At 48.6% G+C, this 142745-nt stretch overlaps 3 protein-coding genes and 2 long non-coding RNA genes across 38 annotated transcripts in view; 2 read left to right on the top strand and 3 right to left on the bottom strand.

Moving 5' to 3' along the window:
• Nucleotides 1-4944, top strand: part of Gm32473 — a 6695-nt gene extending 1751 nt beyond the window's left edge. The window contains exons 2-5 of one of the 8 annotated variants that reach the window (XR_381788.4): nt 794-1007; nt 1468-1586; nt 1744-1825; nt 4739-4944. This is a non-coding gene — a long non-coding RNA (predicted gene, 32473). Of the gene's footprint in view, nt 1-793; nt 1008-1467; nt 1604-1743; nt 2244-2870; nt 3056-4738 lie in introns of those variants that run through there. The other 7 variants (XR_381787.3, XR_003950217.1, XR_003950218.1 and 4 more) reach the window with 7 other exon arrangements.
• The window catches only part of Gm805 (predicted gene 805), a 25762-nt gene extending 6748 nt beyond the window's left edge, over nt 1-19014 (bottom strand). Inside the window, exons 1-4 of the long non-coding RNA NR_046081.1 lie at nt 18910-19014; nt 18075-18346; nt 17830-17961; nt 16269-16363 (exon numbers count right to left, since the gene is read on the bottom strand). This is a non-coding gene — a long non-coding RNA (predicted gene 805). The remainder of the gene's footprint in view (nt 1-16268; nt 16364-17829; nt 17962-18074; nt 18347-18909) is intronic.
• Nucleotides 19015-25895: 6881 nt separating this feature from the next.
• Nucleotides 25896-105794, bottom strand: Ift43 (intraflagellar transport 43). 2 transcript variants are annotated; one of them, NM_001199843.1, is made up of 9 exons: nt 105715-105794; nt 103169-103261; nt 76680-76744; nt 49530-49562; nt 48260-48303; nt 27134-27206; nt 26828-26903; nt 26306-26368; nt 25896-26177 (listed from the first exon to the last, which is right to left on the bottom strand). In NM_001199843.1, exons 1-9 carry the CDS (start codon nt 105766-105768, stop codon nt 26058-26060), a joined length of 621 nt encoding a protein of 206 aa, NP_001186772.1. In that variant the 5' UTR covers nt 105769-105794; the 3' UTR covers nt 25896-26057. The 2 variants fall into 2 exon arrangements, with proteins under 2 accessions (NP_001186772.1, NP_083877.1); NM_029601.3 differs by lacking the exon at nt 49530-49562.
• Nucleotides 105795-109313: 3519 nt separating this feature from the next.
• Nucleotides 109314-131612, top strand: Tgfb3 (transforming growth factor, beta 3). Its single transcript, NM_009368.3, has 7 exons — nt 109314-110774; nt 118445-118608; nt 118879-119008; nt 124427-124534; nt 126156-126327; nt 129302-129455; nt 130417-131612. Exons 1-7 carry the CDS (start codon nt 110423-110425, stop codon nt 130573-130575), a joined length of 1239 nt encoding a protein of 412 aa, NP_033394.2. The 5' UTR covers nt 109314-110422; the 3' UTR covers nt 130576-131612.
• A 2982-nt stretch (nt 131613-134594) lies between these two features.
• Ttll5 (tubulin tyrosine ligase-like family, member 5) overlaps nt 134595-142745 on the bottom strand; it is a 229068-nt gene continuing 220917 nt past the window's right edge. For all 26 annotated transcript variants that reach the window (XR_003950060.1, XM_006515989.4, XM_030246774.1 and 23 more), the window contains one exon: nt 134595-135212. Coding sequence is in view for 9 of the 26 variants with exons in the window: in NM_001364625.1 (NP_001351554.1) it covers nt 135190-135212 (23 nt within the window). In the remaining 17 variants the exon portion in view is untranslated. The remainder of the gene's footprint in view (nt 135213-142745) is intronic.

The raw sequence follows: 142745 nt of genomic DNA, 5'->3' as shown, positions 1-142745 counted from the left end.
CCTGCAGGCCAGCCAGAAAACAGCAATGCTCACTGGGAGGCTGGGGCTGCCACCTCCACAGCTTACTGGTAGTCTCCCTGGGTTCATTCATATGCAAATCTCATTACTGATTCTTGCTTCAGCCAAACTATTTATAAATGTTTATATTACTTATATATTACTTATGTTATTACATTATTATCACTTAGCTTTTAGAGACGCTAAGAGAGAGTACCCTAAAGTCACACAGCTGCTAAAAGGGAAAGACTGAGTTTAGTACCCAGGTGCTCAGGAATTTAGTCTCAGGCCGAGGCAGGCCAGGCGAGCACAGCATCAGTTTCAACTGACAAGAGAGAATAAAGTGAGAATTCAGGCAAGGCTGGGGATGAGGGTAGTCCAGAACCAACTGAACTGAGGGTGATAGTTGTAGTGGAGGTCCTGTGGGGATAATCAGGACGAAGAGGTAATCAGACTGAGGTTGACAGTGACTAGGTAAACTGGGAAGTCAGAGACCAGACCCCCAGGAGGTGACTTTGGGCTTCAATAGTGGTGCTCATGAAGATTTGAAGCAGTCCATTCATTTTATCAGAGATGCAAAGGTCCTGTGGCAGGAAAAGGCCTGGAAGCCACAGGGGTTGGCCAGTGGATTGGGATGCAGAGTTCTGAACAACGAGGCTATCCCTAAGAGGGAGTGAATAACCCGTGCCTTAACATGGGTCACCCTGAGTCAAGCTGGGAACCTAGGGAGCAGAAATTGAGGTCTCTTACCAAGTATCTCTGATCTTCAAACTCAACCCCCTTCCTGCTGCCATAGAGAGAAACAGGAAGAACGCCAAAGAACTCTAGAGCCAACCATCCATCGCACCTGCATCAAGTGCCTCAGAGACACTGAGACAGGATGGGGCTGTCACCTGATATCATAGGAAGAGGTAGCCAGGCTCATTTCTATCTTCTAGAGGAAGAATGACATCTTTTAATGGACTCCCTGAGAAAGCAGACAGCAGCCCTGCCTCAGAAACCCAGAGTAGGTAAGGCCAAAACAAGGTGAGACCTGGCCTTGTGGGAGCAAGGAGATGCTGGGTAAAAGGCAGTATGGTGACCTGTGAGCCCAGAGCAGGGTTGGGAAGAGCATGGAGGACTGTCAGGAGCACTCAGCTGGAGTCAGAATTCAGGGGTAGCTCTGAGTTGCCTGGGTGAGCAGGCATTAAAACGATCCAAGTCCCCTTCTGGATGCCCTTGGCATCTCCCAGCAATCCGTGTGTGAGTGCTAGAGAAGGTTGTAGCCAAGATCTGAGCAAAAATGGGTCCTGTCTAAAGCCCTGTCCTTTGTGCTGGGGACCAGCACTTCCCAGGATGCGAGCACAGTCTGCCTCTGCAGGCCTGTTGGAAGTTCTTGTCTAGGAGGCAGGGTACATGAGCAGGATGCTTGCGTGTTCAGGGGTCACCCAGCATATACACAGTGTCCTGCTGCCCTTTGTTCCTCTGCAGGCTGTGGATCCCACAGTTCTGGGAATGAGGTGGGAAACAGGGATGACCTCAGATTCTTCCAGAGGCTCCAGCACCATGCTCACTTGCACCCCAGCCTCCACCATAGAAGAACTTTACAGGTGAAGTGAAGGAAGAGGTCAGCACCTAGTGCAGACCGTTCTCTACAACATGCAGCTTAGATGGGATACCCTAATGCTGGGATAATTACCCCCACTCTAACTGGGGCAAATGCTATTCATAGAAAATTTCTTCCATTCTCCTCCCCTCTGCTTCTAGACCCTTCTCTGGAGCCACTTCCCTCAGGTGTTGGGCAGATCAAAGCCAAGGCCTACAGCTGAGCAGCTGAACAGGATGGGTGGTAGGTGTTTTGCAATCCAATCTCCAGGATCCTGTGGGGGAACGCAGGCCCTGATGGTTAGCACTGTCCATTTGGTCACCTAGGAGACAGACGTCTCAGCAGGCTTGGGAAGGATAGGCTAGATGAGAGTGAGCATTGCTGGTGGGAAGACCCAGCTTAACTGTCCATGGTACCATTCCGTGAGCTGGGGTCCTGGGATGAATAAAACGTGTGTGTGGATGGCTACTGTTCATTGGAAAGTTGACTGCATCAGAATTAGTGCAAAAACACCCACCACCCATCCAGTGCAGAAATGGAGAGCATATCCGTGAGAGATATATTGCTGGGTCTGAAGTGGGTGAGTCCACTTCTACTCCAGACCTTTAAGGTAGGAAGACATAGACCTTTAATCTTGTTCCTCCTCCTCCTCCCCCTCCCCCTCCCCTTCCTCTTCCTCCTCCTCCTCCTCCTCCTCCTCCTCCTCCTCCTCCTCCTCCTCCTCCTCCTCCTCTTTCTCCTGCTCCTTCTCCTCTTTTTTTTTTTTTTTGGTTTTTCGAGACAGGGTTTCTCTGCATAACCCTGGCTGTCCTGGCACTCACTCTGTAGACCAGGCTGGCCTTGAACTCAGAAATCCGTCTGCCTCTGCCTCCCAAGTGCTGGGATTAAAGGTGTGTGCCACCACTGCCCGGCCTCTTCTTTTTAATTACCTTTCTTTCTTTCTTTCTTTCTCTCTCTCTCTCTCTCTCTCTCTCTCTCTTTCTTTCTTTCTTTCTTTCTTTCTTTCTTTCTTTTTTTGAGACAAGGTTTCTCTGTGTAGCCCTGGCTGTCCTAGGACTCACCTGTAGACCAGGCTGGCCTCAAATTCAGAGATCCACCTGCCTCTGCCTCCTGAGTGCTGGGACTAAAGGCTTGCTCCAAGGATATTGAGGCACAAAGACAAGAGCCTTTAATTACGATCTTGAGGGGGAAGACACTGTTATCGGGGCCACCCCTTCTGCTAGCCGCCTATCCAGGGACATGGGAGAAGGATGCCTTGCTTTTTATCTGTTTGCTCTCCCCTTGCTAGCACAACCATTCCTTCACTGGCAGTAGAGCCTACTTCTTCGGGATTCCAGGGTTTAGTAAAAGTCAGCTGAGCAACTTCTGGATTCCTGAAGGTTCCACTCATAGCCCAGCATTGTTGGATTAGTTGGCCCAGAACCTGTAAATCATTCTAATAAAAGGGAGATTCATTCGACTCATGCTACTCTAGAGAACCCTGACTAATACAGAAACTAAGCACAAATATCTAAACCTCTGCTTCTTGGCTTCCAACACAATGTGAACCACCCTGACTCCCTATCCACAATGGACCAAGACCCCAAACTAATCTCTCTCTCCCTTAAGTTGCTTTTGTCTGAGTTGTGGTTTTGTTGTTCTGTTTTGTTATTGTTGTTGTTTGTGGGTTTTGTTTGTTTTTGTTTGTTTGGGGATTTTGTTTGTTTGTTTGTTTTGTTGATTTGTTTTGTTTTGCTTTTTTGGATTTTCCACGACAGAGTTTCTCTGTGCACTTGCCCTGGCTGTCCTGGAACTCCCTGAGACTTGCCTGCCTCCTAAGTGCTAGGATTGAAGGCATACATCATCATGACTGGCCTTATGTTTTTGGTTTTGGAGACAGGATTTCTCACAGGGGCATGAAAAGTAGCTGATACACAGGCTCTGTCCACCTGGGTCCCATCTCTTAGGAGCAGAGGGGCTACACTTTGGACATCAGCACTGTCCGGGCATAGGTACCTCTGCTGTCCACCACTGTTCTTGTCCTAAAAATGAAGACCAGGCCAGAGAGACTTGGAGTGAGGTGGCTCATGGGAGACTGTCCTTCCTCCCATTCCTATAAACTGCAATTTCTGGAAATCCCATTGGGATTCCTAAAGGAAGAGGGGAGTGTCTAGGCACTTTTCTTTGCATTTCTGTCTCTCTGCTGGGATGTGTTCTGCCTTGAAGCTCTCTATGGGGCTGGAAGTGACTACTGCCTACACCTAACTATGATTCCAATTCCCAGAACCTTCCAGAATGGTGATTACAACTTACAGCCTTTCCCAAAAGTGTTCCTCTTGGGATGACAGGGACCATTCCGAGGAAGTGCGGTCCCTTCAGCTGTGCCTGGGGAAGAAGTTGGGGACAGTTGACAAAGCTGTCAGCATTTCTGGGAAGACACAGAGGGGTATTCTAGTGCTTTCCAGGTGGGAAGCCTCTTTCTCTGCAATCACCAGTCACAAGGATGGCAGTGATGGGTGACACTCAGTCAGTGGTGGATAGAAAGACAGAGGCCATGGGAGTGAAAAGCAGTGCCTAGCCACAGAGTGTGCTGGGAGCCTCTGGCCAGCTGAAAGCCAGGGCCTCCAGCACCAGTGACAACGTTTGCTGTGAGGACCGCTATCACAGAGGCGGAATCCCTTTCCTGTGTCTTCGTGCTCAGATGGCAAGGAACCAGGCTCACTGTAGATGACCTTGGGTCGGGCCCCATTGCTCTCCCAGACATTTCTGGGAATCTCACAAACAAGAATACTGATTTTATTTCCAGTGAAAGTATCCTAACCTCCTGCATCTTGTCACCTACAGTCTCACTTTAACCATCGTAATTCTGTCAGGTTCTCCGCAGGGACCATTTGTGAGCTCATTTCACTTCTTAGTAGAGCTTTGAAGACAGTGACTTCAATAATCAGCAAAATCATGTGTGTGTGTGTGTGTGTGTATTATCATAGGTGTGTGTGTGTGTGTGTGTGTGTATGTGTATGGACAAGGAAGGGGAGGAATTCTTTGAGAAACCCACAATCTAGGGTATGTCTTTCTTCCTCCACCTTCCTCTTTCTATTAACCCTTGTATTTAAGCTTTATATTAAATTAAAGTCTCGTGATAAACTCCAACTGTGCTTCATTAATCTCATCCTGAAGCTCTCTTCTGTATCCAAGCCGGAAGTCCTAGATTTGTCAGAGTGGAAGTTTCTGAAAAGAACTCTTCGAGCTGCTGTGGGTGAGAGCAAGGTGTCTCCATAGTACCTCCCTACCACTGACAATCCACACCCATCCTTTGCTTCATCGGGTACCAACTGGTGACCTTCCAGGCATGTGGTAACCGAGCAAACAAAACAGATACAAGTCCCTGCTGTACTGAGGATGCAACTTGAGTCAGGGGCTCCACTCCAGAGGAAAGTAAGCAAATACCCAAAACTATAGCATTCTGCAGAACATTTCAATGGGCTGAGGTGACTGACAGTGACTGACTGGGGACTGCTTTAGCCCAGGTGGTCAAAGAATCTGAATGGGAAAAGAGTCTGCCTTAGAAAAATCAAGGGGGGCTGGTGAGATGGCTCAGTGGGTAAGAGCACCCGACTGCTCTTCTGAAGGTCCAGAGTTCAAATCCCAGCAACCACATGGTGGCTCACAACCATCTGTAACAAGATCTGACTCCCTCTTCTGGAGTGTCTGAAGACAGCTACAGTATACTTACATATAAATAAATAAATAAATCTTTAAAAAAAAATCAAGGGAAGAATATTACAGACAGTAGGGTGAGCTAGCACAAAGACCCTGGGGTGGGAAGGTACTTGGTGTGTTGGTCATGATCTCTCGCCCCTGTTCTGTGCTACACATGTGACACCTTAACTCGGTGCTCATAGCAAGCCTTTAAAGCATAGATTCCACTGGAAGCAAGAGGAAGATATGGGAGAAATCAGGCGTTCAAAGTCACCTAAGTACCAGATGGCACAGCTGATATCCAGACCCAGAGTTGAGGTTGTCAGTGCAGGAGAACTGTCACCTGAAAGGCCAAGATGGGTGAGGTGACTTAGACCTAGAGAGAGCATAGGGCTGAGGCCCAAACCTGGTAGCCCCACTTTCAGAGAAGAAACAGAGAACAGAGAAAGGGTAGGCCCAGAGGGGAGGCAAGCACAGAAGTGTGTTGCCATGGAAACCAAAAAAAAAAAAAAAAAAAAAAGGAGGCTGCTCCAGGGAGAAGGGTAGCTCCATGGTCATCTAGATGGAGTTCTGGGGAGAAGCCAAGGAAGGGGAGATTAGGAAAGTGACCACTGGTCTTGGTACAGTGGTGGGGGCCGCTGATTATTTAGAATGGGGGCATTTTCAGTGACTAAATGGACAGACACCCCGTCTTATTGCTGTGAGGGGACATCATAACCAAGGCAACTCTTATAAATAAAGGAAGACATGTAATTGGGGCTGGCTTACAGCTTCAGAGGTTTATCCCATCGTGGCAAGAACCATGGCAGTGTGCAGGCAAACAGTGCTGGAGGAGCCAAGAGTCCTACCTCTTGATCAACAGGCAGCAGAAGGGGGCTGTCTTCTGCAGGCAGCCAGGAGGAGGCTCTATTCTGCTCTGGGTGGTGCTTGAGCTTCAAAGCCTTCACAGTGACACACACTTCCTCCAACACCGCTGCACCTCCTTCAGTAAGGCCACACCTCCTAACATAACAGAGCCACTCCATGTGGCCAAATACATGAATCAATGGAGACCAAGCCTATTCTAACCACCACACACCCCATGGGGGTGGATAGTGTGAGGGGCAGACCAAAGTGACTGGTAAACCTCACTGGCTCTGTCATGGAGGATCAGACCTCTAGACTTGGTGTTCAAGTTCCCATGCACGAGCACCCTGTGACTTTGACCAAGACATTTAACCTGTCCAGGTCTTGGTTTCCTCATCGGCAGAGTGGAAATGACCTGAATGGTTCCTGCTACAACAGTGAGGAATCAAAACAAGTAGAAGGCCCCGGAGCCACAGAGCAACTTGCAGACAGAAGGCGCTTTCAGTGCCGAGACGGCTTCCCCTTGGGTGGCAGTCAGGACTCACTACCTCTTTGTCTGCTTTAACCATCTGTCTCTCCGAGCTGAAATCTGTTCCGTTGACCCCTAGAAGACTAGAGCCCTCTCTCCCTCTCAGTCCCCCCACAGCCTTTCCCCTCCAACCCCACCTTGGCTGGGAGGAGGGGAGAGCTGAGTTGAATATGCAAATGTCTCCCTAACCAGCTGGTGTCTGCCTCTCTGAAACACGTGTTCCAAGCCCCTCTGCCTCACCAGGACTGATACCAGAGCCGGTTGCTCCAAGACTCAGAGTGGCCGGATTACAGAGCAAGGAGCAGTACAGCCAGCAGATGGGGAAGGGCTGGGAGACAGAAGAAGTCAGAGGGGTAGGAGAGGAGCAGGTGACCAGCCCAGGCAGGCCAGGAGCAGGGCGGGCACCAGTGAAGGGATGAGAATGTCAGGGTGTGCCCACACACAGGCTGCAAAATCATCGGTCCAGACTGATCTGTTTGGGGGCTTTTTGGTAAACTGTTGAACATACCATGTCCCTGCCACCCTACATTGGGTTTGCAAGAGTAATGTTGCAAAGGTTAATCTTTCTATTTCTATCTCCATCACTGTTTCTCCATCTCTATTACTGTAGCTATCTGTATGTGTGTGTGATGTATGTAGTATGTGTGATGTGTGTATGTGTGCATATGTGTATGTGTGTGTATGTGCGCATGTGTGTGTAATGTATGTGTGTGTGCATGTGTATGTATGTGTTCATGTGTGTATGTGTGTGTGTGATGTATGTATGTGTGTGCATGTGGGGGGTAGGTGTGTGTATGTATGTGTGCATGTGTGTATGTGTGGGTGGGTGGGTGTGGGTGTAAATGACTCACATATTCACCCTTCATCTGAAGAAACTATGCTTTTTTCTCTCTCTCTTTAAATTCAGGCAAAATCCCTGGTCAACCCTCCCAACAGGGGACCTGCTGTCTTGTATGTTGCTTTTGGTCTTCAGGACCCTGTCCTTAAACAATCTTCAGTGTTGTGCTGCAGGCTCTAGTATCCATGTAAGTGGTTGGCACACAGTTTATCTTCTGGAGCCTGTGTGTGTGTGTGTGTGTGTGTGTGTGTGTGTGTGTGTGTGTGTCTGTCTGTCTGTCTGTCTGTCTGGGTTGTGATTGTAGGAGTCAAATGTGTTCCCAGCTACTCACTTGTTCTTCACCATCTTATTATTTTCATAGCACCTCCAAACCCCAGACAGAGGTCACTCAGCCTGCGACCTTGACAGTCTGCTCCTTCCATTACTGTCACTGGCTTTGGGAGCAAGAATTTGGCACAGACTCACAGTCTAGGCCCCATGTCTCTTTGAGCAGCTGATGGGCCCCTGAAGGCTGAAGTTGAGGCTGGGAGGTGAGGTAGGACTGTGGGAATCTCTGCTTCTGCCCAGTAGACCTGGATCAGCGAGCTACCCAGAGTAGCCTTCCAGCAGGAGTCACGGCCCAGGGGTATGTGTGTGTGTGTGTGTCTGTGTGTCCCTGGGTTCCATTCTCAGCACCATCCAAAGGTAATATTATATGTTATATATATATATATATATAATATATAGCCTATAATAGAATTATATATAATGTAATAATAGTATCATCCTCTCACACTCGCTTACACTGAGGCAGGCAGCCCAGAAAGAGAGCATTTTCTTACCAACAGGCAGATGCTGAGATACGTCTCATTTTCTGAGTGAGAAAACCAAAGTCACATTTATCCAGAACTAGGACTGGCACCTGTTTTAAACCCAACACATAGCCCCATGAGACAGCCCCAAGTTTCAGTTATGTTACCAGCGTGTCAGTCAGGTGGTCACCTCTGGACCTCCAGTCTCTTGTGTGCCCTGCAGGCCCGTGAGCCCTCAAGCCTGAAGACACAGTCAAGGACGCTCCTTGAGGCTCAGGCACGGATGAGGACAGAGCACAGGTGAGGATGGCAAAGTCCTGCTTGCCAGTCCCAGGAGACAGCGGGGGACCAGGCAGAAGAAGGAGGTGGCTGAGCAGGACCCTAGGGCAGCCTAGGGCAGACACAGGCCTTGCTCTGCTTACTTGGAAAGCAAATGACTGGAGAATGGAGGCTGCCTAAGATCTCCCAGCCCCAAGCTACAGGGCATAAGTGCAGAAGTTAGCAAATGCGCACTGGAAAGGTCCAGAAAGTGTTTATTAGAGAGAGGTCTCAAGGACCACACAATCCTTGTCATGAGACTCCGTTCTGCTGCTATAGCGGGAAAACAGACTGTCAGTAACCAAATGAGCGTGGCTGTGTGCCAGCACCGCTAGGCACGACAGGGAATCTAATTCATGTAGTGTGCATTTGTGAAATGTCTCTCTGTTGATTCTTCCTTTACACATTTAAAAACGTAAAATGCTTTCTTTCCTCAGAGGCTACATCACAACATGCTGAAGGCCTGATCTTATCTGAGTCCCTTGCCAACCCCCAGTTCTAGAAAGAACTACCTGGTCAGAGGTGCATATAGAAATCTGGGGTCAGGCTGGCGAGATGGCTCAGCGGGTAAGGGCACTGACTGCTCTTCCCAAGGTCCTGAGTTCAAATCCCAGCAACCACCCGTTATGATATCTGGCGCCCTCTTCTGGTGTGCCTGAAGACAGCTACCATGTACTTATTTATTATAAATAAGTCTTTGGGCTGGAGTGAGCAGGGACTGAGCGAGCAGGGTTGACTGGAGAGAGCAGAGGTCCTAAAAAAAATAAAAATCAATTCCCAACAACCACATGAAGGCTCACAACCATCTGTACAGCTACAGTGTACTCACACATATAAATTTAAAAAAAAAAAAAAAAAAAAAAAAAGGAAGAAAGAAAGAAAGGCCAGGCAGTGGTGGCACATATCTTTAATCCCAGCACTCGGGAGGCAGAGGCAGGTGGATTTCTGAGTTCGAGGCCAGCCTGGTCTACAGTCAGTTCCAGGACAGCCAGGGCTATGCAGAGAAACCCTGTCTTGAAAAACCAAAAAAAAAAAAAAAAAAAAAATCAGGAAGGAAGGAAGGAAAGAAGGGAGAAGGAAAGAAAAATCTGGGGTCTTGCCACTTTTTTGGCTGAGCAACTATGACCAAGCCCTTAACCTCTCTGGTCCCTATTACCTGCTCTCTACCAGTGGTGCTGCGTCACACTCACCCCTGCTAGCATGGAGGGACTAAAATGAGAAGATTGGAGAATGTCACAGCCCCTGTCAACAATGTGAGCAGGTCTGCCCTACAAAGCCCTCCTGGGTGACAAAGTCCAGGAGAGTGCCTGTCTTCTGTCTTCTGTCTTCTCTTTGCACTGTGCCCTCTCATCTGTCTCCCACACCTGTCCTCAGATGGTCCAAACTACCCACGGTGGAGGTTAGGAACAGAGTCCTCTCTTAGAGCTCAGGATCCTGTGCCCACAGGCCTTGTCTGGGAGGACCGGGCCCCTTCCAGAGCCTGCAGGCAAGAAGGGGATTCCATTGCTCCCTGTGGATGTCCAGACATAAGAAGTCTCTGAAATGCTACTGACTGAGGTGCCAGGCAGCAGCTTATTCTAAAGCTCGTAGTAGAAGACTTTTTTTTTTTTTTTTTTTGGTGTGTGATCAACAATGGCAACATGGCAATAGGAAAAGGATACTTTCTCAAGAAACATTTTATAGTAATACTATTGTGTGTGCTATGTGTGTGTGAATGAGGGTGTGTGTGTTATGTGTGTTTGTGTGAGGGTATATATGTGTATATGTGTGTATGTATTATGTGTGTTTGTGTGAGGGTGTATATGTGTGTGTGTTTTGTGTGTTTGTGTGAGGGTGTATATGTGTGTGTTATGTGTGTTTGTGTGAGGGTGTATATATGTGTATGTGTTATATGTGTTTGTGTGAGGATGTGTATGTGTGTGGGTGTATATGTGTGTATGTATGTGTGTGTTATATGTGTTTGTGTGAGGATGTGTATGTGTTATATGTGTTTGTATGAGGGTGTATATGTGTGTGTAGTGTGTGTTATATGTGTTTGTATGAGGGTGTGTATGTGTGTATGTGTGTGTGTTATGTGTGTTTTCGTGAGGGTGTGTGTGTGTGTGTAGTCACAGGACAGCTTTGGTGAGTGGGTTTCCTCCTCCCACCTTGTTGAAGCAGACACTCTCTGCTTCTGCAGTAACTCCAGGCTTGCCTTAGCAGTCTTTAGGTTGCTGGCATGCCACCACATTCACCTCTTTGATGGGGGCTCAAGGATTGAAATGAGTTCATCAGGCTTGTAAAACAAGCCCTTTTACCCCTCGAGCCTTCTTGCCTGCCCTGGGGGGAAAGAATCTTGAGAGAGGAGAGAGGAGATAGAGGCTGGACATTACCGTGCCATGAGTACCCAGGTCTAGAGCCTGGTGTTGATCTCCTTGAGTCTTAGAGAGGCTGTGCATGGACAAAACCCAGCCTGTGAGATCCTTTCCTCCAGTCTGTCAGGGAGGGGAGCAGCTGGATCATCTATCTGCTGTTTTTGGAGCACATCTCTCCCTGGGACGGAAGGAACCTGCAGTCTAAGGACCACCCAGCCCAGCATCTCCCGGCCCAACCAGAATGAAGTACCACAGATGGCTTCGCTTATGCAACAGAAATTTATTTTCTCACAGGTCTGTAAGCTAGAAGTTCAAGATCGAGCTGATGACAGCTCTGAATTCTCCAGAGGCCCGTGTCTAGGCTTACAGATGGCCAGCCTCTCGCCGCATCCGCACATGGCCTTTCCTTTGGCATATACCCTTGGTGTCTTTTTGTCCCTAAATTGCCTCCTCTTATAAGGACAAGCACTCACATGAATAGCCCACCTCTGTGACCTTATTTTAAACTAATTACCTCTTTAAAGTCCTGGAGAGATTGGAGTTATCCCTAGTAACATTATAGGGCATGGGGGAGGGGCTGCAGCTTCAACAGAGGAACAGAGTTCAGCCTATAACTCCATGGAGCCGCCTCCGGGGCCTGAGCGGCTCACAGCTAACTGAAGCCCCTCTTGGTAATATAGCAGTGCAGAGGAGTCCTGGATACCCTCCTTCCTATATACTCTTTTTTTTTTTTTAAGATTTATTTATTATATGTAAGTACACTGTAGCTGTCTTCAGACACCCCAGAAGAGGGCGTCAGATCTCATTACGGATGGTTGTGAGCCACCATGTGGTTGCTGGGATTTGAACTTAGGACCTTCAGAAGAGCAGTCAGTGCTCTTACCCGCTAAGCCATCTCTCCAGCTCCCCCTATATACTCTTTAAAGACACAGGATATCAGTAATTATAGAGGATTAAGGGTGGATTTCAGATTTCCAGAGCTCACCTCTGTCTCAGTCTGGTTTGGTTTTTCAAATACAGAGCCCCCCCCCCCCCCCCCCGTTATATGTCGTCCAGTCTGATCCTGAACTCACTACTTAGTCAAGCCTGGCCTGGAAGTCAGGGTGAGTCTCCCTCTGAGCTCAGACTCCCAAGGACAGGAATCACAAGGTCTGCATCCCCGTGTCCGATGGCTTTGAAGGGCCACAAATGCGCAGTCAGGAAGTTGTGCCTTCCCCTCGCTATCTGCCACACAGGTGGCCAGCCCCTGCCCCACTCCACGGCTGTTGTGAGCCACAGGCACAAGATCCCAAGCTTTGGACCCAAAGAGAAAGCCACTGTAGCCTGTGGTAGCCCCAGCCTCCCCTTCCTCCAAGGGTTCCTGTGGCTCGTGCAGGCAGTTTTAGTCCACATGGGGTACAGTGGAGGTAAGTGGGGGTGCAGAGTGTAGAAGGTGAAGCCAACACACACACACACACACACACACACACAGCAGGGAAAGCTTTCCATAAGGTTAGTCTTCTAGCCAGCAGCTCAGGTGTCCCAGCTGGCCCAGCAGTGGAGCAAACTTCCCCTTCACAGAGCCACCCGCCCCTCTCCCCTCCTCATCTCCTTGGCTGCTTCCACCAGGTTTGGTTCCTCCCTCCCCAGCAGACGGGCAGGGTGGCCGGCAGGTTGGGAGTTGGGAGCTGGCTTTGTGTATCCCTCCTGGTACGATTATTAAACGCAAATTACAAAAGACGTGACCCAAACGATCTTTATTTCTTCTTTCAACAAGGGTTGCCTGCAGGGCCTTGATTCCAAATTCCGTTTCAATTATCTCGGCCATTTCCCACACAAAGCGGCTGGTGTTTGTAATTGCCGGTGAGGAAAGAGGCAGGGAGAGGAAGTCAAGGGGCCCTGACTCACGGTGTCTGCCTCTCCAGTCTGAACTTGCACTTGTAGCCATCAAAGCTCCTCACTAGGCTGTATCACCAAGGGACGGATGCCGGCAAAGAATAGGTAACAGAGACCCAAGCCCCACAGCCACATAAAGATCTAGGGTTTCTCTGTTCCTCTCTGGTTCTCTAAGTGGAGGCACCTGGATGGCTGCTACAGAAAATCCAGGAACACAGGGTGTGAGGGAGACAGAGTCACGTGATTTCTACCTTGTCCTTGCGCTATGGGGCCTGATGGGAGGTGCTTCAAGGAATCTAGGAAAGAAGCCACTGTGACCGTCCCTGCTAGCTTTCTCCAATGGCCGGGTCCCCAAAAGCACTGAATTACTAACGTTGAGAGTTGACATGACATCTCACTGTGTTCAGGACCGTGTCACATTGGAAGAGGAATGAAAGTCCATGCTGTATGGCCCTGGGGGGGTGGGTAGGTCTGGCTGTCCCACTCACGGGGCAGCTGGCCTTGAACAAGTATGTGATCTTGTTGAGCCTTCTTGGAGCCATCATCTGTGACATTGAAGTACTTGTATTTTGACCTCATAGGGATGCTGAGACTACTAAATTAAACTCGAGGTGAAAACTCAGCACAGTGCCTGGCACACAGTAGGTGTGCCATAAATGTCAGCAGCTAGAGTTACAGCCCAAATTAATATACAGAAGCAGGCTAAAGCCATAGGTTTGAATGGCTCTGTAGTCTACCCCTGTCACCCTGTTCCCTTCTGGCATCCAGGATCCCAAGGGGGGAGGTCTTGAGGCCCCCCAGATTCAGGGTCAGTGGCCCCTCCAAGGGACGGTGGGCAACAGGCCACAGGCCCAGACGGGGCTATTGCGAAGGGCGATTTACAGCCCCGCTTAGCCAGGGCCGGGCAAGTCATTTGTCACGCCAACCCCGGGCACCTTGTTCTACCTGTGTTGAGTGTGTTTTATTGGTGTTGAGCAGAGTGAGGCCAGAGCAGAGTCGGGGATAGGAAACCCACTCAAGTGAAAAATGAAGGAGCCAAATGGGATTGAGTGGAGACGGACAGGGCCAGGCAGCAGGGAAGGCGGTGGGGAGAGATTAGAAAACACAAGACAAATGTGTGCATCAGCCCCCGGGGTTCCCAGGAAGAGGGGCACATGGCACCTCCCTGGCTCTGTCTCACACACACACACACACACACACACACACACACACCAAGAAAAGACATCCAGGAAAAAGCAGGGTTCCAGTCTGAGGGCTCCTGGAGCCTACAGGCTATGGGTTCCAAAGAAGATTTTAAACAGAAAAGCAAACCTAATTCTTCAGCCCAGCTCCCCAGACCACCCTGGGGGAGAAAAAAGGCCCCAGCTGATCTGTTTAGGATTCCTTCTGCTTCCTTCAGCATCCCTCCACACAGAAGTTTCGAGTCTAAAATCCTGAGATGAGACTCTGGGGTAAGGGAGATGTAGAGATCTCCCTGTTAGGGACAAGAAAAGAAAGAACAGGAGAGGGAGGCCAGGGGAGAGGCAGAGAGGAAGGGAGAGAGGCAGATAGAGAGATAGACACTGGGCTTTGTGCCCGCAACAAGCCACTAAAGGTGCATTTTTAATTAAATTTATACAAAATGTGTCAGTTTTATCTCTAGGTTTCAAACCTGACTCTTTGCTATCAAAGGAAAGTATTGATCTCCATTGCCCCGGAGCTACCTGACTGAATTAAACAGAATAAATAGGAGGAGGAGGACAGAAGGGTTCAGAAACAACCGCAGAGAGGCGAGAAAGCTAATGGCCCCACCATCATTTGCTGCAATTAAAAAACAAAACCATTTAGAGGGCCTGTTAACACCTTGAAGTCAGAAAACTCCACACACACAAAAGCTCTAAACAGCTCCCAGGCAAAACATTTTAATTGCTATGAATGCTTCCATCTCTGGCTGGTGCTTGGGTATCTGTGCAGTTTGCTGCAATACCCAGGTGCATATGCACTGCAATCCATCCACTGTGCCCACCTGCATCCGCCCCTCCCCCTCCAGCCCTGGCCCTTTGTATCCGGAGCCCCAGACACATCTGGTTTTAGGCCTTGCTCTGCCTTGCGTTTCCAGAAGGGAAGGGATAACAGGCACCAAGTGGCGTTGCAAAGAGGAGGCAATCTCTTTATTCAAGAGTTTGGTACAGGGTTTGGAGCCGAATGAACGCACAGTGTAAGGGAGGAACAGGAAGTGAGTGTCCACCCAGCATCTGATGCTTTCCTGAAGGTGAGGGACTTCCTAGGAGTGCCCACACGGGAGTGCCCACCCTTAGGCTGTACCAGCAACTGCTTTTGGGGGCTAATCAATCATGCCTTCCTATTTGTGGCACTTTTCCCAAAGGCCTCTGAACTTATGAGTCTGAGCCTCTGACCTCCCATTTTGTCTCATCCAGCAGTGTTTGTGCCAATCACCCCAGGGTCTGCAGAAGAGGCACAAGCTGCTGAGGGGATAGTCCATATTGGGTGGCTCTCTGGCTGTTGCTACCTAGCTCAAGATCCACTTGTCGGCATGTGGCCAGTATAGGTGCCTGAGCCACACACAGAAGAGGCCACTCTTGATTTCATGCTCTGTGATCTGTGATTTCTTTTTCTTTTTTCTTTTTCTTTTTCTTTTTCTTTTTTTTTTTTTTTTTGACTAGCGTCTCACATGTAGACTAGCCTGGGTCTCGTTCTCCTGCAATCATACGCCTTTGAAAGGTACAGGCTAGATAGAGGACCATCACACCAAGGCCTAGCAGGAGAGAGGTTATTCCCCTCTCCACCTGGGAGCAGCGGGCTGACCAGCGCTGCTTAATTAAATGAGGGGAAAGATCAGGTCAGCACTAGATAAGCAGGCAGGGTTAGGACTCATAGCAAGAATGGGCAAGGGAGAGCTGTCAGCACCCTGGCCTGCGGAGCGTGATCATTAATAATGATAAGCAGGAGAATGGGAATAATAAAGGACTAATGAACTGGCCCTGAAAGTGACAGGAGATGGAATCTGATAGAAAGCCACCCCCCTCTGCGGGTGCCCACAGTCCTGAGGCTGATGGGAGAGGGGTACAAGAATGAAGGCTCCCAGGGCCACCTGCTTTCAGCATGCTGGTTTGTCCAGAGACTCAATTAGCCCCCACACACTCTTTCCAAAATGTACCTTCCCAGACCACACCCCAGAGATTCCCTAGGTCTCCAGTAGAGGCCAGGCCACCTGCATTTTGTACGTCTTCCCTGGAGCATAAAAGGCGGGTGGTCTGTGAACTATGCCAGGCAGGGTATTCAACCCAGAATGTCTCCACCATTCTAACAGTATGTGTGGCCGCACGTGACAAATGACAGACAGTGGCACAGTGTAGAGAGACAAACCCGAGCCTCTCACACACTCAACCAAGCCAGGCAGTGCTAACCGTGTGCGGGAAGGAAGGAAGGAAGGAAGGAAACATCGGAACCATCTTACCTTGTCCTGTTCCGGATCCTGGCATTGGTGCTGACAGACACAAACATTGTCATCTCTTCTAATCAGAGGTCACCAACTTGAAATGTCCCCAAAACCTGAGTGAGAAGGCCAGGGAGACACTGGAGGGCCCTTGCGAGTCCTGCAAGGCCCATGCCACCCCATATAGTTAGTGCTTTTGGAAGGAACTGTGTGTGGCTGGGCCTTTCCAGGGGGCTGCATTTTATCTTAACTGTGAGCCAGAAGTTTCTGTCTCTGCCTCCAACAAAGTGTCTCAATTCTGGTTCTGAGAACATAGCTTATTTAGTCCTTACCCATGGTCTTCCTCTGTACCCAGTACCTAGGAGCCTATATATTTTAGGGAGTCTGACATGGGTGGTCTCTCTGCCTCCAAGTGTTGGCGTTTTCCTTTATATGCTAAGAAAAGATGCTAATAACCACTTAAAGCAGATCATAAGGAAGCCTGATGTCCTTGGCTCAAAGGCAGGACTCCTCTCTCTCCATTTAAGCGGAGCCAATAGGTAGAGGCTGCAAGGAGCAGAGCCACTCTGCACTGGCCATGTATCTTCACCAAAGGACAGCCTGGTGGAGGACAGAACCTTACCGCCCCCTGTCAGGAGGAAGAGCGAACAGGTACATGACACAGGTATGGCTGCTCCCCCCTCCATCTGGAACACTCCATGAGGATGCACTGAGAAAGGCCAGGGCTCAAGCCTCAGCTCCCTGTCTCTTAGAAGTGAGCATGGTTAGCTGTGCATCTTGCCACTGAGTGAGATGAAGGACAGAGAGAGTTGCCTGGTACCTGGCAATCACTTTGGAGACACTGGTTCTCAGTGTGACTGCAGGTGAGTTACATGAGCATGGTTGCACAGCTGCCAAGGGTGTTGTAGGGCCCTTACATTGTCTTAACCATGAAAGACGATGTCTAATAGAACATCTGGTCATAGAGCACTCTCAAGTTGTAAGTTAAAAGCCACTATGGCGTGAGGTCTAAGCAATAGCTCCTTGGTAGAGTGATTGCCTCCCATACGCAAAGCTTGGGTTTAACCACCAACACCAGAAAAAGAGACAGGGTATGCATACCTAGAATCCCAGAACTGAGGAGAGAGAGGCAGGAGGACCAAGAGTTCAAGGTCATCCTTGGCTACATAGTGAGTTGGGGCCAGCCTAGGCTACATGATATCCAGGAGTCAGAGAGAAAGTGAGAGAGAGACAGAAACAGAGAGAGACAGAGAGGGCATGCACATAGGGAATTAAAAACCAAACAACAAACCCCAAACAAACAAAAACATTAAACAAAATACCAAAGGCTCACAGGGAAATCCAGCTTCAATTTTCTTTCTAAAACCAAAAAAGAGGCTGGAGAGATGGCTCAGTGGTTAAGAGCATTTTCTGCTCTTCTACAGGTCCTGGGTTCAATTCCCAGCAACCACATGGTGGCTCACAACCATCTGTAATGGGGTCTGATGCCCTCTTCTGGTGTGTCTGAGGACAGCTACAGTGTACTCATAAATAAGATCTTTTTAAAAAGTTTTTTTAAAGTCCAAATATAGCACCTTCCTACCTTGGGAAGCCCCCTGGTCTAGCTTTGCAAGTTGGATGCTGTGGCGTCACCCTCTGGCCCTCCTCAGCCCTCCACTACTCTGGGGAGGAACACCCCAGAGAGTTTGTGTTCTCTCCGAGACAAGACGGAGGCCTGGCTGGGACAGAATTCTGAGGTTAGACAGCGAGTGGTAGAGCCCGCGCTCTTCATGCACTATTCTTACAAAGCTGTTTTGGTTCTTTCAGATTCCCTGTGTCCTACCTTACCCTGTGCTCAGTAAACCTGTGTTTGCAAGAGAATGCCAAAGCCGACTCCCGGAGACCTGTGGTTTTACTGAAGGTTGGGCCTTCTGCTTTCTTGAATCATCAAAATCGTTGGATTTTCTTTTCCAAGAGTCACACAGTGGCAAATCACACCGACAGTGAGAAGCTGACGCAGGTCTGGCAGCTCCTTGGTCTTGGGATCAGGAGCTGAGGTGGCACAACATGGGCCCTTCGCCTCCTGGCTTCGGAGCTCAGATCCAGGAAAGACCAGGTCACTGAGGAGGAATTTTGATACCACAAAACTTACCTTATTTACAAATGACAGATACGAACCCCCACAACAAAGACAGGGGATATTTCCTCTACCCCAAAACTCTCACTTTCCCTGTAGCCAACCTGCTTGTACCCCTTAGAGCTATGGCTCCTCTCAGACCAAGTCTTTGGTCTTGGCTTTGCTTTTTAAAGCACCTTTTCCTTTCCCCACGCACCCTCCTGCACCCAGTAAGTCCGATTTTCACTCTGCTTTTGTGCCTCAGCTTTCATCCTTAATGCTGTTAGAGCCATCCCCCAAGGTCCTTTTAGAAGGTCCACAGCTTTTATTGGCCAGGAGGGTGCATGCCGCTCTGTTTTGCCCATTGAGCCTTGTTACATCCTGCCAATGGCAAGGCTGAGGTGTACCTTTGTCTAGTCTATCCCTTCCCCGACTCCCAGAGGTGATATCCTGATCCTGGGCCATTTGCATCACCGGGATATATACATTTTCTCCTGACAGGAATACTGTAACATAACACCCCCTTTTATGCTCAGATAGTGCCTGTAGGAGCTTACTGTGCATTACCTCGGCAGAGAGTTGGGCCATTTCCTTCTCCTGCTTGGAGACCAAGTTCTTTTTCCCTTTTGAGCCTCTTCAGTGACACTAGATTCCATTTTGGTACCCACAATCCTCTGTTTCTGCTCCACCCCCTGCAACTCCACCCACAGACGGCTAAGCCACTGGAGAAGAGTTCACTAGCCACACCTCCATTGCCTGCCTGTTCTGGGGTCTTGGCTCTGCAGAGCAAGACCACCGGAGTGAGGCCTGTTTCTTCCTCCTCCAAGCCGAGTTGGAAATAGATTTATTTTGGCTCACACATGTGAGCAACAAAAGGGAGACGAGGCAGGAGGGATAAGAGAGGCTTAGGGTGACCACCATACTTAGAAAGCAGGGAGAGGTAATGGCAGGAGAAGCAAGCAAGCTTCAGAGACAGGCAGTCTATCTCTGAGAAGGGCCTGGTCAGCTCGATGAGGAGCCCTGCCACTAAGATGGGGATTGAGTCCTGTGCTGGAGGGAAGCAGCCAGCCTTGTATTGTTGCCTAGTAACCAGCCAAGCACCACCAGATGCTGAGGCAGCCCCTAGAGCTATGTTTCTCAACCTGTGAGTCATGACCCCCATGGGGGGAGTCTAAGGACTTTTCACAGGGGTGGCCTAAGGCCACTGAAAAACACAGATAGTTACATTATGCTTGATTCATAACAGTAGCAAAATTACAGTTATGAAGTAGCAACAAAAATAATTTTATATTGGGAGGGTCACCATGACAGGAGGAACTCTATTAAAGGGTTGACGAATTAGGAAGGTTGGAAACCACTGCTACACACACTGCTGGTGGAGGCTACACCAACCACACTCCTTGCACATGGTCCTCCTTGGGGAAAGGTTGTGCCCTGGCTTGGGCCCACTGTGGATGCTACGTATGGGTGGGCATGTTCTCCAGCCCTAAGGAATACCACAGAGGAACTGAGGTACAGGCAAACCCTCTGCCTTCTCTCATGTAAGCCAAACAGATTTTTGGAGCCAAGGCTCTAGGCTTTGAGGGCAACGTTTAGTAAAAAGCGCTGGGTAGGGCCAAGGCATCGTCACTCATTGGCTCTAGAAATGCCCCCCAGGGCTCCATCAAACTCTTGTTAGAGCCTCAACGGACCCAGGGGCAGCTCCTGGTCGGAGGACAGCCTAGGACATGAGCCTGGTCCCCAGAGAGCTTCCAGGATCTCTCTCTCTGTACCAGGCCAGGGTCTGACTGACTGCAGTGGGGAGTGGGAGATGGGACCCAAGCTCCAGGCTGGGAGAATCACTGTGGGGCGGTATCCTCGGGAACAATCCTCACAGACAACAACGGAAGTTTGGGCAGGACCCAGGCAGACATGGACATGGGGTGAACCGAGGGCTTTCTGTGTTGTCACTACTCCAGAGGGGTCTACTTCACTGTTTATGTCAGTCACTGCCACCACAGGGACTACAGCCCCAGAGCAGAGCTGGTTTTGGAGATATAGCTAGGGTCCAATGGAACCGCTTTCCGTTCTAAATGCTCCTAAGTAGATGGGCAATTTTTTTAAAAAGCAAGCCCATTTTATAAACATGTCCTGTGGGTCCAATGCAGTCTGTGGACCTCCAGTTTGTGACCTTAGGAGAGATGCCTATGCAGGTCTCAGATGCCTACTATCTGTCTCAGGGACCTGTGACTCACGAAGTATTTTCAGCCTCCCCTGTAGACAGAAGTTGAGATACGGGAACATTCCTAGGTCATCAACACATCTGATCTGTCAGGGCAGAGACCTGGCATGGTCTGCATCCTTAACCATCCTGCCCTCCTGCCTTGTTGACTATCATTTTCCTAGGGTCAGTTAGCACTGGGCAGCCCAAATGGCAGGCAAGGGTTCTGGGACTACACCCAACGTTCCAATATTACCGTGCCACTTTACCTAGGGTCAGACTTCCCTACTCCTCCGGAGGTTCCATGTGTTCCCACCTCCAGTCACACCTGCAGTTGCTGGATAGGGCTGCCTGCAGTAGGGCTGGGGCTAGAGGGTTTTGCAGGGCTCTCTTGTCTCCAAGCCCTGCTTTCCGCCAGGTGTTTTCTTGCAGAGCGTCTGCTGCAGAGCCGCTGTCTCTTTCCCCCAAGGCCGGCCAATGGGTTGCAGCTGTGGCAGATGTTCTTGGGCGGGCTGGCCGGCCCTCATTCTGTGGAAGCCAATAGCCCCAGCAGTCTGGGGAATTCTGGGCTAATGCTCAACCCTGGCATGGTCCTCTCTTGCTAACCCCTCCAGTCCAGGTCCCGGTGACAGATGCTGGGAACATATGCTGTGAATTAATTCGCTCCAGCACAGCCGCAGAGGACCAGCCTCCTCCTCTGTCTGTTCCTGCCACCTTTGCTTTCTGGTTGTCCAATGCCAAAAGAAAATTTGGATTTCCTCTTCTTGTTTCTTATGCTGTGTCCACTGGGCTCCCACTCACCCACCCACCCACCTACCTCTGCCTCTCCTGGGCTCACTGCTAAAGACGTTTGCCTCCTAGAGACTAATAACATCAGAGGGTTGAAAAGAAGCCCAGAACCCCCACCCCCACCCCCACTCGCCCAGCTTCTTGTCCCCAGATAGGTTATATTCCAGTTTTCCTGGAATGCATTCATTCCTTCCACAGGGAACTCCCCCCCCCCCCCCCGCACCCCACAACCCCCTGACAGACCATAATCTCTGCATTCTGCTAGTCCTTTCCTTACATCTAACTCAAATCACTCCCGCTGCAGTGATTGTCTGAATGGAAACAGTCAAACTTTGAGTTTTTCCTCTAAGGAGGGGTTGACAACCTTGTTCCTAGAAAGAACTAAATGGTATATATTTTAAGCCTTACAGGCTAGATGGTCTACATTGCAGGTGAGTTCTGCTCACTTGACCCCAAAGCAGCCACAGAGCACACATCAACATATGATAACGGCTGTGTTCAGGCAGAGATGTACAGAGTAAGGGGTAGGCTGGCGTTGGGCAATGGTCTGTGGCTTCCTGACTCATGCTCAGGCAAACCAGTGTGCTTGCTTCTTATCTCAGAGGGAAAGTTCCTCTCTCTCCCCTCTGCACTTTGGAGCAAGCCCAGCAGTTCTTCTGCTCTGGGGATGAACAGGATTGTTTCTTCCTCTGCTATCTCATTAGCATCTCAAGTCAGGGCCAGGCCTCCCTGGGCTCTGTGCTCAGGAAAGGAAGAAGGAGCTTGACAGAGACAGAAATCTCCTACGAGCTGTGTGAGAGGGAAATAAAGAGAAGAAAGGAGAAGGTGCCTCCTGAAGATGCCAACAGCCACCTTTGACAGACTTAAGGAGATACGAAAACCAACCAACCAACCTAAGGATTGAAGACTGATGATTGATGCCCTAAAGTACTAAACCAACAAACAACAACGAGGACAACAGTATCACCTCCCTGGGAAAGTGGCAGTTTGTGTAAGTGTCACATAATCACATATGATGCAGCAACCTCACTCCCAGGAATCCTCCTAAGAAAACAAATAGCCATGGATTTCTGAGTTCGAGGCCAGCCTGGTCTACAAAGTGAGTCCAGGACAGCCAGGGCTACACAGAGAAACCCTGTCTCAAAAAACCAAAAAAACAACAACAACAAAAAAAAACAACGACAAAAAAACCAAAACAAAACAAATAGCCTTCGTCCCCACAGAAAGCCTTGTATGCAGAGTTCAGTCCCCAACTGGAAGCCACCCAAATACCTCCCAATGATGGATGAAAAAGAACAGAAGATGGTGGAGAAAATACCACACACCAATAGGCAAGTGTTTCTCTGTGGAAAAGTCTGCTCACTCTGAGCACTCGTACAGGAAATGTCTAGAAAGTGCATACGTTAAGGAGTCACAGCAAATGGGTGGTTGCCCAGGGCAGGAGCTGAGAGCAAGACACAGAGAGCAGGGCAGCCAGGGAGTGGCACAGAAGTGATGTGGCCAGCTCCCCAAATTTACTAAAATCACTGAATCGAACACTTTGAGTAACACCTCTGCACAGAGGTCTCTGGCCCAGGATGCCCACAGGACCCACTAACCACTGGGCAGAGCCCTTCATCTATAAGGCCCTTGTTGCTATCAGTAGGGTAATTTAATGTGTCTCTGGAGCATGGAGTTGAAAAGGCTTCACGATTCCTGGGGATCAGTAAAGACAACTGATAGTGTAAGACTCTGGGGAGCCTTAGCTTACCAGGGACCCCCTGAGTGAACCACATGGAGCCGGGATCGATGCAAAAAAGCAAGAAGAATTTATTGTTCCAGTGCATTGGGGTCGTCCCAGACCCGAAGGAGAGGCTGCGACCCCCCAGCACCTATTTGGCAAGTTTTTATATGGTTTCCAGGGGCAGAATAGAGCATCAGCAACTAGGCACAATATGATTGGCGGAACAGTGCACTCCTTAAACTTGGTCTTTAGGGAATGGGGTGACAAGGACTTCCCTTGTCTGAAGATGGGCAGGGTGGAATGCGTCTTCACCCACAGGTCGGTTCCCACCCTGTGGTCTGAGAAATGTTAATTAGCGTCTCCCTTCCGGAGGGGCAAGTGTTTCATGACCTTCCCAAAGTTCCTAATCTGACCTTTTCATTAGCCTTTAGCCATCAGAGACAGTGAAGGCCCCTACTTCCAGTAGCAAGCCTCCCCTGAAATAGTTCTCACTGGGCTCTTCATCAAGAGCTGCCAATTCCAAGGAGTGTTGTGCCATGTAAACCTCTTAAAGCATTCTGTCTTGCCAGGCCACTGGGCACACCTGGTCTGCGCTGCGGCCTAGGATCTGGCAGCCTCCTCCTGACCTCTAGCACATGACAGAGGCCATTGTTCCCCTTCCACACAGCAGAAATAGCTCCACTTCACCAGGCGGAGGCATGAATAAGAATTAAAAAGAAAAAAAGAAAGAAAGAAAGAAAGAAAACAATGTTTCCTATCATGCTTGAAGGCCGGAAGAAGCAGAGAATCCCCGTGACACCCAAGAGGCCTTGGGCACACAGAGGCATAACACCTTATCTCCTCTGACTGGCTTGACTTCCATACCCTGACCTCTAATACTCCTCGGGTCAGGCCAGGTCCATCCTAGCCTCCTGGTTCTGGGAAGGTCCTCACCACTGGACCACCAGACTTACTCTCTCCATCAGCCCCTTCAGTGGCAGCCAAGATGTAGCCTCTCCTGATCATACACTTATTTTTGTTTTCTTTTAGAGTCAGGGGTGCTGGCTATGAAGCTGAGAATGACCTTGAATTTCTGCTAATCATGCTGTCTCCACCTCCGAAGAGGAAAGATGATGGGTGGATGCTGCCATGCCTAGTTTCTGCAGTGCTGGGTTTGAATCCAGGGTTTTGGACATGCTAGGCAAACACTCTACCACCTGAGCCACATTCCCAGATGGGTCACTCTGTTTTAAATGACAAGGCATATGTCTGGGCCTCATGGGCTCAGACACAGTGATGGTTCCATGCCACAAGCCTTTAGTCGCTTCAGAATAAGAAGAGATCCCTGCTCTGGGACTAGGGGGTGGGGCAGAAAGTTCTGGAGAATGTTGGATTCTGCCCAATCATTGCATAGGTTACTTTTGCAAGCTGAAGGCAACAGAGGTGACACTTGATGACCCTGGGGACTCGCCCTCAGCCTCAGCATCTGTCACATGGGTTAAGCATGTTTCACCGTGTCCCTGTGAACTGGCAGGCTGGGGAACTGCATGTGCTGAGAGCTCAGCTTGAGCACTCAGTGTGAGCTGGAACTTACTGCTATTGTAGGGAGAAGGAAGGGGCCAAACCCTAGCCACTAGCTTGGGCCAGCCAAAGACCTCCAAGGTTGTTAAGAGCCCGGAGGCCGCTGTGGAGTTCGATGGTAATTAAGGGACTAGAGTGCAGCCTTTGTCCTTTGGGTTTCAGAAGGATGTAGGCTCAAGAGAAACCAGCCGGGATGAAAACTTCTCAGTGGCCATGGGAATTATTCCAAAGAAGGCCTGTCTAGTGTCTGACTCCAAAACAGGACCCCAAAGCCACTAAGTCCCTGAGTTTATAATTAACCGACAAGCATCCACTCTGCAGATCTGGAGCCCAGTAGCTCACCAGGGAAGGGCACTGTAGTCACACAAAAATAACCCCCCAGTGGGTTTTTGAAGTGTTGAGCCTCTTTGTTTTTTCTGAATTTTAATGAAGGGCTTTCCAAGCAGCAAGGCTCTGCGCTGAGCCTCCCACTCAGAGGCCAGAGAATGGGCCCTGGTTAGCTGCAGCAGTCCTTCTGCCGGTCCAGCACAGGCAGCTGAGGAAGAGAGGAAGATTCCCGTCCTCCTCCCCCTCAAGATGTCTTGAGGGGAAACAGAGAAAAACAAAACCGAACCAGGAACTGTGGAGGAAGTGGGTAGGGCTAGCTGTCCACATCAGCACAATCTGAAGCAGGCAGTGAGGCTAGGGATCAGAGGCCAGCCAGCCATGCTGTGCCAGGAGAGTCAGAGGCAACTGAAAGCAGGGGCGTGGGGGGAAGGGCGGGGGGGCTGGCTCTCCAACAGAGTGCTTCTTGGGGGCTTCTTAGGGGTGCCATGATGGAGCCTCCCAACTTGAACCAGCAGGAGGCTCTTGGGATCCTCGGGCAGAAGGGAGAAAGGAGAGGGTAGTCTGAGCAGCTGCCTATCCTGCTGAGGCCCTCTCATGATCATAGCCTGACCCTCACTGAGAGGGCACGGTGGGCACAGGGAAGCTGAAGCACAGGAGTGGCAACCGCTCCATCCCCACCACACACAGCTTCCCCTTCTTTAATTGTGTACAGTTTGGAGTCCTTATTGTTTAAAAGTCACCTTCCTGCCACACATGATGTCATGCCTGTAGTTCCAGCACTTGGGAGACTGAGTTAGGAGAATCAGAAGTTCAAGGGGAGTCCCTTCTGTATAGTGGGACCTGATCTCAAACAACAGCAACATCACAAAAAGAAAAGAAAAGAGAAGAAAAGGAAAATGTTGCCTTCCATCACTCATGAGTCTAAGATGGTGCTGGACAGAATGGAAGAAATGCTCACAGAATAAAGTCATTTATTGAATTAGACTGCTCAGATGTGTCCTACTGAAAATAAATATTCTATTACAAAATGTTCCGTATAAAAACTGTAAGCTGCTTGCAAGCTCTCTTGGTTTGAGACTTCTTGCATTTGTTCAAATGCTCAGTGATGCTCCTGGGTCAGATGTACCTAGATGGTCCCACAGGATCCTCCTTCTCTGCCCGCAGCAGGTCCCACTCAGTGAGGAGCTCTGAGGACACCTCGGTGTACAGATGGTCCCAGTCCCAGCCCACATCATCCTGCCAAGATGAAGATTGCTAGGTAAGAGAGAGAAAAGCCTTCCCTCCAGCCGACTTCCCACCCTGCGCAGGAAGTTGCAGGCTAAGCCAGGGGAGGAGCCAGGTACAGGGCCAGGGGAGCACCTTACCTCTCGCACTTCATGCTCTGGGGCCAGCACTTTGGTGAGGAGTTTCAGGTCAATTTCTCCATCCTGCAAATGCACAAAAAGCCAGGCTGGACCCTTGGGGGCTTCAGCATTGCTTCTACACAGTAGAGGTACTTGCATATGGCAGAATACCCCAAACTGAGATCCCAGGAAGCCTTGATCAAAGAACAAATCCCTGAGTGAAAGGCATGGCCATGGGGAGAAGGGAGACTGGCATCCTTAGCACTGGGCTCACTAGGGAAAACCAACAACAGGAGGCCAGAATGTGTCTCATAAGGGCAGATGGCAACAGGGCAGCCATTAGGTAGCTATCGTGTGCCATGAGGATGGCCAGAGTGGCTGGGAGCCTGGAACAGGAGTCTATGGCCTATGGAGATGGCCAGGGATGTCACTGCCAGCATTTCTTGGCAGCCTCAGTGATGTGGAGGAGTGTGCACGGATCTGGAGGAACTGAGAACTTTCCCCATGGAGGTCCTGAAGCTGGGCAGAGGTGGGGCCGCTCACCAAAGTCTGAAAGGCCGAGTACTTCATGAGGTCATTGTCCAGGTCACGGTAGGTCATCACTCGGTTTACCTGGATACTGAAGGAAAGGAATGAAAGAGCCACAGGCAGCACTGGTTCCAGGAGAGAACCTGACCAACTACTACGTCTAGAACCTTCTGTGCAGACAAAATGTCCCAGGAGAGTGTGAAGAACAGAATGGAACCGCTTTTCAGAGAGACTAGAAAGGCCTGCTGCAGACGGCACTTGGAGCGTACCCATGTGCATGTTCTGGGCTTCCCCACCAACTCCACACCTAGCTTCACCTACCTTGGAGGAGACGCCACCTGTAGCACAAAGTCTTCCTCCTGCACATCTTCCAGGTCTGGGATCACAGGAATATCTGCAAGGAAGGTGGAGCGGCACAGTATACAGCATGGCCATGGCCCCTGCCTGCTTAGTGAGCCTCCACACGCCAGGCACTCAGGCACTCAAACATGGAGCTGCATCCATTTCTGCGCCACAGCCATCTCTGAGAATGTGCAGGAGGGGCTCCTGCTAGTGGGCTCTGTACTTGTGTCTCCCTGGAGTTTTCTTCAGTAACTCTGATGCATATTCAAACTCAGGTGTGGTGGTTTGAATACGCTTGGCCCAGGGAGTGGCACTATTAGGAGGCCGTGTTGGAGGAAGTGTGTCACTGTGGGGGTGGGCTTGGAGACTCTTCTCCTAGCTGCCTGGAAGACAGCCTACTCTTTTCTTCCTTTGGAAGAAGATGTAGAATTCTCAGCTCCTCCCGCACCGCGCCTTCCCTGCCATGCTTCCTGCCATGATGATAATGGACAGAACCTCTGAACCTGTGAGCCAGCCCCAATGAAATGTTTGCCTTTATAAGAGTCGCCTTGGTCATGGTGTCTCTTCATAGCAATAGAAACTGTAACTAAGACATCAGGGAAGGGGCCCGGGGTGGATCTCCATGGAGAATGTTTACATCTCTCAGCCCTTGGAACATGGCTTCTAGGAGGGCAGATGAGGGTGAAACCAGTGGGCTTGGCACAGTCAGACACAGAAATGACAGTGTGTGGTGTCACAAGCAGAAGAGATGCAGATCTACACACGTACTAGCTCCAGAGAGCAGTTATCCCATGTGCATGGTTACCTCTGGAGGACACTTTGGTCAGAGAACCCACTCCTGACACTGTCAGAGATCAGGGCTGCCACTGGCCAGGCCCACTGTGACACTAGTTCAGTGGTCCCACTCTCTCCAGGAGGTTTTCCTCTCGGAACTCTTCAGACACATTACAGACATGTGCAGAGATATGAGGCTGCCCCCCCCCCCCCCCGCATCAGCCTAACAATGTCACACAAACAGGAGAGAAGTGAGAGACAGGTCTGTCACTTCATTAGGGCAATATGCTTAAGTTGCCAAAGAGTGTCCAGAAAGATAAAGATACATTTCCTCCAAATGACTATCAAAGGCCAGTTTAGGGTTGTTTGTTTGTTTGTTTGTTTGAATTGATCAGAGCAAAGAAAAAAAGAGGTGGGGCAAGAAGAAAAACCACACAGGGGAGGCGTTCCTAGGACCCTAAACCAACTGCAGATATATAACCAAGAGGTCATCCCAGAAGGAAGGCCAGCACTTCCATGGGCTAGATGCAATTTTATTTCCAAAAGCGGCACAGGGCCATTCCAAGAACAGCTGGTAAGATTCCTGCCACTTCTGGCCTCGTCATTATTCAGATGCTGTGACTGCTCTAGTCAAGCTAAGCCAAGAGTACATAAATGTCTTTATTACTATTTCCAACAGCAGGCTTCAGACTCATTGTACCCAGGAAGGGAGAGTGAGCACAGGAGAGGAGTGACACGGAAAACAAAACACAGAGAAAGGGACAGAGAGGGGTCCCTTGGTAAAGAGGGCTAAAAATAAGAGAAACTGCCAATAAATAAACAAGAGACACGTACCCAGCCCCCAATACTGAGCAATATTCAGCAAGTCCTGTATCTACAAGGGGGCTCATTCAACCTTGGATTCTATCTCTCTGCCCTGTTAAAAACACAAGTCATGGTATTCCCCACAATTCCATTTCTAAAACTAATAGGAATTTAGATTTCTTTTTTCATTCTTCCACAATCAGTGCGGCCTGGTGGTGGGCTCCCTGGCTAAGGCTGCACGGTCCATCCGGCAGAGGGACAGGAAAGCTGGCGGTGCCCTGTGCCATCCACAGAGTGACAGTTTTAGAGTGGGCCAGTCAGCAGCTCACTGTTGGCTCTCCTTGGCTGTGGAGTCCAGCCTGAGATGAATATTCAGGAGTTGTTGAGAAATGGCCCACGCTGAGCTGGGGCTCGGGATGGGGTCTTCCCCAAGTCCCCTTTCCCTCCACAACTCCAGCATTTGGGCCCTGTCAGCTCAGCCTGGCCTCTTCAAGCTCTGAGGAATTACACTTCTGCTCAGCATTCACTGTCACTCCCCGTGGGCTTTCCTGTTGGGCCCCACTCCCCTCCTCCAAATGTGCACAAGGGAGCGTGGGGCCTGCCCATCTGCGACAGATCAGAGGTCAGCGCGGGCCTTGGCAAAAGGCCGCTCAGAGTGGCACTGGTGGGGCTGGCCACACAGTGGGGCTTCGCTCTAATTGGAAGCCTGGTGCCCAGTAGAACCCGGTGAAGTGCCTGAGTGGGACGGAGCCAGCGATGACAGCCAGGCCAAGACAAGCTGGAACATTCCGGTGCAGTGACAGCTTGCGCTATCGCAGCAGAGCTGGGCTATCCAATTCCCGGCTCCCAGTGGGACAGGTGGCCATGGAGCAGGTTTTGGGCAAACTTCAAAGAACTTCATATTTTAGGAGTTTTGGATTTACAGTCACAGACAAGTGCCTGCTTATGTGTTCAGGGGGATGTTCTGGGAAATCCGTTTGCATTTTCTTTCCTTCCCTTACCTCCTTGGTCACAGATACCATGAACAAAGCCAGAGAGAAAGAGAGGGGAAGAGAGGGAGGGAGAAAGGAAAGGGAGAGAGCAAGGGGAAGAGAGGGAGGGAGAGGGGGAAGGGAGAGAGAGAAAGGGAGGGAAGGAGAGAGAGAGAGAAAGGGAGGGAAGAAGGGAGGGAAGGAGGGAGGGAACACAGACTGCAGAAATCTGCATCGTTAGGGCTGGAGCACGTGGGCCTGGTGCCTGAGTAAAGTCAGATCCCCCAGAATTAGACTCACAGATGACTGTGGGCAGAGAAACGAACCCTCTGGAAGAGCAGCCAGTGCTCTTGAATCTGTGAACCATTCCAGATCCTCAGCAGCGGTGAGAAAGCTAGGAGCTTCAGTTGTAACCCAAGTGTTGGAGGTGGGGACTAGCAGATCCTTGGAGCTTGGCCAATCAGTGAACTCCAGGTCCCATGGAGAGTGACAAAGGAAGGCACCTCGTGTTGACCTCTGGCTTCCATGTGCTTAGGCATGTGTGCATGCACATACATGTGAGCACACACACACACACACACATGCACGCCACACACACATGCACACCACACACACAACCAGCACACACGGGGTTGTAATTTGACACTTTGAGAACACTCGTGCCAAGAGTGACTAGAGGGAAGGGAGGAGTCAGTTTGGTGCTGCTGAGAAGTTTAGTTACATCCTTTAGTGCAGCACTAAGGCCATAACCAGGGCTCTTTGAGTGTCAGGTAAGCTCTCTCCCACTGAACTATGTCCCCGGTCAGTCTGCTACTGTTTCTAAACACCAGTAACTCCATCTACCTTGGCCTCCTTTTCTCCTCCGCTGCTCCTTGAAAAGCAGTGGCAGTGGGGGAGAGGCAGGTGAGACGGTGCGCAGAGCACATGTCCTGGAGTCAGGAGTCTGAATCCAGGCTCCACTGTACACTAACTGTGTGCCTTATGCCCTTTTGCCTCAGTTTCTTCATCTATAAAATGAAGGTCATGACCGCTTCTGGCTCTTTGGCCACTGTGAGTATGGAATGCAATAACGGAACATGCTATTTATTGGGTGACTCTCCATGGACAAACATAAAGAGAGAGAGAGGAGACACTCAGCCCCAGGAGCATGGCTTCTGGGAGGGCAGCTGAGAGAGGAACCGTTGGGCTTGGTTCGGTCAGACACAGAAAGGACAGTGTGTGGTGTCACAAAAACTGACACCTATTCGTGATGCAGATCTATGTACACATGCACTAGTCGGAGAGCAGCGCCAAGGGCTGGCAGCTGGTAGGACCGACACATAGCGGCTGTGGCCCTGTGCTAATTTCCTCACTCAGTCCTGCTAATGAGGGGAAGGCTTTTAGAAGAGAGCATGGAGGTGAAGCAGGCTGTGTGAGATGAAGCCCTAACCGGCCACAGAGCCAGGCTCTCTCAAACTAGGAAGCTTTCCTTCCTAAAGTAAGGCCTCTCACCTCCAAAGACACTTCTCATACAGTGGAGGGCCAAGAAAACTCCAACAAACAAAGATTCTGGGTCCCCAGATCTAAATAAGCTTAGTCTCCACTGAAGTGACTGACTTGCCACTGTCCAAAACATGGGAAAAGCACACCTGTACCCTAGAAACCCAGAGATACCACCCCATGTGTCTTACAAAACTCGGGGAAGGGGGCTGGGCACCTTCACCAGTCAGAGAAGCACTCCCCTCTCCTTCTCCAGAACTCATCTCTCAACTCCCTACTTGGAACTGGGGCACGGGTAGTCTCCCTGCCCCTCAGCATCTGCTGCACAGCTCTAGGCCAGAGCCCTAAGGTGTCGTTCTTTGCCTTGTGTATTCCCTTTCTGCCTATATTAGCCATCTCAGCAAACTGTGCAAGCTATTTCTCTGCTCCACACGGTGCCTGCTCAGTCTAACTGTAGAAAATATTGTCCACTTCTTTGTCCAGTCTGATCACCCACCCATCCATCAACTTGTAGATCTGAGGCACAGTGGCTGAGCGTCCAATGTGTGAAAGGTATCACACTAGGTCCAGGCAGAGGCAGCAGCAGACAAGACACACACGGCCCTAGTCTTCATGAAGCACCAGCCAGACAAGGGTAATGAACAGAAACAAATATCCTGCTTACAAATAAGCACACACACTAGGAAGGAAAGTGACTTTGTTCTAAGAGAAAGCGACTGGGAGACCGAATAGTGAAAGCCACATTATGGATGCTGTAGTGAAGTTTAACATGGAAAGTTTACCTTCCTTTGGCAAGCCTTTCCTCAAAGGTAATCCATTAACCCTGTATGGATTTATGGAGAAATCAAGCCCACCACAGCACATCTGTCTTTTTAAAGTACTGTAGTTCCTTCTGGATGCACAGGTGGATAGTAAGTACCCTTTCCAACAGCCATCTAGTATTCTAAGTGCATGCCCTGGAATGCATGCAACCCAGTCCACAGGGGATCTGGTTTGGAGTCTGGGGTGCGGGGTAAGGAGTTAAGGAAGGTCTGCTGGAGGTGGGGATAGAGCAGCTGAGAACTGGAAGAGAAGCAAGATGAAGTCTGGCAGGGACACTATGAAGGTCATTCAGGAGGGGACATACCTTACAGCCCTGAAGGTGTGTTGGGGTGGCTGGGGCGTGGGGCCCAGAAGGCATGGGCCTGGCTTGGCAGGAGAGAGCATATAGTTCCAGGAGAGGAAGGACATGCAGAGCCAGCGAGAAAGCAGGTGTTGGCTGCTTGCTGTGTACACATTATGGAAACCACAACAGACCAAGCATGGCCAAACTGCCACGGGGGCTCTGCATACAACAAGTGATATACCCGGAGGATGGGGGGGGGGTGGGCAGTGAGGGAGATGCACAGCCTTTGCTTTGTGACCAACTAAGTCCCATGGGCAGAATTAAAAGTTTCATATGTGGTCCTTTCATAATTCATTTGCGACTTCAGAGGGACATGATGGTGGTCTGCAGGAAGCAGCGTAAGTGGAATATACCCTGTGCCTCCCACCTGCATGGGAAACTAGCTGGGGTCAAAGGTATGTCTGCAAATAAATAATAGCAAAATAAAGACGGGCTGAGAAGAAATGAATCAGTGGATGCCCCTCAAATGCCCAGTCATGCACAGGGCACAGGGAAGGGCCCAGTCCATCTCCTTTACGGTCTTCTGACTACAGGCCAATGGAGCGCCACTGCGGTCTGCAGTACACAGGAGGATTTGTTCTACAGGCCGACCAACAATGACCCTTGGATACTTCCTGGATTTCAAAATATCACAGCGATGGCTTTGGCTGGCTTGTATCTGCCAGACCTGCTGGGAACAATGGATGATTGGGGACAAAAGTAGAGCTGTTCATCTGGGCCCACTATGGACCGCCTGGCTCCGTCTGAGGCTAGGGTCACACTGTTCTTCGCTGATCTCCATATTCTGGAAGCTCTGCTTCACAAAGGAAGATAACTCACTCCTCCCTCTCTCTCTCTCTCTCTCTCTCTCTCTCTCACACACACACACACACACACACACACGCACACACACACACCCCAAAACCTAGAATGCTGCTACCCCCTGGATCCACACAATCAGCTACGATCACTGAAACTAAGTGTGTGGCTGCAGACACAGAGCTTGGTAGGAAGAAGTCCTGCCAAGCATGCACAAAGGCCTAGGTCTAAGCCCAACCACAAAAGTACATAGATAAACAGACAAATATAAAATCAATTCATAAATGTACGTGCCACAAGTACACCAATTAGGACTGGCTTCACCAGGTGAGAAGTCACCTTTTACCCCGAAACATTTTTACCATGGACAGCATCATTACACTCAGACACTTACTTCAGACTCTCCTACTCTCTCGGCCTGACAATGAAGACCTCAACTGCTGCTTCAGGTGAGGCTGTTCCAAGTGTCCACAACGGCCGAGGTGGAAGCTGCTGCTCCCATCAGTTTGCACTAGGACAGACTACAATCACCTGCCCTGAGCTTTGGCCTTTTGTGACAGGGTCTCCCTCTAGCTCAAACTGGCCTCAAATTCACAGGAATCTCCCTGCTTCAGTTCTCAAAGTGTTGGGATTACATGTCTTAGCCACGTCACCAGCAGAAAGCAAGTTTTATGGCGGACTCTGCTCCCGAGTACAGCTCGAACACCTCACAGGCTTTTCCCAGACAGGAAACACAGCAGGCCCCTGTGTGTGGCCTCTGGGTCCTGGCCAGGACTTGGGTTCTGCTTCTTACTGAGCTGGCTTTCCTGTTAGTTCTGGGGACCAAGCCTGGGCCCGGTACACTCATGGCAAATGTTCTACACCAAGTTTTATCCTGGCCCTGCTGGGTTTCTCGGCTGGGGATTTCTACATGCCTTGTTAGGTTTCTACAGGACACAGTAGCATCTCTTCACTATTTTAACACATTCTCGCCTTGACATCCCCACTTCCCCAGATCCTTTACGGTGTTCATGACAACATCTGTCCCCACGGCTTCATCTGCTAACTGCATGGAACACACGCCTCTTGGCAAACTTCTTTCCCACTCTGTGACCTGGCTACAGGGACTTCATGGGCTGTTAGGGCTCATGGCCAGCATTCAGAGTTCGACAAGCTCAGCAGCCAATCCACAGAAAAGAAATCTGGGCGACTGTGTCGACGGCCATGTTCTTAGCACATGGTGACCTGAGACAGGGATCGCTGCGCCTTTTCTCGGTAGCTGAAAACTTTGTTTTACTGAATGCTGTTACCTTCTGCATCACGGATGGGGAATTTTAAGCAGGCAAACGGAAGAAGGTCTGATTGAAGATGAAGTTAAGTGAAAGAAATTGGTCTCATTTAGCACATGACAGGATTCATCTGTGTTCCCAAGTCCACTGAGGTGGCATCGTGGGCGTTTCATATTCATGAGCTGCTGCGACACTGTGTCCCCTCATTTACAAAGAGCCGTGTTCAGCAAATTCTGTCCCTGTGGACACCCCATGCATTTCATGGTCTTGTCAGAGAGACATCAAACGCTCCAGTAACCAAATACCAGAAAATGGCTTTAATTAGTGGATCTCAATCGTATAAATAATTTTTTTTCTAAGTGAAAAAATGGAGAATTTTTTAAAAGGGAAAAGAAAAGGGAGAAAGCAGTAGGCAACAGGCTTCAAACACCCGAGGAACAAGGGAGAGAGGTCTCGGAGGGGTCCTGAGTGCTCCCCCTGTACTGCCCATATCAGGGGATGAGGTCCCCAGGTCCCCAGCAGGCCTGCTGTCTGCAGGCTTGTCCCTTGTGATTGCTACTCCTTAACACAGGGTCCAGGCTGTCCTCATTAGGGGCAGATGAAGTGAAGAATGCAGAAATGGTGGCAGAGGTCACAGAGTCACACAACAAACCCCAGGACCAGGGCTGACTGCAGGCAAGAGGGTGGCTGGAGACAGAGCCCTGCTCGGGCAGCTTCCTGAGGAGGCCTGCGATAGAAGACAGAGAGCAGATGCTTCGCCCCACAGTGACGTGCCATGTGTTCCTACTAAACCAAAACTCTCCTGTGCTGCTGGGGAGGTGGAGTAGACCTTGAGAGCAGGAAGGTCAAAAAGGACACTCTGGCAAGTGCCTGGCTCCTGCGACGGCCTGTGGCTCTTGGAATATCAGCAGCAGAGAAGGGGTTTGCTGAGAGCCTTCAGATAGATGAGTTGTGGCATCGCATGGTGCACCACAGAGGGGTGTCACCACGTTTCTGCAGGAGCTCTTAGACACCCGCACAAAATTCCTTCACTGCCACTCCCTTCTGCAAACCACTCCCCCCCCCCAAGCCTACCCAGAGCTCTAAAGGAATCAGTGATGGGCAGAGAGGATGACCAACAACCAGGGTTGAGCTCTGGGATTGATTCCAGGGCAGCACTCATGGGAAACAAGTTAGCCCAAGAGGATTCTCAGTCGCAAAGAGCCAGGGCTTTACGGGACTCAATTCTGAGAAGACCTAAGTGGTACATTTTAGGGTGGCCTCTTGGGACTGTCATCCCACTGGTGACTGGCAGCTGAAGAAATGAGGGACAGGCTCCTCAGAGCTGCCTGGCGGCTTCCTCCAGCTTTTATCTGCAGGCCTGTGTTGAGGATAAGGAGGGAGGAAGAACTTTAAAGATAATAAAAGAATGTGTGGCTGGAAGGAAGGGAGGCTGAGGGGCTCCTCAGTGAGGCCCGGGATGAGGGACACAGTGTCAGTGTGGTGAGAACGCCATCGCAGAAGTGTGTTAGAAACCGGGCATATCGGATTCTATTTCATCCTCTTCATGTTCCCGGGGAAAAAACAAGACAAACTACACTGCTTTCATTCCAAATCCTTAGGTTTTGTGTTTTTCCTTATATATATTTATTAAAAAAAAAAATGCTCCTTTGATCGATGCCACCCGTGACACCCCACATACGGAACGCCTCTGAGCAGCTCCCTCCACGCGAGGCCACTGCTGGTGACAGCCAGCTGGTTTTGATCACAGCCATTCCGAATCGGATTTTCATAAGATAGATGAGGAGTCTTAGTGCTGCTCTCTCTTATCAGATGAGAAACAGAGGGGGAGGGGAGCACGGGTCCGGAGGGAACAACGCAACAATCAAGGGCTGTGTGGTTCTCTCTCTGTCCCCTCAGCTGCTGCAATTTTCAAAAGAGTTTGCCTCGGGCACTTTTAAATGATGGTGTCTCAAATCTGTAATCATCCTTCAAGAGCTTTCTCTTAAAGGGTCTTTTAGGTAAACCTAGTCCGTCAACCACACTTACGGACTCAGGAATCAAACTGTCCTCCAGCGGGTGTGTATCGTCCCATGGCCGGTGACTGGCAATAAAGTTTCAGAAAGCTGGGGAGGCTAACACTAGGAAGAAAGATCCACCACTCGGTTAGATTCACCTCGTGCAAGGGTTGGGGCGGGGGGGGGGGGAAGATCACCTTTTACTTCCTCCCCAGATTTTGGCCACCTGGGGGTTTGGCTGGCTCAGGATTTATTTGTTCTTACAAATGTCCATTTGTGTCAGAAGGGAAGAAAAAACACTTTCCAAGCAAAGGCGAGGTGATATCCCATGTCTAACCTTAGACACACAGACACACCTCACCCTTTCCATTTCTCCTAGGCAATACCAGGCAGCCAGGTTGTCACAGGAGCAACCAACCATCTAATGAGGGTGTATGGGCAATCACCACCACCCAACCATCTAATGAGGGTGTATGGGCAATCACCACCATCCAAGACCATAACCTGCTGGGCTTTGGTTGCAGCTCTGGAGCCAGGGTTCTCTTCGCTGTAGAGAATACTGGGCTTTTTGTTTACACAATTCCCATCATTTGAAAAAGGTCCTAGGACAGTGAGCCTCTTTCTCCTGGTCACATACACACAAGGAGCTTAGAGCCTCTGTGTAGGGGCTGCTGTCTCTAAGAGGAGCTGGCTACACAGAAGGGCTCTTCTACTCTTGTGCCACAGCTGCCCACTCCCTTCACAATTGTGGAAGAGGGACTGCATCTGGCTCTAAGAGTGGAACGACCACTCAGCCACATGTGGACAGCCTTAGAGAATTACATCGGAGGTAATTCTATCCTACTTAGAGTCTACCTTCTGTCCTCATGAAGAATAAATCAGGAGCTGAGAACACATACCCTCACTTGTCAGCTGAATGTTGGGTGACCTGCTATGAATCCTATCCCTCATTTCACTGTTGACGATGCTCTCTCCCCATGCTCCTGGAGGAAGGTCACACAACCTGCTTCATAAAAACCATGCATGCATACATGGTACAAAGCTTTCACTCTCATCCTGCCCCTTCAGATGGGGACACGCCAGTAACCTGTTCATGTGAACAAAGACTGCAACCCAAGAGAAAGTGGTTGTTGACTGTGCTTCGTTCAGACGGAGATGTGATGACAGCAACTCTGGTGAGTCTATTAGGGTTTGAATGAGAAGTGTCCCCACAGGTTCCCAGCTATGAATACCATTCTCCAGCTGGCAGTGTTACTATGAACCTATGGGGCCTTGAGGAGGTATTGCTCATCTGGAAGAAGTAGGTTATTGGTGACAGGTCTTTGCAAATTATATCATCATTGGTGCACCATGATGTAAAAAGCCACCACAACACCTGCACATACTTCTACCACTGTGACCTTAACTGCCTCATCATGTTTCTCCTCCGTGATGGACTGAGACCCTCCAAAACTGTGAGCCAAAATAAATTCCAGCTTATACTATAGTCATGGTGACTCAGAAGTGAGGAATACATTTGTGACTGGAAACTTCAGGATACGGCTCAGACACAGAGCTGTCTGTCTGTATGTCTCTGTCTGTCTGTCTATCTTTCTGGGCTTTGCCAGTTGCAGCAACAGGAGTCTACTGTGTACTTCTTGCCATTGCTATGCAGAACCCCCTCTAGGGGCCCAAAGCTATGGGGCTCATCTTAGACTGGATGTCCAAAATCATGAACCCTAACAAACCTTTTCTCTTCCTAAGTTCATTATCTCAGATATTTCATTATAGTAAGGGAAAGATGACAGTGTAGCTACTTTCCCTGTTGCTGTGACAAGACACGCAACAAGAAGCAACTCGGAAAAGGATTTATCTTGGCTCACAATCTGAGGGTACAGTCCCTGGTGACAAGGAGATGAGCCAGCCAGAGCCTGAGGTGGCTGCTCAGCAGGGCCTGAGGTGGCTACTCGCTTTGCCTCCACAGTTAGGAAGGCAGAGAGAAATGGCTGCTACTGCTCCTCTAGCTGTCTCCTTTTTATGCAGTCCAGCAGGGTGGGTGGGTGGGTCTTCCTGCCACAATTCCTCTCATCTAGAGGGTCTTGCAGCCATGCCTGCCTGCCTCTAGGGTGATTGTGGGTCTTGTTTGTCAAGTAGAAAACCAGTATATATCAGTACACTGATTAAAACCAGGGTGTCAAACACAAATGTCAATGAGGACACCACCATAAGTAACACTGGAAACAAGGCTACCAAGCACCTAGGACTCAGCACGTCCCACGGACTGCTCTAGCTGTGCCTTCGCCATCGTTGCAGCTAGGCGCCTACACAGTGGGTCAGAATCTGCCATGAGGGTGTGCCCAACTGTCCCAGGTCTGCCAGTACTGTCCCAACACGGCACACAGAACCTGGCAGGCACTGCCCTTCCGACTGGTTTTCGTCCTCTGGAGGAGCTGGTTGCTAATTTGTCAGTGCCAGCTTATTTACTAGGTCCCATCTAGGTGAGTTATACACTGCAAAGCTCTCACTTCCTCCTCTGTGAGAGGCTGAAGTGCACCTCGGTGTGCACACACAGTGCCTCCACAGGTGAGGCAGTTAGCACGACGGTGGACACAAGCTGTATTATCAATGCTCTTTCCTGTGGGATTGGTTTCTGTTTCAACATTCTTACCCAATATCCTATAAACAAAGTAAGGCACAGAGCAAAGGGAGGGCAGCCCGTTCTTGGCTCACAACCTCTGTGCTGGCTGCAGTTACCTGCTGTTACCTGCTGAGGCAGGGAAGGCGTGAACGGTGACAGAATGGACTACTAACCAGTATCAATTACTATTGCTTAACTAAAATTATGAACACAAAGCAAAAGCAAGCAGGCTTAGGAGGCAGCTAGGAAATGCCACAAGCTGCATGAAGCTAAGCAAGGCAGGCGACACACGAAGACTGCTCTCACTGAGCATGGGAGGAATCGAGGCTCCATCTTATCTGTTTCTCTCTCTCTCTCTCTCTCTCTCTCTCTCTCTCTCTCTCCCTCCCCCTCCCTCCCTCCCTCCCACCCTTCCCTCCCTCCCTTTCTTTCGAGACAGGGTTTCTCTGTGTAGCCCTGGCTGTCCTGGAACTCACTCTGTAGACCAGACTGGCCTCGAAAGAAATCTTTCCACTTTCTCCTTTTCTTCGTCCAAGCTCTTCAGGCTCCAAGTGACTCTGCTGTTTGCAGGAGGGATGCAGGATGTGGTGGAAGGGTTAAGCAAGAATGAGACAGCACCCAAAAGAGAGGCTGAAAAGCCCAGGGAAGATGATGGGGGAGCAAGAGTCAGGGGTCGGCTCAGAGATAGCCCTCTAGAGATAGCGCATTTCCAATTCCGCTGACAGCACTCACCCACATCTCCTTCCAGCCTCATTGCGTAGCTGTGTTCAGCCACTTTTACCTATTTTCCCTGTTGACATGGATAGAAAATTGAGCAATTACCCTTAAACTCAAAGCTCTCAGATCATCCAGATTGCTACACTTGAAGAATTAAGTCCCCAGTCGCCCCTGGCTAGAAGTGGCTCGATTCAGCTTGTCCTTTAGGAATTAAACACTTTTTGGTTGGCCAGAAGGATTTATTATTCCTAGGTCTAAGGCATTTCACTTCTGTCAAAACTGGACCTCAGGATGTGAAAGAGACAGCTCTCCCCAGGGGGGCTGAGGTGCACCCACAGCCTGGGGCTGCTACCAGAGGGAGTCACCGTGCCAGATATGGTCCTGCAGGATGCAGGAGGGCGATGCTCTAACACAGTGGCTTCTTTTATTGAGCTCCTGTTTTTCAGGGGCTTCCCATCCTTAAAGGTTAGGTTAGGGAGGCTCATGGATGGTTTTCTAACTTGCATTTTGGTTTGACATAAATGACTTGAAAGTAGAGTCCATGTTCAGATGTATATCCAGAGAAGGTTTTAGCCTGAATATTCCTCGCATATGCGCATGCACTTCCACGTGTGTGCTTGCACTTCCACGTGTGTGCTTACTCCTTGAGGCTGGAGACATGGGGTGTTTTCCTCATTGCTCACTACCGTTATCTGTTGAGACAGGGTCTCTCACTAAAACTGAAGCTTCCAGTTTGGTGACACCGGGTGGCAAGCACCCCGGAGATCCTCCTGTTTCTACTTCCCCAGTGTCAGGGTTGCAGGCACACACTGCCGTACCCAGGGTTTTCACGTGAGTGCTGATAAAAACCCAAGTCCATGCTTGCATGGAGAGCCCTTTGTCAATTGAGGCTTCTCCCCAGCGTCCCTGAACACTCTTACTGAAGTTAAAGACTTTCTTTTCTCCGTCCCTATACCACCTCTCAGTGTTCTTTACAGCCTCACAGTCATACCGTCTACTGCTTGGTGGGCTTTAGGGCTGACAGGGATTAGAAGGGCTAGAAGAGGTTAGGAGGGATACATCTTTCTACCGGTCCTCCCCTTCTCTTATTTCCTAACCCCACTGTCCTTCCCTGGCAACTAACTTCTGCTCTACAATCAGCTGAGGTTTGGAGTCACTTCTGCAGACTGCCCTTCCGTTCTGTCACCCAATTCAAGTTAGGTCTCCATTCTCCTAACAGCGCTTACACTCTTTCTCCAAGGGACTGAGTCATAGTGCGTTCCTACTTATTCAGTTGGGTGATAATGTCTTGTGTTCAGCCCCTTGCTAGACTGTAAGCTGCCTTGAAGGCAAAGATGGTGAGTATCTTGCCGTACGCATCACTCAGCAGAGTGTTGTACAAGTGGTTGCCAAGTCAATGATTCAGGGAGCGGCTTGTCCTGCATCACTCTCAGAGACTGAACTCAATCCTTTTCCAGACATGACACTCCTTTTCAAATGCCAGACAGCCTTCCAGTGACAGAGAGCTGATGGCTTCACAACAAGCCAAAAACTTGATTTTAAGAATGGATGATTGGTGGTGGCTCAGTGGTTAAGAGCACTGACTGCTCTTTCAGAGGTCCTGAGTTCAATTCCCAGCAACCACAGGGTGGCTCACAACCATCTGTAATGGGATCTGATGCCCTCTTCTGGCATGCAGGTGTGCATGCAGATATAGCATTGTGTACAGAAAATAAAGAAATAATCTTTTTTTTTTTAAAGATGATCTACAAATCAAAAAAATGTGATGGAATAGGAAATTAAAATTTTCCAGCATAGCAAAATAACCACTAGAGAAAAAAATGGGAGCCTACAGAGTGGAAGAAGAAAATCTCTGGCAACTATGTATCAGATGAGGAATTCAAATGTGACACACAGAGAACTTCAAACATTAAAACCAAATACCTCCAACTGATAAAGGGGTTAATGAATTGGACAGGAAGTTCTCAAAAAGAAGAAATACAAATAAATATTTGAGAAAGTGTTCAACATTCTTAGCCATCTGAACTGTGTTGAGAGTCCCTCTCACCCTAGTCAGAATAAGCATTATCAAGAAAACCAGTAACAACCAATGCCAAGGCTGTGGTGAGAGGACACCAGCACTCCTGGAGGGAAGAGAAATGGGAGGAGCCACTATGGGAGTTAGTCTGGTTCCTCAAAAATTACAAACAGAGCTACCATGACTCAGCCGGACCACTCCCAGGAATACACTGGAAGGACATAAGTTGATGCATCATGGAGACCCATGCCTTCTTCAGCCCTACTCACCATCAGTAAGAAATGGAACAGGCCTAGATGTCCACAAGCAGACGGAAGAAGAAACTGCCACACACTCTGGTCGAGTCAGCTTGACAGGCCGAGAGGCCTGGAAGCCACTCATGAGGCATAGAGTTTCACAGAAACTCACCTCCTGGAGTCTGGCATTCTCTCTAACCCATACATTAATATTCCATTCCCGCGTTAGTCTGGTGTATGGATCCACGTGCTCTCTTTTAGTATTATCTTATTATAAGTGCCTTTTAAGATTGAATTCTGACATAGCTAAGCCTTCACCAGTGTTCCAACAGTCCTAGAAAGTCCTTGAGCAGACCATGGGCTTGGAATTCAGTAAGAATGTTGCTATTCAGTGACATTCAGAATTGCCTCTGATATTACACTATCACTTTGAATAAAAGCTAAGTCACTGCCCTACACAGGAATTTACCATCATCTAGGAAGAAGGAAGTTTGAGACCTAAAGAGGAACCAGAATAGATACTTAGAACTATAGATAGCTGAGTTACACCCATACACACACACACACACACACACACACACACACACACACACACACACACACACACATTTACATTTACAATGGCCTAAGGGAAAGGTGGACTATACAATAGACTAAAATAGGAACTAAGGCAAGGGCACGAAGCCCTTGACCCTGGCTTCTAAGATTAAGTGAATCTTAGGTGGAGCTCTTGTTGATCCCAGTTGTTAACAATGAATTCTATCCCAGGTGGTTCTTGTTAGACCTTCTGTATTTGTATTCCTCTGTTTTGTGTAAGAATCCAGTAACCTCTTTGTACCTTGCTGGTGTGTCACCCAACTTCCCTATTTTCTTCTGCTCGATTTGACAAATTACATTCAGATTCTACACAACCTCTCCTGTGTGCATCTGTCTGTCATTCCATCTGATGCACTAGAGACCCGTTCCACGCAGACAAAGGGGCCCAGAGGGTCTGCGGCAGAAATGTGGTACACACAGTGGAATTTTAGTCACCCAGAAAGGAAGGTGAATGGTCCTCCTTCAGAGGAAAGGGAGCAACTGAAGGCCAGCATGCAATGCGACAGACAGGCCAGACCCAGAAGCATAGTTGACTACTGCAAATATTCTCTTATATGTAAACTCTAGATTTAAATGTGCATCTACTGTGTGTACCTGTTTGTGTGTGATATAAAGGGAAGGGGAGACCTTAAGGGAAGAGGGGGGAAGATCTAATAGAGCAAATATGACAAGAAAGCTGACGGGAACGCTATTTGATGGGAAGAAGAACACCAGGGAATCACAGGGAACAGGCATAAAAGCGGGCAAAGTATACAACACGTGTGTAAAAATCCCAAATGAAACCCATTCCATTGTATGCTAACTTATTCATCAGGATGCTCATCTAAACAGAGACTTTTCCCCTGTCCACAAAGGCCACACAGGGCTCTGGCTGCTGTTACTCTCCCGCTGTTTTCTATAATCACAGCCTCTCACTTGCCCAAGCACTGTGTGTAGGGATAGGGAAGTGCTTCAAGTTAGAACCAGCAGCTTAGAGAGCTGACCGCAAATCTCCAGAATGTTACTAAAGGCAGTCTGTAGGTGGAATGGACAATTGCTTAGCTCTGCAAACCAGGGTCCTGACTGGCGACGCCAACCATCCTCCACTTGCCGTCTCTCCTTACACCAGGTCCTTTCTTTGATTCCAGCTAATGGAGTCCTGTTCACCCTTCATGACCTGGTCCAAGTTCTTCCTACTTCCTGAAGTGCTTTCAGCCCACACACATCTAAGTACCCAGTCACTTACATGTAACCACGCCCCGCCATGCCACCCTCAGTCTGCCACAGATGCTCAATGCCTGTGGAACTTTTTTTCATCTCTGTTTTGCTTCCCAACAAGGGTCTGAGTTCCTTTAGGTTAGAGCTAACCAGTGTCTTGTGAGGGATTTGCAAATGGCTTCCCAAAGACCTAATCCAACTTGCAGATGTTCTACTTACACAATGTTTTAGAATTCTTTCTTGGGGGCTGGGAGCCTAGCTCAGTGACAGACAGGCTGCTTAGAACACATGTGGCCCTGGGCACAAGCACCACATGCCTCAAAGTGTCATTCTTAATTTCATATTTAATTTTCTCATGCTGGGGACTGAGCCTTACAGGAGCTATGGGCATTTTACAATTAGAAATACAGCCTTAGTCTGCCTGTCTTCTTTTGGAGTATAATTTGAAATCTTTCAAGCCGTGCTCTCTGCGCTCATCCCAGGCTCCAACGCTCTGTCACCTCTCCTCTGGCTGTTTCTTGTGCCTGGATTCTCTGTCTGGCTTCTGCATCCATCTGAGCTCACAACCTAGCCACGTTCATGCAAACAGTCCCAGGTCACGTCTTTTGGCTCAGTGGCAGATGCCCAAGCCCTTTATAAATGTCACTCACTCTGTTTCTATTCTGGAATCATCAAAGTCCCTTTCTCCTGTGTTTTTATGTCCTACTTCCTGGAAGCGGAAGGCACTGGAGGAGAGAATCACACACACACCCCCTCCAGACACCACGCACTCTTTCAGTGACGACCCTGACACTGTAGCTAGTGAGACAAGGCTCCTGAACATGTCCCACGACGGAAAGGCAGGGAAGGAGCAACAGTGTCTTCTTACTGGATCAGACACCCCTACAGGCCACACTGCCCTAGTTACCACCATCCCTAGAACCTGGGGCTACACAGGCCCCAGCAGCACTGGATGGAAACCTATAGACTTTCCTCCTTAAACCTAACCCCCAAGGCTGGTGGTAGGAGACTAGACAGAATGAGGGAGACTTGATCTGGGCTCTGTTCTTCTCCCTTTGGGACGCCCACCTGTGACCCATCTCTGCCGGGTGTGATCAGCCCTTCCCAGGTGATAATGTCCCTTGCTCCCCTAAGAACCTGGATGTGGTTTTATCAAGGGAGCCAGTGGGTCTCCTTAGAGGTGTTCAAAAAGCTGTTTAATGTCAGTGTTGACTCTATGGCCATTAATGAGTCACAGGAATCATTCCTGGGGCCCCACTGGATACTCCAAGTTCACAGGAGCAGTCTTCACTAGCCAACCAAGTAATTCTCTGGGCAAAGATAATTCTAGAAACTAGCTATATGCAACATAGGCTTCTTAGTGCATAATGGATTCTAAACATTCGCATTCAACGGAGTGGACTAAGCCGTGTGAGTGTGAAGTGTGACGTAGGAACTGATTTTCCATTAAGGAGGCAAGCAGAACTGAGTGGAAAAGCAGATTTATGCAGGAGAGGAGGCAGGTGTCTCTCCGGCAGAGCTTGGCAGGGGGCGGGGGGACTCTCAAAACTACAAGTTTCACATGCTAGGTTTATGAAGGGGAAAATATTAGAAGTATTATCTGAAAATGGGTCTCTTTCTTCCATGGTGGTACTTGACAAGCACCCATCAAACACTGTAAGCAGTCTATGAAGATGCCAGCATACCTGAGATATTAGTCACAAAGGCTGAAAATAAGAGCTCTGAGGTCAAAGGTCAGCCTCAAAATCCTGCTGCCACCATTTTTTTTACTGGTTGTGTGACCTTGGGAAAGGTTACTCTTCTCTGACTTAAGTCTGCTTGTCTTCAAAACAGGGAGAATGAACAATTCAAGTGTCATCAGTGTTGGGCCTTATTTGGCCAGATCCTGAGGCCTAGTGAGGAAGCCTGAGCCTTTGCTTCAGTTTAGAGACCTGTCTTGCTCACTTCAGTACTGGAGTGACTCAGCACAACCTGCTTAAACCTGCCTTTGCCCAGCTACCGCTGATGTAGACTAACTTTCTTGGCCATGTGAGTCACCCCATACCCTCTGTCACCCTTCCCCACCCCCTACATCACCTCACCTCACCAAAAATCCCCACATCTTTCCTCAACCCTATATAAACAAAAGACTGATACAATAAAGTGAGTTCTTGCTTTGACAGACTCCTGGCCCTGGTGTGTTTGTTTTGGGCAGTGACACACTCACCATCCCACTCAGCCCCAGAGAGTCTGGGCTAGACCAGGTTCTCTCCTCTCACCTGGACCTGCCGGCAGAGAGCCGACACATCAGCAGGTTAATACACTGTGGTATATCCATATAATCGAATATCATTCCTCAATAAAAATGAAGATACCAATAATACATGCAACAACCTGCACCAATGTAGGGATCAAAATGAGATTTTAAAAAAGGCCAGGCACATTTATGCTTCCATTTATGTAAACTGGGATAAAATGTGTGTACATATGCTTTCATTTATTCTAGAAAATGAAATTCTTTTATCATGAAAAAAAAAAAAGCACTAATAGTTGTTGAGGCCAGAGGCAGTGGGGATGAGCTGAGGTGATGATGGGGACTCTGTACATTCACCGTAACAGTCGTCCACTGGACATAACTGTCAGCCAGACTCAGGCTGTCTACTTTACATAGTTAAGGCTTTCTGTACTTAAACAGACTCAATACAGTTGATTGAAAAACCTTTGGCATGGGGCGATGGGTGTCAAGAACGGGCCCCTAACACTAGCATAACAACATGAGTGATGTTCCCGGGAGCCCAGATAAAAAGCTAAGCAGGGGGGTGTGGGCCCAAAACTCTAGCTACGCAGGGCAGGGCAGGGCAGGCCGGCCGACCCCTGAGCTCACTGGCCAGCTGAGTCAAACTGATGCATTCCAGGTTCACTTCTTTTAAAAATTAAAGGTGAAGAGCTATCAAGAAATGACATCTGCCGGGCGTGGTGGCGCACGCCTTTAATCCCAGCACTCGGGAGGCAGAGGCAGGCGGATTTCTGAGTTCGAGGCCAGCCTGGTCTACAAAGTGAACTCCAGGACAGCCTGGGCTATACAGAGAAACCCTGTCTCGAAAAACCAAAAAAAAAAAAAAAAAAAAAAAAAAAAAAAAAGAAATGACATCTGTATCAGCCTCTCCCCTTTATATGGCAATATATAATGTGTACAAGCACAGACACACACGTGTACACACGCACGTACACACACAAAGACACACACACACACACACACACACACAGAGTCCTGCCGAATATTGACTGTTCCTGAGAATTACCTGATACAGTGTGTAAAATGTAAACATATATATGCCTATTATCCCAGCATGTAAGAATATAAAGCCAGAGGAACAGAAGTTCAAGGCCAGCCTGAGCTACGTGATGGAAATTGTGTCTCCAAATAAATAAATAAATAAATCACTAGCAAACTAGAAAATATGAAGCACCTGTTTGGTGGCTGGTACAAGGTAGAGGTTTAGCAGTAAATGATGGTGACATTGGTGGACAACAGAGGGGCAAGACCCAACTCTCGGGTGTCTCTCCAAGTCCTGCGACACTATGTAGTAATCTCTAAGCCTCAATTTCTTAATGTGTTTAAGGGCAGGTTTGTTCAAGATAGCCTCTAAGCTGCAGCAGTGTGACCCTAAAGCCGTGGACAACCGATGACAACCTGTACAGTCTCTGGTCCCACACATTCACACGCAGCAAGTGTAGCATTTGCAAAGGTTGGACTGTGACATTTTATAGCTACTCCTTGAAATGTAGCATTTTCCAAGGGGGGGGGGGGATGTGAAGAAAGTAGTTCCAGAAGCCCTTTGAGGGGCATGGGAAGGCGGGTCCAGGCAGGGTGGCTAACAGCCTGGACACAGGCCAGAGGGCAAACACCAGTGGATCGAGGGCCACACTGTTTGCTTGTTGTTTCCATTTGGAAGTTTCTGCTCAAAAGCTCTAGAAATTGTGTTTCCTGGATTTAATATTTTCTTACGTAAAACCCAAGTTTCCTGGGATTACAAACACATATACGAGTGACTGGGGACAGGAGTTACTAGAGAAATGACTTGCAGCATGTGCCTTGCCATATACTCCTCCCACCGTTCCAGATTGGCCAGATACCATTATCATCTCCTAGTTCTAAGCTGAGGCTACCATCTTCTTCAGACCTCGGGGAGGGAGGGGGGGGGGGCGCGGCGGGGGGGGGGGAGGCAGCAGCAGCAGCAGTACAGCTAAACTGTCAAGCTTCAGCCTGTCACGAATCCACTCAGGCAGCTTGTTTAAATTAGTGTCTCTTCCTCCCGTTCCAGGTTCCAGAGACACCCACACTGAGCATGGAGGCCTCCCGAGATGAAGAGGAAACTGAACTTTACCGGCGCTTAGGTGGCCGCAGTGGAGAGGCAGAGGTGTGAGTTGCTGTCTGGGGGCTCCCAGGGCTCCTGCCCACACCCTGACTTCTTCTAAGGTCACTCACCGTCGTCGTCTGACCCCATCAGGTTCTGCTGTCGGAGGCGGTGACTGTCAGTGAGGAACAGAACAGGAGAGAAGAAAATGAGTGTCAAAGGACAGCCCAGAGTCAATAAATAAACAGTTAGTAAATAAAGTGTCCTGACTACTTTTACGTCAGCTGAGGGAGCCTCATTTGAGAAGATGCCTCCATGAGATCCAGCTGTGGGCATTTTCTTAAGCAGTGATTGATGGGGGAGGGCCCAGCTCATTGTGGGTGGTGCCTTCCTTCCCTGGCCTGGTGGTCCTGGGTTCTATAAGAAAGCCGGCTGAGCAAGGCATGAGGAGCAAGAAAGCAGCATCCCTCCACGGCTTCTGCATCAGCTCCTGTCTCCAAGTTCCTGCCCTGTTTGAGTTCCTGTCCTGACTTCCTTCCTTGATGTGGGAGAGTAAGCCAACTAAGCCCTTTCCCCCTTGCTTTTGGTCACAGTGTTTCATCACAGCAATAGAAACCCTAAGACAACAGTTAATACGTATAAATTCTCCTTCTTCAGTAATCATGGTTAAACCTTTTCAGGCAAATGGGTCTGCTGCGCACGACTGCACTGGCTGTGGAACACAGCACTTCCAAGGGCAGCACCCGGGCTGGCATGGATGCTCCCCACCTCTGGGGATGTGAGAACACCTGCCACTAGATCTTCTCTACAGCCTCTTCCCTTAATTTCAATTAACATCATTTTTCAACAGTAAGTCTTGGGAGAAGGGCAGCGTCAATGGACTGTCATTCTCTCTGCGCACCTGGGTTATCACAGTGGAAAGTTTGGGCTCGAACGCTGGTTCCTGGCCATGTGAAAACGTAAGGCTATGATATGGCACCAGTGCCAGGTTCTGACCTTCAGGGGAGGAGGCAGCGTGAAGCAAGCCCTTAATTTATCACACAGATCCCTGGCCACGGCCAGATTCCAGGCCATCTGATTTTTCTTTTTGAAGACTTAATTATGACTTTTATTTATGAGCCTGAGTATTGTGTCTGGATGTGTGTATGTGCACCGTGTGTGCCTGGTTTCCACGGAGGTCAGTTCAAGCCTCTAGAACTGGAGTTGAGGATGCCCGTGAGCTGCTAGGTGGGTGCTGGAAACCCAACCCAAGTGTTCCGTAACGGCTCGTAAATACTGAGCCGCCTCTCTAGGCCTCCATCTGCTTCCCCAGTGCTCGACACAGTTTGGAGAGACAGTGACAGCCAAGGCCACGCTGCTGGCAAAGCTTACTACAGGAGACACAATAACATGGGGACTTACTCTTCCATCTCTTCAGAAACTTTCTTTCCCAATCTGGAAAAAAAAAAGGGAGAGAGAGAGAGAGAGAGAGAATATTTAAGACAACTTATGAGTCTCACACACAAAAGCATTGTCTGGGGAGAGGCTCAAGTGGACACATCCCAAATGCCACTGTAAGGGTATGTGTGTCTGCACACATGTGTGTGTGCCTTAGCATGCATATGTGTGCACCTCTGTGTGTGTCTCTCTGTCTCTCTGTGTTTGTGTATCTGCATGTATGTCTGTGTGTATGTGTATCTGTGTGTGGTGCCTGTGTGTGTGTCTCTCTCTGTGTACATGGGCATATGTGTCTGTGTGTCCCTCTATATATGTGTCTCTGTATGTATGTATCTCTGGGTGTAGGGGAAGAGTGGGGAGGGAGAGAGCCCATGTCCAGCCAGAGTTTCTGTGCTCTGGGCAGGTGAATGCAGGAGGACTGCCGAACGCTTTCCACTCAGCCCTGGGGGCCATCTGGCTGTGTGAAGCCACTGACCCCACTTGGCGGGGGGTGGACAAGGGGCAGCCCCTGGTACCAGGTTCTCAGTTTCTGGCATCCCACACTGGATACGGCAGAGAAGCTGAGAACAGAATAGGGGCCCCAGGGCAACACTCTCAGCCCCAGAGATATGGGAAGAGGGCAGAGGGAGAGAGGTTCTCACGAAGGTGGGAGTCCTTAGTCCGGGCCTTGGCTGGAGTGTAGGAAGGCCTTCTGATGGGAGGTTAGGCGCAGCTCACTAGAAGAAAGCCTAACCCACCCTCCAAGCACAGTGGGCCTTAATGAACAGACACACTTTATGGTTTTAGAGCTTTATTGTAGAAAGGCAGGGGGAAAGTGAGAAGGTAGAAAGAGAGAGAGACTGGCCATGGCCAAGAGGAGGGGAAGGGGAAGGGGAAGGGGAAGGGGAAGGGGAAGGGGAAGGGGAAGGGGAAGGGGAAGGGGAAGGGGAAGGGGAAGGGAGAAAGAGAGTTAGAGAGTAAGAAAGGTGAAGGCTTAGAGAGAGAGAGGTAAAAGCTTAGAGAGTAAGAGAGAGCGAGTAAGAGGGAGAGAGCGAGGTGGGGCCAAGCAGCCCCTCTTATAGTGGGCTTGTTATCTTGCAGTTGCTAGGTAAACTGGGAGGAGTCTAGCCTAAAGGTCAGAAGCTTGGGACATTGCCTACTTGACTACTAGCCACATGCTTCTCTTGTGCGGGCTGTGGGGGCGGTAACTTCGTCAGGAGCCAGGGGTCCAGGAGACATGAGGGAATGCCTTCTGTCTCATGTAGGTGGGAATTACCACCACTGGGTTTCATCTGGGTACACAACCTCAGCTCGACTGGAGACTAGGCTGTCTATGCATAGTCCATTGCCCCACATATCTCTCTGTGTGTATGTGTGTCTGTGTATATGTGTGTATGTGTCTGTTTATCTCTGTGATGAGGTGGAGAGGTACATACTCAGGTATGCATGTATTCAGCAGAATCAGAGATTGGATCAGGTGTCTCCCTGGATCACCCTTCACCACCATCCCCTTCTCCCTCTTTAACATAGAGCTGGCCTGTAACTCTCTACATAGACCAGGCTGGCCTAAACCTCACAGGAATCCATTCGCCTTGCATCTGCCTCCTGAATACTGGGTTTAAAGGCCCATACCATCACGTCCTGCCACCTTATTTTTGAAACAGGATTTCTGTCATTGAACCTGGTACTCACTGATTGGTTAGACTAGCTGGCCAGCAATCTGTGGACCCCTGCCCCATGCCAGGGTGACAACCATAAATGACCATACCATGTTTTTGTTTTGATTTTTGGGTTTTTCAAGACAGGGTTTCTCTGTATAGCCCTGGCTGTCCTGTGCCAGGACCAGGCTGGGCTTAAACTCAGAGATCCACCTGCCTCTGCCCCCCAAGTGCTGGGATCAAAGGCTGAGACATTTCTGGATCAGCCGATGTTGGGATGGGGAACCCAGGTTGTTGTTATTTGTGGTATTATTATTGCTGCCATTACATGGTATTATTATTAATATTTTATGTGATTGGGAACTGAAGTAGCAATGAAATAGTTTTCTATTTATGGTTGGGGGTCACCCCAATGTGAAGAACTATATTAAAGGGTCCGATTGACAGGAACACTTACAACCACTGCTCAAGAGTGCAGGTGAGCTTGGTTTGGGCCACTCTGATGGTTCTTTTAACAAATGCTCATCTTTCTGGATTACTGCAATAACAAAAAGCTTGGCAGCAACACAACCTCTGGGACAGAAGCCTGAACTCTGCCACCCTGAGACCCCTCCTACAAGGCCAGGAATAGTTCTGAGTCAGCGCGCCATTGGTTTCCTTAGAGGAGCCAAGGGACGACAGTAGGATGAGTCCTATAGTTATGTGGGTATCAGTGTGTGAGTAAAGGTGGCCTGGGTGGGAAGTAGGTTCCAGCCTATGGTGTCTTTCCCTATAGAAAGACAAATAGGCACATAGGTGTGCCTTCAGAGATCCAATATGAAGTACTGCCTCAGATACACTACATCACTACATCCGTCTGATACCCAAGGGCATCTTAGGTAGCATGGTGCCACACACACAACAGTTGTCAGTACTTTCCAAAGACATCCGCAGGGTACTGCAGGTGTCTTCAGTAACCAATGACGCTCAAGGCTACTGGGCACTGAGGCCATGGGCCTCACGCTGGACAAAGCTAGTCAGCGATGAGCTTGACACTAGACACTGCTTCTCTGATTTTCACCCTAGGTCGCAGACACACTGCCTCAGCTGACAAGCCAGCATCCCTAGGGCACCCACACATCTGTTTGGATTCCTGTGCACACAGCCCTTTGTACTGCCCCTGCCTACACAAAGAACTCAAGGCTGCAGATAACCCTCCCAACAGGCAGCTCTTAACCACAGGAGGCAACAAAATCACACACAAGACTTTCTCAATGGAGAACTGCCAATCCCACCACCTCCCCCCTGGTAGCAATTTCTAGAAACAGTTATGCAATGGTTACAAGAGTCACAGCTGTATTCCAGATACGAGGCTGGACTGCATGACTGCTAAGCAGCAAACCACACACCTGCCTTCCACCACAAGTGTTAACGAAGAAGAAATGCCTGGGAGCCCAAACAGCTCACAAAGCAAAGCTCCCGTTCCCCAGATTCACTCAGAGTCCGTGGTGTTTGTTCACCACCATGGCAGGCCAGGCAATGCAGACCCATCAGAGGTGCTCACTCAATATGCAAAATATAAAAGCACGGAGCTTGCTGAGACAGCATTTGAAGAGTTAATCAAGTGGCAGGTTTCTTGTGAGAGGCCTCTCCATCACTTGCTGCCTGCTTTGGCCATTCTGCAGAATACAGCTTTGCCTGTGGACCAGAAGAAATAACCCCACCCAGCTCCCACCTTGCAGACGTGGTGACAGTGGTGAGGAAGCCTGTCCGGTCTGCCAGCAACTGGAAAGGGAGAGATCCTGGCCATCTGTAGTGGCCCTTAGCAAACCACGAAAACACTGGGCCAGGAGCTGCTGGCCTCCCAGTGCTGGCCTCTCAGACAGACGTGCTTATCTGCTGCCCTGATACCACCACCTTCCTCTAAAGTCCAGTCCCCTCCCGGTCTTTATATCTGTGTCTCTCTGCCCTGTTCAGCTTGATGAAGCCTCACGGTTCTCGGGAAAGTTGAGAGTTGGCTTTGGGGCTGCCGGACACTGGGCACTAACAATGTTTAACTTAGGCACCACATTACATATAGCACACACGATGCACTAGAACAATCCCTTATCACTCTTATTCACTCTACTGCACAACTGAAGAAGCTGAGGCTCAGAGATATAAAGCTCCCAGCTTTCTGCTGACCACCTGGAGAGCAGCAGGTGTGAATGAAAGCCAAGACAGCTAATGGCAAAGCCCAGCTCTTAACCCCTGCCTGACAAGGATGCACAGACAGTAACAGCAGCTCTACATGGGCAGATATGTCCCTTCCATACCCTCTGCTAGGAACCAGTTAATACTTTCCATTAGACAATCCTGCTTTGAACTTATAGCAGGGCTTCAGCTTTGCCAAGTCTCACAGTCCAGTGGTTTATTACACACTTTGTAATATGGCGGGGATGGAGGTGGGGGTGGGGGTGGGAGTGGGGGTATTACTGGGCTAGGTCACCTTCTCTTCCCTGGTCTTACCTTTTTGCTTATTGGACTGGCTGAGGACAAGCATGACCTCAGTGTCGCATTGCATGACCTCAGCCATGGAAATCCAAGGACTCTGGGTTCTCCTGCTTTCGTTCTGGGGCTCCATGGAAAAGAATGTGCTATCGAGTTAAAAATCACCCTTGGGTGACTCATCAGATGAGGGTCTATCTACCTCTGTGTACTTGATTCATTTCTCCAACTCTCCTGCAGCTATCTGTCCTCGATGGCCTGATTCATCAAGGGCTTGGGTTGGCCACAACAATCAAAATAAGGACCACATACGAGGGACAGTAAGTGATTATGACTGCAACCTGCAGACATTGCCAGCAGCTGAAGGTGAGGCCCCCAAAGCAACCTGGATCTCCTTTGCCACCAGACAAAGACCTAACTCGGACCTCCTGGAAACAGTCTCTCTCTGCCTAATGGAACACTGCGGAGATGTAAATGGAGATAAAGTACCATGGCTCAGAGGACAGCCGGGACTCTATCTTTATGCAGCATGACAATGTTCGGTGGTTAATTAGACACCGTTAACCTAGTTTAGCAGGGGACATAACTGGGATAAATGGGGGGAAGTGTCCTTGAAGCCAAATGGACCCCAGACCTCCTGTACATTCCCAAAAATCATTGCGTCTAATTTCTAGGAAGCAGAGTGAAGAGTTTGGGACAACTATAACCCATTGCAGATGAGAAGACTCTAAAGTCACATGGGTCTGTGCAAAAAAGATGAGATTCAGCAGCAGGGACCAAGTTCATAGAAGAGAATAAGAGAGCCATAATGGTTACAGCTCCTTGCAGTTTACCAACGTGTCCTCCTGTGAAAGGAAGCAATCAAAATGCTATTTTCCTACAAGTGTCCTAGCCTCATGGTTAAAAATGCCTGACAGAAACCTCAGAACTGCTGGGCCTGGTGGTATACACCTTTAATTCCAGCACTCAAGAAGCAGAGGCAGGTGGATTTCTATGAGTTTGAGGACTTGGTCTTCATAGTGAGTTCAAGGCCAGACATAGTGAAACTCTGTCTCCAAAAATAAAATAAGGTGAAATGAAATAAAATACCCAAACAAAAAATTCACCTCCCCATCACCTCTGAAAGCTCAGAGGCGACTTTCAGCCAGGCCTGAGTGAAGGGAGGCCCTTTCTCCCTGATCCCCAAACCAAGGCTCCACATTTTAACGCATACAGCCTTCCAAATGGGCCTTCATGATGGAGAGCGAAGGGAAAGTGAGATTGCCATTGTAAACATGACTGCACCATCCACTCAGGACCAGGTAATGAATGGAACATTTGAGTCTCTGCTCTAAGCTCTCCCGACACACACACACCTAAAATTCCAGAGAAAAGCCAACAGATTTCTCACTCAAGTCTCTTCTGAAAGAGCAAGTGCCTATCTTCCATCCCTCAGGGCCTAGCTCCAGTCATCTGTGTGTTTAGTGTCCAAAAAGATTAGTATTATCCCTTGTCACTTCTTTTAAAGATAAGTAAGAATTCCCTAGCATCCAAATTTTGTCACTGGGTGGCTCTAGGTCACATTGCATCCTATGTAGTTTGTGTAAGAATAGTTCATCATCAAGTATCATGTTGAGAGATGAAAACCCGCATCCCAGTCCCATCTGTGCATACACTCTGTCCTCTGGATGAGATAGAGAATCACACAGCCATTCCTGGATGAAGTCTGCCCCCTGCTGGGAAGATTAAAAATAACACTGTTGTTAGGATTCTAACAAGGCAGCAAGAAAAAAGTCGCTAGAACACACAGCAACAGTTTCAGTAGCTGAAACCATATAAAATATGTGCATGTGTCTGCTGCAGGAAAAAGTAGTTGAGGGTTTGGAGTCTATACCTTAGGAACTTCAGCTAGGCATTATAGTACTTTACTGGACTGCAATTATAGGCTAAGTAGGAGCTGAGAACTGGGGAAATTCTTTTTAATTTTACACACATTGGCGTTTTGGGTTTTTTTTTTTAAAGATTTATTTATTATTATATGTCTTCAGTTGCACCAGAAGAGGGCATCAGATCATTACAGATGGTTGTGAGCCACCATGTGGTTGCTGGGATTTGAACTCAGGGCCTTTGGAAGAGCAGTCGGTGCTCTTAACCACTAAGCCATCTTTCCAGCCCGAGAACTGGGGAAATCCTGTTCTGTACTTTCTACTTTGGTAGGAAACAAGGACATTATAGAAATAACATGAAATCTTCTATAAGCTCGTACTGCAAAGCCTAAGATAGCCAGTCCGCTGCCATCCACTCTCACTAGTGACCGCTAAGTTTGACATGGAGATGACAGGGACACAGAGAAGGCCCAAAGCTTGCTGGTTGCAGAGCTAGGACCTCACAGGCACCGCTCAGGCTGGTGCTGTGTGCTCTATGCTCCAAACTTCACGGGACAGGGAGACGGATAGATGCAAAATGCCAAGGAGGGACTCAAAGGGAGCCAGCCACTGCAGTCAGGCTTCCTGGAGGGCTTTCCCAGTGAAAGACAGGCAGTGAAGCCTCAGGAAGGCTCTCGGGTTGGAAAAGCTAGACCCATGACAAGGCCGCATGAAGCCAGACAAGGTGGTAGCTCCCGGCGGGCAGCTAAGTAGTAACTGAGCATAAAGAAGGGATGGGAGCTGGCAGGGTCGGCAGGAGGGCTTGCTCAAGAGTGGACCAACTATGCTGAGCTGGAAATCAGCTTTCATTGGGTCTTGGGCTCCCTTCAAGTCAGTCAAGCCAACCCAGAAGCTGGATTCCTGCAGAGAGCCCCCAGCTCACCCTGTACTCTGCAGTTCAGCAGCAGCAGAGGCAGGAGTGGAAGAGGTTTCCTTTACTGCTGCAGGAGGCAGGATGGAGATTCAGCAGGAGGACTAAAGTGGACAGTTTCTCAAGCCCCCCCACATCACACGGCACTGTCTCAATTCCTACGACAGCTGCACATTTGCTACACCTTATCCTTTAACCAATGTATCTGAAAGAAAACCGCATCTTCAATGGAAAGATAGCATCACCAATCAGAGGACCATAAAGAAAAAAAAAACACAATTTTAAAGAATATATGCTTTATATTTAGGCTAACTACATATTACAGTTTGCCAAGAGTCTGCGCCTCCAGTGTATTCTATGTTGGGAGTGGGTGTTCGCAGGGCTGGAGACATGTTAAAGAAATACTGGGGGCATGGTGAGACTCAGTCATTGGATGATCAGGGATGAAAGTTAATGGAAAAGATAAACCCTCCAGGCATGAGTCCAGCCTTGGGGAAACAGCTGTGTGGAGCCTGAGAGGAGAAGGCTACACAGCTGAGGCCAGAAGTAACCAGGGCTCCCTAAGTTCTTCTCAGTGTTTCCAGAAACCTTGATTTCAACTCTCTTCTGTTTGCTTTCTGGTTTTGTTTTGTTCTGGGATGGATCTCCCTACATTGCTCAGGCTGGCCTTGAATTTGGACTCCTCCTGACTTAACCTCCCAAGTGCTGGAATTTAAGGTCTCTGCGCTACCACAGAGGCCTGGAAAGATTTCCTCCCTCACTAACCCGTTGCTTTTTTTCCTACTTGTTAGGAGCGGGTGTGGCAGCAGTCCCAAAGGCGCCAGGGACTGTAGCTAAGTCGTATGACTTGCACCTGACTTCCTCATATAAGCCACAAACATCTTGAGAGCTGCGCAGGTGTACCAGGATACCGGTGAATCCATTTTGATGCCCTGATTAGCTGAAGCTGCGTGCCTGGTGAGGCGGCGTGGCCTGCTGTGCGTGGATGAGAGTATAAAAGGAGTGAGAGGCCCAGGGTTCAGGGGAGATATAAACAAGAAGACTCAGGACTGAATAAACTGCTGTTAGAAGGACTGGTGGTCGTGTCGTTCTTGCTGGTCGAGAGCGGACGGGACACCTACTCCTATTTTACATCCTATACTCACCCCTAGAAGTCAATAAAGACCCCATCTGGCCTGAGTAATGAGATGTGTACTGAGAGGGTCCTGCGACTCCTGCATCCCCCTTGTAGCTGCAACATTTGAGGTGAGAGGAGTAGCAGGGCTGTGTGCGGTAGCTTCCTGAAGATCTCAGAGCACCCCCAGGTATAGCGAGGGCAGATATGAGCCAAGGACACCCTGACATTTGAAAACATGACTTCTACATAATGACCACCAGAAAACTCTAGCCAAGACCAGTAAGCAGCTTTGGTGAGGGGATGGGCCCCAAAGTAAAATCTGTGGCAGCCCACCAGATCAGCTGGAGGCTTTGTGAGGAAGCTGTTTCCTGTGCACATGTGGCCAAGCTGCTGCAGCTCGTAATAAAGCTGTTCTTGGTTATTTCTTGATAGAGGACTGAAAAAAAAAAAAGGGAAGAGCTAGGTGTGATGTTCACCGCCGCACTTTATTTTTGAGAGCACGAACCCATCAAAGGGAGAACAAGGGGACCACTTCTGTCAGGAGAATTTTAACCAATGGCTGGCGTCACTCACCAGTCCCTCCTGACTTCCGGCTCAGACTACAAGGCAACCCGTCTCCCTTTAGCACAGCCTGGCTGGCTCAAGGGACACAACTTTTTTCCTTGAAAGTTTTTTTTTTTTTTGGTTTGGTTCGTAAGATTGCTTCATAGGATCAACATCTCATTTCTGCAAGGGCCCCAGAGGACAGCAGCAAAGACGATTTTATTCCGAGCACCTAGCTCTTGCTCAAATAGTACAGCGTGTGGCCTTTTCATGAACTTGAGATGAATGTGAGCGGCTCTCAAGGTTTGAGAATGGGCACGGCAGTAGGATTCGAGGCACATTCCATTATACTAATTAGCTGCATGACCTTGGGCGGTGGGGCAAGGTGATGTGCGAGAGCCTTTCTAACTGTAAGATCCTGTAATTCCAAGCCACATAACCTCCACTGGTGCTCAGGGCTCTCCCGAGTTAGAGGACTCCAGTCCTGCCTCCCTGACACACGTCCCCTTTGCTGGGAAATAGCCTCTATTCTGACAACCTCAAAGCAGCCCCTACTCCACACCTGGCTGAGCCCTGCCTGGAAATGTCAACCAAGACTGTGTAACGTGCTTGTCTGGGGACCCAAATCAATGTGGAGAGGCAGGAAGCAAGGGGAGGGGGTGGTTTTAATGGGGAGACCGGGAGGATAGGAAGGAAACTGCCCCCTTCCAGTCTCATTTGCAGGGACAACACTGTCACTCGCATGGAGAAGTCTGACTTTCTCTTGCTGACTCTTCTAACCCATCCACCAGCTCAACTGTCCTGCCAGGTGGCTGGAAGGAGGGTGTCTGCACAGGTCCGCTGAATCCTCTTAAACCTCCAAACCCAGGCAGCTCCAACCTTGATTTATACAGCTCACTAGAAACCAGAGATTCTGAGTGTGGACAAGTCAGAGGGCTGGAATGCGAGTCTTCCCTCAAACTTGAGATGAATGTGAGAGACTCTCAAGGTTTGCAACTTAACGCCTGGTGCGGCAGTGACTAAGAGGTGTGGCTTTCAGGGCTGCTCAGATGGACCATCCGGCAGAGGGATTAGCACACTGGGAAAAGGCTGGAGGGAACTCACTAGGTCCTTCTACCCTTCCACTACAGAACACAGTCACAGGGCGCCATCTTGGAAGCCGATGGCGTCTCTCCCCAGCAGCTGCCGCCTCTTACTCTCAGATCCAGAATATGGAGGAGCATTCCTATATACATTCCTATATAACCTGCTCTACTGTGTCGTCTTATAGCAGCTGAAACAGACTAAGACAGAAGGTCACACCAGTGACTCATCCTTTTCTAGCTGGGTGTTCTTGGGGGAGTTCTGTAAACAGAGAAAATACCACCTTCTCTACCACAGGGCTGTTCCTGGAATCAAGTACCACAGTTCAGGCACAGTACTGGGCACAGTCCACTCACCCATCACGTAAGGAGGGAGATCCATGCTGAGCAGTGCATCGTTAGACAGTATCATTGTATGCACATCACAGTGTGTATTTAGCCTAAGTGAGTTATGTGCCACTAGACAATATCATCTCAGGGGACCACTGAGGAACCTGAGGTCCGCTACTGACTACTGCATTTTACGCAGTGCATGACTATACTTGGTAGTCAGGAAGTACTCAGTGGGTAGAAGCAGCCGCTGCCATGGGCACAATTATCCTTGCAGACAGAAACATTACAGGATGGTTCTCCTTGCAGGGACGATCTTTCCCCCAAACCAGATCCGAGTCCACACATTGCCAGCTATCTGTGTCTACCTTTATTAACTATTAAATAATTATTAGCTAGTAACTTCATGCCCCTTGTCTCTGGGGACCCAGCATCCCCTGCCCCTGCTGTCTACAGATTCACAACTCTGTGGACATTCCATCCAGCTGCTGGCCTCACCCCGGCTGGCCGCTGCTTTGTAAACAAAATGGACTTGACCTCCAAGGTTGTGTAACGTGTACCCTGCTCACATTCCTACCTCTAACTTTACATTCCCTGCCTCTCGGTTCCTTTCCTTCCTTCCAGCCTCTGCAGTTTACTCCTATGTAAAGAGCACGTTTTCCTGGCTTTGACATGTTAAATCCTTTCTGAAGGATTCTCCACTTCTTCCAGCTTTTAGAATTAGGGGAACTTGTTTCTACACTATGTAGAACATAGTGTAGAACACCTGCACATCATGTGATTAAAAAGCTGTAGTCTCACCATGTAACGTATGTAGACTGACCTGGTTCCCACTAACGTAGCCCACTATAGCCTCAAAGGATAATCCTCCTGCCTCAGCTTCCTCAGTGCTGCAGTTGTAGATGAGAGCTACCACACCGAGTCTCACAACAGTGTTCACAAATTGACAGTCTAGTTTCTTCTGGAGCCGCTTGCTAGTGTGAGAGCATAGAAAACAGCCCAGCACTCACCCCAAAGCCGTCCCCTCCCTCTTCTTGACTCAACCCCAGTTCTGCCAGGAAAACAATAAGCCCAACTAAAAGTTTCCATTCTGGGGGGCTGGAGAGATGGCTCAGCAGTTATGAGCACTGACTGCTCTTCCAGAGGTCCTGAGTTTAAAACCCAGCAACCACATGGTGGCTCACAACCATCTGTAATGCTATCCAATGCCCCCTTCTGGTGTGTCTGAGGACAGCTACAGTGTACAGGTATGCATAAAATAAATACATCGTTAAAAAAAAGTTTATCTCCCGAAAAGAAAAAAAATCTTAAAAAAAAAAAAAAGGTAAAATGTTTTCCATTGTGTAGCTCTCACTCTGTGGGGGGGGGGGTCACCCCATATCTGAGCAAGCAGATCTGAAAGAGAAAACCTTCCTTACACAACACAACCACACACTACAGACAGTGGGGCAGTGCAATGCGGCTGCAGGCCCTGGACCTCTCACTTTTGAGACAAACACCTTTCTGTGTCTGCCCTGAGGATGGGGTTTTATTGCTTGTAGTGACAACAACTCCAAGTACACAGCTCATGCCATGGCGGGTGGGAACTGCTCGTGGCCCAGAAGGTATATACAGTATGGAGACAACCATAATCGGTTATAACTCTGCCCACTATCTCTAAAGAGAAATCCAGAAATCCAGATTGGAAAAGTGTATGGGGGAGCTCGGAGTCTCAAGATCCAGATGAGAGACGTGGCCAACATCTGCTGGAGACAGTCTCAAACTCAGAAGACAAAGACGATCATACTCCATTTACAACTCTGTTTTCACCTAAAGAGAAGACACCGCTAAAAGGAAGGGCAGAGACAGCCTTTCAGAGCACGGTATCTGGGGCCACCATGAGACACGCATATATCGGTTTCCTAGCACATGGCTCCGAAGCCTCTGAGGCGTGGAGGATTTCTGGGGTTTGTTTTGTTTGTATATTAATGGGATGACTGAAAATAAGAGACTAAGAGAGACCCAGGAAGGAGCACTGGTGGCTGAAGGAGCTGCCTTCAGCCTGTGTGACCGAAGGGTTGGAAGTTTGGATGTCTGTCCCCCAACCTCCTTATGCCTGACTTCAGAGTCTGGGAGAGGAGAAAAGTGCAGGGGAAGGGTCGTCGATGATGGCCATGCCTATGTAATAAAGCCTCCATAGAGACCCAAAAGAAGCAGGGCCGAGAGCTGACAGGTCAGTGATGGACAGGTAGCTCACCCCAACTTCATCAAGAGAGAAGTCCTGCCCTTACTCTCTCTAGTCCTTCATTTGGCTGCTTACTTGAATCCTTTCAAATACGCTTGGTGGGCCAGTGAGATAGCACTTACCACCAAGCCACAGGATGTACGTGGTGGAAGGAGAAAATTAACTCTTCAGAGTTATCCTTTGACATCTACACCTCTACAGCTGTGCCATGGTATGTGTACACACACACACACACACACACACACACACACACACACACACAGAGTAAGGAAAAGGTATACAAATTTTCTTGAGACAAGGGTTCACTGTATAGCTCTGGTTGGCCTGGAATTCACTATGTAGACCAGGCTGGCCTTAAACTTCCTGAGTGCCGAGACTGATGAAGGCATGTGCTACCACACCTAGCTTATAATTTTTTTAAAAAAAATATGCTTTGCAACAAATTGGCACTAGCAAATGAAGTGTTTGGCTCAGTTCTGTGAGCTACCTTAGGAGAGAGGAGAGAATTTGAACCCCAAGAAGAAGCAGTGAGAACCCAAGACTTATATAGCTGCTTAGTCAAGATGTAACTGAGACCAGCAGCTGGCACAGGGTGTAGATGTAGGGGGTGGAGGGTGGACAACCCTGTGGGGCTGAGCCCTCATCCTGTGGGATTTGATGCTCACTCCAAATATATAGTATCAGAACTAAGCTAAACTGCAGGACACTGGCTGGTGCCCACTAGAGAATAGTATGGTGCATTAAGAACACATACACATATGCAGACACACAGGCACTGATACACACACACACAGATACACCTGCAGACACTGACACACACACACACAGATACACCTGCAGACACTGACACACACACACACAGATATACCCACAGACACTGACACTCACACACACAGATATACCCACAGACACTGACACACACACACACACACACACACAGATACACCTGCAGACACTGACACACACACACACAGATACACCTGCAGACACTGACACACACATACACAGATACACCTGCAGACACTGACACACACACACAGATATACCTGCAGACACTGACACACACACACACCCTGACGTCAGCAGTGAGGTGTTGAGTATTGGTTCCCATTCCTTGAAATCATGCCTGCAACGCCAGGCTCTTTTTTCAGCCCTGGGCTACCCTGGGTTCTAGCTCCCACCATAGCTCATGCTAAACAGTCACTGCGGTGAACTCAGGCCTCCCCACACCTGGCCTGAGCCCAGAAGGCCCAATCCTGCCTCACTTTCATCAACTGATTCACTTCAAAGCAGTAATGCATGGTCAATAATGACCTGGTCTGAGCAGGCAGCTAGGAAATGTGCTAGGTGCTCACTTGGGCATTCAGAGGCACAGAGGCCGTAGAGATCGAGTGTGTGCGTACGTGAGTGCGTGCGTGCGTGCGTGTGTGTATTGGTGGGTTGTATTGGGACTAAACCCTAAACCCAGGGCTTCACACATGTTAAGCAAGTGTTCTACTCCTGAGCCTCAGCTACAGCCTGAGACTTGATTTTAATGAAACTTAAGAAGCAGGGCCAAGGGTGCTATCTGCAGACTCAGAGTCAATGCCACCCGTCGGAGTCTCCACAGGACCCACCTAGGGACCTGCTTCCTACTAATGTGGCTTCATGGGATTTATTTCCCAGAGTTAACACATGCTACAGCTGAGAAGGGAAACCCTGAGGTCGTCTGGTTCCTGTGCGCATGTGTATGTGTTCATGTGCATGTTCCTGCATGTGTGCTCCCATGCAAGTGCATGTTTAGTGTTTGGGCACATGTGCATATATATGTGTGCAGCGCATTCATGGAACACAGAGCTCATCCATTAGGCTACACTGACGAGCCAGCAAGCCCAGAGATGCTCCTGCCTCCAGCTTGGCCACTGGAAATACAGGTGTGCTCCATGGTACTCTGCTTTTTTACATGGGTATTGGGGATTGAAACTTAAGTCCTCATACCTACAGGCAAGCTTTATCAACTGAGCCATTTCTCTGAACCGTGATCATCTAGTCCAATTCCTCAGGGAACCGTAGGCCAAAGAGTGCACATGATGTGACCAAGACCACATGGTGAGGAAAGGAAGGGACAAAGAGCCTAGGCGGATGCTGGCTCCCATTACGGACACAGGCAAGGGAGGGGCTCACAGAGGGCTGGTGCTCAGTCAGCAGGCTCAGCAAACAGATGCCTGGCCGTGTTAGCACGCATTCTCAGTACCTCACTCTGGGCTACTGTACCCTGGGCTTAGCACAGGAGTCACAGCCTCAGAAACAGAGTTAGGGGCTGTAGAGCCCCAGGGTCTAACTGCCTAGCGCCCAAACTGGCTGTCTGGGAGCAGATCCAGCTCTTGGAGGGCACTACAGGGTTGGAAGGGACAGTCGCTTCCAATGCCTAATTGAACTTAATGACTGGCCTAATTAAGCCTGTTAATGGCAGGTCTAGTAGGGCCTTGGCTCATGCTTCAGTGCAGACTGCATCCTTCCTGCTCACCTTCCTCCACAGGGCAAGGGGCTGGCCGGAGCACAGCTCTAATAAGAGGACAGGCTACGGCTATGCCTGCTGGCCTTGCTGTTCCAATCACACACAAGCGTAGACACAGAAGACATGTATCAATAGAGTCCTGAGAATGTCTGATGAGCTCTACCAGAGGCAAGGGCACCATACCAGGTGCCACATGGCAAAAAACTGGAAGGTAGTGAAGCCCAGAGAATGAATGTGATATCTACAGTGGCCAACCCCCCCCACCCCACCCCCAAAAAAAAAGAAGAGAAAGAAAAAGGAAAAAGCCCTAAAGACCTTCAAGATGAAATTACTATTAAGAGAAAATATAGGGGGCAGGTGAGATGGCTCAGCGGGTAAGAGCACTGACTGCTCTTCCAAAGGTCTTGAGTTCAAATCCTAGCAACCACATGGTGGCTCACAACCACCCGTAACAAGATCTGACACCCTCTTCTGGTGCAGTCTGAAGACAGCTACCATGTAGTTACATATAATAATAAATACATCTAAAAATAAAGAGAGAGAAAATATAATAATAAAAAGGCAAGGTGCAGAACACAGTATGCTTAAAATTCTTATCTAAATTTTTATATGTGGTATGTATGTGTGTGTATATATATATATATATGAGATATATGACATATATGACAAATGTGTATATATATGATATATATATGACATGTGTTTGTGTGTGTGTGTATATATATATATATATATATATATATATACTCAAGTATACACACATTTTATAAGACAGTCCTCAATTTCTCAGTAAAGGTGTTAAAATGCAGAGGACACCCCAACCTGACAGAAGTGCAGAGCTTAGCACAGCATACTGCAGCATCTCGGGTGCTCCACTGCAATCGTGTAGCGGACCTGGATCTGCACTCCGGCTGTCACCCAGCATGAGCTCCACACTATCGCTAACCCAGAGAAAGATCCAAACCTGAGACTCAAAGTGTAGCTTCCTCTCACACATGCTGCATTCATGGTACCAAATAAACAAACAAACAAACTCAGAAGTCACCTGCCACACTGTCACTGGTCAGGGGCATCTGTGCATCTCCTCAAGTATTCCAGGACACTGGCAGACAATCCGGATCCTGGGAATTCACCTCTAGAGAGACAACCAGGAGTGGAGAGGCAGTAGCTGGGGTAAGTTTATTTTATTTATGTCTTCTTTGCAGTTTTACACCAGGGAGATGGCTTTATTTTTAAAATGTGGAACCCAAGGTGGTGGTTGTCTGTGAGCTCTCCAGCAGTGCAGGGGTTCACACGGACCCCAAGTGGCTCCTGGCAACAGCAGAATTGGACAGATAAAAAGACACGGCTTTGAACTTTCTAGAGAGGGGAAAGTCCAGAGAAACAAGGAATGTTCCACAGGAGATTCGGCTTTTTGCTGTGGTTGTTCAAGGGCTACTACCAAGGGCTGTTCACTTCGTCTCTGATCTCCAGGGCCATGCCTCCAGCTCTACAACCCAAGCCCCAGATCCAAGAAATGACCAGATGTAGTGCCTAGAGAGCTTCACTTTTGCAAAACTAGACACCATGAAGGGCTAAAGGTCAAAGTCTTCAAAGGACATGGAAGAATTCATTCAAGAAGCACAGCTGGACTTTAAATTACAACGAAGTCAAGGCTAACTTAGCTGAGAAAAGGTTACCACAAGAAAAAGACTTGTAGCAGGCTAAGGAGGCGAGAGGGCTAGCACAAACCCCTGGGTCTACCAGGCTAACACACAGCCACTGGGGCAAGGACCTGTGGACCAAGGGCCTTAGAAAGCTGCACCATGGGGCTCCAGGTATCCTCTCCCTGACAACAAGCTTAGTTCAGGCACTCAGTTTTCCTCTCCTTGATGCACCTGTGAACTGGGAAGCACTTAGTGGCGGCAGCGCAGTTACATCACGCCCATGCGCTGCACCAGTGGCCTGGCTTTGTGACACTACACAGGGTCCCAAGCTGGTTCAGACTCTGCACAGCATCCCTGGTTCTGTCCCAAGTGGAAGTGTGTGAAGGTGCCCCCCAAATTACAAGACAGAGTGAGGTTCATGGTGTACCTGTTCTCTAGCCCATCCCTGAGTGCATCTAGAAGCTACTATGAAACGTTCCAGGGATCACATGATAGCTGCTTTCTTGGCCTCTTTCCTTTCCACCTTACACTGAGATTTGGAAAGACTGGTGAGACACAGCGCTCTGAGATCCAAACAGGAAATGAGTCCAGATGAGTGCTGCTGCCTCTTGTGTCAGGGTAGGAAGGGGAAATACATTAACTAGTATCTGTATGTATGTGTAAGTACGTGAGTGCACGCATGCACACAAATGCACACATGGTAAGCTGTGGTTGCTTCTAGGGTGGGAGGCAGGAATGAGGACTTTCATTCTTTATTCCACCTTTTTGCATTTTTTAAAATTCTATACTATGTTGTTTCTTATTTAAGTAAAAATCACCTAGAGTTCTATCTCACACACACACACACACACACACACACACACACACACACACATCACACGCATCACACACACACACGTAATCTCACCACACTGGAGATAGAGGCCAGCCTGGCTTATATATTGAGTTCCTGGGCTACAGAGAGAAATCCTGTCTCAGGAAAAAACAAAAAGGCATGAAGCAAACTTGCAAAGCCTCCACATGTCTGCCTTCTCCCCTCTTTTTGGAATCCTCAGCCTGCTTATACTTTTTTTAACTATTTTTTTTATTTTATATGCATTAGTGTTTTATATGTCTGTCTGTCTAAGAGTGTTGGATCCTTGGAACTAGAGTTACAGAACGTTGTGAGCTGCCATGTGGGTGCTGGGAATTAAACCTGGGTCCTCTCGAAGAGCAGCCAGTGCTCTTAACCACTGAGCCATCTCTCCAGGGCCTATACTTCGGTATTAAGCTCAGGCTTTCCTCCACAGAAACGCAACAAGTAAGCCCAGAAGGCCTGGGCTGCTGTCTGTGCTGGACTGAGGGCCCATCTCCAGTGCTTGCCTTCCCCAACACCAGGAAGAGACTTGGGAAGGTTCTCCCTGCAATGCTGCTGCAGAGCTGAGTGGGGAGGGGAGCACTCAGCTTCTTCCATCATCTGCATCCACTTCTGCCATGATGAGCCCAGCATTCTCACCCCTTCCCCTATCAGCTTCCAAACAAACTAATTCAACCAGCAGACTAGGAATGCTGGAGGTTAGGGCAGAAAGGCCTGACACATCAGCCCACCTGCCCTACTTCCGAGAGGATCCTGGCTTTTCGCTTCTTAGTTCAATGCACACAGGCTGGGTGTTATTTAGCTTATCTTTGGGTCCTATTGAATATATCAGATATACAGCAATAAACGATGCAGGTACATTCAAATTAATTAGGGTTAATTGTGGGGCCTGCTTACTCATGCTCAATTTTGCAGAACGGAGATTGCCTGTGGGGCCATGCAAGCGACTGCTGTACCACTGAGCTGTGTCCCCAGCCTCCTTTGGCTTCTTTTTTCCGTTTTGAGACAAGATCTCATTGAGCTGCCCAGGCTGGCCTTGCAATCTCCCTGGCTCAGCACCCCAAGTAGTTGAAGTGATAGGCCTGAGTCAGCTGCCTGGCCTGACTGTGAGTTTTCTAAATGTATTTAACAAAAGCCTCTCTACATTGTTTTCTCCCATCTTTTTTTTTTTTTTTTTCAAAGATTTTTATTTTTTCATCTCTAAAAATCACAAGCTTTAACATCTTTTTTTTTCCTTTTTTTCCATTTTTTATTAGGTATTTAGCTCATTTACATTTCCAATGCTATACCAAAAGTCCCCCATACCCACCCACCCCCACTCCCCTACCCACCCACTCCCCCTTTTTGGCCATGGCGTTCCCCTGTACTGGGGCATATAAAGTTTGCGTGTCCAATGGGCCTCTCTTTCCAGTGATGGCCGACTAGGCCATCTTTTGATACATATGCAGCTAGAGTCAAGAGCTCTGGGGTACTGGTTAGTTCATAATGTTGTCCCACCTATAGGGTTGCAGATCCCTTTAGCTCCTTGGGTAATTTCTCTAGCTCCTCCATTGGGAGCCCTGTGATCCATCCATTAGCTGACTGTGAGCATCCACTTCTGTGTTTGCTAGGCCCTGGCATTCTCCCATCTTTTAGCCCAGGCTCTGAAGATACTTTTAGAGGAAAAGAGAACTTACTCTTGGAGGGTGTTTTGTTAAGGAAACTGAGGCAACTTCCAGAAGGGACAAAACTTTCTAGACTACTGTGAAGCTCCTAAAGCCCTAGATGTTCTGAGATTCCATTGTTCGGAAAGCTCTTTAAATTCAGGCTGGAAACAACACTTTCAGGAAGTTCCTGAAACTGACCAGATTCACCCATCCATCCATCTCCAAGCATATAAAAGCAATAAGAATTGCTAGGAGACACTCAAGAAAGGCAGAGCTATCTGGACAACTAGCTGAGCCACCTAGTAGAAGCTCAGACCAGTCAAGCTATCTGGAAGAGACACTCCAACTTGCCGATCTACCAGAAGGTTGTGTACAGTGTGTTCCAGTTTCTAGCTTTTGTGATCTGTCACCCACACTGGAGTGGGCTCTGGTGATTTAGCTGTCTTTGAGGAGTTCTTGCTCCTGTAAGTCACCCCTCACACTCAGTCATTTGCAAGAAATCCCAATATAATTCACAGGTTTACTGGTTGGATTTTGGTGGTGTTCATACTTTGATGTGTCATCGGTCCCCTACCTTGGGTAAGTAGATGTTTGTTCCTGTCTTCCCAGAAAGAGTGACACACAATAGAGGGTCTTACAGAATGTGCGCTTAAAGTTTATCTTTTCTGAGCTTAGGGTTTCTCAGAAGTTTACTGTAGGGAAAACACACATACAGAGGGAGAGGGAAAGAGAAAGAAAGACAGAGACAGAGACAGTCAGAGACAGAGAAACAGAGAGACAGAGACTGAAAGACACAGAGAGAGCACATGACTGTTAAGACAGATGTGTAAACAGGACTTCACATGAGCATCCCTGAAAGCCATACAGATGAGCCTTGAGTCCTGGTGTCAGCTAATTGGTTGGGGTGTGTGTGTGTGTGTGTGTGTGTGAGTGTGTGAGTGTGCATGCATCAATCTTGGACCGTCATCACCTCATAGATGACTAACCTGCTAAGACTCAAGTAACTGTTCCCTCTTGGTGCCCAGGACTCCCCTGTACCATGCAGTTTTGGTTTCTTTTTAGGTAAAACTAACATGTACAAAATCAATTCTCAAGACATATTCCAAGTTTATTTTGTTTTTCTTGAAATCCAAACAAACAAAATTGTGTTCATCAATGAAAATCTGAAAGTCAAATGTTAAGGGCTTTTCTTCTCTGGACAAAGGGGCACATGGCCCCCTCTTAATCATGGAGCAAAAAAACAATATCCAGAATTCACTCACAGATCATCTATATACTGTGCATCTGTGTGTTGAGCATTATAGACCAGGAAGTACAGAGAATGGACAACAATCTTTAGTAACTATGTTCTAGTTATTAGCAATGCAGAGGAACAGCAGCAGCCCCAAGGTGCTCAGTGAACAATAAGGACATGAGCAACCTGGACAACTAGGAAGGAGCCACACATCACAGCTATACAGGCTCACAGGAACACAGACTTACAGGTAAACACAACCACAGGTATACACACTCGCAGGTGCACACACTCACAGGTATACATGCTCACAGGTACACACTCTCACAGATACACACATTCACAGGTACTCATGCTCACAGATACACACACTCATAGGTACTCACACTCACAGGTATACATACTCTCAGGTATGCACACTCCCAGGTACATACACTCCCAGGTACATACGCTCCCAGGTACATATGCTCACAGGTATGCTCACAGGTACACTCACAGATACATACTCTCACAGGAACTCACACTCACAGGTGCACATACTCACAGGTGCACACAGTCACAGGCACACACTTTCACAGGTACACACGCTCACAGGTATTCACACTCATAGGTATTCACACAGGTACACACACTCACAGGTATTCACTCTCATAGGTATTCACACTCACAGGTATACACACTCTCAGGTATGCACACTCACAGGTACATACATTCACAGGTACATACACTCACAGGTACACTCACAGGTACACACTCACAGATACACACTCTCACAGGTACACACACTCACAGGTACTCACACTCACAGGTATACACACTCTCAGGTACATACGCTCACAGGTACACTCACAGGTACTCACACTCATAGGTATCCACACTCACAGGTATACACACTCTCAGGTATGCACACTCACAGATAGGCACACACATTTATGGCGCTCCTTCAGGTGAAGGGATGGGGTGCTCACTGGACCATTCATACCTTTCCATAGGTTGGAAGTTTTACAAACAAAAGGTTATCAACAGGGATCCAGGTTTGGACAATCCAATCATTGACAAGAAAGTCTTCAGAGAAGAATTTTCAGTAAGAAGTGAAAAAAATCAAAATAAAATCTACTATATGATAACCTTTATTGAAACCACTTTTGTAAGCAACATACATTAGGCATCTGACTGGATGGTGGGGTGGAGGGCCACACATGACTAACTGTTGACCACAGATTGAAGTGGAACAGGTGGATACCAGTGTCCTCCTTATAGCTGTACCTTCCCACACCTGTACTTCCCACATCCAGGCCTCCTCACACCTGGGCCTCCTCACACCTGGGCCTCCTCACACCTGGGCCTCCTCATACCTGGGCCTCCTCACACCTGGGCCTCCTCACACCTGGGCTTCATGCAATGAAGTACTCCAACCACTACAGTGCAGGTAGTTTGAATCACCAGCTAGATCCAGCTCTAACTCTCCTTTGGAACAAGGAAGGCCATGGAGAGATCAAGAAACAACTTAAACATCACAACTCTGAAGAAATGGTCCAAATCCAGAATACAGGACTCTCTATAGGCTAAGTTTCTTACCTTCTGCTCTCCACCTAGCAAAAAAAAAATCAAAAGGCACGGGGAAAGGGAAGGGGTATAGCACAAATGAGAAGCAAAAGATGTAAGAGCTAAATGAAGTGTGGGCCTTGATTTTTTTCCCTTTTTACAGACTAACTCTACCAAGACATCTTTGCAACGGTGAAATTAACTGACTATGATCTGGATATCAGATAACATTAAGGAATTATTATTAATCTTGATGGGCACAAAACAGCGTGGTGGCTAATAAACAAAAACAGTCCTTATCAATTAACAAAATGATGTCCTGCAGGAGGGAGGGATTCAGCAGCTGTCAGGCTGCTCTGCGTGCCACGAGATTCCCATATCCCTACGCATGTCTTCATCAGATGAGCTGTTTATCCGTATCTATGTCTAAACCAGCAATTTCCCATCTTTCACATCAGGGAGCACTGAAATGAACCGTCTTGAGTGGCAAGCTGGGATGGATGGATAAGACATCTCACAGGCATGACCAGCCTCGGGTGTTGGCAGCGCGAGGCCTGGCGCAGGCCCAAGGGCAGAAGATCATAGCAAGCCTGCATCCGTGGAACCACACACAGCACTTGCAGGGAAGCCCCAGCAAACCTACACCTGACACCTTCCTAATGAACAGGCTGCGGTGGGGCTGGGCAGGCTGTAACACGGCTGGATTACGAGGATGGAGCCTATGCCTGCAGCTGTGCTTACAGACTGCTGAGCCCTCCAGCCCGGTGAGTTTTTGCCTTTCACACTTCTGTAACCTAATAAGAATTAACTACTCGCTGCTAACAAGAAAGTAGAGACTCCAATATGGCAATGACACAGAGGGAGAGGAAAGAAGCCCTTTAGTATTCTTGGAACATCTATGCCATTAAAAGAGAGAGAGAAAGGAGGAGGAGGAGGGAAGGGGGTAACCTCGGGACCAGCACACAGTTCTCCCGCCATCTTGATGTCCTTGACACGTGCGGCCGGTGTGGAAGTGGCTGGCACCGGAGCAGCCCATGAGCAGGAGCGAGCGGCCAATGGAGATTTATGTGAACGGAGCGAGATGGACAAGGTAAAATTGTCAGGAGGAGTTGTTGGAAAGTAAAATATATTGTGACAATTCCACTCCTGCCGTTCATCAATAAACTGACAGATCATTTAGTGTCAATTAGGAGTGATAGATGGACAAGTCCCCATGATCCTGGGCCAAAATTAATGGCTGGGAGGGAGAGGGTGATTGAAAATGACGGCTGACATTGAGAGCAAAGTCCTCAAAGTCCCCGAGGGGCCGTTACTCGCCTCATTCCCTTGCAGATCAATGCAGGGACAAACCCAAAAACAGACACTTTGAGACAAAACTTAGTCAGAAGGCCTTTCTTCTCCTTCCCGGTTCTGGGTCCCCTGTGTTCACCTCTAGGAACATTGCCATGCCAGGGACCCACCCACTCTTTAAGAATCCCAGTTCCCAGACAACTTCAGGCAGCTGACTCTAAGATGGTGGCTTTGGCACAGCTACTGCTTTCAAGCCAGGAGAAGGGACAGGTAGTAATGTCCCATCCCGGACCATTCCTCAAGTCAATCGTGTCCTGGGCCTCGGAGTTCTAGAACAAGGTATCTCCCAGGGCCAAGGCCCACACACGCTCTGCTTTGTCTCGAATGTTTCACACACTAAACAAAGATATCACGGGATCTCATGTGTGCTGGCCACAAGCTCATTAGCCAGAACCATAACAGCCGTCTTCTTCCCCCTGGAGACATGTAGCTGCCTGTAACCCTGATGTGCCCTCCTTCGACGAATGGAAATTACTGGACGTACAAGGCACAGTTAGGAGTTGTTTCTTCTCCAGCCGTGAATTCCTCTGCTGAAACCCTGATCCCTAAGGTGACAGTGTTTGCAGGTGGTACTAGGCTGGGCTGAAGTCACAAGGATGGAGCTGTCATGGTAGGGGAGAAGAAGAGAAACCGGATCTCTCCCTGTGCACAGATTCTCACTTGTGGACCCAACCAGAAAAAGCCTGTCACCAAGAACTTTGTCATGCTTGCATCTGACCTTCGACACCAGAAAAATGTCCCTGGAAAGCCTGGTGGGAATACGCACTGTCTGAGCTCCCGGGACCTGGTAATTCCTTACAGCAGCCAGACTGTCTCAGACGGCACGGTGCAGCTACTGTAATCCCCAAAGCATCGCAAATAAGCATGCCACTTACCAGTGCGAAGTCTCTGATCTAACCAGCCTCCCAACGCCAAATCTTAATCCCAAACATTCCCACAAGCTGCCACCTGTTGGAATCCAGGTGGCAGCTTGACCTCCGTCCACTCTGATGTCACACGGCTAACACTACCTGTGCCATCTGCCTTGCTGAGTTTTTGACTAGAGATGCCTGATATCTTCAACCTAGCTCTCCCAGGGCAAAAAACACACCTTGTGTGGCGGCACTCACTAGAACATCCTGGTTCACACAAAAACACTAGTAGACACTAAAGCTGCTAGGACAAAGGTTGTGGAGGACAGACTCAGCACAGGGCCCCCAGGAAAAGGCAATCACCACTCACCCTTAAATAGGAACAGAACTTGCTGAGGGGAAGCGCCCTAGGTCCCCAAAGGGCTGAGCATTCACACTCGATGCCTAAACACAGGGCTATCCTCAGTCCTAGGCCTTCCTGTTAGACGTGGGAGGAAGAACACAGAATCGCCTGGGCCTCAGGCCTTCAACTTGAATCTAATCGTGACAAATGGAAGAGACCTAAAGAAAGACCCTCTCTAAGACAAGCGGGGTGGACCCCTGGGACAATCCCTGTACTCTGCAGCAGTGGAAGCTGTTTTAGTTCAAGAACGGTAGAAGCTGGGCCTGGCACCCTATGCCTGCAATTGCAGCACCTTAGATGCCGAGGCAGGAGGATGGATATGAGTTTGGGGCTAGCCTGAGCTGTAAAGACCCTGTTTCAAACAAACAAACAAACAAACAAACAAAACAGAAAGGGAGAAGGGAGGGAGGGAGGGAGGGAGGAGACAGAACTAACTAGTATAACACGTAGACTCTGACTGGATTCCAGAGCTAGAATGACATTCTAAGGACAAATAGAGGCATTAAATGTAAAGTGCATACTAGATACTATTAGGTAACTATGCAGTGATCCAGTGATCAAGATTCTGTGACTATGCTGGAAGACGGGAGCTTTAGTCTTTAGGGATAAATGTTGTAACACCTACAACTTACTTTGAAGTGGTTAGAAAAAAATACAGAGAGGGGGAGAGAAGGAGAGAGGGACAGGAGGACTGGATGCAGAGGAAAAGAAACATGCCCTGCTGCTGAGTTTTTATTCTTTTCTAGTGTTGGGATAGAACCTGGAGCCTCCTGCATGCTAGGCAAGCTCTCTTCCACTGGGCTACAGCCACAGTCCAAGAAAGCCACTACTTTATGGGCTATATAACATCCTTAAGTGTACACTGCCCTCATAGTCAGTGCTGCAATCCGAATTCACACCCAGGTGCGTCTAAATCAGACGCCTGAGGCTTTAAGTGATGACCAAATACCATGTGGCCACCCCTGTGCAAATCAGTGGTAGAAAGACGTCAGGAACTGTCCTCCCTGGCTCAAGACAACCATTTGTAAAAGGTCCAGAGACATGGACCTTATCCTGGATGGCCTGAGAATCCCAGCTCTGTTCTAGACTTAAAATCACTTGTCACACTAGGGACATAGCACAGTTGGTGCAGTACTTGTCTAGCAGTGTGCAAAGCCCTGGGTTTGATCCCTACCACTGTGCAAGCCAGTTGGGGTAGGACGCACCTGCAATCTCTACTTTGGAGGTGGAGGCAGGAGGATCAGAAAAGCTGCATATTGAGCTGGAAGTCAGCCTTGGCCAACACTGTCTCAAAAACAAGGTCTTTAACCTAGAAGGACTCTCTAACAGTCCCTTGAGTAGAAGCATAAACCTCATGTCTTAGTCAGGGTTTCTATTCCTGCACAAACATCATGACCAAAAAGCAAGTTGGGGAGGAAAGGGTTTATTCAGCTTACACTTCCATACTGCTGTTCATCACCAAAGGATGTCAGGACTGGAACTCAAGCAGGGCAGGAAGCAGGAGCTGATGCAGAGGCCATGGAGGGATGTTACTTACTGGCTTGCTTCCCCTGGCTTGCTCAGCCTTCTTTCTTACAGAACTCAAGACTACCAGCCCAAGAATGGTACCACCCACAAGGGACCCTCTTGCCTTGATCACTAGTTGAGAAAATGCCTTACAGCTGGATCTCGTGGAGGCATTTCCTCAACTGAAGCTCCCATCTCTGTGATAACTCCAGCTTGGGTCAAGTTGACACACAAAACCAGCCAGTACACCTCACCATCTGCCAGAACCCCTGTGATCAAAGCTACCTGAAGAGACGAGGACATGAGAGCCAGTCATCACACCAGCAGCAGCCTAGGCCTAGGTCTGCCTAGGCCTCCTAGGTACTTCCTTTTTCTTCTGTGAACCCATTAGATCCTCACATCAGGCCCTTGAAGTAAGAGCCATTTTTAACCCTGCAGCAGAGACAAGGATGCAGAAGCCAAATAGCTTAATCAACTGTGTTGTAATCACAGCAACGCAGCATAGTGAGGATTTGAAACAGAAGGTCACTGGCCTAAGCTGTGGAAAAGCAGGGGGTAGGGGTGTGATTCCAGAACACTGCTGATCATACTGCTTCGGCCCCTGTGCCATCCTGTCAGAGGCATCTGGACAGATGCTTCCAACCAGAGGCTTAAGGACCCTGAACACCTTGCCCAGCCTTATCCAACTGGGTGAGAGCGGACGCAGCATCCACAGCCCCACACAAACACGGATGCCTCGGCCTGTGACAGTGGCTATTCCTTCCAGAGAAGACGGGAAGATGAGACAGTACAGAGTTATCCTGGACCAATATTCCCACCAGTTCCCAGAGCTGGCTTGTGGTAAACAAGAGATGCCAAGTAGGCAGTGAGGGGATGCCTGTCTCCTCCTTCACAAATGAGTGGTCTGTGTCCAAAGCAGACATTACACAGAGTTCAGCCACAGCCACCACCAGGCAGTTCGGGCACACTGAACAAATGAACAAAGCAGGCCTGAACTTTGAAAATGGTAGGCCAAGCAAGGGGAGAGTCATAAGGGATGGAAGAAATCAGGGTCCCATGGACACGAACTTCAGAAAGAGCAAATCAGAGGTGCAAACTGGCTGCTGCCCATGGCCGGGGAGTAGGGGTGACAGGGAGAGGGGCTGTTATGAGGTACTGGGCATCCTGATGGGATGAGAGAACATTCTAAAGGTGACTGGGTGACAGATGTAGGACTCTGTGTCTATCTAACAGCAGTTATACTGTCAAGTTATACATGTTAAGCGGGTGTGACTTGCCTTATTAAGGTTACAAAAAGGACGACGCAGGCACACCACCCATGGCAGGCACGCCACCCGTCACAGGTACGCCTGCACACCACCGCACCCACCCCGACTTCCCCTTCCCCCCAGGAGCTGAGTACTCACTTCGCCATCTTCATGGAGTCATCCGCCCAGCCTCCCTGCCTTCGAGGTGGTTTCGGTGGGGGAGCCTGTGTGAGAGAAGCCAGAGTGACAGTCATGCAGCCTGTGCCTCCAAACACCACAGAGCGCCAGGTTCATGCCACCTAAACCCAAGATACAAAATAACCTCTTGTTTACTATAAAAACCAGGTACCTTCATCCCTCCTGGTGAGAGCAGGAGTCGGCACACTGTTCCCAATAGACAGTTTGGCAAATGACTACTAAAGACTTTAAAAGTACTCAAGACTTTTTGTCTCCCCAGGGCTATAGATTAAACCCAGAGCCTCATTCATGCTAAGCACAAACTGTACCAATGAGCCACATTCCCAGGGTGTGTGTGTGTATGCATGTGTGCACAGGCAGCGGAGGTATTATGCATGCATTATGGGGGAAGGGGGCGGGAGAATGTGCTCACGTGTACGGAGCCCCGAGGTTGATGCTGGGTGCCTTTCCTCAATTGATCTCCACCCCGACTTCATCAGACATGGTCTCTCACTGAATCCGAATCTCCCTGATGAGGCTATGTTGGCCGAGCAATGAGCTTCAAGGATCTTCATGTCTTTCTCTCCCAGGGCTTACAGGACCATATACATCACCATGCCAGCTTTTTATGTGGGCTCTGAGAATCTGACACTTTATCAACTGAGCCATCTCTCCAGCCTGATTATGTTATTATGCTTATTATGGCAGCAAGCCAAGTTTTTTTCTTCTAATATTTCTTTATTTTTATGTGTGGGAGTTGTTCTGCCTGCATGTATGTCTGTGCACTACATGTATGCAATGCCCACCACAACCAGAAGAGGGCATTAGATCCCCTGGAACTGGAGTTAATAGGTAGTTATGCTAGCACCCCATACCATATGTAGGTGCTAGGGGAATTGAACCCAGGTCTTCTGGAAGAGCCATCAGTGCTCTTAACTGCTGACCTATCTCTCCGGCCCTAAGACAGCAGTTCTAAACCCGAAACTTATCCCAAGGACATAAACACAGAAGAACATAATGTTATTTCTTCATGACAAACACTTGGCAACATCCAACGTGGTCAGCAGTAAGGAACTGAGTAAGATGAGAGCATATACACAAACCAGTATGCAAACAACGCAAATCTATATAAAAATAATATCAAAGTTAGTGCACATTAACTAAAAAACATACTTCAAAACAGTAGGAATGGAATCTGATTTTGCAAAAAGACCCATGAATTCGAAGCACCGATGTTTATTAGCTGTGTGTACATCATGAAGGAGTCCTAACTGAGGACAACTTAAATTTCCCATCCCTGTGCTGTCATGCATTTTACGATTTTAATGGTCTGTTTATATTATTTTATAAGAATAAATGTAGTAAAATTAAGACTTAAGAGTAAGGTTTGCTTAGCAGACATAAACATGTACACCAACGGGTTCAACCTCCCTCAAGCCATTTGGCCAGGAAGTATTCACCTGGGAAAGACATATTCAGAAATCATACTGTACGCATTCTTACTCAGCATGCCCTAGCTAAAAATACCACCGAGCAGCAATTCTCAGAGTACCTGAAGCGGAAGCGATGGCTCAGTGTGTCTCCTATTTTGAATTACCCAGCATTCTTCCAGGAATGTTTTCTGAAGTATCAATTTTCCTTTTTCCAAGAACTTGACAAAATTCTAACTGTGGCTCTCAGTCTGGAAAGGAGTTTGGATAAACAAACTACAACAAGGTTTGCAAACTTCCACAAAGGATAAGGACAGAGCTCTTTCTTTTATGGGCCTCTGCTGTAACTACTGAACTCTGACACTGTGGAGAAACAAACAGTTTAGATCCTAAGACAAGCGGGTATAGCTGACTTTCAAAAACAAAATGAAAACTCTAAAGCCAGGCAGTGGGCCAACCTTGAGGAGAAGGATGTGGTTTGCTGACCCCTGGACCAGAACCTTGTGTCACCATGACCTCCTCTCTAGAGCCCAACAGGGACCATTTGAAGAAAACGCCCTTTCCATATGCCTGAGCGCCTTTATGCTTTTGATGTTTTGATCTGTTTTTAACATGATGATAGGTTTTCTTTCCTACCTGTGTAGCAGTGCCCCGGCCTGGCAAAGATGTGTTCCACTTACATACAGGGCCTTTCTGTGACATGAGCCAGACCCTGCTAGAAATGACTGAGAAGAATCCAAGTCCTGGAATAAAATACCTGGGATAATGCACCACTATTGAGCACTTGGGAAACGTAAGGGGAGCTTTAGAAAAGACCCCACCGATTTCTATACTAGAGGCTAGCAATGGAGCCAGAAGACGACCCTGCAGGCTGATCCCACTTAGAGGCACTTGAAATACAGAAGCAGAGAAACTGTTTAGCCCTGGAGCAGGGGGTGGGGGGCACCCACAGATCTATGGAGGAACTGCACCCCCCCCCCATTCCACCTCAAGAGCCCACCTGTGGGCTGGAAGAAGCAGTCACGTATTCTGGGCTCCATTTCCCGTAGACACAGTTGGCTGAATCCCAGTGTACTGGAGCCAGGCAGAACTAATTAGATTAGGTGTGATAATATATGCCCCTAATCCTAGCACCTAAGAGGCTGAAGCAGGAGGATTCCAAGTTTGAGACTAGCCTGAATTACAGTGAGACAAACAACAGCAAAAATATCAACTGGATTTCCTGGCCTGGGAATCCAGAATTGAGGAAAAGAGGGGAATTCTTCAGACAGCACAAAGCAGGGCAACCCGCTGAAGACCAGGTGGAACCAGGGCGACTCAAGACTATAAACACTAAAATGATATGCAGAATCAAAGGACCTTGTCTTGTTTCTTGCCATGTGTAAGTAAGTCTCAGGTGAATGACAAATTCTGAAGCAAACTGACCCACACTGAGCCTCCCCCCAGCCCCACGAGACACTTTATTTTAAGTCAATGTATGGCCAGGCCGGGTGGGGCATGTTTACTGTGCCAGCACTTAGGAGGCTGACTCATGAATTCAAGGCCAACCTGGGCTACACAGAGAGGTGCTGATGTAATCATAAGGGCCAAGAGTTCAAATCCCAGTGTGCACACAACAATCTGGCCATCTTGTCAGCCTTTTAACCCCAGCTCTGAAGACAGTGGAGGCGGAGAACACTGAGGTTAGGTTTGTCAGTTTCCAGCCCAGCCAAGAAAGCGCAAGCTTCAGGCTTAGGGAGAGACCCTGTCTCAAAAGAGATGGGAGGGGAGAGGAAGAGGAGATACGCCTGTGCACAGATTCACACTCACTTGGGCACTCTCACTCACTCAGGCACACATGCACACGCAGTCCAATATCTATTAAAAATTAAATTTTAGCCGGGCAGTGGTGGCACACACCTTTAATTCCAGCACTTGGGAGGCAAAGGCAGGCAGACTTCTGAGTTCCAGGCTAACCTGGTCTACAGAGTGAGTTCCAGGACAGCCAGGGCTACACAGAGAAACCCTGTCTCAAAAAAAAAAAAAAAAAAAAAAAAGAGGAAGAAGAAGAAGAAGAAAAGAGAGAAAAGAAAAGGAAAAAGAAAATTAAATTTTAAAATAAACCAATTTGCCCACAGCCCTCTCTCCCTGTGCCCTGGCAGCAGCTTACAGACCTCTACCCAATGATGGCCCTATCCCCCTGTGATAATGCAGTATGGTCATTAATTGACTGCCACGTTTTGTTTGGCCCCATGGTTTCTTTTGTTTGTTTTTAATTTATGATACCATCTAAGAATTGGAAAATTTCCCCATTAAAAGTCAGTTTCCAGCTGTCTTGACAAACTGGAATCTCTAGTAATGCTGGAGCCATCCCCTCGAGCAGGGGCATGCGTGCCAGGGAGCTGCAGTCCTCCCGTCTGGCTCCTTCCTGCTAGTCTGCCTTCTGTTACTACTGCACTGTGAGGCTGGTTTTACCCCTCGTGCAGAATTCCCTCTGTGCTGCTCTGTCTGCGAGAAGTGGATGGAGGGGCGATGCAGTCTTCTGAGGAAAAACTGGAAGCACAATCTTGGCTTATATGTGGCCAGTGGGCAGAATGAACACACTTTGACTTAGCAATTACTTCTGTGGCTCTCACCCCGGAGGTCATGACCCCTCTGGGGGGTGGAGACCCTATCAGAGTTCACACATCAGATATCCTGACATTTATACTTTGCAACTTGTAACAGTAGCAAAATTACAATTATCAAGTAACAACAAAAATAATTTTATGGCTGGGGTCACCACAACGTGAGGAACTGTACCGAAGGGTCACAGCATTAGGAAGGTTGAGAACCGCCGAGTTTGTGGGACCTGGCCCTGAGAATGTCGTGGCTGACCTGAGTGTGTGGTCTCTGACTGTTTCTCTGCTTCACGTATTGGGAAAGATCGAACAGACTCAAATAAAACCTGTAATATTAAAGTGTGGAGTGTCCAGACTGTTAGGAAGATCTTTCTAATGCTGTAAGATGCCTGGAGTCTAGAACAGGACAGAGAGGAAACGGACTCTCCTGATGTTATCTCGTCTCCACTCTGGATGGGGGTCCCAGTGACAGGCGGGGCAGAGGTTGACCTGGGAAAGGATGGTGGAAGATGAGGCGGTGAGGAACTGGACCTGAGTGACAGAGTCTTCTGAAACGGAGCCTTTGAGTGACCCCTCATGGAGGGGACAGAGCTGTTGATGGGATGGTTAAGTGTGTAGAACATGCCAGGCAATGATGCCACGGCTCCTCTACAATCCCTGTTACCACAACTAATGTCACCACAGCAGAGATCACAACATAATCAAATACACAGTCAATTGAGGGGACGATTCAAGGTGGATGCTGTTCAGGCAGGCTGGATCCCCTCAGTCACTGTAACTAGGGTGACAGTGACCGCACTTCGCCTCTAACCAGACCTCAGGAAGCCACGGCCACCGGGAGGTTGGGGGGTAGGAGGGTGGGTAAGTGAAGAACCTTCCCTCCTACGGGGGACAGCCACAGTCCTTCTCATTTACCCAGTTGGAAAATGGTGGCCTCAAATGAGAAACAGAAACAGAAAGCTTGTCACATAGGAGTCACTCCTCCCTGCCCGGCTGCTTGACATCGGGTCTAAAATCAAAGGCTTTCTTCACAAATGGCAGAAGCCTTTCCGAGCTGGCGTAGTACACAACTGCGCAGGCTGCTCCTGATCTCCAGAACAGCTTGGAGAGGGGGCCATGCAGGCAGGTGGGCAACTGGAGTCCCACCTACCATCGCCTTGGCAAAGCTCGGGAGGCACTGGGGTGGACGGGAGGCACACATGCGCCTTTGCTCACTGCTCTTAAGAATTAGCTAACAAGAGACTTGAAGGCAGACAGCTATGTTTTAGTTCATAGTTTGAGGGTACAGGCCATGATGCCCAGGAAGGCACAGTGGGTGGAGGGGGCAAGGCAGCTGTCACACGGCATCTAGTCATTACGCAGACAGGGATGACTGGGGCTGCTCTGCTTGCTTCCTCCCTACCCAGTGCACCACCCCCGACCCCATCCATGATTAGTCACCTTATACAGAATGGGTCTTTTCAGTTAAACCTTTATTTTCTGAAAATGCCCTTGTAGGCACATCCGGAACTGTATTTCCGTGGCTGTTCTAAACCCAGAGTTGACAGGTTGGTATGGTAGGAGGTGCAGAAGGACAGGTGGGACTTGGGACTCTGTAAAGCTGGGACCTACACAGTCAAAGGGAGATGTCTGTCTCCTAGTGAGAGATGAATGCATATGCTCTGGGTTTACTACGGAGACCAAGGTCTGCAAGTAGTCTCCAGGCCCCTGAGTCCTGTCACGGCCACACATAAACATCCTGGCTGGAGGAGACAGGCTTCATTAACCACTAGTCCGAGTTACAAGGACTAGTCTACAAAGTTCAGCTTCATTCTCAGGCACTGAGAATCCTGTGCACTGAGGGGGCGGGGGGAATGCCATCCTTGTCCTCAGATGCTCCCAGTTCAATGAGGCCAACAGGAGACAATGGTCAAGTCTGTGTGACATCCACGTGAACAGACACCAAGTTGAAGCTAAACCAAGGAGGCTGGAGTGGCCCGGGAGCAGACATGAGTTGGGGCGCGGGGGGGGGGGGGGCGGGGGAGTGGGGAGGAGAAGCAGTGCTCTAGGGAGGTGAGACCCGCTCAGGCACGGTGCAGTTCCAGTCACTGGTGCGCTTTCTTGTCACCCTGGTGGTTTAGAGCCAGTTGGTCCTGGAGCATCTTGGAAACTGTGCTAGCATGCACACTCGGTACCCAGCTTGGGGCTGGTGAGAATGGTGTCAACCCAGGACATGACGGGGAAGGGGTGCAAGCAGAGACACCTGAAGAATGAGCTGGGTTAGGCCTCTCTTCTGTCACTGAAAGTCCTGGGCCTGCGCACTCTTTCCTCCCAACACAGGAATAGCAACACTGCCTCTTCCAGAGAGCCTACAGGGTCAGTGCAGGCTAAGCCTCCCAAGTGTGCCCAGGTAGCTGTGTAGTGATGGGCTCCGAAGAGACAGTGTGGCAACTGTCTCAGCCTGTTTGAAGACTGAGTGTCTCCTTCCAGGAGGGGCCACAGCCAACTTTCCCCCCTTTAAGTGACTGGGTCACTCACTCACTCACTTACTCATGTAGAGAACACAGTCACAGAAGCGCTCAGGAAAAGGTGAGTCGTGCATTCGGGTCTCACTCAAGACCAGATAGTTAGGATAGAAAGAGATCTGGGGCCTCAGTGGAGGAGGACTGGCTGCAGCCGGAGCTCATAGCGTTGGGCTGGCAGGGGCCTTCAGGCCTGCAGGACCCCTGCCACCCAGCTGGGACCTCCAGAGGCAAGTCCCCAAGACATCAGTTAGAGAGGCCATTTCCAACTTTGGCTGACTTAGTGCTAGGTGACATTACACACCTCTGTCTCTCTGTCTCTCTCTGTCTGTCTCTGTCTGTCTGTCTGTCTCTCTCTTCTTGTAAAGAAGAACCTTAAGATATGTGACATCACCCAGGTCAGAAACAAGGCCTGGTGACAGGAGCCCTCAGGCAGAGTCCCCCTGCTCTCTCTGGAGTGTGGGAAATGAACGTAGCCTACTGGGACCGCCGATGGGCGGAGGGGGCAGGACCCTGCATAGCTCCGCCAGAGAAGCAAAAAATGTGCCGTCTCCAAAAATAAACCCAACGCAGGGATGACTGTGAGTTGAAGGGTTGAGAGCACGTGACCACGGCCACAGTCCTGAAATACCAGTGTGCTACAAAAAGGAGCCTGTGAGAGGCAGAGTGCAGGAGATTCAGGAAACAGCCTCTTTATATGGTCTCATCCGAGTGGGCCAGGATTCAACCAACTGGAATTACCATGTCAGAGGGAGCCTCTTGGGCCAGACTCATTTCTGATCTTTATATGGTTCCCCCAGATTCCTAAGATGCCGACACACAAAGATGCTGGCAGTGCCAAAAAAGGAGCCTTTCGCGTTTGGAGCCTTTGCTCATACCCTCAGGAGCTCTGAAGAAACCCACTCCCACCTACCCTTAAGATGAATCTGGCTCATCTGAGCTCCCAATCTAGAATACAAGCTGTTTCCAAAAAAAAGGTCAGTGCAAGCACACATACATGCCCAGCGCACACACAGCTGAGCGAGAGCTCGTACAAAGGTCACACTAGCCACCTTCAGTTCAAACGTTTATGAAAATAAACTTCCTTCCCTGCTCCAGCAAGGCAGGTGCACACCCGAGGGCCGGCATCCCTGCCTCTCAGCCCTCCTGTGACAGGATGTTGCCAGGGCTATCAGCCTCCCGCCCCAGCCCTGAGTCTCCCAGCTAAGACATCCTTGAGCTGCATTTTCCCACAGTGGATTTAAGGTCAAGGAGGGGCCCTGGATCCTCGGAGCTTTCAACTGAACCCTTTTGAGAGTAAACACAGCTCTCTGTGTGAAAGAACAAACTGAAATGGACCTCATTCGATTTTACAAACAAGAAGGAAAGAAAGAAATCTAAGCATTAATGGACACCAACGCCACGGGAGGAAGACCGGCTGGGAGGGACTGGCTCTTTTCACAATTCCCAAAACAAAACGTGCCCCATACATAAAGTTCTGAGTTGTGAGGAAGGCCTTGTCTGTCACCACCCCAGCTCAGCCAGCACGCTGTGTGGCGGTAACAATGGGACAGGCCGTGCCATCCCTTGAAGCAAGCGCACAGCACCACCCCGGAAAGATCCCTGCCAAGAATGTTCCTCTGGAATCTAATCAAGCCTCCGATCTGGTTCCCAGTAAGCTGGAAATCAGGTAAGAGAGGAATAAGCTAAATGACCCCCAGAATAAAGAATCTAATGAATCTAGAATGGGGAACCTTTGGGAAAGCTATCTGTCAGACCTCTTCAAAAAGCCAAAGCCATTAAAAAGGAAAAGGAACCGTCACACACGGCTTCAGAGCCGTGACCAGAGACCTGATGGGTCCTGGATCGGTTTTTGTTTTTTTTTTTTTTTAAAACACCTCATTATAAAAGCAATTTTGGAATCGAAAACAAAGACACACTTGGTAGTAGACAGCTGGGGAATGGCTGCACCGCCGGGGTGACAGCTAATTCTCAAGGACACTGTCACCGTAGGTAAATGGGAAATATGTAAGTAGCAGCTCCTATTTGTAATTTTTGTGGCTACAGCAAAGGCATGCCTTTTACATTTTAAAATATTTTACAACTTATAATCTAAGCCAACAGGACAAGTGTTAGTTCCAGTTGAGCCTAGTGAGGACGGCGGGCTGTACCTTGTACCGTCCGCCCTCCTTCTCCGGGTGCTTCTTTTGGTAATGAACAGATGACCCAGTCAAGGAGGAAGGCGCAGTGCAAAGCTGGAGGTAACAAAGAGCAGGAGAACAGAGCTGGCGTGTGTGTGTGGAGGTGGTGCATTGTGCAAGCTGTTCACGGATGTGTCTACTCAGTAAAAAACTGACTTTAACAGGAACAAGAGACATTCTCCACTTAATGGCCAGGAATTCCTAATACCACAGCCAGAAAATAACTTTCCACCAAACACAGCAGGTCTTGTGATCCCTGACACGAGCGGAAGCAAGGGGGGAAAGGTACTTTTATTGCTTATTTGGTTCTGTTTTGCTGGAGATTGCCCTGCCTCCACCCCCAGCTTCAAGCACACTAAGCAAGAGTTCTACCACTGACCTACAACACCCCGCCCCCCCCCCCCCGCTGTGCTTTTAGATGAAAGTACTCCCATCCCTAGCCCAGTTTATGGTGAATGATATCTTGTGAATATATGCATTATGAACTTAGGGTAGAAAGCGTGGTAGAAAGAACACCAAGTGACCTAGCTCCAGGCCTTTGCCCAGGCCCTAACCAACTCCACGATCCTGGATGTTTCCTCCCATTAGAATCCCTTCTGTTTTACAATCCCATGATTCCATGGAGCTATGAACTACAGGATTTTGGATTCTTGGAGCTGGGACCTAGGCCAAACAAATCAATGATAGATGGAGCATTTGTGACCCATATGAGACCCATATGAAGGAGATGGAGCACGGACAGAGAAGACCGGCTCTTCTCTGTCAGAGGATGCACTAGTTAAGGGTCAGTGACAATGATAAGCAGTATGTGAGGGCAGGTTGCTCTGCTGCGTCTCAACTCAGTGAAGGCCCTCCTGCAATATCAAGTTCACAGAAGAGGAAGAAAGGCTGAGGTTAGCTCAACTAAGACAGTGTTGTTTGTAGAAGGTGGGACAAGGACGGGAAGCCAGGCCAGTAGGATGGTACAACTTGTCCTGAACCAGCTGAGACTCCGTGACAGTCATGCGCATGCCAGCTAGGAGGACACGGTGTTGAATGAGATGATCACAAACAAGGTAACTTGAGGCTAGACTCAAGCAGCCCCAAACAACCCTATCACCACGTCTATCTATCTGGACATTAAAGAGAAGCCCTGAGAAGCCAAACCCAAAACTTCATTTTCTACACCAAAAGTAAGAGGTTCCTAATGATGATGTAAGTATCTTGTGATGCAGGAGGACCAGCAAGTGGTATGGGCTAACCTCTACTCTGCTTGCCCTGGACTTACACTGAGGGAAAGGTCAAGGGCAGAGGCAGGATTAAAAAGTGATGCCGAAAATAAACCAGGACAGCTTCCACATCAACAACCCCAGCAACAGCGATCAGACACAGGCTTTGGAGGAGGCCTCCCTCATGCCCGGGGTAGAGGCTGTGGGAAGGTTTTGGCAGCTTCACAGGATCTTTGCCCGGCCTGCCCTGCACATGTTCTTTCCAACAACCTACTCATCATCTCCCTCACTTCGCACAGAGGGGAGACACATGAGCTCTTCTCTCACTGGGATGTAACTGTGGTGGCTCAGGAAGCCAGGCTGTCTGTCAAATGATCTGGTGGCATGACACCCGAAAGCCATCAAACTGTCCACTCTAGGTCACTCCTGGGATATGGCTGCCAGCAGTTTTCAAAGAGGCTGAACTAAAGGGTACATATTTCAGCCCTGAAAATTATGCTTAAAAGTCACCCTGGATTTGCCCACCTTGGAAAGCATCCCTTGGGTCATACTAAAACCAGCTCCCCCCTCGTCCTCTCCTTGGGTCCACAAACCTTCTAGACACTAAGGAAGGCATGCCCGGTTCCCCCCATGCATTTTGCCACTTAGCCAACATAAACATTCTTTTCAGCTTTCATCAGAAACCAAAACCTATACATTTTTGTCATTCTCTTTACTCTTTTCCATTTGTTCAAATTAATCCAGCATGTGTGCAGCGAGATGTGCACGGTGTGGAAGGGTGTAAATTCCTGGCCCTCTAGAAAGTCACCCCTCCTGGCACCTGTGACTCTGTGGCTGTCTAATCTGTCTAGACTTGCCACCTCAACCAAATCCAGAGCAGAATAACTTGGAGCAAGTTGAGAGCAGGAGCTGGAAGAAACCTGAGCTGCTGTGTGGTTCCTCTGGGGCCACCATGACAAAGAAGTGGGGGTGGATAGAAGGAGGGAGCCCCGGGCTGACTGCCCCACTGTGTGAGACCCACTCCATTCTCGCCCCATGTCCCAGTGGTGACCCAGGAACATTAGGTTGCACACTGCGGTCCTCAACCTTGCTTCAGCTCTGAGAATTCAGTAGGACACGCTGTCAGCACACGTCAAGGACATGGCTGATGTTTTGGTCTGGCCACTCCCTACCACGTCAGAAGGGGCTCCTTGATCCTCCCAAGACTTTGGATGCCTTTACAATTTTTCCTCAGCTCCTAGGCTTCATGGACCCTCCAATATTTCAAACAAGATTTTGTTTTGGGTTTGGGGCTGTGGTGAGAAGTAATGGGTTGAGCTTTAATCTTGCTAAAAACTGTCTTTAAAAAAAATCACCATCTTCTCTGACTCTCATTTCATTAAAGAATTGAAATATACAACCTAGCCAAATTATAAAGGCACAAATCAACATGATAAACTGTCTTTTACACTGAATAAATTTACTTTGTGAAAACTGATAACTTTGGTTCTTGGCTTTCTCACTTGCTAAAAACATGCTTATATTCTAGTGTTGGAAGATGTTACTGCTCGATACCTCAGGCACACTCACTCTTCTCTCATTTATTTGTGTGATGCTGTGTGTGTGTGTGTGTGTGTGTGTGTGTGTGTGTGTGTGTGTGTGGTGATTATCAACTGCCTCATAGGAACCGAAACCAGTCCTCTGGAAGAGACACAGCCCGAAACCACTGAGCCATCTCCCCAGCCCCTTCCCATTCTTTCTCAAATGACATTGGGCTGAAAGCACTGCTCCTAGGTGACAATGAACTGTCACAAAGGTATGGCCCAGTGTATCACTAACTCAGATGATCAACTTAGCACAAGGCTCTGCAGGAAGGCCTCCTGCCATTTAGAGCAGCACTCCACCATCTCTCCAACACCTGGAACTTTTTAGATTAACTTTTCAGAGTGCTACACAAGCCCAGTGACCTACAGCTACCTATCTGCTAAAACAAAGTTCACACTCAGTGCCCAGCACCCACATAGTGGCTCACAACGACCCATAAGCTCCAGTTCCAGGTCTGCTTCACTCTTCTGACCTCTGAGGTCACCGGCATACCCATGAAGCTCGCACATACATCTAGGGAACAAAACCCCTCAGACACATTAAAAATAAGTATGTTCAAGGCTGCAAAGGAAAAGATGGTCATAAAAAAAATGAGTAGATAGGAAATCTAGGTGCAAAGCAGAAATTATATATTTTTGGAAAAAATGAGGGGGTGGGAAGCCAAATAGCAATTTGGTACTGAAATGTAAACTAACTGAATGAAAATTTCAGTTAATGGGTTTAACAGCAGCTTGAAAACAGCAGCAGAAATAAACTGAAAGGCAGATGATCTCAAAGATCAGCAGACAAGGCTTGATGTTAAAAAGGGAGTACTAGGGGCTGGAGAGACGGCTCAGCGGTTAAGACCAGACTGCTCTTCCAGAGGTCCTGAGTTCAATTCCCAGCAACCACGTGGTGGCTCACAACCAGCTGTAATGGGATCCGATGCCCTCTTCTGGGGTGTGTCTGAAGGCAGCTACAGTGTACTCATATCTCATATACATACATACATACATACATACATACATCTTAAAAGTGGGGAGTGGTACTAAACTAACAATGCTTCGTGGAAACAGGAGCACAAATCACCTGAGAGAACAGCAAGCCTCTACCATGGTTTCCAGAACAAGGAGAGAGACGGGAACGAAGAGCCATTCAGGTCTATGGCCACACCACCGTGAACACTTCTGGTCTCGGCAGCTAAGCAGGGTTAGTCTGGTTAGTACTTGGATGAGAAAAACTATCTGAGGAAATTTCCAAATCTGGTAAAACCCAAAACATCACTCTACAGATATAAAAAATTTGTCAAATCCCAGCACAATAGATATACAGACAATCACATCAAGGAGTGTCCCGGGCAAGCTGCTAAAAACGAAACATCCCAACAGCTGAACAAGCTCACGACATGACCAAGGCTGGCCCTGAAATACCAGTCCCCCAGCTCTGTGTCTGCGTGCTGGGAACAAGAAATATCCACATATAAAACCTCCATTACCAGCTACAACCAAAGGAATAGCAAGCTTGTTTTGAGGCAGGGACTCCCTACATAGCCCCGACTACCCTAAAACTCACTGCATAGATCAGGCTAGCTTCATAAGTGCATTGATTTTCTTATCTTTGCCTCCCAAGTTGTTGGGATTAGGAGAATTGTGCCCCTAAGCCCGGCTGATACTTTCAATTCTGTGGAAATTAGAAGAAGAGAAAAAAACTCGGTCTAGAATTCTGCATACGAAGGGAATATCTTTGAAAAGTAAAGATGCAATGAAAACATTTCCAGACGAACCAAGCAGAACAGTCCCTGGCAAACAAGAACAGCCAGGCGAGGGCAGCGTCCAGGCTGAGGACAGACTATAGCTGATGGGAACCCGGCCATCAAAGGAAACCCTAACACTCTAGCTAAGCTGAAACCACGACGTGCTTTACAGTAGTTGTAACGCTCATGCTGTCGATAGCACAGGAGATGGAAGGGGGCAGAGGGACTCACCCTGCAGGCAAGATCCCCACACTGTGCGCACAGTTGCAACTCCGCGTAACTGCTTATGGGTTAGGGATTCATTTTCTAGCTCCTAGGGTAGCTGCTGGAAGAATTAACAGAAAAAGCTCCACACAAAAAGCCAATGGGAGGACAAAGATGGGACATAACTCTATTATACTGGGCAAAAGTATGTGACCAGAAACGTTCCGTCTGGCACTAATGACATCGGCCTTAGTCAGGAGCATTCTCATCTGAAGTACCATCGCTAAATAAGTGTTTTACTATCAGCCTGCTCCGCAGGAATCACTGGCATGCACACAATGAGAAGAGGCCCAGCCTCGCGGTTTCAGAGAGACCTCGCAGCCAGCATCTCATGGTTCCTAAGCAGACTTAATAATCTGCATTCATTATGCAGTATCTCCATCTCTTGCCTCTCCTAAATCCTGGCTTTCCTCCACAGCTGTTTCTCTTGCAGCTCTTTCAAGCAGGGCCAACTCCATCAAACTCTACTAAAAAATACCTCTACCTTACCCCCAAGCTCCTCTAGACCCTGGCTGACTTTTCTAAACAATTACAGAACGTTATTTCTGAGCCCATGCTATTCAATATAATCAAAGCGCTTTATGCTCCATCTTTGTCACTAAAAATGGGATGGGTGGGTTTCTATTTTCAACTTGACACGACCTAGAGTCACCTGGGAAGAGAACACCTCAGTTGAGGAATGGCTTGGATCAGACTGGCCTATGGCCATGTCTGTGGGTGTCTTGGTTGATGTGGGAGGGCTTAGCCCACTGTGGGTGGCACCATTCCTAGGCAGGTGGGCCTAGGAGGTAATGCAAGAAAGTTGGCTGAGCATGAACAGGTAAATGAGCCAGAGTGAGAGAGTAGGCAGGGTTCCTCCATGGCTCCTGCCCTGACATCCCTCAGTGGTGGACTATGGCCTGGAAGTGGAAACGGATCTTCTCCTTCCCAAAGTTCTTTTAGTCAATGTTTTATCCCAGAAACACAAAGTAGCTAATACACTGAAGTGGGCATTCCGCTGCCTCTCCGCTAGCAGTTTCATTTGAAACCACCTGTAACCTCACAGCCTCCTGAGCTTCAACTGCTGCTTTTGAAACTCCAGTTAGAACCAGGAACTGTTTCATAGCCACTCTGAAATATCTAACTACTACAAACTGTAATGCCACTGATAAATTTTCTTTAAAAAACAAAAAATCTTATGTACAAAGTAGAGGGGTTTGTTGTTTTTGTTTATTTGTTTACAGCTAATTATGTGAATGGCATTCTGGCACCAGAACTTGTAAAAGCATCCTTGGGAAGCCTGAAGCTTGAGAACTTGGCCTTGGCTCTGCTACATCATTTCCTGTGACTGCTCCAAGCATCTCCCAGCCAACACGCTCTCTATTCTAGACTATTCTCCAATATAGCTGCCAGATTCCTCTTCCTAGAAAACAAAGTCAATAACATCTTTCTCTGCTCAACACCTTTGTGTGGATCCCACAGGACACAGAATAAGCCCCAACTTTTCGTCATGTGCTGGCTGATCTTATGTCCACTTGACATACAAACTAGAGTTGTCTGAGTGGAGGAAACAATAAATTAGAAAATGCCTCTGCATGATCAGGCTATAGGCAAGTCTGTGGAGCATTTTCTTAATCAGTGATTGATGGAGAAGTGCCCAGTCCAGAAATGCCCAGTGGGAGGAGGCATCTCTGGACTACAGGTCCTGTTTTGTTTTTTTTTTTTTTTTAAGATTTATTTATTTATTTATTTATTTATTTATTTATTTATTTAATGTATGTGAGTACACTGTAGCTGTTATCAGACACGCCAGAAGAGGGCATTGGATCCCATTACAGATGGTTGTGAGCCACCATGTGGTTGCTGGGATTTGAACTCGGGACCTCTGGAAGAGCAGTCAATGCTCTTAACCGCTGAGCCATCTCTCCAGCCCTGGTCCTGGGTTCTATGAGAAAGTAGGCTGAGCAAACCATGGGGACCAAGTCAGTGAGCAACACCCCTCCAAGGTCTCTACGTCAGCTCCTGCATTCATGCTCCTGCCCTGCTGGAGCTCCTGTCCTGAGTTATTTGATAGTGAACAGTGATCTGGAAGTATAAGCCAAATAACCCCTTTCCTCCCCGACTTGCTTTTTTGTGGTGGTGTTGCGTCACAGCAATAGAAAGGCTGAGACAGCCTGTGTTGAAACACGTAACAGTGCTCCCCATGTGGCCTTCTGCTCCTCCCACATCCAGAGTCCCAGAGTCCTACTCATTTATTCACTTCTGTGCAGACCAGGGGCACCCCCTTTCTGAGGCCTGCACTGACTCCCAGGAGGCTGTGCTGCCTCTGTGAGCTGGGTTCTGCTGTAATTTCCACAGCCTCATCACTGTCTAAGTGTGTGGTTCTCAGCTAGAATATGTTAGCTTGATAGTTTTTGTATTGGAAAGTACATATTAAATGTAAGATGAATGGATAAAATTCTACTTAGAAATATATATTAAAATATCTCATATACTCATATACTTGCATATGATATATGTATATACATATATGGCTCAGCAAAATGGCTGAGTGAGTTAGACACTACAGAACCTGAAGACTTGATTGAGTTTGAGGTCCAGGATCCATACGGTAGGAGAGACCTGCTTCCTACAGGTTATCCTCTGATTCTACATGCATGCTGTGACACCAGTGCCACTGCCCCCACCCACAAGATAAATACACACACACACACACACACAGGGTGGGGGGCAGCATGAGAGAGTCTCCATAACCAGTGTTTAAAAGGCGATCTAGAAGGGGCACCAGAACGAGAGAAACTGGGGAGACGGAAGGAAAACCAGGGAAGGAAGCAAGCAGGGAAGAAACGAAGGAAGAGATGCCAATGGGGCTAAGGCGGCTTCTTGCTTGGTGGGGAATGTACACACGTCAGAATCTCCATGCTGGATTCTCCCAGCAAGTTCCCACTTGGGATTTTATCCGGGCACACACAGCCCTCTGACAGACCCCTTCCCAGAATCTGTAGCAACGTCCCCATGCTGGGTCCAGTAAACTGCCTTCCTGGTCTCTTTGGGGGTATGGCAAAGGCTGACCCCTTCCTTCTTTTTAACCCCTTCGCTTCCCTTGGCTTGCACACACCCTAGACACCTGCTTTTCCCCTCTCCTTTCCGGTCACTCAACAACTTTGTAGACTGTGGCTTATCTATGTGCTCTTTCACTGTGGGTACGTCTCGGCTTCTGCCTGTCCCTCAGCTTGCCAAGGGCTTCTTCTCTTCTGAGCCTATGACCTCTCTTCCACTCACCACCTGAAAGTTAGTGACACCAGCCCAGAGCTTGGTACACCAAAGCATCCTGGGCATCCTGCAGGTACCTCAGACTGGCAACCCCCAGAGAACACAAAGCCTTCCTTTGCTTCTTCTCTGTTCCTTTAACCAGAACTAGCAGGAGAGACCAGCAAGCACTAGCTCCAAGGCCAGAGGGAGCATAGCAGAAACATCTGGAGTTTACACTGGTGGGAGACCAGGCCTAAATAATTACACAAATTAGATACACACTGGAAGAGGGGAAAGTCAAAGAACATTATAATCCTGTGATGAAGAGACCAGCTTACACGGGGCAATATTTTTTTTTAAGAGCCAATATTCAACTTGAACCCAAAGAATGACTAATAGACCAGCAAAGAGGAGGGTATAGCACTAGGGAGATAGCTCGGTTGGTAAGATTGCCTGCTGTACAAGCAAGGGGGCCTACGTTTGAATCTCCAGCACCCATGCGTTGAAAGCCAGGCATGGCTGTGGCCTAGGGTTGGGGATGGAGACAGGCAGACCTGGGAGCTCACTGGCAAGCCAGCCCAATCAAAGTAAGTTTCAGGTTCAATGAGAGGCCTTATCTCAAGGGGAAAAGGCGTAGAGAGATAAGGAAGCCACCTGACACCTTCCTTTGGCCTCTGCATGGGAACAAGCATCTACCTGTACCTGTGAGCACACATGCCAAGAGTAATGCTGGCTACTTTGTTCTATGGAATGACAGCATCTGGGGGAAGGAAGAGTAGGTAGAGAATCACAGAAGTAAGAATGAAGAGTTCGGCTCCCCTGCAACAGGTGACAGCTACCTAAGGGGAGGCTGGAGCTGCATAAAGACCAACCTCAGGTGGTCAAGTGTGAGTAGCGCACACGTGAGCGCGCGCGCGCGCACACACACACACACACACACACACGCACACAAAAGGGTCTTACTATGTACCCCTGACTAGTGTGGAACACCCTATGTAGATCAGGCTGACCTCAAACTTAAAGCAATCCTCCTGCCTCAGCCTCCTGAGTACTGGGACTTTAGGCACCGAGCTACAACACCCAGTTAGAATTTTTTTTTTAACTTATGAAAACAATGGTATCTATTAAAAGAAAACCATTTTTTCTGAGGTGCAGGGATGGAACCTGGGGTGATACACATTTTGATCTGCTCCTTGAGCCCCATCAAAGGCTTCTGAATATGAACTAAGATGCATCTGTGTGGGGACAAACCTAGCTGAACCGCAGGAGTTTGGGCACACACAGGGAAGCATGGGGAAGGACCGTTACAAGGCTACTCCCACTACTCCCACGGGACCAAGGTGACACTGCATGGCTCAAACCATTTTTCTACTTCCATTCTGTTTGCCTCACAGAATGCTATTTGGAGCCAAGGCTTCTGAGGAGCCTGCTTTGGAATCCCTGCCTGAACAGAAGTCGGCTCCCATTACAACACAAGCATCCTTACCAAGAAAATCCTCACCAACCAAAAAAAAAAAAAAAAGATTTCGGAACACAAGCCAGCAGTCCAATTACTCCTAAAGGAGCAAAACCAACGTGAGTGTCAAAGCAGTGTGAGACTCTTGGGCCCACCTCAGAGGTTTCTCAACTATCTGACACGGTATGGGGAGAAAGTGTACTGGGAAGGGGGTGGGCTTCAAATCTAAGGGTGACCCCCCAGCTCAGGTCCAACTTGCCACAGTCTGTCCCTGCCTCCAGAACACCCATCACTTTTCAAGAGAGGTCTTCCCTTCTCTTCTGGTGTTAACTGAATCTCAGCTCAAACTGGGCTTCCTCCTGGAGTCTTTCTGGGTGCCCCTGAGACTGAGGCTCACAGCTGGTCCTTCCCTCTCCCCCACCCTGTCTGTCTGTCTGACTCTCCCTCTCCCTCTCTCTCATCTATTCCACCTGTCATGACTTCTCTGCAGGCTCCCAACCAAGGTCCTGGAAGATGGTGACCCTGAATATACAAGACCAGGCATGCACACAAAGAAAGCTTTCAATCAAGCTTCATCGGTGAATAAATGAATAAGTGAATAAATGTTAGCTTTTATCCAAGGCCCCCAGAATCGACAAGGTCACCCATGCCCTCCTCGCTTCCTCCTCATGCCTTCAGAACTACTAAAGGATGTGTCAACAACTGAGGATCCTTCTCTGTAAAGTAGACAAGTACTAGAAAATAACTGGCCAATAGTTTGGTCAGGCGTGCTCACGAAGGAGACAAGATGGGTCTCCAGTGACAGACTCTCTCCAAAGAGCTCCCATCCAAATGCTCTTTTGTTTTGCTTTGCTTTGTTTATTTGTTTTGGGGAGACTGCCCTAAGGATCACTTACTTCTGTGAAATATGAACACTCCTGACTCTTGACCAGAACTACAAATTTACGAAAAAGTGATAGCAGGCTCCAATTCTCATGACTCGGACCAAGGTCAGTAGTAGCCACCTGCGCCAGGCTCTGTGCTGCCTCCTGGTTGACCCAGGGCCCTGTGAAATGAGTGCCACCACTGTCTCCACTCAGCAGACGAGGAAGCAGGCTTAGTGTGGTCAAGGAACTTGTACAGAGTCACACATAGCAGATGGCAGAGCTGGGATCAGAGGCAGACGGCAGTCCTCACCTTTTCAGACACAGTGACAACGGGTGATTTACTGACACACTGGATAAGCTCTGGTGTGTACTTCTGCCTTTACACAGATGAGGACGAGGACGTTAAAGTGCTTGCTGAGCACCCAGCTCCATCATGGCCCACGGATGAAGCCAAGAAGGCAGTGAGATGTCCCACGGCAGCCAGAAAGCTCTGAACCAATGCGGAGCCAGGGATGGAGCCGCTGATTCTGAACCGTGAACTCCGCCCACATGGCAGCCAAGCTCAGGCATGGGTCAGTGATGCGCATCTGCCCACCCAGAGGGACAGCCGAAGCCCAGGCATCCAAAGCATGACATAAATATGAAGTGTGGAGAACACATTCCTTGTGAACAGCTCCACATCAGATTCCCTGCATCCCTGTTTGGCAACGTTATTAGAGGCGTCATCCCGTCCAGCCGATTGGAGAAGAGGCTACGAAAAAGGCTGAAAAATGTGGCCAATCATGAGAGTTATTTTTGTGAGAAAGGAGAAAAATGTCACCAAAAAGGGTCAGTAGATAATCCTATTGGGCTGAAAATAACTACCCTGCTGGCAGACCAGTCAGGGAACAGGCACAGGGCAAGGGACGTAATGCAAAGAGCCACGGGAGCGCTGGCCGCGGGAGGTGGCGAGGGATGAGGAAATTGGCCTAATTTGGGAACATGAGTCCAGCAGCATTTCTCAGATTCCTGGGCAAGATTCTGGCTAACTTGGAGCTCTGTGTCCTCGGGAGAAATAGCGAGGGCATTGGGGGGGGGGGGGGAGGAACAGCTGGGATTCCAACCCTGCTCCCCACAGCTAGACCAATAAGGGGGATCAAAGGAGGACTCTTCATTGGCTCTGCAGAAGGCCGCAGGATAATCCCCCCACCCCTGGTCTCTCTGCCCTCTCCTAAAGCCCCTTCTCCACAGGGAGGTCTGCCTGTAGGGCAGGTAGGAGAGGGCTGGGGAGCTGGCTACAGGCTCTGGAGGAGTTACCAGCCTCTTGAGTCCTGAGGTGATGACACCTCCTTTAAGAGTGCCTTGAGGCATTACAGGTTGCTGCACAAACTTAGCAGACAGGTAGCAACTGTTTCCACAGAGGCTCTGATCTCTATCTACAGAATAAAGAAAAGGCCACCTTATATAAGCATGGGAGAGACACACACCTGTGGCTACACCAGCCTTGGAGTGGTTTTTTGGTTTTTTGTTGTTTTTTGTTTGTTTGTTTGGTTGGTTGGTTGTTTTTGTTTTGTTTTGTTTTGCTTTTTTGCTAAAGACTTCTTGCCCAAACTCAGCGTAACAGGGCCCAGGGCTTTTCTCAAAGGAGTTACGTAAGAGCCATTTGAATCAGAAGAATGGCTTGTCAGGGAGAGACACCCACTTCTAGCTCCCACGGCTGCTTTTGCTCAGACACAACGTAGAACCAGAGGGCCTCCAGCAAAGCCCTCTCCTAATCTAAATTTCTGACAAGTTGATTTGCTAACTAAACTAACTATACACCTGATCCAAGGCTGATTTGTGACCAGTCTCCCCCTTTCTTTCTCTCTCTCTCTCTCTCTCTCTCTCCTCTCTCTCTCTCTCTCTCCCCTCTCTCTCTCCTCCCTCTCCCTCTCCCTCTCTCTCTCTCTCCCCCCCCCCCAACAATGGTCCGGAGCCTGCTCAGGGTTCCACATTTCTTGGGGGTTCCACTGCTAGATGCTACATTACCTACTATGCTTGTATCGCCCAATTTGATCTTCACGACAGCCCCTAAAAAAGCAGGCACAAGTTTCGGGGCTGGGGCAACGGTAAGGGTAAACCTTGGTAAAGAGTGTGCCTGCCACACAGGCGTGAGGACCCATGTTCAATCCCCAGCACAGTACCCACATACAAGTCAGTGACGTGGCTCACATCAGTAAACATCAGAGGGGTGAAGTGTGAGGGGAGACCTGCAGATTCCTGGGGCTTATTGGCCAGGCAGCCTGACTGACTTGATGAGGCCCAGCAAGAGTACAGCAAGAGACCATGTCCCAAAACACAAGACGGAGAGTGATCAGGGAAGACACCTGATCGGCATCAACCTACAGCACGCAAAGGCTCACGTGAACAAGTCCATACATCACACACAGAGTCAGTCAGTCAGAAAACAGACGGACAGACAGACAGACAGAGAAAACATGGCACAATCCCAATAGACTCCATGCCAGTAAAATGCCAGGGGAGCGCCGCTTTCTGCTCAGTTAGGAAAACCAGGCAGTTGTGTGTTCTCTGTAATCTGAAGGATGACCAGGTAAACCAAAAGACCTGTCTTCCTCTCTCGGTGTGGGCCTGGCTTTCAGCGCCTGGGTAGAGCCATGTGTACTTCGCAGGGAGAAAGCCCCTAAGTAGTGACCAAACCGGCAGGGAGAAGATGGCGGGGTGGCGGTGGGGGGGGGGGGGGAGTGTAATTCACCAGGCAACTCACTTAGGCACACTGGGACACAGGACAGTGTTCATGCAGCCCACACAACTGTAAGGAGTGGGAGAGGAATGTGGGTAAGGGAGTTAGCCAAAAATAGAATTCTTTCCTTTCTTATCCCAGTCTATTTAAAAATGTGTATAAATTCTATTTTTTTTTTTTTTTGATTTAGTTTTTTGAGATAGGGTTTCTTTGTATAGCCCTGGCTGTCCTGGAACTCACTCTGTAGGCCAGGCTGGCTTCGAACTTTCTGAGATCTGCCTGCCTCTGCCTCCTAAATCCTGGGAATAAAGGCATGTATGTCACCACCAATATCCGGCTAAATTTTTAACAACAAGTTACTTTGTATCAACATCTTTTTTTAATTTTTAACATCAATTTACTTTGCATGGACGTCTCCCATCTGTATGTCTGTGTCTGTATCTGTCTCTATATGTTAGTGGAGACCAAATGTTGATGTCAGGTGTAGTTCCGGACCTGCTTCCTACCTTAGTTTTGGAGACAGGGTCTCTCACTGAACCCTGAGCTCACTGGTTGGCTCACTGATTACCAGTAAGTCCTAGGGACCCTCCTGTCTCCACCTTCTAGTGCTGGGGTTACACCACCACTGAGCCAGGCTTCTGTGTGGGTCCAGGGGATCTAACACAGATCTCCTCGTGCTCCCACGTGTGGTGGTCTGAGAATGAAAGGCCACCGCAGATTCTTATGTTTGAGTCGCTGGTCCTCGGTAAGTGGAGGGTTGGGATGCATCAGGAGCTGTGCCACGAGAGGTGGGCTTTGAGGCTGCAAAAGATTTAAGTCACCTCTCTCCCTTTTTTTTTTAACCTCCTCAGGATATGAGATCCTGGGGAGGGTGCAAGGCAGATGTGGAGAGAGAAAGGGAGGGGGCAAATTATGTAATTATAGTCTCAAAAAAATCTTTTTTAAAAAATATGAACTCAGCTGCTGCTCCAGCCCATGCCTCTGAATCCATAAGCCCCAAATAAACCCTTCCTCCATAAGTTGCTTTGGTCATCAAGTTTTATCACAACAACAGCTAAGTAACTAATATTCATGGTGAGCAGCCTTCTGGCTCAGTTGGCTCGCAGCACCATCAGGTTAGCTGGAAACAGCCTGCTCCACAGCCATTTGTTCCCTCTCACCGAGAAACATCCACGCCCCAGATAAAAACTCCCCTAGGACCCAGAGTGGTCGCTATAACACCCAATTCTGACTGTATCAAAAGTGCTCAGGAGCCAGGCAGTGGCAGTGAATGCCTTTAATCCCAGCACTCAGAAATCAGAGGCAGGTAGATCTTTGCAAGTTCAAGGATAGCCTGGTCTACAGATTGAGTTTCCAGGACAGTCAGACCTATACAGAAAAACCCTATCTCTAAAAACCAAAAAGTAAAAAAAAAAACAAAAAAAAAAAAAACAAAAAAACAAACTCTTGAAAGAAGCTAGGACGGTTGTAAAACTGTGTGCTGACCAATAAAATGTAGCTAGTCAGATACTCCCTGAGTCCTCTGGCTACTGTTTCCTGATCAAAAGGGGACATCCAGGAGGATACGCCCTGGACTCTTCCTGCCTAGAATGCAGATCTGACCCTGAACAATTGTCAGCTGGAAACCGTGAGAACTAAAGCCACAGCTTCCCACAGCACAGCAGGAAACTGGGATGATACAGGATAGCGCCCAGGGGACCACATCCACTCAGCCCAGCCCTCAGTCCTCCACCAAACTCCTTGGACAGCGCCCAGGGGCCACATCCCCTCAGTCCACCCGCCCCCCCACCCCCGGTCCTCCACCAAACTCCTCAAAAGTCAGGCCAAAGGAGAGCACAGTTGTATGCAGCCCAACTCAGTGCTAACGGATGTCGAAGGATGCCTGGAAATCATCCTCAAACAACACAAGCTCGAAGCTCAGGAGGAAGTGGGCACCATGCAGACCGAGAAAGTCTACAAGGGCATTAAAGGGAGGTGTGGCCAGGCACAGAGGCACACGCCTGCAATCCCAGCACTCAAGAGACTGAAACAGAAAGGCCATGAAGTTTGAGGCTAACCTGAGCTTCAAAGCAAAACTGTCTCAAAAACAAACGAAAAGTAAGAAGTGTCGGGGCAGTGGTGGTGCACGCCTTTAATCCCAGTACTCAGGGGGCAGAAGCAGTCAGATCTCTGAGTTCCAGGCCAGCCTGGTCTACAGAGTGAGTTCCAAGACAGTCATGGCTATGCCAAACGGAAAAGAGGAGGAAAAGGAGGAAGAAGAGGAGGAGGAGGAGGAGGACACAGGAGCTGAAAGAGGAACACATGCCTATAATTCTAGCTGTTCAGAGGCTAAAGCAAGAGGATGGCAAGGTCAAGGTCATCCTGAGCAAGTTAGTGAGGTCATTTTAGAGAAAGAGAGAAAGAGAGGAAGGAAGAGAGAGAGAGAGAGGGTTTTATATCAGGTTTCTCAATTTTATAACTATTAACTGATTTTTCTTTTAAAGTTTAAGTGTATAAATCAAGCACAATGTAACTACAGCAATAGCAAGAAGCCTCCATGGATAAAGTGCTTGCTCTACAGACCTGGGGACCTGAGTTCAATCCCCAGGACCCATGGTGGAAAGAGCCAAGGCCTGGATGGCAGCGTGTGCCACCACAGGGGGCCTAACCACCCCACTGCACCCCATCAACAGGAACAGCAGAGAGCTAAGACTCTTCCAGCCCTACCGTGCTGAATGAATGGGAGCTTCCATGGGGCCTTTTAGTTTACCAGAGTGCTTAAACGCAGAGCTCACTTGATCCTCACATTCATCTAATGGTACCACGGTCACCATTTGACGAATGACGAAATGGAGGATTCCGGAGATTAGTGGATTTAAGATCCAAGCAATTAGAAGAGCCAGTGGCAAGCCCTGTGTCTCCCTGCTTCCTTCTTCCCCGTCCCAACTCCGCCGCCTCACATTAAAATAACTATTTATTCCAAACTAATTCCTACTTAAGTCTACAGTAACAGCAGCTTGACAGCTCCCAGGTGCCACGCTTACAGTTTTAGGGATATCCACTGAATAAAGCTAACGAGGAGATAAAAATAAACACGCCAAGCAGTGTGCTCAGAACCGGGTGTGAATGGGCACAAGTCCCGGATCTAATTTTAGAAAGAAACAGCTAAAAAGTCTCACACAACCTGGCGAGTATCTGGTCCTATGGGAGGCTGCCTAGGTGGCTTCAAGCCTCACTGACACAGGAAGGGGAGGGTGACATCCCAGAATCCTGTTGCACACCCTGTTTCCAGGGGGGTGACCTCTCGGGAAAAAAAAAAAAAAAAAAAAACGCTGAGAACCAGAGTCAGCAATAGTTGTGCACCATACACACATGTACACACGCACACGTGAACACACACACCCCTGCACAACCAGACTGTCAGCATTTCTTAGACAATCAGGCCACACTCATCTATATCCTTCGGGCATCAGCCAGCTCTAACGAGGTGCCAGTTATCCCTTTACTGTGGTCAAGTGACCTGCAGGCCCAATACCCTCCCGACCAAGGGTCTTCCTGCTGATGAGGGACAGGTCGGCAGCCAGATTTTACGTGCTGGCATTGAGGTTACACTAATAACTCCTCATGCTCCTGCTTCTACAGCAAGAGGGAAAACGCAAGACATGTGGACAGGGCCACATAAAGAGCTTAAGGAAACTGTGACCTCGTTTCTGATGCCCACTTAGGGGACCCATGAATACACTGTGTCTGTTTTATGTGCACCCGCATGGGCTGCCAGGCTTCTCAGCACCCACTTTCTCAGCCACTGTGAACTGTTGAGTTAGCTGCCAAGAAGCCGGCTTTCCTACTGTCTGGTGACTCACTTCTAGTGGAGCAGAGAGATGTAACAGTCAGCAAATAAATACCCCAGCCTGCCCTAAGGCAGGTGGGTGCAGCAAAAGCAGGAGGCGGCAGCCCTAGGAAGACAGCCTACGGCGGTCAGGGAGACTCTGGAAAGGCAAAGACTGCACAAAGGGAGAGGGCTGAGTGAACCCCGATAGCAAAGAATACTGCTCCTGGATTTCCCACCTTTCACAAAGAAGCCGGATCATTCCCCTAAGGTGGAGGTCTCTTGGGGAAGTTTGCAGAAGACAGCAGCAGCCCAGGCCCCCCTTCCTGCCGGGACCTGGAGGAGACAGTAGTCGCTGCTTACATCGAGCCTCCAGCTGTGTGATTCGACCTCCCAGTGCCAGGGCACCTTCCTGGACAGCTTCCCAGGGCCTGGCTTCAGAGGGCACCCAAAGCTCTACAGAGCTGGGGATGTCCTCAGGTGATGGGGTGTTTGCCTCTCATGCATGAAGCCCTAAGCCTGATCCCAGTGCCTGCAAACAACAGGGCAAGCACTCCTGAGATGGAGGCAGGAGAGTCAGTAAGTCAGGGCCATCCTCAGCTACACAGCGAGCTCCATACCAGCCTGGGCTACTTGAGACCCTGTCTTTAAAAAATAAAAATAAAAATTTTACACTATGAATATGAGAGGGAAAAAAATGTCCAGAAGCCAATATTGTCTCAAAGGAAAGATGTTCCCAGTAGGACAAATGTCCTCATGGGGAACTTCCAAATCAGGACACGTGGAGAGGCTGGCATTCCAAACAAATGTAGATACCACAACCCTGCTCATTAAGGGCTCATTTATTCTTAAAAGTCCACGACTTCCTGTTTCCTGTCTCGGCAGCACTCACCTCTCCAGTCTGAGTCAGTGAAGAATTCTTGCTGTTTAAGTAATTCTCAGCCTGAGTCGACTCCTGATGAGCCCGGCGTCCCATCTTGGCCCCCTAGAAGGAGAGATGGAGAGTACGGCTGATCCAGTGTCATCTGAGGCCCTGTGGGTACGACACACAGTAAGCCAGGACTGGGGTCTTATGGCGTGGCAGAGAACAGGATCTGAGTAACATAAATATGTTATATGAATATATATATATATCATATATATGATATATATGTGAATGCCACATGGATGTATCCCTAAACCCTTAGGAGAAAGTACCCAAGTCATTTCTATTTGGTAGAATTGGAAACATACAGGTTATTGATCATGAGATTTTCAACAGCCACAGATGCAGCAAAAACAAAGTCACTGTTCTGTCCATGACACATGGTTAGAAATGCAGCTAGCCTGGACAGAGAGACCTCAAGCCATATAGCTCCAAGCAGGTGGGTAAAGGCTCCCACATTCCTAAGCAGGACCTGAGACCGCTAACAGACAGGCGTTGAGAGAGAATCCTTCAATTCTATGGCAGTTGAGTAATCCAGACACCTCTTGCTCTGCTGGCTAGAGGCGCATCTACAGGCGCGGAGGGAGCCCCACCACAGGAATGCTGAGACGGCACCTTTGGATGCTAAGAACAAGCACCTCGGGGTTCTGAGTCAACAGATGAAACCTGTGCAGGTGTCCTCAGGCCCCCCAAGTGGGCAGGGGCTCTGTCTCCAACATTCCCCAGAACAAAAGAAAACTCTGAGGCACACGAGTGGGTGCTGACGAGTGTCTGTGCGACCATTTACTTAGCAAAGCCAAACCAAACCAGCATCGGCCTAGCATCTTCAGGTCTCATTATCGCGGCTGTGTTCCAGTCTCAAGATGGTATGAATGAACACGGAAACCAATGCCATTTTATTAAAAAGGAAACCAAGGCCCACGTTCCGATCAAAATCCTGTGTTCATCTTATATGTCCCATGACACCCCTCTGAAAACTAGATGCTAACTGTTCTAAGAAGGGAGACAAGGTTTTTAGGAGCCCCACATTAAACAAACAAACAAAACCCACTAAAGCGGATCTGGGCAATCCAATTTCAATCATCAACCTTTCAAGTTACGATGCAAATCTTTTCAAGTTTCAAGAGTGGTGGGAACAAGCTTGCTGATAATACAGCTCATTTCCTTCTCTAGAAAGGGACCCTCTTGGTCTGGAGAGATGGCTCAGTGGTTAAAAGCACTGACTGCTCTTCCAGAGGTCCTGAATTCAATTCCCAGCAACCACATGGTGGCTCACAACCATCTGTAATGGGGACCCTCTTCTGGTGTGTCTGAAAACAGCTACAGTGTGCTCAGATACATAAAATAAATAAATAAATCTTAAAAAGAGAGAGAGAGAGAAAGGCACCCTCCTTTGTTTATCCAAGTATCTGATCCTACAGTAGTTACCCTAAACAAAAATTAATGCTCCTGTGTGTGAATGTCGTTGGCAAGGGACTTCTCTAACAGACATTAAAGTTTAAGACTATTTGGAGATCCTGTACATTGACAACACAGAAAATCTGAGATCATGTATTTTTAAGGGCAGTCTTTTTATTGTCCTTCTCCCCTCGACTAGGGCAAAGGCCAGTGATGGTCTGTTCTGTGCTATCTATCTTTCCAGTGACTAGAACAATGCCTGATATACAGTTGGGCTTGCTACATATCTGTGGCAAGAATGAAAAAAGTCACTACATCCACATCCCGGGTACCCAAAAGGTTCATGTGTCAGAAAGACCTGGTGGCCTAATGTCCTTAGCTTTTTAAAAACTCTGCTCCATTCGAAACCAATTAGCGTCTGCCCCTTTTTATCTCCCTCCAACAGGTGCCTCTCTAACACCCTGGAGGGTATCAAGGCCCTTCAAAACACCTGAGATTTAACATCAGAAACTAAGGATTTGCCAGGTGGCCCAATCCTTCAGTGATCTCAACTCTAAAGGCTATTGAGACCTGGTGGGGATTGTGGCAGTAAGAAAACGCTGAATTGTAGGTCTTTAATCAAGTTCTATCTACTGGCTGGACGCCGGTCATAGGCTGGGAGGAAGCAACAGCGAAGGTCAGGAACAGAGGCAAAACACTTTCCACGAATTCCCCTTTCATCTGCACAGCAACAGTCTACTAGCATGGAAGTCGAGGCTAGGTGCATTCTGGTCCATCTACAGTCCGGTTACCTAGTTACTCCCTCTCCCCGCCACACACACACACAACTGGAGTATTGATTTCCAATCCTGGGGGAGCAGAGATTACAGAGAGCATGAGGAAAGGACATCTCCAGCCAGCTTTCTTCCCGGCCTTTCAGAACTTCCGGGACTAGACTTCCCGGGAGAAAACTCCAGGGAACGGGCGTGGTCGGGGCGGGGGCAGACCCTCCGCTAAGGTGGGATTCGCACTTAGGCGGTTGAGCCCGGATTTGTCCAGACTCCCAGCTTCTCAGAGAGCCGTGCCATTTGTCCCGCCCGCCTAACCGGACCCCAGCCCCCAGCATCGCTCCTCACGGAGGTGGCCGAGCTGCGACGTCTCTCCTCGCCCAGGTCCAGTAAATCGTCCATCGCCGCGGCAGCTGATGTCACTTCCTGGAAACCGGCGTCTCCGCCGCGTCCCTAACAACGACTCAGCCCTTCCATCCCAGTATTTAAAGAGTCCGCCTCACAAATCCTAGGTCCTGTGTGTCACCTTCCAGTTGAAACCAAATCTTGCCTACACCAACTTTGCTTGACTTCGGAGAAAACAAAACAAATTTCCAGCTAGCAAGATCCTCTAACATTGCTCCAAAGAGGTTAGCCCTGGGGACTGCCTACATTTGTAACTCTGATTAAACACATTTGTGATTGGAAGCGCTGCTCTTGGTGATTATCCTGAGCCCTCACATTCACAATGTACAAAGGTCTTCAGGGTTACTGTTCAAGGATAGATGTGCAGGGTTATTTCCATTTGACAGATGAGCACTAAGGTAATAAATAGTTTATAAAATTTACAATGACTGGCAAAAAAGCTGCGTATGTGATTTCTGCATTCAAGAAGTTTATTGAAAGTGGTCACACACCGTGATGCATGCCTGTAATTCCAACACTTGGGCGGTTAGAGGCAGGAAATTTTTAGTTTGATATCATCCTCAGCTATATAGTGAAATTTGGGACGCTAGGGCTAGATTACATGAAACGCTGTCTTTGAAAACAAAGTTTATATAGAGGCCAGATTAAAGTATTCAATCTTCAATCACTTTCGAAAGTATAGACCTAGCCAAGCGTGGTGACGGAGCCACAATCCCAGCTTGTTACTTTGAAGGACGTAGCCTTATGCCTACTTATGCCTGGGAACTGGACTTCAGTTTTGGCAACATAGTAGGACTCCTTTTCAAAAGAAATAGAAAAGAGCCAGGTGTGGTGTTGCATGCCTTTAGTCCCAGCACTTGGGAGACAGAGACAGGCAGATTTCTAAGTTCGAGGCCAGCCTGATCTACAGAGTGAGTTCCAGGACAGCCAGGGCTATACAGAGAAACCCTGTCTCAAAAAAACAAAACAAAGAAGTAGAAAAGAAGGTATGGTACTGGGGTTCTTACTTAATCTGGACAATCCCACAAAGTGGGTAGCAATGACTCCTCTAATCAGCAAGAAGCTTGAAGTAAATAACTCCAGTCCTAGATGTTGGACCAGCTTTTATAACACCATGTGTTACTGCAGTGGCTTCCAGCAAGTGGTGGTTGTCAGCCATCCTCCTAAGCCTGCAGAAGGAGATAGCCCATGGATTCCCAGCTTGGGGGAGGGGTAGTCCGGTGGAGTCTTCATTGATTAATTCCACATAAGATCCCTAAGTCAACATCTCTGGCCAATTCTTGGCACTGGTCGCTGGGACCCACGGAAATGGAATGTGGATCACCACAGTTTTAAAAACATTGGGAGGGCTGGCCCTAAAGCTTAATGACAAACATTGCTGAAGTATCCAGCAAGTGACACTCAACTTAAGGTTTCAGTCTCTCTCTTCCTAAGACCAAGCCTTTTCATGCCCAATGACACCAGCCTGTGAGTTGGAGGAACTGATTTCTCAGCCCAGCCTTGCTGGACCTCAGTTTCCTCTCCTGAAATGACCTTCAGCGATTTCTTCTGAGATCCTTACTGGCTTCTCGGTGAGAATATTTTGTTAGATTTTAATCAGATGGGACAATCACTGCCAAAAATCTAAGCCAGCTTCGATATAGGCACCAACTATTCCCTTGTTCCTTCTTCCTTGGCACCAGCTGCCAAGAAGGGATTAATGTTTGGATTTTTCAACTTCTTGTAAACTCCCGCCCACTTCTACCCCAACTTCGAGAAAACAAAGGGTGAATGGTACTCACCCTGGGCATAGAGAATCCTCAGCAAGCAGGGGCTGGCAAATTACTTGAATCATTTGAGAAGTGAGTTTAAAAACAGAGCTGCTGTCAAGACACGAGTGAGAGAGATTGTGTACAACCCAGAAGAGGATTCCTTCAATAGTTCTGCCTCCCATGTTATAAAGAGTTAGCCTAAGAGCCTCAGCCTGTAGGGCTGTCCATTTTAAATTTCAACATGACCCCCCCCAAAGGGCTACTGTTGTCCTCCTTCTTCCCCTGCCCCCCCATTTACATATGCCCTTACTGATTTGCCATTCTCCCCATCCTGAAATGCAAATTCCATAAAAACACGTTCAGAGACTATCCTCAGCACCTAGAATAGTGCAGAGCATGTAACAAATACAAAAGCTATCCCTCAGGCTGGAGAGATGGGCTAGCAATTAAGGGCACACACTACTCTTGCAGAAGACCAGAGCTGGATTCCAGGAACCTATGCTGAGTGGCTCACAACCTTCTATAATTCCAGCTCCGGAGGAATGGCTGCCCTTCTCTGGCTTCTAAGGGTACCTGTACACAAGTTCACATGTCCACATATGGACACACACACACACACACACACACACACACACAAAGAAAGGAAAACATTTCTTTCACTTTTTCCTTTTGAAAAATTGATTTCTCAAATTCCAGAAGCAAGCATAGCATGGTAGCAGTGGATGGACCGGGTTGAGATGGCAGTATTGACACCTCAGAGCTGTGTGACTCAGAAATCTCTTTTAAGGTTTCTCACCACCTAGGTTTTCTCATAGTAGTACAAGTTAAAATAATGCCTTTCCAGATTAGGCAGCCCGTGTTTGACATCTCCATTGCCCACATGCAGTGTGGCCTTGAAAAAAAAAAAAACAACTATTCTCAGTTTCTCCAGTTGTAAAATAATACATTAACATCTTTTCAATTGAGACCAGAACCAGGCCTCTTAGAAAGGGTCCAGGAGACTTGGGAAGAGGGCACTTATAGGAAGAACATGGACAGCTCGGCTTGGGTCTGGCCTAACTTAAGCTACTCAAAGCTGGGAAAGATCTAGAAACCCTTCTGGGAAATGGTCTGGAGCCAGGTACTCAATCAGACTGGAAAGGAGCGGCCCTTGCTCTTGCGTGGAGCCTGAGCCGTGGACACGATCTTGGTGCTTGCGGTCCCCAGCCTCCATGCCTCTGTCACTGGCGGCCCTGCTTCGCCAGAGGGCACCCTCGGCCTTCCAGAAAGCGCTGTCGTTTACCCCAGCAGCAGCCGCTCGGATCGGGATGGTCAATGAAGAACCGCTGCCAGGATCGCGGCCGAGCCGGGTTCCACCCTGGGGCCTGGAATGAGAGTGGCCCGATCGCCCGGCCCTGCTCCCCTAGCGAACCTAGCGTGTGTCCCCGGTCTGTCCGGGGGAGATCGGGGACTCGGGGAAGGCGAGAGAGTGGGGCTGGGAACGTGAACTAACAGCTGGCCCCAGCTCAGAGGGGCCGGGGTAGCAGGAGGGAGGGGGATAGGGAGAAACTTTCCAGATAAACAGCCAACGTGTAGCAGGAATGACTCCAAGAGGAGGGGAAAAAAAAAAGTTCAGTTACCACGTCGAACCAGAGGACTCACAAAGTATTTTTCAAATGGGCTCGGCTTTTCCTGTGCCTGTTTAAAACATTAAAACCGTGCAGCGAGAGAGGCTTGTGTGCGCTGGTCCCTCCCTCCCTCCCCCACCCCAGGCCGATACGTCATGGGAGGGAGGTATAAAATTTCAGCAGAGAGAAATAGAGAAAGCAGTGTGTGTGTGCATGTGTGTGTGAGAGAGAGAGGGAGGAGAGAGAGAGAGAAGGGGAGAGAGAAAGGGAGGGAAGAAGAGGGCCGAGTGTAGGGGGCTGAGCCACAGAGAGGCGAGACGCGCACGGGAAAAGCTTTGCGGAGGACGGAGTAACGCTTTCCGGAGTCAGCTGCGGTGAATCGGCTTCTATTTTCTTTTCCTTTTGATTTTTTTTTTCTTTTTAAATTCCTAAAGAGAAGCAAGGGACAGAAGCCATGGCCGAGAGAGAAAACAAGCTGAGATGCTGGTGACTGTGGGTCCAAGTGGATTATCGGACGAGCCGTCTCCAACAGGCCTGCCCTCCCAGCTTGCCAGTTGTACATAATCCCTCATCCCAGCCAATGAAGACGAGAGGCAGCGTGAACAGAGTCATTTAGAAAGCCCCCGAGGAAGTGTAAACAAAAGGGAAAGCATGAATGGAGCGCTCCAGAGACAAGTGTGTCCTGCACTGCCCCCACCTTTAGCTGGGCCTGCGGCCGCCCAGCCCTGCCTCTCCCCACATACCCACTGGTGATTTTTTTTTTTTTGAAAAAACATTCTTTTTTTTCTTCGCTTTTCTTATTTTCCCTTCAGGGCAAGGCAAAGAGCTTGATTTTTTGGGACCCAGCCATCCTCTTCTGCACTTTCTTTAAAATACTCACTTTCTCCTCGCCAAGCAGCGTTGGGCGATATCAGATATCCGCTCTATTTATTTTTACCTAAGGAAAAACTCCAGCTCTCTTCCCACTCCCAGCTGCCTTGCCACCCCTCCCAACCCTCGGCTTGCCCTCCACCTGGCCTGCTGGGAGTCAGAGCCCGGCAGAACCTGTTTAGACATATGGACAAGGATCCTAGCTCTACCCAGCACACGGTCCGGTCCCGCTACTTCGTCCAGGGGTTGCCAGCGCTTCCTGGGAGTCCTGAAGCTCACCCAGCGCAGTGAGTTCATGCACCCTCTTGCCAAGCCTCAGGCTTTGGGATCTGGGGAGGACGCCTGGTTTTCCTCCCCCTTTCTACTGGGGTCTCCTCCTTGCCAGGCCTCCCCAGTCCCCTGGCCTCGTTCCTGGGCTCACACATGAAGATGCACTTGCAAAGGGCTCTGGTAGTCCTGGCCCTGCTGAACTTGGCCACAATCAGCCTCTCTCTGTCCACTTGCACCACGTTGGACTTCGGCCACATCAAGAAGAAGAGGGTGGAAGCCATTAGGGGACAGATCTTGAGCAAGCTCAGGCTCACCAGCCCCCCTGAGCCATCGGTGATGACCCACGTCCCCTATCAGGTCCTGGCACTTTACAACAGCACCCGGGAGTTGCTGGAAGAGATGCACGGGGAGAGGGAGGAAGGCTGCACTCAGGAGACCTCGGAGTCTGAGTACTATGCCAAAGAGATCCATAAATTCGACATGATCCAGGGACTGGCGGAGCACAGTAAGTCCAAATGCCTGCTGGGTATCTGCTCTGGAGCGAATGAACTGGAAATGGGAGTTCCACCGAGCGGGGCCTTGTGGCCTTTACACAGCAGAGTGCCCCAGGGTTCACTACAGAGGTCAGGCACTGCAGCTGCAGCTGGGTAGGTGGGTGGGAAAGGAGACAGAGACACTCTGGTAAGAGCCAAGTGCTTCAAGAGGCCAGGAGCCCTGAAGCCAAGTGGCATTTGGAACTCCTATGGCATCCTTGATGGATAGTAACTGGGAATTGTATTGTGCCACCCAAGGAAACATGTTCTCACACATCTGTGTGTGAGAACACATAGAGGTTCACAGTGAGCACATGAATTCTGTAAAGGGGTGAGCTGGCTGGCCCCCAAATCCTCCCGTTCTCCTGACGTCTGGGCATCTCTGTACTTCCCTTGCTTTTCCTGGCTCTCTGTGCCGCATCTCTGGGTCAGTTTCCTGACTCTCAGGAAACACAGTGTACCTGCCTCAAATTTGTGTTTGTCAAGTTTTTTGGAAGCCCAACCGAGGCCTCTCAGTCTAACACACACACACACACACACACACACACACACACACACACACACACACACGACCCACATGAGCTGGGAGGGGGAGGGTAATACATGTATAGTCCCACATACGTGGACTTTGGGGCAATGTGGACTCTTATATTACACAGTAGATAGATTCATATATGTAAAATGGGGCCTCTCAGGCTAATGGACACAGGAGGCCAGGATCGAGGTTCTGGATAGCCCAAGGCATCTGCCCGCCGCGGATGTGTGGGAGGGAGGGATGGCTGCGGGGGTAATGGGGATGTGTGTCTGGGAGAGTTCCTTCCCAGGAGGCTGCTGTCTGTGGAGGAGCTTCTGGATGAGACGCCTGTGTGTGTTTGTACACGTGTGGAAGTCATGTGTGTTTACTGAATGGGGATTTAAAAAAACCTCAATACAAGAGAGAGAAATTTGGCAGATGTTGAAAAACTGACAGCCCAGGAAAGCTGCTCTGGGCCCGAATCCGGAGCTGGCTCCTTTTGCTTTTCCTGCCAGCAGGTGTCCTCCGTGCCCCGGTGACTTCAGCCCAGGCCCACCTCCCAGGTGGGCAGTGTCCAAGTTGGGGCAGGAGGGTTGGAAGGAGCCAGGAGGCTGGCATAGTCAGAGTGGCCATGGGGCAAACAGCAGGAGGCTAAAGAAACCTGGCTGCAGGGAAAGGAACGGGAGTGAGTGCCAATGGGTGGAGCGGTTCTCAAGGAAGATGCAGAGGCCAGGAGGGAGCTGGTCTACACCAGGCAGAAAGGATCTTGTAGTTTCTAGAGGTAGGGATGCGGGTGTTCTCAGGGTAGTTTCCTGAGACTGGCTGGAGGCTGGAAACAGGCAGACCTAGAGCTCCCTGCCTAGGGTCTGCTTACTGGGGTCAGTTCGGGGACTGCCTGGTGACAACAGTTTATAGAGTCATCCAGCACTAGATGGCATGAACCCTTGACTCCTTGGTCACTTACCAAAGCAAGTCATAGCAGCCACGGACATCAGAGAAGGTTACAAGTCTGAGGAACACAGAGGGTAAGAGAGTGACCCTGGGACCCTCATAGACGGGTCAGGAGGAGAGTCTGAGGAAAGGGATTCTGAGTCACGAGGGTCCACCCTGTCTAGAGGCCCGAGCTGAGAATGAGCTAGCCCCATGTGGGCACACGGCCACACAGGTAGGCATGGATGTGGATTCTGTGCAGAAATCCAGGGTACAAAGGGTGTAGCTTCAGACAAAGCCAGGGCAGCACCCCCGCCTTCCCCCCCAAGATGTTGTGCAGTTCCCAGGCTTAGCATCAAGGGAAGTTTGAGATTGGGGGGGGGGGAGGACATGGGGGCGATGGAGTAGCTGTCCAGCCTGTGCCAACTTGGCACAGTGAACAAGATCATTTTCTCAATGCCGAGGAGGAGCCAGGGTTCAGTGGGACATAGGCAATGCCCCAGAGGCTCTCAGTACCATCAGCAAGCAGGCTCAGGCACTCTGCAGTTGCCACAGGTCAGATGATGGTTGAACAGACGCCAACCTGAACCCGTCCTGCAGCTGCTCAGGTGTGTGGCTCACCCTGGCTGCACAAGGAACACTGTGCACAGAAAGGGTTATGGAAGCTGCTGAGCAAAGGGCCAAGACCGCCCTGAACTTCTCTTTGTTTTGTTTTCCGAGAGAGGGTTTCTCTGTGTAGCCCTCGCTGTCCTAGACCTTGTTCTGTAGACCGACCACGCTGGGCCTCGAACGCACAGAGATCATCCTGCCTCTGCCTCTTGAGTGCTGGGAATCAAAGGCGTGCAACACACATTTTAAGGCCACCTTTTATCTTCAGGGTCTAGTAGAACCTTGGCCTGTGACACAGATGAATCTTAGGTTAACCTCACAAGGAGAGGACAGCAGATACTGCTTCTGTAACCCAGGTACCCAGTTGCTTGGGAATAGACTGGATTTGTTTCAGCTTGACTGTTAGGGGTAGGGCAGGAGATTCATATGCTGTACGTATTCACCGAACTCAGCTTCAGGGAACCGGCTTCGTTTCTCTCTTACACAGACCGCCTCAAGCAGGATAAGCAAGCAGAGCCATGTGGTGTGTCTTCCCAGAGCCTCCATTTCCTTGTGTGAGGTCATCTCTCAGCTCCCTTTCACTGGGAATTGATTTGTCAGGCCTGGGGATGATCTGCCTGGGTGTCTGCTAGGAGACAGAGGCAAGGCTCGGTAATCTCACAACTCTCTAAGATGTTGCCATGGGAAACGAGTAGGTGCTTTTCTCCGACTTGGGGAAGGATACCGCGTTCTCACTTCTGTTATCATCCACACAACCATAACATAAGCATCATATTCTTCGGCTTGGATGTATTTGTGCCTTGTCGTGGGACTCTTGCTTTATCAGTCAAGGAAAGCGCTAAAGCAAGCTCAGGACTCCCCAGCAGGAAGACTACCACAGTGATTGGAGAGGTGGCTTATCACTTAAGAGCACTGGTTGCTCTTCCTAAAGGACCTGGGTTCAATTCCTAGCACCCACATGATGGCTCACAGCCACCTGTAGTTCCAGCTCTTGGGGACCCAATACCCTCACACAGACATATATGCAAGCAAAACACCAATGCACATAAAATAAAAATAATCATTATGAAAAAGATTTTCCACGTAGAAGAAATTCATATGTCATGGCTATTGATGTTATACAAACAGGAAGGTTCTGGCTACCCAAGGAGAACACCTGGGTTCCATCTCTCCCTTACAGACTAGGGATAACATGGAGACATTCTGGACGACTTGTGTTTTCAATAAGCTTAAAGATGAGGTGGCCAGGGCAAAAAGTTTCCTAGGAGGGGTTGTAAGCGCAGACGCCTTTAGAGAGTAGGTGGTGGTGCTGGTGGTGGGGGTGGGGGGTGATCTAGCAGCAGCTGGCCAGGCATGGAGGCAAAGAACTTCAGGTCATAGAGAAAGGAGGTGTGTGGCGGGCTTGGGGTGGGAGGATCTGGAGCCCCAGCGGCCTGCTGAACGAGGAAGCTACCATGTAGCTCTGACTGAGTTTTGTATTCAGGAATGTAGGCCCAGCTCCACTATATCTTATCATTTCCCAGGATAGCAGAGAATTTGGAAATTTCTGTGAAACCTCCCAACTTGTAACACAGACTTAAAATGTTTATAAGCTTCTGATGCAAAACTTTGTAAACATTGGCTAAACAACACAGCTAATTCATTTCAAGGTTACTCCGTGTAGCGTCTGAGACCATCCAGGCAATCCTCTCTCTCTCAGGCTCCCGGTGCAGTGCGTTTGAAATCATAGTACCTTTCTCAGAAAATGATAAACTTTGTTTCTCCATTCTGGCTGCACACTGGAAACATCTGGAAAACTCGGGGAACCTGCTGTGAACCCACCCAGTGGGTCCTTTGCTGAGTAGTGGGGTCATAGTTCACCTCCTTAAACACTCTCCAGGTGGCCCCATTGCCCATACCATCCCTCCATTGGCTCCCACAGAAATGAGGCATTCAAGCCAGGACCCACCTGTCTGGAACATTTTAAGAGCCAGTTAACTACATAGATAGTTTCCTGGGTTCTCAAGGAATCTGTGCATGCAGTTTGTGGGTCCTGTGCTATTCTTACTTCCTAAAGCAAAATAGACGAAGGAGTGTTAGTTACTATGTAGTGTTCTGAGCAATGGGCACAGTCGGAAGGAAACAATGTTTCATATGAGAGACTCCTGCAGGCAGCTCTTGAAGGCCAACAGCAGAGCTAAACACAGTGAGGCCTGGTCATTGACTAAGGCAATGCTGGGATGCCAGGCCACTTCAAGGAATCCCATCATATTTGTTCCTGAAATTATTACTATCTTTCCACTGGGTAATCACCCAGGTACACATTGACTTCCAGGGTCTCAGATACAATAAATGGGGAGTGGCCAAATCTTACCTGGGTTCAAATCCCATCTCTACCCCCTATTACTTGTGTAGCTATGGGAAAACCACTTCGCTTTTCTAATGTTCCATTTCCCCACGGGGAGAATGATACATTTTATATATTCTCTTTAATTTCAAGTATTGTTAGAGGAGCTACATAATGATGTAAGGTGGTATATCATGGATCTTGCTTATTTATTTTGCACGTTTCATTCCACTAACTGTTTAAAGCTATTTTTGTTTGTCTGTTTTGAGGAAGGGTCTTAAGGCAGAGCTCAGCTTGGCTCTGAACTCTTAAACGTTTCTTATTATATTTGTTTATGTGTCAGGGAACCCATGATGGCTTGCACAGGAGTTGAGGCCAGATGGAAACTTTCAGAAGTTTGTTATCTTCTGCTCCATTGTGAGTCCTAGAGATCAAACTCAGGTCATTAGACTTGGCAGCAAGCACCTTTACTCAGAAAGCCATCTTGGCAGCCCATGATCTCAGATATTTTTAATTTTTTTATATGGTATATGGGTGTTTTGCCTGTATGTGTGACTGTATATATGCCTGGTGACTGCAGAGGCCAGAAGGAGGTGTCAGATCTCCTGGAACTGGATTGACAGACAGTTGTAAGCCACCATGTGGGCTCTGGAAATTGAACCCAGATCCTCCGGAAGAGCAGCCAGTGCTCTGACCACTGAGCCATCTCGCCAGTTCTGGCCGATCTCAGGATCTTGCTCCGTTGGCCTCCACCTTCCAAGTGCTCTGTATTTTTTTCTGAAATCTCCTTAAAATTTCCATTGGGGGTGAGGATGGTACACGACAAAGCGGGGGTTAGCAAGAACAGTCATCAGGGGGTCCTGAGACTCCGTTAGGGCATCACTGTTCCTGTTTTCTTGGATACCCCCACTTCCTCCCCACTCTGGCCGCTTCCTCCTTAGTTACCAATCCCTACTTTCTTCTGCCTTTTATAGCAGGGCATATATTGCCCTGACTCCCCTCCATCCTCTCCTAACAGACAATTATTACAGAGGCCAGCTTGATGACATCTCTGCTCGGGCCAAAAGATTGTCACTGGTCTAAGGGCTTGTCCACATCCAGAGTTACAAACCTGTCAACTTACATGGAATGGCAGGTGATGTAGCTCCAGTACAAGAGGGGTGCTTTGTGGCGAGACAGTTGGTTCAGCAGTTCAGAATGCATGCTGTTCTCGCAGAGGACCCTAGTTCAGTTCCCAGCACCCACATCAGGGGGCTCACCACCACCTCTAACTCTAGCTCCAGGGGATCGGATACCCTCTGATGGTCTCCTTGGGCACTGCACTTGTGTATGCAAACCCACACACAGGCACAAAAGTACACATAATTAAAATTTGAAAGAAAGTATTTTTTTTAAACATGTGCTTTGTTTGTGAGGGGCTCTGGGTCCCACCTCTAGCAGCCCTCTAAACATATGCATACGAGAGTTGCCAACACTGACGCCTCTCTCTGGTTCTATTTGGATCGGCTTAGAGACTAATTGGCAGTATTTGTGCCTTCAAGGCCCGTTAGTAATCAGGGCTTCATTAGCCGGTATTCATACACTTGTTTCCTACAGCTGTTCCATTCATTTTCCTTTAACTGCCAACCTCAGGCCCACCAGATGGCAATTTCCAGAGACACCCACTCATCCTTTCCTGAAGCCCAGGATTGTGCTTGCTGCCTTTCGGGTTCTTATCTGCCCCACATAAGTCCATGACTCCTGACCCACCCCCACCCCCAAAGGGTACTTATGCACTCATTCCAGCCGCATCCATTAGGTATGGAATCTGGGTCTAGGAGCTTGAATTTCAAGTCCTGACTATTGTTACCCTTTGTGTAGAAAGGATTTCTATGGAGTTAATGCTCTTAGACCTTGACAGTGTAAAGGACTCAGGACCACAGGAGAGACAGACACTGCTCTCCTTTGTCTGTCTTGGAACAGCAGAAAGCATCAGCTGCTGTCTGGCTGAAGGGTAGGGCTGAAGAGAACGATGGGATGACTTAAGCAGCTACCAAGGGTAGAGACCTTTTGTGCTGGTTGGTTTAATGTCACCTTGACGCAAACTAGAGTCATCAGAGGGAGTCTCAATTGAGAAGATGCCTCCACAAGATCCAACTATAGGGCATTTTCTTAACTAGTGATTAATAGGGAAAGGGGTCCCTGCTCATTGTAGGTGCTGACATCCCTGGGCTGGTGGTCCTCAGTTCTATAAGAAAGCAGGCTGCCTGGGCATGGTGGCACATGACTTTAATCCCGGCACTCAAAAGGCAGAGGTAGGCAGATCTTTGTGAGTTCAAGGCCAGGCTGAGGAGGCCAGAAGAGGGTGTCATATCCCTTGCAGCTAGAATTACAATCAACTGGTTGCAAACTGCTCAACATGGGTGCTGGGAACTGAACTTAGGTCCTTTGTGGAAGAACAGCAGGTGCTCTTAACCAGTGAGCCACCTCCTCAGCCCTATACATGTCTGAGAAATGAATAGATACCTACTGAACAAGATCATGAATGAATCAACTAGCTAGAAGAAAATTAAGCAACTAGCTGTCATCTTCTTGAAACCTGTGTTTGTTTGTTTGATTGTTTTGGAAACTTAGCCTGGCTGGGAACTTGCTACATAGCCCAGGCTGCCCTTGAACTCAAGGTCATTCCTGCTTCAGTCTCCCAAGTGCTGACATTACAGCATGTGCTGCCAGGCCTGGTTAAAAAAAAATCTATATTTTTGAAAAATTAAGAAATTTAGTCTGGATAGCAGCTTTGGGATAGCAAGACAGTGGGAGGTGGGCTGGGGAATGGGCTCATCAGTTAAGAGCTAGAAGTCTGGGTTCCAACCCTAGCATCCCTGTCAAGTAGCTTCCATCCCAGAGGATCCGATGCCCTTTTCTGGCCTCTGTGAGCACTGCACACATACACATATGTGTACATACACATACTCAGGTCCACACTCATATACAATAAATGTAAGATTTTATGTGTAAAAGTGGCCAAAGGGGACAATTACACTTGACTGGCTCAGTCCCAGTTATGTGTCCTGGGGCTCCAAGGTCTCCCTGCTCCTTATTTGGGACTCTCTATGACTCTGGGGTCACCAAGAATCTTCCTTGCATCTCCACCTTCAGGTCTGAGGCCTTAAACCTCTAGGAAGGTCATAGACGGGACTGGGGCCACTTAGTGTGGGGCTGCTGGTCCATACCATTTCTGGGGGGTCCTCACTCACCATTCCTCTCCCCATTGCTTTTCTTTCTAGATGAACTGGCCGTCTGCCCCAAAGGAATTACCTCTAAGGTTTTTCGTTTCAATGTGTCCTCAGTGGAGAAAAATGGAACCAATCTGTTCCGGGCAGAGTTCCGGGTCTTGCGGGTGCCCAACCCCAGCTCCAAGCGCACAGAGCAGAGAATTGAGCTCTTCCAGGTATTCCTTCTGGCTGGAAACCATAAAGTAGGTGCCAGTTCCTCTTCCAGGTCTGGCCTCCGCTGAGTGTGGGGTTTGACAGACCCCAGTCTGAAGCTGACTCCCCCCAGCCTCTGTCATTAAGAGGGCTGCATTACCCGAGGTGTGCAGAAAGTATGGTGTTCAGAAGCCTTTGGTCTCCCCTTGCTTGTCTCACCAAGCTGGCATTGTAACCCATCCCTGGTACTCCGTCCCAGCCTTAGATAACACACTCTCTCCTCTGCCCCACAGATACTTCGACCGGATGAGCACATAGCCAAGCAGCGCTACATAGGTGGCAAGAATCTGCCCACAAGGGGCACCGCTGAATGGCTGTCTTTCGATGTCACTGACACTGTGCGCGAGTGGCTGTTGAGGAGAGGTAGGTAAACTCTTAGCAGGAACGCTTCAGGAGTCCCAGGTTCCTTCTGCCTCATGAAAGGAAAGAGGAGAGAACTAGGGGGAACCACACATCTGGGTTCAGCTCTGTTGCTTTACCTCTGTTCTCTACTCTATCCTTAAATGCCGGTGCTGAGTCAGACTCTGGGAATCCAGCAGCAAACAAGACAGGTGAGCTCAGATCTCAGGGGGTTTTCATTCTGGTGGCAGAGACATAGAAAGGAGAGTCAGACAATGCACTGAAAACTAAAGAATCCAGGCAATGATGCCTGGGAACTTTAACACTGGCTACTTAAAGGACTTACAAGACTACACTGTGGGGAAGGGAGCCTGACAGTGAGTCCAGGTGATGAGAAGGAGCTGGCCCTTTAAGGCCAGGAGGCTAGGCTAAAGGGTGACCTAAGCAAAAGAAACAGTAAGACCCAGGCCCCTGGGCAGAACCCAGTTTGATTTGCTGTAGCAGCAGTGAACAGTCTGGAAGACTATGAGCTGAGGCCATCTGGTCAACTATGTGTCAGACCATAAAAAGGTTTGAAGACTTGATCCGAGTGTTCTGAATGCTATAAGCAAGGTGGGCATGTGAGTGTGAGACTGTGGCCTTTAACAAAAGTCCTCCGGTTTCAGGGAAAGTGAAGGGAAAAGGCAAGGAAAACATTTAGGGAGCCTTGTAGCAGCCTAGCGAGGATGGCAGGGGACCTGGATGTGGGCAGTGCAATGGATACAGAAATCGTCTGGATTCATTCTGTAATCTGGGGGTTGAGTCAATAGACCAGGAGTAGGTGTGGTGTTAAGGTACAAGAGCAAGCTCCAATGACATAAAGACTCTGGATGGAGCAGCCAGGTGGTATCACCAGCTGCTGGAAGAGGGAAGACTACAAGAGGAGGAGATTCGGGGCAGGTTCTGTGCGGCCTAATTGAATTTCAAATGCCTGGGGTCATTGAACTCTATAGCACTTCCATCAAATGCCACCTGTCCTAAATATCATATCCACTCACCTGGAAATGAAGTCATGCTTCCACCCTGCAGGCCTCCCAGAGCTGTTTGTTTTAAGGGTCACGTGTATTTGAGAGAACTTTGTGGATTTCAATGTGCCTTGTAAGAATAAACTCTCCTGTTGTCAGATAAGGAAGCTGAGAACCAGAGTGGAAAAGTCTGAGCTTCTCTGGTCTGGATTAGAACTTTTGTCCCCTAAGAACTCAGTCTGGTGTCTCATGACACCATCTTGGTGCTTCTTGCTCTGACAGCTTAATGGCGATAGTGGTGAAGGTGGAAGTAGGAGCCTTACATACAGGGTCTCTCCTCTGCCCACCAAGAGTTTTCCACTACCATCAGCTCTTATCCAGCTGGTCCAGCTACATACTGATGGGCAGATGTCCTTCGTGTTTCAGGATAAGGGGTTTAAAGGCAGAGGTCACAAGCTACCTGCCTTTGCATTTAACTCTCTTTTGTTTGTTTTGTATTAAAAGCTGGGCGATTTTTCATAAAACTGGGCTGGCTGTGGTGGTGCACACATTTAATCCCAGCACTCTGGAGGCAGGAACAAGACATATCTCTGTGAGTTTGAGGCCTGGTCTACATAGTGAGTTCCAGGAGAGCCATGACTATGTAGAGACTCTGTCTCAATAACAGCAACATAACCAAACCAAAGAGTCCATATTCTTCTTGACTAATAATTAGAAGATTAGCCCCAACAGTATAGCAGAGATGACCAGTAGCCACCCTTTAAAATGTGCTGTGCACTGTCTTCCCCATCCCCCCACCCCCACCCCGTGCTCCCGGTAGTGACTCCCTCACCTCCATGAATTCCCAGACTCTGTAGGTAGTCAAGTCTTTAAGCTCCAATCTATGGGAGCTTGTTTGGTAACTGAGTTGACACAGGGTAGGTTGGAGACCCTGTTCTGGCCATTTTAGGAAGGTAGGTAACACAGCCTATGACCAACAACAGGACTCAGCCAATGGTGTTAACAAAGCAACCCCGATGCAGGCGGCTTTCCACTTGGTGCTTAGCTTGGGCCCAGAAAAAGGGGCTGGGTGGAATTCATCTTTTAGTTTCCCTGTCTGATTTTAATCATCGCCACCTGGATTTCTTTGAAGCCCTGGGCACTTGGAGGGCTTCTGTTCACAGCTGCAGAGCTCCATGAGAAGTTTGTGGAGAAGTGCTTTCCAGCCTCCTTGAGCCATCCGAAAAGATAATTTCATAATAGAATCTGTGGGTCCCCCACCCACCACCCCGCTGCTGCCAACCCTGAGGTTTGTTTTTCATTGGAACCTTCAGTTCACACTTAGGCAAATTCTGCCCACCCCTCCCTTCCCTCGGGGGAAGTAGCTGAGGCCTTTGTTCACAAATCTCCTCGGAGTTCATGGCCCCAAACCAGGCAGCAAACGGATTCCGAGCTGGAGCAGCTGGCGGTGTGGATTGACGAGGACTGAGTCACACCTGTGGTTTAGGAGTCAGGAAGCATCTGTGAGTTTGTGTGCTCCAGGTACCTAGGCTGCGCTCCAGCGTTCTCTCCAGGATGGAGGACCCAGGTCCTTCCACCCACTCCGCTGGTACCCATATAGCCTACAGCCTCTCTGTAGACGAGGCTGGTAGGATGTACCATAGTGTCATGATGTAGGTCAGCTGGCATGGTAAGAAAGCACGGGCATTTTGCATCTCGATGATTGTAGAGCTTTGTCTATGGTGTCTTTTGGTGCCTGTTCCTTGTCCTTGACAACTAGGTGTGCAGTATCTCAGATGGGAGTCGGGGCACACACCTGTAATTCCGGCACTAAACTGAGGCAGGGGGACCATGAGTTCCAGGCTAGTCTGAGGTATATAGTGAGCCCTTGCTTAAAACAAACAAAATGTATAGTGTGGGATCTCTTATCAGAACCCAGAGGCTCTCTATCTGGATCTTGAAATAACTACTTACTGACCTGGTATCTTGGGTAAACTACTTAATAGCTCTAACCTCAGTGATCTCAGTGATGCTTTTAGTTAGTAGGATTATTACAGAGACTAAAGGAACTGTGTTGCCGGCCAAATCCCACAGCAGTTTGATAGGAACGTCAGCAAATGTTGGTAATTGTCATCTTCTCGGAAGTCGTAGACCGTTAGGCTACCATCTCGTGTTGGCCACGTGCTCTTTGACCTTTCCTTTCTCCAACACACCTTCACTTTCTTTTTTTTTTAAGATTTATTTATTTATTATATGTAATACACTGTAGCTGTCTTCAGACACTCCAGAAGAGGGAGTCAGATCTCGTTACGGATGGTTGTGAGCCACCATGTGGTTGCTGGGATTTGAACTCCTGACCTTCGGAAGAGCAGTCGGGTGCTCTTACCCACTGAGCCATCTCACCAGCCCCACCTTCACTTTCTAACACACAGAATCATAGAACTTGCTTATTCCAGTGCACTTTCACCCTACCTTGGAGAGCCTTGAACAGAAAATGCTGTGTGTTGCTCATTGCAGCTACTGTGGCTTCTACCAGCTATCTAACACCAGGTAGAGGCCTTTGTGCTTGGCCACAGCTTCTCTAGGTGAGGCTCAGCTGCCTCGTTCTGTTGACTTGTTTCCCTGGTGAGCTGACCTTCGGGGACAGAGATTACCAAGCTTAACTAGTGCTATTGAAGTTCTCCTTGGGACAGCAATCTGGTTGGACTTTGGAGTTTATGAAGGGGGTGAGGTAGTTTGTCTGAGTTCATGGCATCTGCACCCTTGGGATGCCAGGCTTACACCATGTTGTTTTGGGTCACCATGCCTGGACCAGTTTGTCTTGGAGAAGGGTTGCCAAAGCAGGTGAATTTTGGAGTGTTCCCTGATGACAATAGATTTTAGGGAAACATCAGGTTGGTCTTGAGGCGAGATAATCAACCACTAAGGTGACTCCAGGAAACCAATCATGTCACTGAAATGTTAACCTAGAAAGGTCTTGTGATCTCTCCTATGCCAACTGTAGCTAGCCTCCACCCTGGGATCAACAGAGGATCCACCCTGAATCCACCAGGATTGATTGTATCCGACCCAACCTGGTTTTCTCTGGAACTATTTGATTCTGTTGAACTTTTCAGTTACTTTGTGTGCATGTGTGTGTACGCCTGTGTATGTGTGTGTGCACATACATATGAAGGCCAGAGATCACAGTCATCTACTTTGGTTTTGTTTGTTTGTTTTGTTTTTGTTTTGCAATACAGTCTTTCTTTGGGATCTGGGGCTCACTGATTGGCTGAAACAGCTGCCTAGAGTGCCTTGGAGATCCTCCAAGCTCTGGCTCCCCAGTTCTGGGATTGCAAGCATGTGTTAGCATGCCTGGCTCTTCCTGTGGGTTCTGGGAATTGAACTCTGCTCTATTGCTTGCACACCCCTGTAAAGACTGAACTCCTGACCCAACCTTCACTTCCTTTTGTTTTTCCTTTTTCTCTTTACTTCACTCAACCCTTCCCACCACTGTCTGTGCTGCCTTGATTTTGTTTGCCAAAATACCAGAACACAGCCAAGAGGAGGAAAGGCCTGAGTTGACCTTTTGGCACTCAGTGTCTGACAACAAACGTTGGCACCTCTGGGTTTCCCCAAGCTCATCTCATCTGAGCCCATGCTGTTGATCCCTTGAGCATTGCTCTCTGGGGCCACCGGTGATAGACCGACTACTCCGTGCTCATACCTGCTTTCCCATGCTGCTCACCTTGGGAGCCATCCACACAACCAACCTCCCATCATGGTGACAGGCTTTTCAAAGAGACGTCCATGTCATTTTTACCTCATGGCATCTTGTTCCTTAGAGAAACTATGACCATATATAACCACATATAACCATAACATGCCCTTTACCTCCTCTGGAATAATCAATCACTTTCTCAGTCTCCATGGTGATGGTGGAAATGCTAATGTCGTTTATGGACTCAGACCTGTAGGTAGCATGACTTCAGGCATTGATTTCTGACTCCCTCCTCTGACCCCTGTCACTCAGTCTGCCATTTTGTGTTCTTTAACACTCCTTGTTGCTCAGAGGTTTCTCAGTTTTTCCTTTAGCACATCCCTCCATGTCCCCTCATCCCTGCCTCTTCTCTCATCCTATTCAGCAGGACATGGAGGTGATGTGAGCAGTTCCTTCCCGTCTTGTGTCTTCGCCCTTTTGCCCCATGTACAGAGGTGACAATCTCTTCCTATCATCCATTGAAAATGGATGGCTACTTTCACCCTCCACAATGCCCACTATTTACCTTGTTGTTCATAATATAATGGAAATATGTGGAGTGTGACACCCTGTCCAGGAAGCTCACTCTGAGTTTTGTGAGTTCTTCCTGTTGCCCATGACTCTGAATATAACTCACTTCCACCCTCGCCCGGGTGCTGGACATACTACACTGCCTTGCCACTCAGTATTTCCCCCCTGACTCTGGGTCTTATTTTGCAGAGTCCAACTTGGGTCTGGAAATCAGCATCCACTGTCCATGTCACACCTTTCAGCCCAATGGAGACATACTGGAAAATGTTCATGAGGTGATGGAAATCAAATTCAAAGGTACTGATACTGAGGTGTGGCAGGATGCGGGAACGGATAATTACAAGCCCAAGAAAAGGAACCAGTTTCCTCTGTAGAGGTGGCTGACTGTTCCACACTTGGGTGACTTTGTTTTGTCCTCAAAGCGCTGAGCAGAAGCATTCCACTTGAAGAGAACCCTCTAGCATCTAAGAGACAGCAGGATTCTGAGGAGGAGAGAAACCCCGCAGGCCAGGTGTCCAGGGAACTAGGCCAAGTGTTGCCTCTTTCAGAAGCTCAGTTGACAAATGAGATAATAGATTGCTCAGTTAAATGACAGCTGCCTTCCCCTCTCCTCAAAGAAATGAACTCCAGTGGGCCTGCACATGAGTGTCCTGGCTACCGAGCTTCAGATGTTGTTGGACCTACCTTCCTGACCCTTGCTGAGGAATTGTCTTGGTTAGGATGGTTGCTTCCTAGATTGTGTGTTTGACCATGGCCATTTGTCTAGAATTGGTGCTGGAGGTTGAGTCTTTTCTCGGTTTCTAACATAAATGCAGCTTCCTGGGGATTAGGGAAGCTCTCTTTTCCTTTTCTGTCTCCACTTTGGGCACCTGAGAAGTGGGGTGACTATGGGATTATTTGAAGAGATTGGACGGATGCTCTTGACCTAGCATAGACCTTGGGCCTGGGTCTAAGCCATCCCTTACTCTGCATGGGTTTGGCTTTTTCCATATTAAATTTTTAAAGCTAAGAGTTTAACAACCTAGTTACTGTGCCTATCCACATCCTCACATACAGGTTAGGCTAAGGTGTTACCTTACCACCACCCCAATTTTGTCCCTTGTGCATAAAGACTTCAAAAAAGGGCACCACACACCTAGGGCTTCTATTTATCATATACACCCAAAAGTCCCTTCCTAAGAGCCAAGTTCCTCATGTAACTAAATTAGATTCCAAGCGTTCTTGCCCTGGTAAAGATAGTAGCCAATGGTTGTCCTTTACAAAGGAGATTCCCAGCTAGAACAAAGCCTTCTGGGTCAGGCTCTGGTCTTCTTTTCAGTGGAATCTGGGCTCTCTTACCAAGCTTGTCTCATGTTCTATTGCCTCCTCTGAATTTCCCAGTGAGGACACCTCTGAGGCCCTAAGCCTGGTAGGAACGGCAATAGTTCTGACGTCTAGCTGTTTTGGCTCCCACATAGGCTATGGCAAACTGCAACACCTTACATTGTTAGGACTTCTGTAATATCGTGACTAATTCAGATTCTATCAGGAAACCCAAGCCTGAACCCTGAATTGGCAGCCCCAAAGTATCTGACAGGTACCCATCTAGTGCTGGGGATACTCATGACTTCATGAGGGAGCCCAGGATACATCCATCCCAGGAAGGTGATGAGGTCTTGTGCAGGAGTTGTGCAGGCATCTGATTGGTTGTCTAGAAGGGTATCCATGGTACCTACTGAGTGCTTCTGACATTGGTTGCTCCCCTCAGTCTGTGCCTTCTTAGGGGTGGGGATGAGACTTGCCCTGTGCCTTCCTTCCTCACAGACTGTACTGTCCCTCATCTTGACCAGGCAGTGATGGGCTAAAATGAGGTGGAAGCAATCTGCAAGGGTACTGCTTGCGTTTAAACAGGAGGTTGTGGCCTCGCTTCCCTTTGCAGGAGTGGACAATGAAGATGACCATGGCCGTGGAGACCTGGGGCGTCTCAAGAAGCAAAAGGATCACCACAACCCACACCTGATCCTCATGATGATCCCCCCACACCGACTGGACAGCCCAGGCCAGGGCAGTCAGAGGAAGAAGAGGGCCCTGGACACCAATTACTGCTTCCGGTGAGCCTTGGCCCCATAGCGGGTGAGGTCAACCTTCCATCCTGGGGTACTGGCTTGAGATCTGAGTCCCAATCAGCCAAGGGTCCATGATGCTTGTCACAGACATGTCTAGGAAAGAAGACTGGAAGTCTCTTCCAAATTTCTTGTTTTTCTGGGAGCCCCAGTATTTTCAGTAACCTGGCTCTGGTCAGGTCCGGATGAAGTGAGGAAAAGCATGAGGAGGATCTGGGATGCTTACTTGTTTGAAGTACTCACAAGATGTGCCTGGGGGTGGGGGGACACTAATGTAGAAGTCCATTGAAAAAGTGCTTGGCTCCCTGCTGGCTTACCTTCTTTCCCATGGCTGTGGTGAAATACTCTGCAAAAATTAGCATAAGGGAGAAAGGGCTTATCTTAGTTAAGTTCTATATTGCGAAGGTGACATCAGGGTATATCAGGAGCTTGAAGTAGCTGCTCACATTATATTCAAAATTAGAAGAAGGAGAAGAAGAAGGAGGAGGAGGAGGAGGAAGAGGAGGAGGAAGAAGAGGAGGAGGAAGAGGAGGAGAAGGAGAAGGAGAAGAAGGAGAAGGAGAAGAAGAAGAAGAAGAAGAAGAAGAAGAAGAAGAAGAAGAAGAAGAAGAAGAAGAAGAAGAAGAAGAAGAAGAAGAGAAAAAAAGGAGGAGGAGGAGATGGAGAAGAAGAAGGGGAAGAAGAAGGAGAAGGAAGAAGGAGAAGGAGAAGGAGGAGAAAAGAAAGAAAGAAAGAAAGAAAGAAAGAAAGAAAGAAAGGAAAAAAGAAAGAAAATAAATTCATGTTAGTGTTTAGCTCTGACTCACATTCTCCAGCCTAGGGAACAGTGCTTCTCATGTGGGCGGGTCTTCCCACATCAATTCTTGTAATCAAGATAATCCCCTATAGGGCACGCCCAGAGGCCCTTCTCACAGGCGACTGTGGATTCTTTCAAGTTGACAATTAACAGGATCCATCACAGATATGCAGGGCTGTAGGATGCTACTGGATGGGGAAGAGAGGACAGTCTCCATCCACAGGGGAGCTCTCAGACTAGAGAAATCACCAATGACTTCAGAAGGGACCTGCTGTATAGAGAGGCTGCTTCTCTTCTTTATGACAGCAGCACTGCTCACAGACGTGGGAAGGAACAACTGGAGGAAAATGACATTGGGAGGGGGGTCTGAAGGATGTTCTTGCAGACTAGGAGCTGGGAATACATCCAAGGACACAGGAAAGGCTGGGGTTTGAACACTCCTTGAAGCCTTTCTTTAAGGATGGGTGAAGTTCGGATATGTAAGGATTGGGCGGGGGCGGGGGGGGGCACTTCCAGGGAGAGGAGCAGAAAGGGTCAGTTGGCCAGAGAAGATGCCTGTATGGAATTTGGTTGGGACAACTAAATGTATGGTTAGAAATGGCCAGCTCACATGAAACTCAAGAAGAATGAAGACTGAAGTGTGGACACCATGCCCCTCCTTAGAATTGGGAACAAAACACCCATGGAAGGAGTTACAGAGACAAAGTTTGGAGTTGTGACAAAAGGATGGACCATCTAGAGACTGCCATATCCAGGGATCCACCCCATAATCAGCTTCCAAACGCTGACACCATTGCATACACTAGCAAGAATTTGCTGAAAGGACCCAGATATAGCTGTCTCTTGTGAGACTATGCCAGGGCCTAGCAAACACAGAAGTGGATGCTCACAGTCAGCTAGTGGATGGATCACAGGGCTCCCAATGGAGGAGCTAGAGACAGTACCCAAGGAGCTAAAGGGATCTGCAACCCTATAGGTGGAACAACATTATGAACTAACCAGTACCCCGGAGCTCTTGACTCTAGCTGCATATGTATCAAAAGATGGCCTAGTCGGCCATCACTGGAAAGAGAGGCCCATTGGACATGCAAACTTTATATGTCCCAGTACAGGGGAACGCCAGGGCCAAAAAAAAAAAAAAAAAAAAAAAAAAATGGGAATGGGTGGGTAGGGAAGTGGGGGGGGGAGGGTATGGGGGACTTTGGGGATAGCATTGGAAATGTAATTAAGGAAAATATATAATTAAAAAAAAAAAGAAATGGTCAGCTCAGGAAACAGAAGGAATGGAAGAGGTGGTGTGGTTGCCACCACCTGTTCCAAGGCTGACAAGTATGTCCATTCTGTGTGTCCATTTGTCAATCAGGATGAATGCTCTTGGCTGTGGACAACAGTGACTTCAGCCCTAGGGGGTTTCTTGTGGCAGACTTAAGGTTGGTCTGGCTGTTTGATTTTGCCCTTGAAGAGATGGGGGTTCTCAACTGGATTGCTTCCTGCATGGGCTCTTCTTGCTTGTGGTCATGGGGGTTTCTAAAACTCCAGGTAATTTGTCCATGTTTAAGAAAAAAAGAGGCATGAGCCAACAGCCTTCCTCTTCCAGCTGTTACGTTTCTAAATAATCAAGTGTCGTTGCCAGAGCTCGTCCGACTCTCTGCCAACCTCTCTAGTTCTGACTGGCCATTAGTCAAGTCACATGACTGCTCCAGCCTTCAAGGATGGCCAAGAAAAATGAGTATCCCTGGAATGGGAGAAGTCAAAGAAGACAGAGTTGAAAACGACTATCTAAAAGATAAACAATGGAGTCTGTCATGGTTCAGTCTTAAAACCTACACGAAGATTCTGCCCAATAGCTGCCTTTGTGAGTTCCTGGTGTCTTTAGAGACCTGTTGAAGTCAAGGGTCTATGGCCACAGGATGAGGAGGGGCTGCCAAGTGGATTTCTGTAGATGACAGGATTGGAGGGGTTTGCTAGGCCCACCCAGGTTACCTGGGAGTCATGGCTGTAACTAAATGCATTTAAACCTGGGATTCAATGGACTAAGAGTTACCTCCCATGATGGCCTCTTATAATGGCAGAAGTGTCTTAATGGGAGACAGGAAGACACATATGAGACTTCTTTTATCATCATGCTCCCTTTTTGTTGATTTCCTATATATGTTTTCTTCATAGCAACCTGGAGGAGAACTGCTGTGTACGCCCCCTTTATATTGACTTCCGGCAGGATCTAGGCTGGAAATGGGTCCACGAACCTAAGGGTTACTATGCCAACTTCTGCTCAGGCCCTTGCCCATACCTCCGCAGCGCAGACACAACCCATAGCACGGTATGAGCTAGGCGCATGCTCTTTGGATACTGGGGCTCCCCTGGCCGGACTACTTGCCAGTGTGAGTGAATGAAGGATTGAATGTTGAATGAATGGTAATCTTGGATGAGAAAATCCCTGTAACAACGTTCTGATCTTGGCAGGCTGGTCCACTGCTACTCAGCTGCACTCTGCAATTTAAATCCCTACCACGGGGACTAGCACATGGGTAAAACGTATGCTTAGTGTGTGCCATGCTCTGGATTCAGTCTCTAGCAAACACACTTACCTGAACATGCACACAGCCATGTGCACACACATGCAGAGTTCCCACCATAGTTTCAAGCATCCTTTTTATTTGTCTAAAGCTTCTGTACTATGAAAGTTATTCAGCTGTCGCATGTCACTCTGTGTCACAGATGTATGCACCTGGTTGGTAAGATGTGGGGCCCAGAGAAGTTTCTACCTCCGTTAAGACAGAATGACGCATGTAGGAAAGGAATAGCGATAGAAAGGGCGGAGGGTCCGCAGCCTCAGCAACCTACCTTCCTGGGGTTCGGGGGGTGGGGAATACTGAGTAGGGCGGTAGGCTGTGAGCCAGTTCCAGGCAGCACATCACTGCTACATCCCGTCTGGGGCACACACATTCTTACAACTACTAAATGTGCCAAAGCAGTGCTGAGTGTGCACATTACCCACCAATGTGGAAACTTACAGACAGGAAGACCTTTTGGAGGAGTTTCTTATCAACTGCTCCTTCGGGTGCTTCAGTTAGGAACATAATGCAGTCCATGGGTTATGCCTTCTGCCATACTGGATGACTGCAGCTCGTCTCTTATTCAAACAGTTCCCACAATCCCTTTTAAGCAGATCTCCATGGCCACTCTGCCTGCTTAGGGTAGCCCCCACAACTTGCATGGTTTCTGGGTCACAGGCTCAAGGCTTGGCTTTTTCCTGCTAAATGTGTGGCTCCACCCCACAGGTGCTTGGACTATACAACACCCTGAACCCAGAGGCGTCTGCCTCGCCATGCTGCGTCCCCCAGGACCTGGAGCCCCTGACCATCTTGTACTATGTGGGCAGAACCCCCAAGGTGGAGCAGCTGTCCAACATGGTGGTGAAGTCGTGTAAGTGCAGCTGAGGCCAGCCTGCCACAGAGGAGGGAAAACTGCCACCACAGACTGCTGCTCCTTGGAAAACCAAAGCGACAGACCTCACCCTAGAGGCCTGGAGCCCAGAAGCCCTGGCTCCCGGCGAAAGGCCGAGAGGGAGGCTTCCTTCTGGAACATTTCTTTCTGCTAGCTTTGAGAATCACTGTGGTAAAGAAAGTGTGGGTTGGTTAGGGGAAGGCACACTGTTGAGAACATGGAATTTCTGTGGTGCAGGCAGAGGTGGTGGGGTAGAGAACGGATAGCGAGTGGACATTGTGAGTGGCAATGGGCCTCGGGCTACCCTACAAAAGATGAAGGGTAGAGTGGTCAGTCAGGTGAAGGCCAGACTGGAAGGCATTTCAGGTCTGAGGTCAGCTTTGCTCACTGCAGTACATCTGCTCTAGGGAATTGGGATATCGTTAGAGGCGGCCAAGCATTTTTCTTCAGTTTACCAAGCCAAAGTCCCCTGGAATCATATCTTGCACTGCCTGGAATTAAGGACAATCCGTTCTTTCTGCAACTGTCTTTTCACCTCGATCAGCATCATGAGTCATCACAGATCATGTAATTAGTTTCTGGGCCAGCAACTAGCTATCTCAGGTCCCTTAGAGATGCTGGACTCAAAAGCAGAGGTCAGAATTGGTTCTCTCATGTATTCCCTGGGGGCCCCTCCTCCTGCCTTCCTTCTTGGCCGCATTTCCCCTTGGATATTTGGCTAGACACCTTCCGGGTCAGGGTGTATTCTCCGGATTCAGAGTCCACATAGCCTGGGGCGCCATTTCCCTCCTACCCTAGACCCCGTTGCTCCCCAGGTGTTCCTGGAAGCAGGTGCTACATGCCAAGTATCCGGGGAGCCTCCCATGTCTGACATGATGACTCGGCCCCAGATGCACAGACTGAAGTATAAAGACAAATACAAATATTACTCTCAGAATCTTTGTATAAATAAATATTTTTGGGGAATCATGGATGACTTCATCTCCTGGAAGGTTCTTCTAAAACAGTAAAGACCTCACTTTAAGGTGTATGTTTGGACTCCAGAGATATTCCTTTCACTGCACACTGGCATCTACTCACCAGAGATAACTGGAATTCAGGCAGAGCCTCTCTCCATCGTTGTTTGGGATGAGTAGACTGAGCTGGCTCACTGAGAAAACTGCACCACTTCCCGGGCACACTTCCCTCCTGCAGGGTGCAGAATTCTCAAACACGGAGGCAATGGCTTAGATGTGTGAACATTTATACGGATCTTGTGGCTGGGGAGAGATGGTTCAGTGGGTAAGTGTCTGTGAGTTTAGCTCCCTGGCACCCATATGAAATGGAGGCACAGTAGTGCCATGTGGTATCTCAGTCCTGGAGAGGGGGGAAGTGGAGGAGACGGGTGAATCCTGGAGGCTCTCTGGCCAGTCAGTCTAGCTCACGTCACAAGTTCCAGGTCCAATGAGAGAGCCTGTCTCAAGAAATAAGAGGGAGAAGGAGGCACCTCTAGCCTCCATGTGTGTTTTCATGGGGAGGTGCGCGCGCGCTCTCTCTCTCACACACACAGAGAGAGAGAGAGAAAGAGAGAGAGAGAGAGAGAGAGACAGAGAGAGACAGACAGACAGACAGACAGACAGACAGAACAGTCATCCAATCATCTCTGGGCAACTGTAAAGTGCACAGGCTTGCATGTAGACATTTGCCATTGAAGTTTCAATTGAAACACTACACACCACCCATTTTGGAAATCCCACCTCTGCCTCCAAATCACATTGAGCAATAAAGAAGCCACCTTTGGCAAATGACCCCAAATGAGGCAAATTCTATTATTGGAGCCAGATGGTGGGCCTCTCTAGAGGCAAGAGATCCAGGGCAATGTGGACTTCCACTGTGGCTCTGCATTCATCTTTGGTAGCATCTTCCGGGAACCGTCGGAGCAAGGAATCCTAGAGTCTTAGCAAGCTCTTGAAAGCCATCAGCCTCCAGGAAATCCACGGAGGTACCAGTACTGCTGTCTGACCGAAGCTCAAGTCTGTAGGTTGAGGGATGTATGTGCATACACCTCTATGTGAGTGTGTGCATGTGAGTGTGTGTTCTTACTTCAAGACTGAACTCCTGAGCTTGGTCACCAAGACTGCCTCTGTTCTCTGTCCATGGCCAACCAATTTATCCAGTGGCCCATGCCCCTGGATTGAAATCCTGGATGTGGAAGTGCTCTGGTATATGTCGTGTATTCACAGGCATGTGTGGTTGAGGGAGCAACATGCTGGCATATCAGCTGTAGGATGGCTACGGCCATCTGCCACCACACCTGGCCCAAGTATTACAGTCTATTAATTTTGACCATTATCCTCAAAGATAAGTAGGTCTGAGGATTAGTTCTTGTGTCCACTAGAAATGTACTATCTGGGCTTAAGAAATGGCTCAGAGCAGAGGACTGGCTGTTCTTCTTGGGGACCAGGGTTTGATTCCCAACACTCTCCCATCTGTAGCTCATGCTCCAGAGAATTTGATGTCCTCTTCCCTCTTCTGGCTTCCATGGGGACCAGGCACACACATGTCACACAGTTACATGCAGACAAAACACACACACACAAACACACACACACACAAAAGAAATCTAAAACAAACAAAAATAACATTTAATTTTAGGCCACAGCCCTAGAGGCATGCTTTCCACTGGGGCAGGGCCCAGGCTGCCTGCATAAATGACCTTTGGGGAAACAGTGCATTGCATCAGACACCGGTCCTTTCTAGCATCAATAAGGATGTGGGAAATAATATTTCTGTCCCCTTTGGCCTGCCTCCTAGGGTCCTGCTACAAAGTTTGAACCAAGGCAGCTTAGATGTGCTTCTCAATGACCACATGGCAATTTCAAATGTTTTCATGCCAGATATGACTCATGCCAAGTGTCAGGTACGAACATACGGGAAGATCTGGTGTCTGGCTCTCCCTTTCCATGGGTGCTCACAAGTGCTCGAGCCATGTCTTCAGAAGCACACACTTGTTTTGAGGTGAGCACTTGTTTCGAGGTGACACCTCTCTAGGAGAAGGAAGGCTAGGATGGTCTATTTGGTTTACAGCCAAGCCCAGAACCAGAAAGAATGCCTTGGAAGCATTATGTATGGCAAGGCAATCTGGCTTTGGCCCTTGGAGGCAGGAAGGAGGGAGCGTGAGGATTCATTCTGACTGGGTGCCTAGCTAGGGCTGGTCCAAGCAACATAGCTGCTCTGAAAGCTCTCTTCCTAAGTTCACGGCCTTTATTCCTTTTTTTTTTTTTTTTTAAGATTTGTGTGTGAAATCCTAGAACCTTTTCTCCAACTCTATAAATCAGAAGGGGGCTTTGCAGGAATCAGAATCTGTCTCCTATCCAACTCAAACCAGTGGGCAGTTAAGATGGTCCCAGGACTACATGGGAAACCTTTCTCCTGCTCTTGAGAGAACTCATTGTCTACTGTGCCTGAATCCAATCCATGCACTAAAAAGACATCTAAGTCCCCCTTTCTGTCTTCATCTTCCTCCATCTTCTCTTCTTCAGTTTATTGAGACAAATTCTCATCGATTGTTTTCCAGGCTGGTTCTGAACTTACTACATAGCATAGCCCAGCCTGGTGTTTAGCTCATGGCAATTCCCCTGCCTTCCTCATGCTGGGATGACAGGCATGGGCCACTATACAGGCCCCGTCTGTGTGCGGCACTCGCCCAGAGGAACTGTATGGAGAGGCTGAGGGAACTGGGCACATTCACACCACCCCTGTGCCTGCCCCTGAGGACTACAATGACTAGGTCTGCTGAAGGACACTTAGGGAGTGGGGACGCACAGCAGTTCCACGTGTGGGAGTTGGTTGATTTGGGAACTAGCCTGGCCCCAGCATCTGTTTAAAGCTTTTTGATAGCTCCTATTCTAAAATGAAAACTGAAAAACTGTCCAACAATGAAATATCAAACAAGATGAAAAGTTGGTTCATTTGAGCCCTGGGAAAGGATATTGACTGGCGGAAAATTAGTGAATAGAAAAAAAACAGGAAAGAAAAGTTGAATTACTTTATTAATCTTAGAAGTCAGTAATTCCAAATGGCGCCTGGACCATGGCAGCCGCCTACTTGCCTCCCCACTCTGGGGAGCCGGTGCTGTTGGCTCCCCACCCCCCACACTCTCGGGAAAGGGAAGATCAAGTTTGGTGGTTGATGTTGGGATCTGAAGCTTGTACAAAATAAAATAAACTTAATATTTCAATCTGGAAAAGCAGCAAAAGCCAGATGCAAATAGCCAAAGAGCCTCCTTTATACCATCTGTGAGCAGCAGGAGGAGAGACAGAGGGACCTAGCAGGGCAGGGGGAGGGCAGGGAAAGGCACACTCTGAAAGGTGTTCTGCTGGGGACACGCATCAGGCGACAGTCCCCACTGCCAATCTCATCCAAACCCACAGGGTCTGTTCCCTGTTGTCCTGGTAAAAGTCTGGGCTGGCTGATGGCAAGCATCTACTGTCACTTCTGCTTAAAGGCCTTGGGGACTCAGAGGCAGCAAAAAAATACTATGGACCCCTCACAGCACCGTGGAGGCTTAGCCTCCGTCAAGCTCCCAGGAGCGCACAGCAGGTTCTTCTTCCCTTGGAGTCTCTGGTTCATCTGTTAGTGTGAGCAGGGTCTGGAAAAGAGCATCAAGCAGTCAGTGACTAAAGGGCAACTCTCTGTCTGACAACTAACAAGGGCTGTCCCTAACCAAGGAAGCTCACCCAGAGCACAAACTAATTTTAACGTCTGCTCCAATCCATCCTAAAACATCTGTGTCCTGTTGCTGCTGCTTTCTGGGTGACTTTGGTTCCTTTTGCTGGGGATTAAAAACCATTTACCCTTGTTTACTTGACTACTCTGTAAAGAGACTGGGTCTTACGGAGCTGCCCAGGCTGACCCTGACCTCCAAGGCTCAAGTCATCAGGCTGCTGCAGTCTCCTGAGCAGCTGGCACAACAGACAAAGCTGCCATGTCCAGAAGCAGCAGCCCTTCATTATGCCCAGTGGTGCCCTTGGGTAGTCCCAGGTACATGGGAAGCTGAGGCAGGAAGATCGCGTCAGCCTAGGCATTCAAAGGCAGCCTTGGCAACAACAGTTAGACTCCTCCATCCAAAATAAACAAGCTTTAACATTCACACTCCCTATTCTTGTTTATTGAAATTGAAGATACCAAAAGTGTCCATCTTTTCAGGGTCAGTGTCAGCATTTTCAAACTGTGAGGTAAAAAAGTCCCCTATGTGCCTTTGAGATCTGACCCGTACTCACCTCATGCTCCTGGTGCCTGCTCCTCACTTTCCAGCTTTGGGAAAGTACTCGCTAAGGAGCCAGCAGGACACTCCCAGGCCTTGCCCAGTTGCCCTGCTCTGAATCTATCCTTTCCTCGACTGCTTACAATTTAAAATAGGTTTAAGAAATAGTTGTTTTTTAAAAAAATAATTACTGATTATGTTTGTGGGGGAGGTGTATGAGCACAAGCCCAGCTTCCCTGAGATGCACAGCAGTTCCACGGGTGGGAGTTGGCTGCTTTGGGAACTAGCCTGACCCCAGCATGTGCTTAAAGGTTCCTGATAGCTCCTAGTCTAAAAATGGAACATCAGACTCCCCTAGAGCTGGGGTTCTAGATGGTGGTAAGCTGCCTGAGATGAGTGGTGGGAAACTTGAGGTTGACCACTGGCACTGAAAAATGAATGAATGAGCGAACGAATGAACGAAAAGATTGGCAGAAAGGTCTTTATGATTATCTTTTTCTTGTTTGCTTGATTCCCAAGGCATGTACAATGTGGTTGCTCATTCCCCTCAAGTGTGTATGCTTTCCTGTGTGAGTGTGTGTTCAGATGCTCATGGTGAAGGTCATAGGTCAATGTCAGGTGACTTCCTCCTTGGCTCTCAGCCTTTTGAGACAAGAGTCCTGTTCTCTCTTGATGCATTTGCATCATCATCTTCTCAAAAGGATCCATTTCCCACTTTTTCTTTCCTTAATTCCACTTATAGATCTGTTAGGCCCTCACGGCTGGCCTTCCATCTCCCCACCCCACGTTCTGCACTCCAGATAAGTTCTCTAAACACATCTCTGGGTCTAATGTGCCATTCGGCCAGCCCACCTCAGTTATCTTTTCGAACAGAATGTGGAAATGTGTGTGCCACAGTTCTGATCTATGGCTTATAATTCATTTCTTATTCCCTCCAATTTCCCTGGCCATGCAAGCGTTCATTTTGCACCATGTGACTTTAGTATCAGTCTTTGCAGATCTAGAACTGGCTGTTTTGTCCACTTTTGCTTATGGGACTGTTCTAGTATTTTAAACTATGACATCACATTTCTTAGAGTTTCACCTGTGGAAATTACTGAGAACTGCAGCAGCAGACACCCACAAACCCAGATTTTCTTAAGCTTGCCTCTCTATTTGCATGCTTATGGCCACAGAGAAGGGCACTCTTCTTGCCCCGAGATTTGCCACGTGAGTGAGTGCTATGCGGTCTCTGCAGACAGAAAGCACGGCTGCGGCAGGAGCAGGCTTGGGTTCTTACACTCCAGGAGGCAGAGCCTGGACAGCAGCTCTGGGAAACAACCCACGTGCTTCTGTTTCTGGTCTAGGTCTGGACTCCCCCATGGACTGCTGCGACTTCGGGAACAACCCACCATGCACCTCCCCCTACACTCTTGGAAGTACAGAGGCCATGTCTTGTACATTCTCACACCATCCTGAGCATTTCTGTCAATTAAATATTTGCACGGGAGTTGCTTGGTGGATAGCTTACTGTTGGGAAATATGGAAGACAATCAACAGCAGGTGTGAGAAACCTCCGACTAATGCTGCAAAGTAGGTTTGTGCAACAGCCAGACGCTGGGGTGCTAAGTGCCAATCCATACATCAGGACTCGGGCTCCCACGGCCAGCTCAGCAGCTGTCTCAAGGGGAAAGACAGCCGTTTCCTAGGAGCTCACACAACCCACAGGCTTTAGGTGCTTAGGAAAGGCAGGACTGTCACTTCTGGGCCACGAGGCAAGGCCAAAACCTCAACCAGAAACTTAAAATTGAATGAGTTTCTAATTTTTATTATTATTATTATTTGCTTTGTCTTCAGGACAGGGTTTCTCTGTGTAGCTCTGGTTGCCCTATAACTCATTGTATAGATCAGGCTGGCTTTGAACTTAGAGATCCACCTGCCTTTGCCTCTCAAGTGTAGGATTAAAGGTGTGTACCACCACAGCCTGACAGATTTTGTTATTTTTAGTCTCTCAAGGTTTGATAACGTTTGAAGCAAGGAAAATGTTGTTTGTTTGTTTTTAAGACAGGGCTTTTCTATTATGTAGCCCTGCCTACACTGCAGCTCACAGAGATCTACCTGCCTCTGGTCCCAAGTGCTAGGATTAAAGGCTTGGTACACCATGCCTAGCTAAAAAATGTATTGTTTAAGTATCCCATGCTGGCTTTGAACTTGTCCTCAGCCCAAGCTAAGGATGACCTTACATTTCTGTACTTCCCAAGTGATGGGATTATAGGCATACACCACCACCATGCTCATTTTATGTGGTGTTGGGTTTTAAATTTTGTTTTGTATTTATTCATATAAATGAAAAGATCTTTATCTCTTAGGTCAGTCCCTAAAGCCTTTCCAACTGGTCGGAGCTGCCTGGTAGTGTCCTCTGGCATCTTTCTAGTTTGATGAGAAGGGAAATGGCCTAATCCCCTTATTTATAGCCTGAGTGACACTGGCAGAAAGGCACAGCTGGGGCGAAGGCCACGCTCTGCCCCTCACCTTGCTGGGCACTGTTCCAGCCCTTAGGAATGAACAACACAGGCACACAAGAACATCAGATCCATTTCATAAAACCCTTCCCCGGGTGACACAGCTGTGAGGGGTTGATTAAAGCTAAGCCAGCCCAGGGTAACGGGAAGGCAGTTGTGGGGCATGGGTTACCAGGACCAGCACCCGCTGGGAGCTGGCTTTAACTCCAAACCCTCCCAGAACCCTTTTAATTGTGAATGAACAATGAAGGCACTTGGTCTAAGCCATAGATGTCAACACCAACATGAGCTCCAAGATGTTCTACTTGCAAATGTGCGAATAGTTTTTAGTATAAGGCTATTTTAAGGAACTATTGTTATTGTTTTTATACAATAAGCCTTTTTACTTGAGATGAAGTTTTTGCCCAGGCTGGCCTTGAACTCGTGATTCTGTTCTAACATTCCCTTGTCAGTACTACAGATGTGTACCACTTCACCAGGCTAACTCTTTTTCTAGGAAAAATGCACATCATTTTTGAAAACATATTTGATTTTTACTAACCTGTTTTTCTTATTATAGTTTTCTTATTGTGGTTCCTTTTTCTTAATAGAACCACCAGGTAAATCTACTAATAAAATAACATCATGAAACAGAAATGTGTCTCTGGATGACTTGCCAATGTGGCTGGGTGGAACAGTTCTTCCTGTCCCTGCACATACACAGTAATATCCAGAGGGAAGGCCACTTTACATGTGTGACAGTGATATCCAGAGGGAAGTCTATTTTACATATGGGGCAGCCCTTTTTATTTTTTTTTAGCATAAGGATATTTAATATCTACCCTTTTATGAAAATTTAAAAATTGCATAGCTGATCTAAATTAAACCTCTTGGATTCTAATTCTGTGATGTCAGTTTTGAAGCACAATCTACCTAAGTATATCTGATTATTTCTGTCCACATATACAAATTTAGATTTGCGGCTGGGTGTGGTAGTGCACGCCTTTAATTTCAGGACTTGGGAGCCAGAGGCTGGTGGATCCTAGTGCGTTTCAGGCTAGCCAGGGTTGCACAATGAAACCCTATCTCAACAAAAAAAATTGTAGAATAATCTCTGTAAGAATAATTATTTTATAAAGAGTTCTGACTCTCTTACAGCCATTCTGTGGTGGCAAGGAACAAGCAGAACTGGCCTTCAATCTGACTGAAACATTTCTTCACATTTACTTTTGTGCATGTTCATGTCATGGTCACGTGGAGGTCAGCGGACAGCCTGAGGGAGCAGCTCCTTCCTTCTACCCTGAGCTCAGGTAACTGAGCTTGGTGACAAGTGCCTTTACCCACTGAGCCATTTCAAAAGGAAGCCTATAATCTTGTTTTTGCTATTTATAACTCTTTCAACTTTGGCTTTAATGCTATTTGACATGTTTTTAGCTCATTGTAGTAAATCTTTAGTGGGCTTTGAGATGGAGTTTATGCAGTTGAGTTCAAAAGAGCAGACCGACTGCCACTAGTAGGGATTCTCCTGCATTCTAGAACAGCGACTCTGCATCTGTAAAACTCCAGCCTCGTCCTCCTGTTGTAGACATAGCACCATTGAATCACAGAGGCCACTGGGTACAGATCTGTCCCTGAAGGTCAGAAAAGTGGGGTTTCAAGTGCCAGACGAAGGTCGGAAGGAAAAAACAGAGACCAAAGTGGCCTTTAAAGTAAGACCACAATGTACTGTTAGAAAAAAAGTCTTAAATGGTCGTGGAGCACACGTGTTATGACTTGAACAGACCCTGGCAATCTTCTCTTTCTATTCCATTTTCTCCACTGGGGCTAGGGAGCAGTTGATGGCTGTGAGCCTGAGTGTTCTGGTACTGTCAGGCCAGCACACCCTGGAGAGCAAACACAAGCTCCAGCGTTGTATTGGTGGCTGATTCACACCACAGCTGAATTCAAATAACCGCGAAGATGCTACTGACTGGGCCTCACGAACCTGAATGTGACCTGCTAATTGATTCAGTGACCCACTGCTGCTAGGTCATGACTCACAGTTTAAAAGTCTCTGTGAACTGGGGCATGGAGATCCACGCCTGTAATCCTAAGACTAGGGAGGCTAAGATGGGAGAATCACCCTGAACTCTATGCCAGCCTGGTACACAAGGTGAGTTTCAGGTGTGTCTTAACTACACAGTCTCTGTCTTAAATAACAAAACAACCAAACAAACCAAAATGCAAAACATAAAAGACAAACCACTGTTCTTATGAGAGAGTTGAGAGGAAGCTGAGAGAAGTGGTGTATTCTATTCCAGAAGCAGCTGAGGGAGATGGCACGTGCCAAGGAGGCTCAGTTCCCAAGCATCAGAAGGGCAGAACTCATGTTCTGAGCTTCTCTGAAGACCTAGCCTCCAGCGACCCCAGGCCATCATCCCAGCAGCTGCGATGTGCACTGCACGTACAAACTCAGAGAAACCACAGTCTCTGTGCTTATGTTCTTCCTCTGTAATGTGGAAGTAACTTGACAAACGTCAGCCGCTACTACATGACACTGTTCCGAATATTCGAAAGGGTTCTGTGGAGCATGAGTCACAGGAAATAATCTAAACAAAAATCTATCCCCAGACAATTTTAAAAAGGCACCTGTGTCAGCATATTAGTTCAACAGTCCCTATATTATGCATTTCTGGAGTCTAAAATACTCAGATGTCTATAGGGGCCACCAGCTGGGCTCTCCCAGGGCTCCTTCTCAGCCCTGGTCACTGTGCTGTTCTTCCTCACACTCTTTCCTTGGAAGTTTATCCATCCACAACTTTAACCTCTGTAAGGATGACGCTAAAAGATGCTCCAGGCTATGCCTGTCCCATCATTCACAGGTTGATGCTGCCAGTGGCATACCTCATAGCTCATTAGCACAGCTGATTTCAGAAGCATGGTAAGGGACTAAGGGACATCACAGTCAACAGAAGGGTGCCTGGAAGCAGCCCCTCACCCACATTCCTTTAAGCAACCCCTACTAAACTCCTTGGGTCCCCCTCAAAAAAGGACATGAAAGTAGAGGGGACACAATTTGATAAGGGAAAAGCGGAGGCACAAGGAGGTGTAAGAGCAGAGCGGGGAGTGGCTATGACCAAAATAGAGTGCACATACAAAGAAGCCACAGGAAATCCAGTAGTATGCACATAGGGCCCCTAGAAGATGATGAACATTGGTGAAGACAGAGAAATGACTCTTGGGTATTGCTGGCAGAATGCAAAATAGAATTCTCTCTATGGACACTAGCACCAGTCTTAATGGTCCTCAACAACCTTAAAAATAGAATTATGAGCCGGGTGGTGGTGGCCCATGCCTTTAGTCCCAGCACCTGGGAGGCAGAGACAGGCAGATTTCTGAGTTTGAGGCCAGCCCGGTCTACAAAGTGAGTTCCAGGACAGCCAGGGCTATACAGAGAAACTATATCTCAGAAAAAAAAAAAAAAAGAATTACGATATCCAGTTAATTCTACTCCAATGTGTATATGCAAAAGAAACAAACACAGAGATTGAATAGATAATTGCATGGCTACGATCACAACAACACTAAACACAACAGCCAGAAGGTGGTAGCAACTCTAGTGTTCACTGCTGGATGAACAGACAAGCCAAACAGGCATGCTCACACGATGGAGTAGTAGTCAGCCTGAAACAGGAAGGACACTCTGATACACGTTACAACCCAGATGAACCCTAAGAACATCATGCTAACTGAAATAACCCAGTCACAAAGGTCACAGGATGCATGCTGCCACTTATGTAAGGCTTCTCGTTAGTAAAACCCACAGGGACGGGAAGCAGAATGGGAGCTGTGGTGCACAGGGCTTCACTGAATAGGTACAGGGAGGCAGTGTTGCAAGATGGAAAGCCTCCACATGGACAGTGGTGCCAGCTCCTGACACGAATGTGCTTGACCCCACTGTACTGTGTACTGAACACAGGAAGAGTGGCATATTTATTTGTCTCCAGGCATAACATGAAGTGCTTACTGCTTGTATTATCTTGCTTAAAACCTATACTTGCAAAATAGACTTTAAAAAGTCTGATGTGGAACACAGGGGACTTCATTGTTTTGTTTGTTCCATAGACCTTATTTGCTTATGGTTTTGACCCCTTTGGGAGATGTCCCATCCCCCTCTCCTGATGATTTTTCTGGCCAGACTGGAAATAGTAGTTCTATCCTCCCTGGGTCAGTGGCAAGGTAGCCCACTTGATCCAAGTACACATCCCCTTGACCACAGCAACTACTTCAGGAGGTGGCTATGACATGTGAGCCAGGCCCTCAGTGCTGCCCTGAGAGATGCCCCCCTTCTGTAGAAAGAACACAACTCCTGTTCTTTTTGGTCCCTAGGCTGGAGTTGCTCACACCACACAGCCCCATGATGTTTCCACACAGAGAAAGCACCAGAGAGTAGGGACTA

Source organism: Mus musculus, chromosome 12 (assembly GCF_000001635.26).
Source record: "Mus musculus strain C57BL/6J chromosome 12, GRCm38.p6 C57BL/6J".
Lineage (NCBI taxonomy): Eukaryota > Metazoa > Chordata > Mammalia > Rodentia > Muridae > Mus > Mus musculus.
Note: the sequence above shows the minus strand (reverse complement) of the source record. Positions and strands in the feature narration are given on the sequence as shown.

Coding starts and splice junctions, on each gene's coding strand:
- Tgfb3 (NM_009368.3), top strand. CDS start 110,423: ATGAAGATGCACTTGCAAAGGGCTCTGGTAGTCCTGGCCCTGCTGAAC. Junction 118,609..118,878: donor AGAGAATTGAGCTCTTCCAG/GTATTCCTTCTG, acceptor TCTGCCCCACAG/ATACTTCGACCGGATGAGCA. Junction 124,535..126,155: donor GATGGAAATCAAATTCAAAG/GTACTGATACTG, acceptor TTCCCTTTGCAG/GAGTGGACAATGAAGATGAC.
- Ift43 (NM_001199843.1), bottom strand. CDS start 105,768: ATGGACGATTTACTGGACCTGGGCGAGGAGAGACGTCGCAGCTCGGCC. Junction 49,563..76,679: donor GACTCCATGAAGATGGCGAA/GTGAGTACTCAG, acceptor TTTTTTTTCCAG/ATTGGGAAAGAAAGTTTCTG. Junction 26,369..26,827: donor ACTCGGCCTTTCAGACTTTG/GTGAGCGGCCCC, acceptor GTGCATTTGCAG/GATGGAGAAATTGACCTGAA.